Source organism: Sinohyriopsis cumingii, chromosome 10, assembly GCF_028554795.1.
Source record: "Sinohyriopsis cumingii isolate HCF-2022 chromosome 10, ASM2855479v2, whole genome shotgun sequence".
NCBI lineage: Eukaryota > Metazoa > Mollusca > Bivalvia > Unionida > Unionidae > Sinohyriopsis > Sinohyriopsis cumingii.
Window position 1 is genome coordinate 66,482,713 of NC_142970.1, and position 144,179 is coordinate 66,626,891.

The window sequence follows — 144,179 nt, forward strand, 5'->3', positions numbered from 1 at the left end:
GGAGCCTGGAAGTATTGAACAAGGTCTGACCGCTGAAACAATTTCTGACGAATCAGTTCTCTTATACCATTTAGGTACCAGTGCTTAAAAATCTGGTGACGTAACGGATGCAATTGTTCTTTACGTTTCACTTGTATTTTGACCAGCTCTCGGTAAATCCTTTCTCTCAATTCCACAGGCAAAGCACGAATGTTCTCTTGTAAAGTATCCATGAACAGATGATGGTAAGAAGTTACTTCAATGTCTCGGTCAAACTAAGGGTAAGTAATGACAATTCGGTGACCATCGAGCATGTTCTACGTAGGCCGAATCCTGCGGTTCCCATTGGTGAAGTGACACACCGCAACTGAAGCACTTGACTTTATCTCCTTCGCCCAAGTAGAAAAATCCAGCTCTGGCTAATTCTTCGGGGGTCGGTCCTCACAGATACTTAGGCCATTTTCCTTTGAACGATTGAAGACGATTTTCAAAGTCGCAGTATTCTGACAACCGCACAGGAAACGAATATTCGTCTTTCACAGGTTCGTTTCGATGAGGGTTGGGTGACAGGAACAGGAGTTTGCTCAGGGCTGGATGACATCCGTAGGGGGGTAGACGTGAAGGTGAACATTCCCCTTTAAAACGAAACCCAGTAAAATGTCCAAGAGGACGAGCGGCATCGCTTTCGCATCACTCAGGTTTGACACGCACAGCATCACTTTCCATGATAGGGGTAGGGACACTAAAGTTCCCATGATGCTTTACGGCATCGCTCAGGTCACAAGGTACAGCATCGTACCCATCGCAAGGCTCACAATCGCATTCCACTTCCGAAGCCTCACACTTGAATTGTGCCTTTCTAAACAACTTGTTCTGTGTTTCTCTGAAAGTATTCATCTTGTTCGCTCGGTCTTGGTAGTCACAATGAACTATCGATCTTGACCATAGCCCCCTTTTTATACTAATCGCAATGCAGTCTCCAGCTTGTACATCTTTCCTTTTTTCCGTTTTTTATGTCCTGTTCTGGAAGGCACCTCTCTAAGGTACCGTCAACATTGTACCGTAGTGTGATGGGTGGAAAGGCCATAGAAAGGTAAGGACAGTGCGGAGACCATCGAGTATGTTCCAGAATAGCTGAATCTTTATAGATACATAGATCCATTCGTAACTTCAGTCCGCAAGCTAAACACTGTACCTCGTATCCCAATCCTGACTCAGGTCCCAAGTAGACAAATCCTGTTCTAGCTAAAACATGCGAAGAAGGTAATCCTTCCCTATCCGTAGGCCATTTCTGAAACGTGTCCAATCGACGGGCACAATCACAATAGTCAGGTAAGAAGACTGGAAAATGGTAGGGTTTGAACTTGGAGTTCTCATTGGGTTTCTCACTCGATTCTTGCTGTGGCGAAGTCATCCTTCTGGTGGGTGGCTATCCTCTTACAACCAATGTTTTATACCAACGTGTCCATACGGTAAGGTAAAATGATTGGGAAGTCGAACTCGCTTCTGGTACACGATTTGATAAACTTTTTCCAAGGGTCGACTGACGATGTGGTGAGTGGGTAAACGTACAATCTTGTTCGGTTGGTAAGTGGTCACTTTAAAGTTTCCATCCTCTCCCGATTGCAAGGCTTCTTTCAATACCCCAATGTTGACCACTCGACTGGGACGATGATTCAGAGTCAGTCCTTTCACTTTGCACGTCGTGTGCACTTCTCCTTGTTTGTCACGGTATTCGTAGCCGTAATTTTTGGGACCGCCACTGACGAAACTTAGAATCTTGTCGTCGGGATGCTCGTCTGTCCAGGCTCCTAAACGGTCTCCTTCGATGTCAGGGTGATGTTGAATCGGGTGATGGATGTAAATGCAACCGTCCGTGTCAAAGTACAGGACGCGTTCTTCTAACAGTTCTAAAGCTTCGTACAATTTTAAGCGAGCATGAGCTGTCACGTAAGCCGCAATGATGACATTTCCAAAAGGGTCGTCTTGTACAAAGTCCAGATCTTTTTCGTAATTGACCAAGATCAAATCCTCTCGAACGACGTCCACGTGTTTCATGTATTTGGTTTTGTCGTGAATCATCTGGAAGTAGCGGGAAGGTTCTGTCAAATATTCCGTCTTGGGTAAACACGGTCGTTGTGCCATTTTACCCCACAAGCAATTTAACATCACTTTGGCAAACGATCGTCTGCCTTCGTTTTTCTCGATGTGGTCTAAAGTGATGCCTTCTTGTTCGTAGTATTTCTCTTTGAATTGTCTTTGGTCTTCGGGAGTGTGACACCAGGAAGGATAGCCGCTGGCTTCTTGCTTCAGTTTCAGAAAGGCATCCATGTAGTCAGCGAAAATGCCTTTCGGAGTAGGGTCACCCTTGTGGTATTGTTGTGTCTTAGGAAAGTGGCAAATTTCGTACACTTCTAACTGTTGGTATCCCATGTCCAGAGCTTTGAACAATTCTACGCTGACCCAGGTTCCCGTCAAGGCACGTTCTTCCTGGCTGTGCTGACAAGGTTGGTCTTGGTTGCACGTTTCGACACAAGTACGGCACAAGGGAAACATCAGTTTGCCTTGACAATGGTGAGGTAAGACGGGATGGTATAGGTTCGTGGGAGGCAAAACTTTGCACTTGATCAAGCCTTCGTATTGTCGAATGTTTTTCAGGTCGATGTGTTCCGTCAGCAATTGCGGGTGCCCTACGGGAAAGCGACAATATTTGCACACGTAGGGATACAGCGAACACACGTCCAAGTATTTGATTTCTTCTCCTTTCTCTTCGTCGGCTTGGTACAGCAAACAGGTGGCATTGGTCCTTCCTCCGTACAAACTATCCCTCGGGTTCAGCGGGTCCATGAACTGGTAACTTTCCACGAGGCGTTTAAACTCGGGATCGGTTTTCATACGGTGATCGTACTCGTGTTCCCACATTTCCACCACTTGGTATCCTTGCTGTTCCAACTTTAGGCGCCGCTGACAAGTGTCCTGGTACAAGTCTTCCATGGTTCGTTGTAAAAACTGATTTTTAGTGTCACGGTCAGGGTAACAGACGGGACATCCGTGAAATAAGCAACCGTTAAACTCGTACACGATCTTGGGATTTTCTAAGTCCCAGCCATCGACCGAATACGTTCCGATGGTCTTTTCACCCCCTCCGTTGCGGGCATGCTGAATCCATTTGTCTTCCTTGTCGCACAAGTAATGTAACCAACGTAGGGCTTTGACCGTGTATTGATGCTTGACATAGTGGGTCGTTTGAGGACTGATGACAGCCACTGTGTTTTCAGGCATGAATCGTTGGCGGTACACTAAGGAACACGCTTTGGCAATGGTGCAAGCTTCTTTCAAAGGATCGACCCCTCCGTGTTCCATGAACAGTTCTCGAAATTTTCCACAGCAACGTCGTAAAATGTCCACGTCGGAACGACAATACTTTAACATTTCTTCCTGAAAGTCGAAAGGGTCAGAGGCGTGAGCCTGGTACCAAGCGTAGAAAGCTTCTCGTTGTTCGGTACGCATGTTGTCGGGGTCGTAATAGTGAGCCTCAGGTAAATGGGGTAGAACGGCGTGTTGATTGGCTTCCGTATTGAAAAAGTGAGGAAAGTACCCTTTAGCCATTTCTGTCATTCCAAACGTTTTAGGCATTCGACTCAAAGGCATGGCCAAATAGCTCACCGAATCTTTAAACTGTACTTGTCCCACTTGCATGAAAATGATTTTGGCTCCGTTCAAAGTCACTTTAGGACGTTCGGTGCCTTGTTCCGTATAGTATCTCAAAAGAAACTGTCCATCTTATCCTGAGAAATTGTGAGCCATCACTGTGGCATGACGATGACATTCTCCGTAACGTTCGATGTCCTCTTGGCTCCACGTCTTGTCGACGGGGTCTAAGACCCATTGGGCAAAATTGGCTAACGTGTTCGGTCCCCGAAAGATTTTTTCACGCCCTCCGGGAATCTTGCTGCAGTGAGGGCAATGACTGAAGATAGGTTCTTGAATGCACTTCTCGCACGCTCGATGAGCCACGCAAAAATTAGGAATGTGAATGCCGGTGTCTTGCATGCATTCGAAATCGAAAAAGTTGAAATTGCCTTTCTTCTTGTGACCGTCCTCTTTCTCTGGTGGGGGTTGGTATTTTTGCACGTAGCATTGGTGTTCCAAGTCCACGATGTGGTGACAAATGTGACATTTTTTCTTTCCTCGACATACGTGTGCCTTGGCCTTATTGGTACGTATGACTTGTTCACACGTAGGGCACAATCTCAGGAGTTGACAAGCACATTTCTTCTGTGAACCTTGTGTTTTCAGATGTTGTTGGTAACAGGTAGGACTGACAAACGTGCGCTGACAAGTCGAACAAGGCACTGGTTCTTCGCTCAGACAGGGTGGAGAGGCCAAACATCCTGGGCATTTCCATCCACAATGCTTGTGTTGCTCTCGATTATTATAACCATAATCACATTTCTCACAATAATAACCGTATCCCAGGAATCCAGTGATACTGGTAATGGTATCGAAATGTTCATCGTGATGATAAAGGTGAATGTATTTTCCGTCCTTAAAGTCTTGGCCTCGAAACAACAGACACCCACGCATTTCTTGAGGGTGCACTTTCAAGGTGTAGCGTGGAGCTAGGGCATCTTGCAATTTTTGCATCTCAGGAATGCCACAGGGTGTGTCTTTGGACAGGCCAGCTTGTTGCAACAGGAGTTCTGCTTCGTTTCGTTGTTTGGCTCGGTCCGATTGTTGAATAGTTTTCCAGGCTCTTTTCCATTCTGCCGTGTCGTTCTTGTTGGCATAGGTTTGTCCCACCACGATGGCACGGGCTAAACACATCTGGTCTTGAGGGTTGTGAATTCGGACGAGACTCTTTTTGGTGTTGCGAAGGTCGTCCACCAATAACATCTTTTTGCGTTGTCCGGTCCCTTGAGGAGGAGAGACGTGAGCCATTTTCAGTGTGGCTTTACCATCGGTGATGTCAAACTGGTCATTAGATTGTTGTACGTGTTGAATCTTGTCCATGACTTTGGAAGGGGTCAGTTCTGCGGGTCTGCTAAACTCGATCCAAACAGGGGATTTCAAACCGTCGTGATCTATGGATAGTGTCAAGCGATCGTCTTCTTTGGCTTGACATTGTCGCTTGAGTGAGGTGAGCAAAGAATCCCACATCTCGGTGATGAACCCTTCTGCTTTCTCCAAGGGTACGTCGGCCTTGAAATCTTTAAATTTCACCGTGTAGGTGTAAGCCGTGGTTCTAAATTTTCTAGAGGAGCGCTTTTCCGTCTCTCGAATGGAATAGTACTTTTCGGGGTTGACTAAGGGTGGTGAACTTGGTTTAGAGGGTTCCAATTCTGGTTCACTCATGTCCTCTTCAAAATCACTGGCATGAATTTGTGCCAAGATTTCAGCTCTGGTACGAGGCGATAGATCACGTTTCTGCCTCTTACTTTCTTCTTCTTTCTTCTCAAATGAATAGGATCGTTTCATCTTGAGTGAAAAACGTCAAATGACTCAAGTTTAAACACCATAGACTAATTTATAGTCATGGCAGACCAGCGTATATAAAAGGGTGTGTGTCTTGTTCTTTCACTATTCATTTCACTCTCAAGCCGAGCACAACGATGGAAGAGACTACCCAGATGGAACGTTTCGTCAGAGCTTTGCGAGGGGTCATTAGAAAATTCTCTTCAGACCAGCCTACGGACTACTCTCCTTCCTTTCGAGATAAAAGTCAAGATACTTGCTATATCTGTCAGAAGAAAGGGCATTGGTCTTCAGAGTGTCCAGACCGTCAAAAAAGAACAAAAACAGGGACTAAAAAAGACAAAAGTCAAGATACCTGTTATTACTGTAAAGAAAAAGGACATTGGTCTCCAGATTGCCCAAAAAAGAAACAAGAGGAGTCAGAAGAAAAGAAGGATTCTTCAGAAGAAGAGAGGGATTCTTCGGAAGAAGAGAGGGATTCTTCAGAGGAAGAAGAGGAAGAAAGAAGACAATTCTATTTACAAGAGGCAAAGAAACAGGAGAAGAAGAAGAAAAGAAGAAGGGAAGAAAATGAGGAAAAGACTGTGAAGAAATTCAAAAAACAGAGAGACTAAATAAGGAGAAAGAAGAAGTTAATGAACTTTTTATTAAAGTGTTGTGTTGTGTTGTGAATTGGATTGCAAAAAAAAAATGGATAAAAGAATAAATCAATGATAGAAGGTAAGTGTCTTTGAGTTTTGATTTTAAAATAAGAAGCTACACTCACGCACTCATACAAAAAGACACGTACTATAAGGGTAAAATGGGTTGGTTTTTTTTGGGTTATTGGCAAATTGAAATTGTATTTCTTTTCGAGAAATGTGGGTGGCCCTGAAAAGGGCCTTTTTTCTTTATGATGTAAGGGTGAGTTTAAGCAATCAACTTTAACTGCCTTAAGCCTTTGCCACGGCCAAGGCCTACTTCTGGACTGCGTAATGTTGATGATGATGATTGGGTTGAAATCACTAAGGGTGGTACGGTAGGCTTAGTCACAGGGTTTACGTGTTTAGCTCGGGAAGGTCGTATTCTCTTCGGTCGTAATAAAGAAGTCTGATACATTTGTTTCAGACTTCTTAACTCCGCTAAAATGTCCAACAGTACCGTGACCGTTTGATTTTCACCCTCTTGTTTCTTTGCTGCTGCTACTTCTTCTTACTGTTGTTGCTGTTGTTTTTTTCTTACCTCTTCTTGCTGCTGTTGCTGTAGGAGAAAAGCTTGTTCCGCTTCCTTTTGTCGTTGTATAAATTTCTCCAATTCTTCTTTCTGTCTCTGTCTAAAATTCTCCACTTGCGGTAATGAAGAAGGTAACGAAGGTTCCGGAACAAATTCTTGCGAGGAGAGAAAATCCACAAAATCCCAATTCACCTCTTCTGAAAGTAAGTCCGGGTTCCCTTGGGCAGTCTCCCCTGCTGGTGCACCCCAATGGATCGTTTTCTGAGTTTCCGTCATGCTGAATCACTGTCGCATAGATTGACTGCACACAAGCGCTAACGAATCTATATAGACCACGTGACGTCACAGACTGCTCTTTTCGGATTGGATGCGAGCTGACTGAATTTTGTAACGCGTGTTCGGATTGGTGAATGAACTCAATCCGTTTCAATCCTTCCTGTACCTATAAATAAGCGCAGTTAACTGCATTGATTCACCTGTTCTCGTCGCTTCAAGATGTGGACTACAGTTGAGTCATCCACCCTTGTGTCTTCCATGATGTTCAGGAGGGACATGCTCATGTATGTCCGATCCAAGTGCACCGTTGTCCACAGGACAAACACCAGCCTGTGGATACGTAGGATCTACGTCGAAAGACAAGGATGCCTGAAAAGAGTGCTAATGTCCGGACCAACAGTAAGACGCAGCCTAAGGACAAGAAGAAGACCAATGCGGTGCCCTTTATGTTAAGGGCATATTAACATAAACCCAAAGGCCCTTTTCAGGGCCAGCCATATTTCTCGAAAAGAGATAGCCTTTCCATTGCCTTCCCCTTTTTTTAAAAAATTTAAATTTAAATTTAAATTTAAATTTAAATTTAAATTTAAATTTAAAAAAATTTTTAAAAAAATCCCATGTTCAATTTCCCTTGACGCTATAAAGTCCCACCCTGTTTAAATTCCTTTGACGCTAAACCGTCCCACGATTTTTCTCCATGTTAAATTTTCTTTGACGCTAATCTGTCCCACGATTTTTCTCCATGTTAAATTTCCCTTGACGCTAATCTGTCCCAGGGGTCTCTGTAATGCTAATTCCCATTGACGCTAATGCATCCCCCCTTACTACTGCTGATAATACGATGCCGTAATTGTGGTTTCCAGTGTACAGAAGATTGTGCGAGGCAGTACCTGTGGTTTCAATCCCAAAAGCTATGTAGAGAAAATGTTCTATATTGCAATGTTCCCGAAATGTGTGTTCGCAAGATGAAGACGACAACAATTTCTCCTGACCGGGAAGAGTTTGTATTTTAATTGTTTTCAAAGTAAAGTACATGAATGCTATGTCTGTCTGTCCATCTCTTTGTCTGTCTGTCTGTACGCTGATGTCAGGAAAGATCATCATGCAGTAGATTTCATAAAGTGTAGTATTGTGTGTAAATCGGACAAATATTGTTAGTGACCCTGTGTACTGAAAGGTATTAAGATACTAAATTGCTGATATCCTAACTGAAGTTATTGGGCAATTCTTTATCACAAAGTAATATTAGTATTCTATTGCTGACTCGTATTACCTATAATAATAACAGCAAAGTGCATACACATAAAACCTGTATATTGAATGGTACATGGTCAGTCATACACAGATCACCATATTTACTTGCGACACCTCTATATATACATCATATATCGTCCGTGGTACTGACTACTAATGTAAACTACTATTTATATTTGACTTTATATATATATATATATATATATATATATATATATATATATATATAGAGAGAGAGAGAGAGAGAGAGAGAGAGAGAGAGAGAGAGAGAGAGAATAATATATACTACGACTACGATCTTCCATTGCATTCAAAATTCGTCTAGCTATACAAAATATAATCATAATTGTTAGCTGCTCGAGAGATTGGGTGTTGTAAATACCGACTTTGTCGGAATTACTGTGCTATGTGTGTCAGTGGGAGAAGAAGCAGGGCCTTTCATATTAACGCTAGCATCTCGATCTCTTTCATTGATTTAATACTACTTCGTTTTGAAATATGTTTTACTGGTATGCACTGGTTTTGCTTTATGGTTAGTTTGAATACACCAGTTCAGTTATTACTTCCTGGATTGTGCTAAGTATATTAGCTTGCATTTGGGCAATTGAGTGTTCAAAGTACTGACTTTGTCTTGTCTAAATCACTGGCGGATGGGACTGAGAGGCGCACAGAAACACAAAACCCCAAAGCTGCGATAGTAATATAAATTCATGAATATTGTCTATAGCTCAGTTTCTAAGTATTTGAGTTTTAAATGATGTTATTATTGACATCACTTTATTGTAGCAGATCCAGTCTAACTTCAAACTGAACTAACGAGGTTACTGTTTCAGATCATGCCGATTCTTCATAAATTGATGAGTGATAGTGGTCTAGTGGCCGCGTGTGTTTGTTACAATATGTTAGAATGGTTTTTTCATAAACATTTGAGGGCTAGCGGCTTGGTGTGCTTCAAAAAAACGTTCGTGGACTTGAGAGTGGGTAGATAGTATTTTCATCGACTGTTCGTTTTCTGTTGAAAAATCTCGTTATCGCTTGTTCGAAAAAGTATTGGACTTAAAATATTGAGAGGCAAGTGATAGGGTATATGCCAGCATTCTTGTCAGACAGCAATTTAGGAAATCGGGATTTTACCAAAAATGTAAAATACAGATTATGAAAGATGGTGACGGTTGGCGTAAATTTACTATGATACTAATGCTACATTATTACATAAAATCTACATTAATTGCCCGTCCTAGGACGGGAGTGATGAAAGTAAGTTAAAACATTACACAAAAGGAAAATAAAAATAAAGAATTGGGATGCGCGAGTTTAAAAGAAATGTCGAACATAAAACCAAACAAAAGTGAGAAAAAAATGCAAAGAAAAGTGGGTTGCCCTCGCGTAACTCGTACATTAATGGCATAGACTCTGGTGTAATGATTGAATGTTTGTAAACATGCTTGATTTATCTTTACTGTGCGTAATATGCGTGCATACATCAATACCAAACAAACCATGAAATACAATCATTCATTCATACATACGTGCACGCACGCATGCACACAAAAACATGCACACACACAAACACACACACATACATACATACATACATACATACATACATGCATGCATGCATGCATGCATAGATACATACATACATACATACATGCATACATACATACATACATACATACATACATACATACATACATACATACATACATACATACACAGTTATTATGTAATAGAAGAAGAATGGACTTGATTATTTACAGGTGGGTTTAAACAAATGGTTATGTAGGAATAACATTGACTAGTACTTTTAACAATGAATACAATTTAACCGGTAGAAACATTGCATAAGAGACTACAAGTCGATAAGGGATTAACCAAGGTCGTCGGTCGTCGAGCTTAGCAAAATACACAATTAACGATGACGGCATGAACTGGTAACATATTGACCAGAGGAAATTCTGGTGTAGTTTGGAAGCAAATATTGTTCCAGCTGTTCTTTGTAAACGAACCAACCACACAAATAAAAGAAGTTTATAAGTGTACCACCGTCCTTACTAAGCGTTGTCTCTGTTATATTCGACAGTCAGATTAATGTTATGGTAAATTAGACACGTTTTGGTTGGTGTTTTTTCTTCTTTTGTTGGCTTGCTTTTTTATTATTTTTTTTGCTGTTGTTAATCTTCTGCATTACCTTCGTCTTATTCTGATTATTGTTCTCATTATTGTAGTTGTTATTTTATTATTATTATTAGTATAGATATTGTTCTCATTATTGTAGTTTTTTATTATTAGTATAGATATTGTTCTCATTATTTTAGTTGGTATTGTTATTATTAGTATTGATGTTGTTCGCATTATTGTGGTTGTTATTGTTATTATTATTGTTAGTAGTAGTAGCATTGTTCTCATTATTTGTATCATTATTATTATTATTAATATTATTAATATTATTATTATTATTATTATTACAGGGTTTATGATCAACCTTGAAAATCTTTGTGCTTGAAATGTTAGTTTGCAAAATCTAGGTCCCGAAACTGATGGAAAATTAACGTTGCATAAGAAAAGGTTTCTCATATATGGAGGTCAACACAGCATCTTTTCTTTGCTCTATTTCTTGCGTCCTGTATTAGATCTTTGATTTACCCCTTGTTTTTCATTGGTTGGGTTAGGTGTCCAAAACTTTGAAGCGAAATATCTCTCATCAGAGAATACTACGCAGATTGTAACTACATGTAGTTGACTGTGGGGGATCTGTTGGGAGGAGTGTCTTGCGAAATATTGGGGAATAAGTTTAATATATCTAAAGTAATTACAGTTGATTTCTCATTGACGATGTCTGGTAATTGATTGAGAAAATCAATATCATCCCTTACGACACTAGGAACTTCTTTGCAAAGTAGTTTCAATATAACATCAAGCAGATGACTTAGTCTTTGTGTGCAACTGTTTGGCCCTCCTACAATAGGTCGGAAGTTTAAATCTTCAGGCCTGTTTATTGTTGCGTTTTCTGAATTCTGCTTCTGAATTTCTTCAGTTATGATATTACTTTTGTGGCTCTTTGGAAATCCGTAAAAATTACTTGCATAATTTTCGAATTTTGTTAAATCATCCTTCTTGTTTTTTTATATAAATTATTTCCATATTTTTCAATGAGATTGTTTATTAATTTTCGTGCGTCAGTATCGCCTTGTCCACTTATTTGCTCGTAGAATTCCTTATCATTTAGCACTGCGTATATTTTATCTGCGTAAAAATTAGTCCATAATTGTAATAGCTGCACCTTTGTCTGCTTCTTTGATAATGATTGATTTATCATCTAATAAAGATTTCAAAGCTTGTCTGCCATCTTTTGTTAAGTTAATTTTTGTTTTGTGATTCATTTTTCTTATGGATATTCTTTAAAGGTTTAAATAACTTTTTTTTTAGCACTTGATCTGTACTTTTAGATGGAATACACGCTGTTGTATTTCTAACCAAGGGTTTTTCCTTTTCTTCTTCCTCCACATTTGTGTAAAATTGTTTTCGCTTAGTCTCAAATTAAGACAATTTTAAAACATATATTCAGTATGTATGTATGTATGCATGTATGTATGTATACATACACATAACAAAAGTAAAGAAAACACAATATCTAAACCCATGAGGGACAGAACTCATTGCAAATGAAATATATAAGAACAGATTACTAGAGGAAAAAAGGAATCGGAATTATTTACATTTCGTCTATTCCATCAGCCACCACACACATAAATGCCTGCCATGATTGATCATCCATAGAATCAAAGATGTCCACTCTCTTGCCCAAAGGATATGAAGTAATGAGTTATTGTCCTGACATAAAAACCAGCGTGAGTCTAGAATGTCTACTGCATCTATTATTTTTTCAAACATAGTATTACTTTCATCGTTTAGGGCTTGGCAGTATAGTAACATATGCTTGGCTATGTCTGTAGTCAGTCTTTTGCAGAGTTTACAGTTATATTCATTCTCTGTTGAAATTGAACACATAGTTAAAAGGCAATAATGGCGAACTTCCAAGGTTTATTAGGAAATTATTTACCAAGCTTCCAGACATCAAGTGGTTGAAGAATAGTATGGACACTTGCATAATGTAGAAGTTCAGGTCTCATTTCAAGTTTAGGATTCCACAATGATTCTTCGCAGCAGTGAACTGCCGTTTCAATATTACTCCTCCAGACTGGTATCGGGACAGAATATAGGGTGTTCACGTATAGGTGGAAGAAACCGCCAAGCTAGAATTTCGAAAACAAACACGATATATATCTTTAACTAAACCAACGCTCTCGCTCTCGTGTATCAGGAAGTCAAGAATTCTTCTGTTGAATATAATTTTCCATGCTAGTGAACCATTTTATTGAATAGATTTTATTGAAGAAACCGAATTTGATATTATCTACACATCCCTCAACTGACCACAGTCCAAGACTGCTAATTGTTGTCTCTGTAGATGATCGCTGATCAAGACCTATAGTTCTTCTTGCAGCTTTTCCTTGGCATACTTATAGATCATGTGACTGGCTCAAGATGGACCATAATTCGCATCCATATGTCATAGCGGGTAGTACTATTTTTGACCATATTTTAGCACTATTAATTCGATTTATTCCATCCTTTCCAATGCCACTTCCAACAAGGGAACAAAAAACTGATCTTCCTTTATCACAAGCATTTTTCACTACAGCAGTATTAGAAAGATATGTGGAGAGAGTAAGCCCAGCATAGATTCTAGAAGAAACTATAGGAATCCTTTTATCTCTGTGCATGAACATAGATTTTTGTATGATTTTCTTCTTCGAAAATATGAGATATTGCTTTTATCAGCATTATACCGGAGTCTACACTTCGGTGCATAGTCATGGAGGTTGCGAAGTAAAACACATATACCATTAAATGATGAAGATAGCGAGGTCGTGTCATCCGCTAGTAAAACACGAGGGATACTTAAGGTATCAACTTTTGTTCAAGATTTTGTTGACTCTAGCAAAGATATTAGGTCATTTATCATGACTAAGAATAGCCATGCTGATAGCGTTCATCCTTGTCCTACCCCTTGATTGACTGAGTATGGTTTGGAATAATGGCCGTTGAGCAGAACAAGGACCCTAACATCCCGAAAATAATTTCGAATCAATCACCACAGTTTTCCTTTAACTCCGAGACAGAATGACTTATAAAAGAGGCCATCATGTCATACCGTATTAAAGACCTTTGCATTGTCCAGGAATGCATCATAAACGTTTGAGTGACCTTCTAAAAAATGGGCTATTCCCTCTTTTATAATAAATGCTGCAGTGATGCCACTGCATTTGCCTCGAAATCCCTGTTGTGATTGGTTACGGAAATTGATCCCTTCTCTAAAAAGAGTTAGGCTCTTCAACAATATTTTTTCAAATACTTTTTGAAAAACAGGAACGATTGAGATATTTCTATAGTTCTACATGTCTAGCCTGTCTTTTTTCCCACCTTTGAAGATATGTATAACATTTACAGTTTTAGAGTTGTCAGGATAAGTTTCCAAGGAGATTATGCGATTGTACACTTTGCACAAAGTAGAACCTATCGATTGACGGGCACAAATTAAATGTTCTGCATATATTTTATCATGCCCACATTATATATTTTTCTTCAGCTCTCTTACAGTCTCTTCAATGTCATTCTGTAACATGGTTTCACACATATCGTTATCTGCTCCGTCTTCAGTATTTGAATCCACAATATTCTTCATAGAGTTTCTAATTTCAGCTGCAAATGATTCGCTCAGATGAATATATGTTGTTTCAGTTCCTAAAGTCTTAAATGCTGGCGCCACGAATAAAATGAGGGTCCTGTATTTGTTCTCCTTCTACTTTTAGTTCAGAGATATCTTGTCTCTGTCCCTTCTTAGGCAGTCTTACTATTCTATAGAATTTCCCTACATCCAGTTCTGCAGCTTTTTCTAGCTCATCGAATTGGTCCTGTTCATACTGGTCGTTTGCCTTGTTTAATTGGTTTCTGAATTTTCTTTTCACAATTTTATATTCTGCATATGTTTTAAATTGTATACCACGTGGCCGTTCGTCTTTTATCCATAACGCTCGTTTTCTTCTCATCTCTTTATGCAGATCAGCCACTTTGGTAAATTTCCAGTAAGGTATTAGGTGAAACAGGAAGGTTTTCTTCGGAAGATTTTTGTCAGCTGTATTGTGTAAAACATTTTCAACAGTAACAAGGGCGTTTTGTACATCTGCAATGTTGTGTAAAAGTAGCTTCACTGAATTTAAGTGTTCGTTGGTTTCACTTCTGTACCGCTCCTGCTGTTCTGAAGACTATTTTCGCCAGTTGATTGTAACCGGATATCTGGAAAAATGTTGATTCAAGGAATTCGTCTGAAACTAATAACTCTGCTCTTGCAGATAAATGATCAGATAGATTTAGATGATGATCATCTTCAATATTGGCACTATGGACTAAATCTTTTTTGGAGGAGGGTATCAAAATGTAGTGAATTAAGGACGATTGTCTGCTGTCAGATGAGCAATATGTATATCCTGGTATTTCGGAATCACTTTGTTGGTAGCTCCGCGCTAAAGTCACCACAAATAATCACAAAGCCTTTTTGACTATATTCATCATAAAGACATTCCACAGTTTCCATGAATTCATTATAATCAGCTGAGGAGGCACTTGTGGAAGGAAACCACACACAGAACAAAATCAATTTGATAGCGCACAGGCTAATTTCAACTGCAATAGCAATGTCGTTTCCGATATTATTCGTAGGACAAACCGATAGTGATTTCCGATAGAAAGTTGCAATTCCTCCAAATCCGGAGGGACGTTTTCTTTCCCATGGATTCTGTTATCCGGTCTTGAAAAGGCAGAAAATTCCCTGTCAATGCTTTGAAAAAATTGCAGTTGCTCTGAATATAGCCAATGGTCCTTTATATACACAATATCTACCTTATGAAGTAATGAACAAAGATAGGGAGTTCCTGTCATAATGCCCTTCGCATTCCAAGTCATTATGTTTAGAGCAGTCATTCAAAAAGTAAATAAAAGTTTCTCCACATGCATTTTAGGGACACGGGATCATTTATTTATCGTACCATTCTCTGGCTAATACAAATTCAGACCAAAACCTCTGCTGTAAAGTTTTGGTAAGCAGATTTTCCGGAACAGTAACACAGAAGGTATAAGTTTCTTCTTTCATATTTTACCACTTTTAAAGAATCCTAATATTTGTGATTTTTACTCCTCGCGTGTACGCATGTCTGCGTATTACACGATTTTGCTCTTCTGGGCCATAGTCTGCTTTAATTCGATATAACAACAAAGATTTTGTTTTTGTGCTCCACTTTACTCCATATTGCTCATTCGTACCTGGACTGGTTTCGAATTATTATTCATATCATTCAAGGCATTTTTAGTGTGGAATTTCTAATATTCGATAATTGGTTTTGATTAGTTTGAATTTTTCTCAACAACTTTCTTTTCACATGTTCTTCCTTTATCTGCTGCACAAATTACAGTAGGTACTGTATTGCTAAAGGTTTGTGCTACCTGAGATTGCATCAAACCTACAGTACGAATAACATATGTTGGTAGCCTGGATTCGCTTATGCCGGTATTTCTTATTTCTTGTTGATCCGACAAAATTCTGTTGCGATAGTCTTGATGACGGCTATCAATTACATTTGTAGCAGGAGGTGTATTAGGTGTAATTGATGTTTCTGTGACTGGGCAAGAAGATATGGTCCTTTTGCATAAGAGCAAGACAGCTGTATAAATTTGTTAAGTTGGTATTCAATTCCACGAATCTGTGCACTTACTGTCTGAATTTATTTCTCGTTTACAGCTTGTAGCTTTTCGATTACCCTTGCCTGGCATGCATGCATGCATGCATGTATGTATGTTTGCATGTATGTAAAGGATGCTATTGATTTTCTCAATCAATTAGGATACATCGTCATTGAGGAATCAACTCTAATTAATTTAAATATAGTAAACTTATACACCAATATTCAGCGTGACTTTGCGGCAGAAGTAGTTACATTTTGGCTGAACAAAAATTGTAAATGTATTCATTCAAGATTATGTCATGAATTTATAATTAAATTCCTTAAACTAGTACTTCTGCGCAATGTATTTTATTTTATTAATGTAATATACATTCTATCTATCTATCTATCTATCTATCTATCTATCTCTCTCTCTCTCTCTCTCTCTCTCTCTCTCTCTCTCTCTCTCTCTCTATATATATATATATATATATATATATATATATATATATATATATATATATATAAAGCTGGTCGACGTAGAACAGGAAGAAGAATCCCAGTTACCTCCCTTATTTCGGCTCAATAATTTCAAAATATTTCGACCGTTAATTTAGATAACCTAATTCAAATCCCTATTAATTCGTCAACCGTTGTGTCAACTATCCAAGAAATACCTCTACGCATTGCATTATTCAATCCCCAGTCAGTAGGACCACCGGAAAAGCGCACAGGAATAGTTAATTTTATCAACGACCAAAATGTTGACATATTTTTCCTGACAGAAACATGGATAAAAACATGAGTGATGAACCCAAGTGCGCGGATCTAACACCCACTGGCTACTCCATCAAGTCGTTCCCCCGTAATTCCCGCGGAGGTGGAACTGCTGTCATCTCAAAGAACTCCATGATAAAACCTCTTAACTACACCACAAAATTCAATTTCGACCACACATCCTTTGAACTAGTCCAAACCACACTCACACTGGAGCAAAGTTAAGTCCATTTTTTCTGCCTATACTGCCCTCCTCCTAGTAGAAAAAACAAGCTGGCTGACTCTCTCTTTCTGGAGCAGTTTCCGAATCTCCTGGACTATGGAAATTCGATAGGTGGCAACCTGATTATTTTTGGAGATTTCAAATTTCACTTTGACAGTCCCGGAAGCTCAAATACATCAAAACTGATAGATTCCATTAATGTTTTCCACCTCAAACAGTCAGTTAATCAGCCCAACATGGTCACATTTTAGACTGGATTCTTCATAGACCTGATGATAACATTCTACGGTCCTCCCTGGTATCCCATGACCTTGCATCAGATCACCTCTGCATTATATGACATGTGGACGTATCAGTCCCTAACCCTCCACCTTTATCTGCTATTAAGAGAAACCTCCGTATGATAAATAGAAACAAACTAATGCACGACATCCAAGCTAACCTAACAACTTGCTAACCTCCTACCGCAGAACAACTCGATAACTGTCTGCGTTCATTGCTTGATGCGGGAGGTCGTGGGTTTGAATCCCGGCCGAGTTACACCAAAGACTTCTAAAATTGGTACTAACAGCTACCTCGCTTGACGCTCAGCATTAAGAGGTTAGTGTTAGGATTGGTCGGCCTGGTGTCAGGGAAATGTGACTGGGTGGGACATCATGCTACATGTCTGCGGCATGATGCCCCAGTGCTATACATCACTATAAAAATGTCACACTGCAGACATCGTAGCGATATGACTGGAAAATATTTGAAGCTACGTTAAAAATTTAAATCACACACACACACACACTCATAATTCTTTAAAAGTTTCCTATGGTGAAAGACAAGCAGTTTGTCTTATCCAAGTTAACCTTTCCATTGTTGTTAAAAAGTGTTCAGTTGTAAATTTCTGTTGTTGCATTGCTATTACGATATAGACTCGAGTAGGTACATCATCTGCAGAAACGAATACTAAAATATTTTTACCGCAATTTCCTTTAAGCGAACGAATCAAATTGTTAATAAACAAGGAAATAATATTGTAATTAAAACACAAAATTTTATAAATCCAAGCTTACAGTCAACATATTTGGCTAACCCTTCATTTGACTTTAATCGTGACCGCAAGTTAGAGCACAATATATAAAAAGTCCCATTGACACCTTTTAAGGCAAGATACCTCCATGATTTAACGTGTTTGATATTGTCCAACATTTGAGAAATTTACTTACAAACAATAAAATCTGTCCCATTAGGAATCCGTTTTAACCATCTCACAATTCCCAATTGTGTTTTTACATATGGCTAGCGAAGTTTGCATTTAGCAGTGTCCGAAAACAGCGTTAAATTGCAATAGTGTACAATAACCACTGTATCAGTCCCTAACCCTCCACCTTATCTGCTACTAAGAGAACCTCTGTATGATAAATATAACCAAACTAATGCATGACATCCAAGCAAACCTAACAACTTGCTTACCTCCTACAGCAGAACAACTCGATAACTGCCTGCGTTCATTGCTAAACAAACATGCCCCAGCTACCATGTGCAGAGTATCAATTCAAAAGTGTTCTCCATGGTATAGCAGTGTTAGGGACCAGCTTCGCACTGCTAAAAGAGACCGCCGTAAAGCTGAGAGGTTCTGGCTTTCCACCATACTCACTATTCATAAGCAAATCTATGAAGCCGCTAAGAAGAATGTCACAAATATAGTCCATGCAGCAAAATCAGCTCAATACACTACTAAGATCATGGAAAGTTCCAGCTGCAAAGAGCTCTTCGAAATTACTAACAAGCTAATGTCAAGGAACAAATCAACACCTATTCCAACTACCTTCTCTCCAGTCGTCCTTCTGGACATGTTTGCAGATCTCTTCCGTGACAAAGTACAAACCATTAGAGATAAGCTTGACACCACAATTTCAATTGACTCGTCGTCACCATACAGTTGGGATACAGAATTTGAGCGGCAACCATTAGCAGCATTTGAACCTGTCTCTATGGATTTTGTACGTACAATCGTGATGAAGAGTGCACCAAAGTCATGTGAACTTGATCCAATTCCAACATCACTGCTGCTTGAGTGCTTAGATCCAGTATTGCCTTCACTAACTGATGTTATTAATATCTCTGCATATCATGAGCTGAGACGCATCAGCTCAATTCGCAAATATCTTTCAGTTGATGCCACTAAAACACTTGTGTGTTCATTAGTACTTTCAAGACTGGACTATTGTAATTCAATTATGTCTGGTTCATCTCAATATCTACTCCAGAAACTTCAAAAAGTTCAAAACACAGCTGCTCGGATCATACTCAGAGTACCACGATCAGAGCACACATCCCGCTGCTCTGTACCCTACACTGGCTATCCATTTGATCCAGAATCAAACACAAAATGTGTTCTCTGTGCTACCTTTCACTTTCGGACTCTAGTCCAATATACCTATCCGATCTCACCCATGTGTACACACCAGCAAGGTACTTATGCTCCTCTTCTGACAATCGTATACTCATTATTCCCACTATGAAAACAAAGTCATATGGACAGCGTTCTTTTGCATACCAGGGCCCAGCAACGTGGAATGAATTGCCCACTGAAATTAGACACAAAGACATAGTGAACACATTCAAGAGGGCTCTCAGTACTCACTTATTTCGACTGCCAGAACAAACTTAAAGACCTAAAACTGTTTCCTACCTGAAATATTCTCAGCATGTTTTTTATTTAATGTTTTTCTAATTTCATGGTGTTTGTTTTTGTAATAATATCATTATACGTTTTTTATAATTATTTTATCTTATAGGTGTTGTCTAATGTTGTAAAGTGCTTGGAGCTTCTAAAGATTAGGCGCTATACAAAGTCCTCATTATTATTATCATTATTATTATTAGTTATTTTTGCAGCTACAGTGGGGGCGGCGTTACAAACAAGCATACATAACATGCAAACATACATACATACATACATACATGCATACATACATACATACATACATACTTACCTACATACATACATACATACATACATACATACATACATACATACATACATACATACATACATACATACATACATACATATATGCATACATATATGCATGCATACATACCTAGAGGGGGTGATAAGGAGAAAGGGAAAATGAAATGAAATAAGCTTTAGCGTTAACATATATTTTTGCATTCTGTAAGCTAAGGAATTACATTTTTGAGCATTATACAACTAGTTTTGTTTTTTTTGTCTTTATGTTATTATTTTTAGAAGACAGAGTCGTAACAATATTTAATGGCATACACACAAATATTAAGAAATACAAAATAAAGCACTTGTTTTACTTCCAGGCTTAAATTTAACATGCCATACAAATTATTTAAAGTGTTCTAACATTCCATACAAATTTATTTCAAGTGTTATATCTTGCTGTGTACTATTGCTATATTATTTAAGGTAATTATTTCATGAATGAAATTTATTGCATAGTAGAAAAGACGTACAGTTTTGCCATAAATGTAAATGTTTCATTTTATCTTCATAACAGTTTTCCAAGTAATTGTTGTGCGCAGAGGTGATGTATGTGTGAATAATTTTGTTGATTTAATACTGTTCTAAACAGTGTTCATGTGTGCGTGTGTGTGTGTGTGTGTGTGTGCTATAAAGCTGTTAGGTGCACGGTGCTAATGTAAGCAGTATGTATATATATATATATATATATTCAAATTTGATTATGACAGAGTTTCATAGTATAAAATCAACGTGCACAAAGATGGACGTATGACCTTGCTGGAAGCAATATTTGTATACAGTCCCATTCTCAAACAACTGTACCGCACGTAACAAGCTTCAACCCATGTGCTGTTTCTTTTTTTAATAGTAACTGGTATTGTATATAATACTTAAGCATCGACCTATTTATTCCATAAGAATGAAAACACGTGACCTAACCACATTAGTTCTAATCTTACCCCCAGGTTTCTAGTCTTGCATATATATTATAGTGACACCACCGAAAAGTATTTCTCAAGACGCAACCAAGTACTTGCAGTTAATGATGAAGAAAAGTGTTTATATTTTTGTCGTTGGTCTCTTGGCTTATGTTCAGTCAGGTACGTTTTTGATATTCAATTTCAGGATAAAAATTGTTAGCTACCTTAAAATACAAATCGTATTGCAACCATTCATAACAGTGCTAATCAATCAGATAATGACCAAATGTTATCAGGGCAAACTGATAAAGTTAGGGATCGCCCCCATTTGGTTACTGTCATAAAGAAGCAGCCTAACCATCTCGGTTTCTGTAATGTATCAGTATGATATGTTAAGATCCATACTCTGTCACAATATGAGTGTTTCTACAAAGCAGGCTCAATCACTGCATTTATGACCCAATTACAGTTACAGCTGTGTTAATGATAAAAGTAAATTAGAAAAAGAAATAATTCGCTCTTGGGTCCGCATTAAAACCAATAAATGGCGCACGCAATCTTAATCAAACCAACAAGAAACAATATACTATCACACCTATTGATACCTCTTACGGTTTTAAGGAAGTATGAGAATTAGCATATTGGTAATTCAGAAATAACCGCCAATTCTAGATTTTGTCTTTGTCGCAAGTGATAGTGCAATATGCACCTTATTGTTGAAGACAATTTGCCCAGTGTCTTTTGTTTCTCATGCGTGATATTGGAAAACAATGAAGTAACAAAACCGATTTCTTAACGGGCGTCATTATATATTACGTTGTACATATTTGCTGTAAACAATCTATTATTTTATTAAATGCATTAAATATACACCTTTCAATGCAAACTGTCGTACATTATATCGCTATTATTAGTAATAACTAAATCATCATCAGCATCATCATTCGACATTTTTTGAACCAATGCATACGAAGATCTTTAGAAATAGTGCAAATGTTGTTGGTGTTCATCATTTACGGACTGTTGAAGAAGTCTGTGAAGTGTGTCATGATATCCCAAGTTTATTTCATTTTGTTGATTTAAAGCGCAAACTTGGATGAATTTTGCTAGCTCTGTCAACGTACTATATCATGCAGATGCAAATAAATAAATCGAATAGTTACATCTAATGACGTCGTTTTAAATAAGATACAGTCATTCCACGAGGTACTGCAGAATGTATTTGGCAATCATAATGTGCACATTTTCTACTACGTAGAGTGTTAGTGATCTATGGCAATCTTATCATTACAAAAGCCGTTCATCTCTGTATGAATGGTTAGAGTCCAACAAAATAATTTTTTCCCGCTTGACCTCCGTAGTTTCCTAGCATCATTATAGCATGCATTGATTGCAAGGTGTAAACTAATAAAATTCTCTATCAAATTTGTGAAAATTTGTTGTTGTGAAACGAACAATGTTTGCTCCTTAGAGCACTTACATTGTCAAACGCTTCAATTTCAACGGTAACCAGTTTCTGCAATTAGTAAAACACGTCAAATGTGAAAAGTAAGTCGAATTTGCAAATAAACTTTAGTCCCTAAATACGTGGACGGATGTGATTGGAATCTTTGAAGCTTGGGGTAAGCACAACTTTCAGACTGACACGTCAATTGGACCCAAAAACATGTTATCGTGTATCCAGAATGAAGCGATTTTTTAAAAATGTTTCGTTTTCAAATAAAAAATGACTCACCAGAACACTTATACCTTTCCAAATTAAGAAAATATTTAGATCTCTGTCTTGATTCATTTGTTACAGGTTTCATCGCACTTTTTATTTTGTGTATAAGCGTTACAGTAGGTCTTGTTGTCACAAGAACTTCCTTTCGTTTTGATTAGCCTTCCATATGTCGGATCATGTAATGCCATAAATTTGTCCGTGCATATACTGTGTCTGTCAATGATTCATATGATCAAAGTTCAAAGTCAACGATTGAATTGAAGGAAATAGTTTGCGTAAGACAGCATTAGTTTTACCCCACAAACCTATGTCAAAACGTCTGGGTAGTTTGAGTTTAATGTGGAGATGAGATGATTTTGTGCAAAAATTTATGTTCCGTATGTAAATGTATATTAATTATGGGGATGGTGTGCCTAACATTTTAAAAATGATTCGTTCAGAATTTGTCATTGAAATGTATCAAACAGAGGCAAATGATGACGCTACATTCACGTTACCACTTGCGTGCTCACAGTCATAATATCGATTTTTGAAGTTTGTTCTTTTCCCAACAGAAGAAATAATTCTTCCTGTATGTGTGATGTTCAGAAATATATCTTAACGCTAAAACTTATTTCATTTCATCTTCCCTTTCTCCTTATCACCCCCTCTAGGTATGTATGTATGTATGTATGTATGTATGTATGTATGTATGTATGTTGTATGTATGTATGTATGTATGTATGTATGTATGCAGTAGCTACATGCATATGATATATTATTAAGGTAACGTGCAAAAGTATTAAACCTTACGGTAAAAACTATTATATTAACCACTGTCCGTTAAAAGGTTCAAAATTGTTAAGGTGGTTGGAAGTCATCGTACACTTACATCATGCAGTTCGCCTCCAAATAATTCAGTGTTTCAAGCTGAAAATCAATATATTCTACAAGAATTTGATCTAGTGTCAGTTCCCCATGACCATTTGCATGTTATGCACTATTGTTGAGGTTCACCATCCAAGAAGTATGCCTGAGTCAGTTATGCATGTCCGGTATGCGATAGATACGAAACTAACTCTGCGATCTGTTCTTTACATGGGATACCATTCTCCAATATATGGAGTTTTAGTACCATATATTTTGCAAAATACGACGAATGTAATTTATGCAAACTTATCAGTCAATGTATGGAACCTTCCAGTGGCAAAGGTGACCGAAGAGAAGCTTTAACTGCTTTATGTGCCATTTCATTACCATTTTTACTGATATGACTAAGCGACCAACAATACAGAATACCTTCCCAGATAGTGTGAGGATATCTTGTCTGTAATACCTGGGATACTAATGGATTTTGATATGATGTAACTGTCCCCGTCACTCAAACAACCTGTTTACAGGGACATATGTCTACGATAAGAAAATATGTTCTGAAACCAAATCAAAATTGATGAGAACATTCTGAATAAGAAAGGTAAGATATAACTCTAGGATGTGCTTATACGACGCAATATGAAAGTAGGCTCTAACTATAGTCCTTCGTTTAAAATTAATATTTAGTCGACGCTCTTCACATACTGCACTTGATATCCTTTTATTATTACAATTATTATTATTATAATAACAATAATAATTTAATATTTATTATTGTCATTATTTTTATTGATATTATTATTGTTATTATTATCATTATTATTATTATTATTATTATCATCATCATCGTCGTCATCATCATCATTATCATCATCATCATCATCATCGTCGTCTTGTTCTTCTCATTGATGTTCTTGATCTCCATTTTTGTCTTCTTCTAAATAGTGGCAGGAAAAGTAGTAGCAGTAGGTTTTATTATTATTAGTGTTATTATTATTTTTATTATTTTTATTATTATTATTATTATTATTATCTTCGTCTTGTTCTTCATCTTCTTGATCTTTTTTGTCTTCTACTTCTTCTTCTTCTTCTTCTTAGTGGTAGTAGTAGTAGTAGCAGCAGCAGTTTTAGTAGTAATAGTGCGAGTAGTAGCAGTAGCAGTAATATCAGAAGAAGAGTAACAGTAGTAGTAGTGCCATTTTTAAACAAATTACTAAGCTTTGTTGACAGGAAATGATATTATAAATACAGGTCTTTTTACAATATTTATTATTCTTATATGGATTTTAAGTAGCTAACGACGGCAGAATACTTTATCCAGCTTTCTTATTGTATTTTATTCTCAAACATTTTCTTCTCTCCGTTATGCCAACACCTACAGGCTCCGAAACGGTCTGGCTGGAAGATGTGACCAAATTTCATACCGACACACGGACATTAAGTGACCGTAACCTCCCTAATCAGCTGACCTTTCATCTCCGGCGACGGTCGGATATAATGACCTTAAATTTGGAGAGAAATTATAATATTGATCCAAACACCGACATCTATACTTTAAAAAAATTGAAAGACGGACGATCAATTCTGGTGAAGACACGCGATTTAGAAAAGGAGGTAAACAGAAATATATCAACATATGCATATATGAAACACGTACTTGATATTCCACACGAACGTTAGGAGTTTTGAAGCACTTGTACAATGAACATTTGGAAGCACGTGCGTGGAATTTTTCTATAGAAAAATTTAGTCATTTGATATTACCAGTTTATTCCTTTGTAGTTACTTCTTAATGTAATTTATTTATTTATTTAAACAAACTTCAATGAGAATATTATTAAAGAAAATAAATTAATACATGTGTCTGTGCAAACGTTCCTGGAAACAGTAGAAAGAAAGGCGTATATATTTTCAAGGCTATTTGATAAAAGAATGGCTACATTAATGTCCCATTAATTATTTAAGATGGCAAATACTAGAACAGTGTTTAACAATGTTTGGAAACTTAATATGCAAGTTAAACAAATTAAACTAAAACTTGATAAAGATAATTGGCGATTGTACAATATAGATTTTTTAGCAGTTTTATTACTAAAAAGCAATACGAAATCAATTGTGATAAACCTGTTAAATGAAATTGGTATGTAAGAAACAAGTGCGCTGAAAGTTCCCATTGTGTTCCAGTGTATATAATAATATATGGAATTGAAAATTTGGCATTATCGTTCAATATAGCAATATTAGTGGCAATACATTATAAATATCTCAGTATGAATTAAATATAACGTAAACATTTTGTGAACATAAGCTAACAATGTATAATGCCTGCAAAGTATAACCATTCAAAACATTTTTAAAAAACTTTAACTTTGTAGCATGTGACAAATAAGTTTAGATTTCACTTTAACAAATGTTGAACAGTGGAATCAATAGAATAGTAGTGAATAATGTAAACACTTAAGAGTGACAAACTGAAAACAATAATCAAAACTACCCCCCCCCCAACAAAATAATATATATATATATATATATATATATATATATAGAGAGAGAGAGAGAGAGAGAGAGAGAGAGAGATGTTCCACATGTCCATCATAGATAGGTATACGACTTGCTTCAACTTCTGTTGCTTCCAAATTGTCTACTTTCCTATTACGTCAAACGTTCAAGGTACTTACCTATTTGTCCTTTTGAATATATAAGGAGAAAGTCTTCATGTTTGAAAGACACATTGTATGATACGCCTAGCGACGTAAACATAGCAAATCAGATATGTGAGAACAGCGCAATCGAAATAACTATTTAACTATATTTTCTAACGAATTTAGTAAAAGTACACATTTTCCACGTCCTTTTACCTCACAAATCGTCATGCAGTGGGTATTTCAAATGTATTTGTACATATCTAAAGATACATCATTTGAGCTGTCCAGGTGATTTTCAGTCCATATACATTATGAAAGCATCTACATTATCTGTTTTATGTTGCTTGCCTTTGTACAAAGATAATTTCTTTTTGATGAATGATACGAGGCTATTAACAATAACATATTCTCGTCTTATCAACGCACTCTCATGTAAAATAATGGTAGGCCTCATTTTAGCTTGTGTATATTTCAGTTTTTCATAGACGACATAATTTGTTGATCTGTAAACTGCTGTAACAATAGAAACATTTTGAATAAGACATGCTTGGTAAACCGTAATCACTCATCTTTACTGTATTCACTATTTTTGTTCAATGCGCAAACGTTGTAAATTCTTGATTGTACTAACTCTCCTTATGATTGACGTTACAGTGTAAATTGCACAGTACATTACTACATCTAGCAATGATCTTGGACTTTTAGCAAGCCATGCATTTACAAGTATTTTATAAGTCATCCGTTTTTTTTTTCTTCACTATTTCTATCAGGTTTTTCAGATTACTCTATTTACTATATATGTTCCATTCACGTTTGCAGTCTTGGATTTTTGTTGAAATATGTGTACTCTTCTTTGATTTGTAGTGGAGGTTATTTTTTAAACTGACTTGTTTCATTGATTCCCTATTTCATTTGATGAAAATAGATTTTATTCCATCCATTCGGACTATGCGATGAAAGAAACCGAATAAACCGATTATGGAGAGATGACGATTTACCACCAAACAATTAAGGACAGAGAACTATTAGTTGTGGTAAAAAGATTGTTAACTAAAATTATTATGCAAATTTGTAAATTCTCTAAGCTTTTAAATGATAAATATAGTTTATGGATGTGATGTCCAACTGCTGGGAACAAAAGCAGGAGAACTTGAAATAGACATCAGCAAAGAAGACACACAAAAAAACGAAGAAATAAAGGCTTTAGTATAGTTAGAAGATATTAGTATACAATATATTAAGCAGGTGAATTCTTAACACAGTTGGGGATTATTATTACAGAAAATGTCGAAGGCATTAATTTAAAAGCGAGAGAAAAATACCATTGGGCAACAAGTTGAAGCAACTACATACACACACTTATTGTTTATTCTACCTCTAACTTCTAAATCCATCACTACTCCACCGCCACATACTCCGCAATATCCCACTATACCAATATATACAATTAGAAAGAAACCTTTGACATAATTCCTGTATAAATCGCCTTGGTTTAGTTCATAGTCTCTATAACTTGGATCTGCACTGCAAAATATAACTCCCAATAATCCGAATCGCCATAAAGACAAATATAGTTCCCTTAAAGTCTTTCATTGTACAATATCGATATCCAAACACCATATAGATTCTGTAAATTTTTTACAATTTTTTTGCTTCGTTCCTGTCTCGTTTCTGTGCAGTATTACATTCTAGGCTTGTGGAGCTGAGATTGGAATCGGTAGAGTTCTACAGAACATTCAAAATGGTGTTACCTACCCAATTACGTACCTAAAAACATAGACACAAAACTGGTACCAAGGAAACAATCTAGCATGAATCAATTTGCATAATTGTCTACATGTCTACAAGCAGAAAAAATATGGACCTACCTAGCTGCATTTCTGTCGTTCAATTTATCTTTTCATGCATTTATTTGGATAGGATCTGGCTTATTACCAGGACAGGGAGAATGGTGCATTCATGACTGTCAGATGCCTGAAACGATCAAGGAATCAGTGCGACAGAGTCATCGTAAGTCTTTTTATATTATACTGTATAGACTGTGTATAGTATCTGTAGCCACACTTACATATCCTAAGATTTTACAAAAATATTCTGCATTGCTGAGGCACACAATATTTTCTAGTGTGGGTACTTCGACGTTGGAACAATTCTCAAACGTACAGACGGCCACTTTGTTTCTTAGCTGCAGCCCGGTAGTTTTCCGTATTGTAATTGATATCATTCAATGTTGACGAACGCTTTTTGTAAAGAAAAGTGTGGCGTCCTCCACGGTGAACAGTGCTAGTGTGTTTCACCCATATCCCTTATACATCTGATAATCGTTGCTCATTCATCGACGCTGATAACGGTGTGTACAGGTAAAACTATAGAAAACCAATGAAATACCTAATATCATTAAATGGCATGCATTTTTCTGGAGATCTATTATGTAAAATTCTAGATTGTCAAACTTATTTATCGTTAATTACAATCGTGATGTTAACATCTGAAAAAGATTTTTGACATTTTGACTGATTTACCATTAGCAAATATATACATTTGATGTTTTATTTGTCTTCCATTTGATTCAAATCTTGTTCAGTTACTATCTTGCAAGTTATCACTCTGAAACATTTTTGGGTGATGAAAATTGACAGCTCTTGTTTCTACTCATCATCGTTGAACGTGTTATCTTCTGCCAATCCATTTAACAAACTTAAATCAACGCGTGAGAGAAAACTTATAGAAGCACATTGGGTATCTAAAATGGTCAGCTAATATGAGATAGTTTTAAAAACTCTTGCAAAACTAATTAGAACATAAACATAATTAGAAAACAAGATTTTCCCAAAAATAATGATGATAGTTAATATAGGTGAAACTAAATTATTATTGGCTTAAAGCCTTAAACAACAGTTTATACAGAATAATGTAACCATTGAATGTAATGTACGTGCTATATGAATGGCTGCTACATAACTTGTTCTGAGCATTGAAACTTTGGCGAACTTTTGTTTTCAACGCGTGTCCCGCTTATCCACCTATTAAAGTAACTGCCGTTGCAAATTATTTTGAAACCTTAGCAGATAAAACAATGACATTCATGGCTGTGTTAGCTAGAAGCCTCAGAACTTTTTATTTTTTGGGGGGGGGGTATCTGGTGCATTTCATATTGCCTCATTCATTTTGCTCATTTAAGCATTAATTGGTTTTATTATTTTATCCTAGCCTCTCTGTTAAATCGTTATTACTATAAATAATTATCACTATAATTTCAGCCTTTAAGGCACGCTTTATTTTTGTGTGCTCATATTGTTTACTACCAAATCTCTCATACAACACACACACACACACACACACACACACACACACACACACACAAATATATATAATTCCCTACTGTATTTTTCATTTTTATTTTTATTTTTTGTTTCAAATACATACCCAGATATAATATACAATACAATACAGTGGTCAATTCCTCACCGTATATTGATAATATGACTGATAGATTTCGTACAACATTTGTTTCCGGTCCGGGTATCGATGAACCATTATGTATTGGTTCTGTTGTGAGTATACCTTAAGATATAACCTTTTATGCACCAGTTGCATATATATATATTTTATATATATTTATAAGCACAACCATATGTATTGGTTTAGTCATATGTGTTGTATTAGGTAGGATAATTATAACTAGTAGTATAAGTACTGTTTCTTTAGTTACAGACTAATTATGTAGTTACTATTTCATTGAGAATCTCAGCAAACATTTTAAGTAATATTTCACCCCCTCCTTTAAGCTGAACCCCACTTTTGATCCATCTGCATGTAGCGCATTAATTGTAATATCTATGTATATACATTAATAGTAATATCTCTGTATATGCATTAATTGTAATATATCTGTATATGCATTAATTGTAATACCTCTTGATATGCATGAATTGTAATACCTCTTCATATGCATTAATTGTAACACATCTGTATATGCATTAATTGTAACACATCTGTGTATGCATTAATTGTAATACATCTTCATATGCATTAATAGTAATACCTCTTCATATGCATTAATTATAATACCACTTCATATGCATTAATTGCAACACATCTGTATATGCAATAATTGTAATACCTCTTCATAAGCATTAATTGTAACAACTCTTCATATGCATTAAAGGGGCCCCGAGTGGCCGAGTGGTCTAAAGCGCTCTCCGTTACGGATCACTGCCATCTCACCTCTGTCTGCGTGGGTTCGAGTCTCGGATTCGGCTAATGTGGGTATGTGAGAAAGCCTGCCAGTAGCTTCTCGTGGGTCGGTGGTTCTTTCCGGGGTTTTCCCGGGTTCTTCCTCCACCATTAATACTGGCCGCCATGTATAGCCAATCGCGTGCTGAAAAATGGCGTTAAGCCCTACAACAACAACAACAACAACATATGCATTAATTGTAACACATCTGTATATGCATTAATTGTAATACCTCTTCATATGCATTAATTGTAATACCTCTTCATCTGCATTAATTGTAATACCTCTTCATATGCATTATTTGTAACACATCTGTATATGCATTAATTGTAACACATCTGTATATGCATTAATTGTAACACATCTGTATATGCATTAATTGTAATACATCTTCATATGCATTAATCGTAATACCTCTTCAAAAGCAATAATTATAATACCACTTCATATGCATTAATTGCAACACATCTGTATATGCAAAAATTGTAATACCTCTTCATAAGCATTAATTGTAACAACTCTTCATATGCATTAATTGTAATACCTCTTCATGAAGCATATATAAGCGTATGAGATTACAGTGTCATATAAACTTGTGTGTGCAGTCAACAGTTAAATATTATTGAAAAATGATACAAATTGACCGACAGGATTTTAAATCCATTTTATGATCATTTTAGGCTTTTACACAAACTCTCTACACCTAAATTCTTTGAATCTATATGAAGGCAGATGAATGAATGTTCTTTGTGTTAATTATAAATAGGTGAATGTATACCTGTCTATGTTTTCGATCACACACACACACACACACACACACACACACACACACACACACATATATATATATATATATATATATATATATATATATATATATATATATATATATATATATATATATATATATTCATTTCCAACGGAACATAGAATGGAAACATACGAATAGGAGACGACAGTTTCGACCTTCGACTGGCTGAGAATGGCGTCACATCAAGAAACTTACATGACGAAACGGGCTATTTTAGCAAAAGATATATTCTACAAGACCACGCTAATATCCAAAGAGAACATAAGGTCACAAATAAAGGTTTGCAAGATACTATCTTGTTTTGAGCACAAAGAATGCATAAATGGACTTTTTATTTACATCTTAGTGCAAAGCCATCGCCATAGAATTTCCTTCTTCCTTTCTCAAAGACATTAAAGTAAAATGGCAATCAATGATGATGTCTTCATATCGCTAATGATTTCGTTTTTACGATATAATGCATCTGTTATAATTAAATTTCAGTACTGATCTGCTGTTGTATCAATTAATGATACTTTTTTTGTTTCCACCCATAATTAATAGGGAACACAACATTGGAATAAAGTAGGGAAATATCAGTATGAGTCATGTCCCTCCTTCAACTCACGAAGAACTTTTATTTATACCAATTTTCGATTTTGTTTTCTGCTAAGGTTGTGGTCGGGTATTATTAAGTGCTAGAAGATAAAATTAAGCTTGCATCACGATGCTATGTATGTGATAAATAATACATCATCTTGCAGATGCAGAAATCATTCGTGAGACTAACGTAGAACAAGAGCTTACAGAACTTCTCCGACGTTTCCATAGACAAACCGCTACGTCATCAAGTCAGAATGGAGCAGCTACACATAAACGAAGATCATCAGGTGCGAATGGTAATTGCGAAAAAGCAATGTAGGCGGTACAATATAAAATCCCTAACAAAAATGGTAACCATGGTACCATACAATCCGTATAAAGATGATATAGAGAACTTACGTATGAAGATGTCAAGATCCCCCGATTGAGAACTATAAATTCATTTATATTGTGCGACATGTCCTTAATGAACTGAATCAGTCGATACCTAATTAAAAGATAAAGTATTATTGAAGTATATACCATTTTGCATGGCTTTAACTAGACATAGTTCCATGGATAAGGATGTATCGTTAACTCTCAGAAAATGGCAACTATTGTGAGCATAATAATATACAACATATATGGAACATGACAGTGATGTACATTATTCATTATAACTAAAGACATGAACTGTGTACAATCAGTATGCGTTCTCAATGCAAATTCAATCCACAGATAAAACTCGCCAGCCAAAGAACACCTACTACGTTGATGTCGCTGTTGTGATAGATCCAGGAATATGGGCAATGTAAGTGTCTCTTAGCATCACACACACACACACACACACACACACACATGTATTATGCAAGTTAATTTACTGTTGTTAGTTATGTTGCGAGAATGCGAACATTTAGGAACCTCGCCTCTTAATATTGTATGTTTATTTCATACATCATATCAATCATGTCATACCCATTTGCAGATATTCATCGCTAATTGACGTAAAAAATCACCAGACAAAAACGAAGCGAGTGAAAAGGAATATAAGAGAAGCTTACTCACACATTATGAATGGTGTAAGTAAGGACTTCTTAACCATTACACACATTACGAATGGTGTAAGTATGGACTTCTTAACCATTACACACATTACGAATGGTGTAAGTATGGACTTCTTAACCATTACACACATCAGCATTCCTTTAGTTATATACTGAGTATTCTTCTAAAACAGCACGACATTATAGAACCGAACGGTCAGTCATCTAGCTGCATGGACACCATTTCGTTACGACAACTTAACTGGTTAGATTATCAAGTTACTTGGATGCATCTCATCCCTTTGAAATTGTTCTATCATTGTTCAAAAATAATTGGCTATACATTTGTAGATGTAATGACAATGACGTAAGTCCTCAACGAGGACAACGTTGATGAATCAATATTAAGCACAAGTTCATATGCTGGTCTATGAAAGGTAAATGCTAATTGCGTTTTGTTTATTGAAGTTTCATCCTCATTCAAAACAAATTATTAAACAGTTTGATGACCAACATACTTTGTTTCCTTCCGTGTCATTCGTGAATGCAACAAAGGTCATTGCCGTTGTATGTGATCCATAAATAATGTTACGTTGCAAAATGTTCTGAAAATAGTTCGAAAGAAAAGTATTGTTTTCATATTTTGATCTCGATATTGTAGCATACAAACTGTTTTATTTCTAGGTGAACCTCCTCTATAAAGGAATAGAAGACATAAGCATATCAATCTCTGTCACCCTTTCCGCATTTATATTTTTCCAGGTAAGACATTTTGTGAACCCGGGATTCCTGCACGTCATTGAGTGCTTATGACAGATTGTATGTGACAGATTGTATGTGAAAGATTATATGTGACAGATTGTATGTGACAGATTGTATATTTTGTCCTTGAGCACATGATTTGTTGTAAATTCCTCAATACAACAAATGTAACTTTTTCATTTACACTCGGAGTAGACGTGATAACAACTGTACAAACTTAAAATAATAGTTGTGATATAATTGACATTTATGGTAATACTTTTATAGCATCATATTGTCACACAAATGAAAAATTGATGCTTTGGCAGGAAGTAGAAATAGCTGTACACGGTTCAATACAATTAGTACCTCTCAAATAATTCCCATATATTTCTGAGTCAACTCATTGCTATCAAACAGATGATGCTAATCTAAACAGAAGAGAGTTGATATTTAAATCAGAAGGAGGGATGGCACTGTTAAAATGTAAATAGCGTCATTTGTATAACCTTTATGTATTTATGACAAACATTTAATTGAATAAATCTAAGTCATTCTGAAAACAATTTATGTCATCAACAAAGAGGAAAATACAAATTTTCATGAATAAAACGGCGATGGAGCCATGCCGCCGATGTTATGGTACAATAATTCTAGATAGGAATGCTTTCGGTCACCAGTAAGATAAGTGATAGCATCAATTATGTTATTCTCTTATGACCTATCTGGAAGGTTCTTCTTTAGTTATTCCAAGGTGAGGACACCTGCTTGATTTGTGTGTTCGTGACTAATGCAGATAAATACAAAATGCTATGTTTGACTCTTGTTGTTTGATTTTTGGTAAAGGAAGCAACTCGGCAAACTGTAAATATTTCCAAATTTTTACCCATTTAATTTGTGTTTATTACATTTAAGATGAATTTCTTTATAAATTGGTCACTGATCTTCTGGGTTTAATATCCATCGTGAATATAGACCATGGGGGATCTTTTCCCTTACATCATTCTACTGTTTATTGATATTTTAGCAATAATGACTGAACATGGTAACATTATTATTAGGAGTTTACAAGTAAATGCAACGAGGAGGTTTATTTCTCCCTATGATAATGACACCTCTATATTTGTGGACCATTCCTACGAGCGTTTAAATGGCTCATTACATTATTCTAGTTACATCCTGACATGTTGTCGCTACGTTTGTCTAGATAGGACACATGCTATTTAGTTTACGAGCACAACCATGGTTACAAATTTGTGTGAACCTTATAATTTCAACTGGAAAGAAAAATACGCTCAGGATATGGTAAACATTAGAGTACCCATCTAAACCAGATACAGAGCATACGCTTTGTTCTTTTCACCTGTATCATTAGCTTCAGATGCAATTAATACTAAACAAGGATCTGAAAGAATTGTCTCCCTTTGACATTTTGAGGGCTATTGCTTATCTGCCGTTGCTAAATATTTACCTTTTGTTTTCTATTTCTTAAAGCATCCATACCTCTTCCCACACAAAGATTCCAAGATGACAGTTGTTAACGGAACAAAATATATTGATGCATATAATTACATTGAAGATCTATCTAATTGGGACGAGAAACATGGCATAAAGTATGACCCTCAATACGACCACGCAATGCTCTTTACAAGGTAAGTGTATGTACTCTTGGTATAACCTTAACGATAAGGATAAAATGATTGCGTGGCATACGCTCATGTTACGCTCGGAATACGATTCATATATGTGAATGGATCGTATGCAAGTACACAGTTCTCTATTTACTCAGTAAAGCCTAACGCTTTGTATTAAAGTTAAAGCCCATGGAATATCACAGCAACTCTTGTCTCTAAAAATTAAATTACAACATGACTTAATGTGTTCCCTTTCTGTATATTTAACGCACATTTTATGAGGATCGCACATGCTTTGTAGAACTCATTTACGAACAACACTCGTCTATATATAATGCCAAGAATTGTCATAGCATTATTTCTGCAATTTGCGTCATAATTATCTTAACAATTATAAGAATAGGTAAGTTATAAATGTCTGCATTTTTTTGACATGGGTTCTCGTGTGAAAGGCTACATCACAAATGCATGTTTATTCTACCTTCGCTGGTTAGATTAGCTTATATAACAAATATAGTCTTCATGTAGACGTCATGATAATTTACCTTAGATCTATGGACCAGGTTCATTATTATTCAGGCTTCTCTGAGGTTTCTTTATAATGCTATGATCTTGTCTATAAATCAAGTTGAATTTTTATGCCAGTTTGTTGAAATGTAATTTCTACAAATACACATGACGACTATTTTTCTTTACAGCTACGATTTGTATAAACAGTCCATAGATAAAAATACTCTGTCAGGTAAGAAAGCGCGTACACAAGCACACGAATTAAGATCATCTCAGTATGCCTCTCTCTTGCCGATAACAAATAATTTGCCAAACAAATTCATAAAGATTTAGTACATGTGAGTGATACTTTTCGTTATTTAAGTTAGCATCTAATAAGAAGATGGTACAACAAAGCTGTTTGATATCAAATCGTTGAAGAGAGGAGAATAATAATATGGTTCCAGACAATGAAGATTAATTTTTGTGTCACCCAGACATTGTTCCAGTGCTTTTGTTAATAAGGCATTCGACCTATGCGCATGTGTATAACTTCATCTGTCCTTCTCCAATAACAACAATTTTCAAGTCATATGGACCATTGTTTGTACTGTTTTAATATGAACAGTTTTGCATTATGATGTACATTAACGACTAAGAAATACGTTGCTAGGTTCAACGAAAAACGTTTTTCTCTGTATGACTTTCAACAGCTTCAACAAAAACCTCTACCAAAAGACTGTAAACAAGGGTTAACAATGAGGACTGGTAAGAAGGTTTTTTTTTTCTTTCTTTTTTTCATCCTTTCATTTGTGAGTTCTAATTGAATTTCACGAAACACTAAATATGACACACGCACACTCGCACACACACACACACACACACACATATATATATATATATATATATATATATATATATATATATATATATATAGTGCGTTACATATGCAATATATATTATGTAACCCATCACTATACAGTTAAACGGTGCTAACAGGGCATCATATCAGAAAGTAGTCTTAGATAAATTAGGGGCAAGTGTTTTTACAAAGATCTTGCTATTAGATAAACATTGGCAAGTTTTTCAAACAGAAGATTTACTGTTAGATCTTAGGGGCAAAATCGTTTGTTGTTTTATACAGTTATCCATTAATTGAGGTAAAATTAGGAATAGAACATCCTTGCATGACGAAAACATTTAGTTAGTATACAGAGGTTTATAATAGGACCAGTTTTTTATGTTTCTATGTATGCATGTGTGCATAAACTTATCGGTTATTGTCGTGTGATTTTAGCATGAACACAATGAGTACGCGATGAAAACATCTGAATGCGTCACTTTAATACGTATAATGCCGCTTTTATAGAGCATATTTTACAACGTCAGACAAATCCCTTTGTGTTATCTTGCAAGTACATATTCGAAGCTCTATTTGCAAACACATACATACATGCATACACACGCACAAACACACATACATACATATGAACACACATACATACATGGCATACACACATACATACATGCATACACACACATACATACTTGCACACACACACATATATATGCATATATTCAACATGACTAAGGATTGTTTAGATGATTTTGTGTTGATGGTCATTGTACAAGTGCTATGCTATATATCTAATATATCAGATTATTCTCGTACTCCCTGTTTGTATCTCCGTAAACTTTTTATAACGTTTTATAATATGGACTGAATCATACTTACATTATGCTTTTCATCTAAGTATTTCGTTGCCAATAGGGTTTAATCAAAGTTGTAACTCTTGACATCGAGCTCATTCACTTACATTTGTGGAAATACATACTTCAGCATTCGTTATGAAAAGGTTAACCCTGTAACTGGTTGGTGGTTCAATATTTTTTATGAAACATATAATGCGTAGAATACACGGTATTTAATTATCTTTTGCTTTATAATACGCGTGTATCGGGTAAGTTTTATCATTTTTCTCAGTCGACAACATTTAAGCTTCACCGATGGTAGCCAATTCCATTATCTTTCAGTTGTGTTGGTATTTAAGGACTCTAACGTTTGATAGTTGTTTCAAGGTCTAGTTTAATTTCGATACAATTTGATTTTACACGTAAAATAAACATTTTGGCAGTTTAAATCACCTTTGGAATTACCTATAAATGTTCCTGCACCTAAATTCAGGCCTATGGTCATACGCTCTTGGATCAAGAAAATCGCTGTAAGTATTGGTGCAGGGACTAAATTTATATCAGTATGCCGGTTTTTGTCAAAGCAATCGGTTTGGCATTAGCTTTTCATTTGTCTGCTTTACAACTTATAGAGTAGAAAGTTATGAAGAATTCCACTTCATAGAGTGGAATATAAAAAGAAACTTCCAACACGTTAACCATGGATTAACGTGTCTTGTAATCAATACATTTTGCCCGTCCATCTCAGAGCCAGTAATAAGTTTGAATGTTAACATATGGGAATGCAATTATAATATATAGTTTCTTCTCATATTCATTTTCAGGTCTTGCCTATAATTCTGGGGTATGTGTTGATGGTACCAGACTTTCGGTTATACAGGCAGTTGATTATGTTCGGACGGTGAAGTCAGCAACGCATGAACTTGGGCACAAGTAAGTCACCCCTGGCAACCTATTTATCTTCAACAGTTACGTTCAGTTTCTTATCACTTCTGTTGTTCCGTGTTGGAATAATGATTTAGACAAGGGCAGCTGTCAATAGCCATCCATTCAAGGTTGATGATTTCTTCTACCTATATCACAAACACCAGATTCTCGTATTATCCGATATGTCGTGAATACAAAAAAAGGAAATTGGCTAAAATACACAAAGTATAATTATCACATGATATCCCAGATTTGAGCAAAATGCTCATCCAATTTGTTCTCGCAGATATCGTGCTCAAATCGTGGTTTTCCTCTTTCGGCTTGGGAAAATGTAATGCTGCTAAAAAGAATCCCTCTGAAAAAAGTAATAAAATGCTGATAAAAAAGGTCGATGATGGCGTTATAAGTTTTAAATTGTAAATGGTAAATATCAGAAACTGCACACATTATTTCAAGGATTCCAATAATGCGTTGGAACTGGTGTTGTGAATCTATATCAACCTAATGTGATTACGACAGACCGTGTTAGGTTTGAGAGATCACACAAAGTTCTAATTGCCCTCACTTTATTATTTTGTTCTATTCCAGCCTTGGAGCATATCACGACGGCGTAAAGGATGCTAAAGACTGTGATGCTGACGATTTATATATTATGTCTAGTGTAGTGCTGGCACCTGACCCAGCCCGTCCATACTCCAGAAATCCCTGGCTTTTCTCCAACTGCTCAGTGGAATCGTTCAAAAAGACTCTAAAGGATAAGTATGTACTATAAATATCGGCATATAACATCCTATTTCAAATTTTCTTTCGAGCATGAGGAGGAGCATACACTTTTGGAATACTCGTGGGTTTTGAATTTGAGATGACATCTGAATAGAAACATAACTTGGCCTCGCTTTAAGATGTATTCCGAGAAATGTTGGTATATGTGACATTTTCATTGTGCACTCACTTTATCCGATACTACTGAATACAAATAATAATATAATTCAGGTGAGTGACTTTTTAATTCGCAATCCTTGGAGATTCCAATCCAGGTCTGCGTGTAAGCGGCACCCATCGCCTTGCTTGCACTCACCAGTCTATATTCGATCACGACTAAGCACGCATCAACATAAAATGATGCTACTGAGCCCATGTTATATGCACTCGTGCGGAGTAGACACACTCGCATGGCGACCCAGTAATTAATTCTCATCTATCTACAGAAGCATTCTTGATTCATATGAAAAAAAAATAAGGTCTATAGGATTAGTTATAGAAAATTACAAATATACACCAAACGCAACGGAAAGTGCCATCTCTGGATTCTACAAGATAATACTTGATAATACTAGATGACAATTAACTACCAGGTTGCCATGGGAGTGTCTGCTAAACAAAGCATATAACACTGAAACAGTTGCATTAAAATTTGGTGCTATGTGCTTAGTCGTGATGGAATATGGACTAGTACGTGCAGCCAAGGCGATGGGTGCCGTTTACCTGCGATCTGGGTTCGAATCTCCATAGAGTGCGAATTAAGAATTATCTAACCTGTATGATAGTATTATTTATATTAAATAGTAATTCCTTGTATTATCAATCATATATACATACATATATATATGTGTGTGTGTGTGTGTGTGTGTGTGTGTGTGTGTGTGTTTCAGTTTCTCTCAAAGGAATGTAGTGAGGTAGGGAGGAAGGAAGGTGAGAAGATAGATAGCGAGGTACCTTTCATCTTTATCTTTGTATCCATTCAACAATTTCATTTTCTTGTTTCAGAGAGTGTGTAATGAACCTGGGTGGTGTCTTCGACGAGACGGAATGGTCGACGTTTACCAAGATGGAGCCTGGACAACGGTACAGTCCTCATGAGCAATGTCATCACATTAATGGAATCCACTCTGTCTATTGCGGGGTATGTAAATCGAGCGTATGCGTGCGCATGCTTGGGTTCTGAATTTCTGTGTACTGGCAAATGTATGTGTACAACAGTGCTGTCCAACCTTTTTGACACCATGGGCCGCGGGTTGGACAGCACTGATGTACAATAACCGTGCGTTAACTTCGTGTTCATTATCTAGTACCGTATTTCGCTTTAGAATCATCTTTGCAGCATTTAAATACAATACGAATGCAGAATACATATTTTTGTGCATGGTACAACGAAATGCCAATAAAATTTTGTCTACACAATACCCAACATAAATATTTTGATGAAAAAAAAATAAAAAAACGTGCACAAAACGATCTACTAATTTTTAATGGATTCCTCGACATGCTGTCAATAGGTATTTAGATGGAGAAAAACAATATTAAATAACCAATCGTATTATTTGACATCTAAAATAATCCAAGAACTCAAGGAACAAAATGACATACAAGAACAAAATAATTCTTAACAAATATTCATCTGCCTTGACAATATACATGAACTTTTTCTAAAGGAACATTGCCTATACAGAAGTTAGAAGAGGAATGAATTAATTAGACTGGTTAAATAGCTACAAAAAGAACACGGTCAACTCGCTGATATATATATATATATATATATATATATATATATATATATATATATATATATATACGATAAATTAGAGGTGTACCAATACTTTGGAATATAATCCACGATTGCACAAACTCGAATAGATAATTAAAAAATCCTCAAGAAAGATCAAAATAAAATAAACATGCAGAAATACAAAATAGTATGTTTCAACATAGTTCACATTGCTGACGTCGTGCAAGATGATGGCACTGTAGCTAGATTGAAATGTATAATCATTAGTTCTCTACGATATGTATTATGACGTGGCTAAAACACATGATAATCATTTAATAATTTGAAATATGTATCGGCTGATATGGAGGGCCCATCCCATGGATTATTCAGAACATATGCGCATATGGTTCACGCCATTTTATTGTTTAGCAGATTAGGCGAAATCCCAGTAATGATATAAAAGAAATCCTAGCACAGACGAGAAATATATATATATTGAGTTTTGTAGCTTGGATAGAAAACTAATTGCAAAAAACATTTCTGTAAAAAAATATTCCAGTCATGATATTTAAGTTGATAACATTTTTAGAGCTAATTAATCATATTTAAAGCTGTCAACCTACGTTGAATTAATTACTTCACTATTATTCATTTGATATTTTTGTTGAAACAATATTCAGTTTTATTCAAACTTTTTATTAGCTTTACTCTTCGGTTCGAACATTTGAAATGAGGACTACCAGCACGTACATGTTATGATATCACACACTACGTCATCAAAGGTATATTACTAGTATGTGTCATTCTTTTGAGGAAGTGAGATCTGAGTGTATGTTGAGCTATATAAACAATACCAAGCGCAATATTGCAGCAGTCAGGGACTTGGAAATGATGCAAATCTCAAAATATCAGTCCAGACTCAGAACTGTCGTCTGATTAAAATACATTTCTAATATTTGGAAGTGGGATTCGTAATGATCGAGCTTTGTTTCTTTAATTTAATAAAACAATCATTTTGGGAACGCATTCGACCGAACATGTCGTAAAAATCTATCAATCTTTTGCTGCTTTGTGTGATACTGCTCGCGTGTCTAGAGGGATCAGATGTAAGGAAATGTCATTTACTTAATTTGGATTCAACTATTTCGAGATAATACAAAATAACCGATGTTGACGTTCAAAATATATTGTCAAGTTCACGTTAGGGCCCAGTACATGTTTCATAATATGGATCTAGCAGAATTTTTTTCAGTGTACTGGATTGCACTGAAAATTTACAGAAGGAAGGAAATATATAATTAGCATAATGATGCATTTTGGTTCGCAACTACAACATTTCAACATGTGTCCCCTCCCCCATCACCACTAGCAGATAAGAGCCGTTATGGACATTGAAAAGAACCACATGTAACATGAAAATTATACAGACTATAACTGATTTCATTGTAAATCGCACCAGCTGGGTCACTTTCGCTGCCATTGGAACACATCAGTAAATTCAAAGATTCTTAACTTTTGTGCTTGGTTAGATTTTTGACCTCATACACGTCTGACATGTCGATATCGTTCATTTTTTGTAGGGTCCGATTAATACGATCTGTCAATTTATGACATGTACCGATCCAAAAACTGGTCACTGCACAGGGAAATATTACGGTGCAGCTAGAGGGACCAGATGTGGCGAAAAAAAGGTATCATCTTTGTCTCTCTGTCTGGTTATTCATATATATATATATATATATATATATATATATATATATATATATATATATATATATATATATATATATATACCCAAATTACAACTGATCTAAAAAGTTATAAAAGCTCATTCTTCACATTATATTTTTCCGGTATAAGGGTATGATGTAATCAACATAATATCTTATTTTTGATAATAATTTTTGGCAAGATGTACGATGTCAATATTTTACAGCTATTTACACTTAAATGTAGTCAGTTATTCACTCACGTATACTTTCTTGCATATCAGTCATATAAATAACTGGTGGGTGACTATCGGTGGAAAATAAATGCATGCATGCTAATTTCTTTGAGAAAGACACACACAACGCTCGCACACAAATACACACATCGATATATATATATATATATATATATATATATATATATATATATATATATATATATATATATATATATATATATATATTACAGTGGTGCATTGACGGAAGGTGCGTTTCCAATGGTTCCTAAAGGTGAGTGCATTCAAATGAGTTGGGAATTAGGTGATACCGTTGATATCCTCCACAACTCACGATTACAAAATTGTAGGTTCGAATCCAACTCAGACAAGGTAGAATCAACAGGAACAAGCCGTACATTATGCAAAGCAATTCACTCCCGTTGTCTCAGCAAGCTATATCCTCGCATGTTCTATAAAAAAAAACCTGACAATTACACAAACACATCCCGATGAATTGCTTATAAAATGTATAAATAACACTTTGTTGATTCTCTTATTACTAAGTGAAACAAAAATAAAAAAAAATATTATTATAACAGTTGCGATGATGATTATCAGATGATAATGATGATGATGATGATGTCGTTTATATACACTTGGCTATTTCACATTTATTAAAAGGAAATTCTTGCGATCTATTTGAGAAATCAAAATGGGAGTAAACTAAAGTGCTCTTTATGTTTTGCAGGTCAAGGACACATCGTATCAATTTCAGCCATTCATGACAATGGAAATTTTCTGGACTTCTGTGTTAGATAAAATATATGAAATAAATGTCTTTGCATATCAAAACACATTTATTATCTATCTATCTATCTATCTATCTATATATATATATATATATATATATATATATATATATATATATATATATATATATATATACTTACCTACAATATTCATCAACACTGTGACATCATTAACTGCAGACAATACCGTAATTTTCATGAAGTACAAATGTCAGTTTTATATATTTTAGCGTTCTATATCTGTACACGTGGCATGCCTGAATAATAAAATATATTATGTACTTTGACTTATTTTCGCTTCGAAACATGGCATCTTTTTCTAGATTTCCCGACTGATGCCAACCACAAATTTAATTACCCAAGGAGAACTTAACCACCTACGATGCAGAAAGTCATCGTTTGTCACTGACACCTTCCTAACGATAACAAAAGCTCAGCTAGTTGTCCATTAAACTTTAATTAGTGTACAATTTGTTTACTTTTATCGGGTGTTTATTTTATTTTAACCCTATGGAAAAAGATGCAACTCTCGGTTCCACTCACTTCCTGGGTATGCGTGTGCTTAAACATTATGGATAGAGCGCGAAAAGAAATAGGTTCCGGCTTTGACAGAAAAATCTGCTTGATTTGCTAACCTTACTGAAAGTGATAATATGGGTGGTGGATGGAGGTAAATCTGATAAAAGGAAATTTTGTATCATCGCTTCATTCAGTTGAAACTGTTGTCGCAGTTATTGGCATGAAACGATTTAATTTACTTTATTCCACAATCCTATGGAAGTTAAGCGATTTGCACACATTAACAGATGCAATTAGAAAACAATTATGTTGAAATCTATATCCACCTGAAGAACATCTTGCATTCACGCATTTCTAATCAAAGGAAGAACAAGACTGCAACATCATATTGAAACCGGAATACCGAATAAAATATTTTCCATCCCTCAGCATAGTAATAAATATATCGTATCGAAAATTTCATTGACTTTTTTATAACACAGCCTACATACACGGTGTCGCTCAGTGGTGTGTGTGGACACAAACTTATATCATGTAAATTATAGTGTTTGTATGATTCGCCTTAAGTTTTAATGCGTTTTTAGGACCCCTGATCTGAAGCGTAATTTCAACTCTTATGTGTATTATTTTTTTAAGTTACTATTTTTTTTCACATTGATTAAATCAACATAATATACATTTATGATTTAAACATGAAAGATGGTTTTAATCAAGAAAGTAGAACGCTACAAACACATGGTAAGCTACGCCATTCACATGAATGATTAGGCATTCACGTACCAGCACATGGAAATTAATGTGGAACAGAAGCTAATTGAAATGACGAGCCAACAACAGGCAATTAAAACAATTTGATATAGGTACTGTCGATCTAAGTCGTTATTCGGTTTATAACAGTACTGTCGAAGATAAAACTCTCTCTCTCTCTCTCTCTCTCTCTCTCTCAAATTTTACAATCATTCATATGCCAGGAGTCATTGAGGGATGACACAAGAGGATATCCACTACACTCGTCTTTGGCTCATATTTTGCTACGATGATCCAGAGATGGGGGGGGGGGCTTTGGATATTTTTTATATTTAATGTATAATAATCGATTTTTAGAACATTAAAATAGGTTTAGGAAACAACAACAACAAAACATTAAATACATCACAGTATGTGTACCAAGTAACCGAGAAATTTACCGCATGTCGACAGGGTTTGCAACTTTGTATCATTGATTATATTATATGCACTGTAGATAAATCCCAAGGAAAGTGCACACGGACTATTACGACTAACCATATTATTGTAGGTTACTTGGTGTAAGTACATTTTCAAAGTTTGTATCGATCCGAAATTCTTTTCCTCTCTAACTCCAGATTTCTGCGTACTTTTTCCGTTATGACTGAGAGGAGAGGAAGGAACAGAAAGCAGAAAGGATTGCGATTTCATTTAGCAAATGGGGATTATTAACACTTTTTATCGTTATTTTCACACATCAATAAGTATTAATGCGTGGGAAGTCATCATTGATCTAGAATCAGCAGCACACGGTTGCGATAATGTTCATATATGCGTATTATTGCGCCATGGGCGGATCACAGTTTGATAAACCAATAGTATAGGTATATAAAATATCAAATTGCTCTATACTGACACTATAAAATCCATGTCTTTTAATGTATGTGGAATATATATATATATATATATATATATATATATATATATATATATATATATATATATATATATATATGAGATTATTTAATTCGATTTCTGCTCTTTTGCAGTCACCTTTATTCCATCTGTTCACGTTCATACGGTCGTACGTAAATTCTGAATCGAGGTCGATAATCTAAATAATAGGCTAGAAATTTTGGAGTCCATTATTCTTTCTGTAACTGCATTTGTATCTCTCTTCTTTTCCTCCAATTTTATTTTCTTATCTCTTTCTACTTTATCTACTTGCATTTTTCTTCTTCCTCTTTCTGAAACTCAAACTTTCTTAACTCTAATGCCATGTTGTATTTCAATTTCTATTTCTTTACTTTTAAGGACTTAAAATATGGATACTGATACGGACTTACTGATCAAACCAAAATCATTTTCATCCAAAACATTTTTTCCATCAAATATTGGACCAAAGTAGTTTTTATCTCTTGCTTCGTTACAGAAGTCTTTACCTCAGAAAAATCATATTTTCTAGCACGCTGAAGCAATTCAACCGTTTTCAAGGAGTCTAACTGTTCCTGATTAGGATTTGAAATACAGATCTCCACTTTAGATGACACTTTTAATGGCCTGTTAGTTTCCTTAAAGATTTCTAAAATGTGTAATAATGCGTGGAATTTAGAAAAATCCAAAATAAGGTCAATCAAAATTTCCAAAAAGTTTTCTGAAATATTTTAGCAAAATTCGTATCCCAAGTCCGAATAATTTAAAGTTCTGAATAAACTTGAGTAGAATTCCGGAATGCATCCAAAAATTGAAGGCGATGATGTGCACGTGGTAGCTTACAGAGTGTTGATGTGCCAACTGTCTTTTGTTGAATCACCGTAATATAATTCCAGCTTTGAATTAACTATAAATTCCAGTGAATGTCTCTTTCCAAGAATTTGATCAGAACACTTTTATATTTCCAGAGAAAATAATCACTTGAATTCAATAATTTCTCGAAATAAAATTTCCAACAACAACAATGAAAAACTGGTCACAACATACAATACAATTTAAAAGTGTTAGATCTTAAAGCACGACTGAAAAATCCTCCCAGTTACAAATTTTCTAAAAACAAAGTATTACCTAATTGAAACTAACATTCTAGAATGATTCTAATGTTTACAAAATAAAAACCATGACATGGATTATACTTAGGAAATTCCTAAACATAGACCTTGACCCAAATAAACATATTTTCTTCTATTCATAACAATACTGATTTTAATACCATACATATGGAGAATAATTTAGCTATGTATTAGGTTCTTACACAGAATAAAATTTAAAAAATCAATTTTGCGTCAAACAGAAATGAACTCAGTTTTGGACAAGGTCAAGTCCAACATACAATGTTACATAACAATAGCATGGATGAAAAAATAACAATTAACAAACTCACTAACAAACAAAGCACATTAAATATACATAACCATATTGAGATATATGTAGGCAAACATATGTTTTCTATTTCAAATAATAATACCTGAGTTAAGTTTTCATTGCCAGATCCAACATCTGTTTCAGTGATAAGCTGTTATATTAAATTACTACACCTGACACTGTTTTGGAATTTTAGAATCTCCAGCATTTTCATATTTCTTATGTCCACCGCCTTTGTTTCTCTTCAATTTGTTCACTTATCTGTTAGTCACGTTTTACCAGTTATTTCTTTGTGTGCTCCAGTTTTATTAACTACGTCTAATCCCTGTTGATACTCTCCGATTTCTTTTCAAATTTAATTACGTCTTAACGATAATCCTGATTTCTTTTCTAAATGTGATTTATCCACATTTTTGCAAATTCAAATTATGGCAAATGGATGATGATAAATGATTGGGATGAATATTTTGAAAATCATGCATTCGAACATTATGCAACTGTATTTGAATTAGTTCGCACATAATTAAAATATACTGAAAATTGTAAATAAATTTGCAAATGCTCAAAAAGGGGTATACAGAAATTAACAGTAGATACAAAAGAGCAACGTATAAGTATAAAAATAGATCAAGTACAGTATCATTAATGATACATGATTTAAGAATTGGGATAGCACTATTGAGTTAGAATATCAAAGCCAAACAATCCTCATGAAATGTTTGACTGAAAACATGCAAACAAAATATTTGTTTTAAAAACTACGATTAAACGTCACATGGCTAAGTATGTCGAATACATTTAACTACTTCCCACTAGCGCAGTTGTGCAGGTATCTAAGCAAGTAAATGCCAAAGAGGAACTATAACAAAAAATAAAGCCAATGAACACATACCACCTAACACTATGCTTCTCTCTCTGACCGTTCCGGTGGCCTAGTGGTTAGAGCGTCCGCCTCGGATGCGGGAGGTCGTGGGTTCGATCCCCGGCCGAGTCATACCAAAGACTTACAAAAATGGTACTAACAGCTGCCTCGCTTGGCGCTCAGCATTAAGAGGTTAGTGTTAGGACTGGTCGGCCCGGTGTCTGGATAATGTGACTGGGTGGGACATCAGTGCTAGACATCACTATAAACTGCCACATTGCAGACATGACTGAAAAATTGTTAAAGCTACGTTAAAAATCAAAATCACATCACATCACATCACATTACATCACATCACATCACTATGCTTCTCTCGTGATCGTAACGTGTCCCCATACAAACTGTCTAGATAGCGAGTGAAAACAGATTATCTCAAAACGCTTGGATAAGACTAATTGGGAAGACGACCCCCGCCAGAATACCTAGTACAACCCCTGAAGTTTATTACTTAATTTGATGCAGTTGCATTCAACGGCAAGGACCACCTTTTAATGGAACAGTCAAAGAAAATAAGACAGTCTTCTTATATAATTAGTTTTCGGATGAAGTACTACTTTTGACTACTTTCGATAAGCTATGGCCTTGGTTAAAAAGACCAATATTTTCTGAATAAGGATCAATCATCTTTAGCCATAGTTTGTGTGAATATTAAATTTTAAAGTTACATAGGGAAACAATTTTATGTTGCATGTTATTATTGTCAACTTTTGTGAGGTGCAACACGGCTATATATTTACTTGAGAGCTTAAACCACAATATAATCATTTAAAAGCGTCAACCTATGACGTTTTAGGAAAACAATCAGAACATTTTGTAAATATTCAGCGTAAGAAAACATAGAGAATACACAAAATTTGATGGGGGGGGAGTGCATTTATTATACAGTATGTATAGCCAAAGTGACCTTCCAAAATGTTAAACATACATGGTCAAGTCCAATAACTAAGGATGATTTTTTAGATGTGAATTGAGCACCGACCTAATTCCTTATCAAACGGAATTGTTTGTTATCTAATCAAATTACAGCAATATACCCTTTCAGTTTAGGCAGATATGTTGACCACATCAGTGTTGTTAATGGCCAACTGTTTTCAGATCAGGAGGCCTGAAGGATCAAGCAGCTGCCCTTATCATAGAAGATCCCTTGATTATATATGTATCGAACATAATCTTTCAAAGGAATGTCTTCTTTCATATGAAAAGCAAAGTGATATCTTAAAATCGAATAATAAGGATTAACTGGCATTATTCGTGGCAAGGGGATCATATGTTTTTACACGGGGTGTGGTGGGGTCATTTCTGCATTTTTTCAGGAGGGCCCAAGATTTGAAGTTACGACTGGGAGTTGATGTATGGACAGAGGAGCATTCAATATTACTATGCCTTCAATTAAATGAATGTCCCTAACGTTGGGTAGCTCAGCTGGCTACTTTAACTATCAGACTCTCACCGGTTAGGCACGGGGTAAGTTTGGCCTGGTGTGTGTGTGATTTAAATTATTAACGTAGCTTTAACAATTGCTCAGTGCTATTGCTACGATGTCTGCACTGTGACAGTTTGTAGTGATGTTTAGCACTAGGGCATCATGCCGCAGGCATGTAGCATGATGTCCCACCCAGTCGCATTATCCTGGCACCAGGTCAACCAGTCCTAACATTAACCTCTTAATGCTGAGCGCCAAGCGAGGCAGCTGTTAGTACCATTTTTAAAAGTCCTTGGTATGACTCGGCCGGAGCGGTCTTGGCCTGGTAGGAAGTAAAGAACAACATCTTGAAGGATGATAAAGCTCTGATAAATGTGTGGAACATCAACAAGTAAATAAATGAAAGCTGATATTAAAAACGTATTGCCGTTTCTACCGACACCATGCATTGTGCTTTACAAACATTCTCTTTCTATTTGTTAGTAATATGCACATTCATTCCCATGTGAATTTTTATCATCAATAATTAAAGTTTATCCCATCTGAATAAGGCAAAATTTATAGTATAACCAAACAAAAATCCTGGTAAGCAGTACTTATTTTAGTAGTCTTCCAATCGATGAAATTGATCTTCACTTACAATAATTGATGTCGGACATCTCGATTTTGATCAGTCTGGGTAGCTAAACGACAAACATTGCACGTATGTCTGTTTCAGCAATCACATGATTCAAAAGTGATATTTGAAAAACTAAACTATGAAAGTGATTAAATATGTTTAATTTCTTAGGACTTAAATCTATAAAATGTCGCATTTCTTAGAATTAATAATTATTTTGTAAAGGAGAACAAGCTTTATCCAAATATAGTAACGTGGATACTTGCGATGGAATTTGTAATCGCAGAACTGTTAAAGCTTGTTAGTATTTTCATATCACATGAAATCAAAATTCCCACATTTCAACTAAAAACTGACAAAAGAAAGCAATCGACGCAGAGGAAAGTAGTGTCATATGGTGATAAATGTTACCCCAAAATTATCCTCTCCCTCACAGAATTAGCATCTTCAGTAAACCGTATGATCGAATAACTAAGACCGTGTAAAGATCGCATGTCCGATAGATTGGAAAAACAGAACATCTATTATACATGGGATATATATTTCAATGGATAACTCCTTGCATGATATCGTCGATTGTCGAAATTATTGAGATATTTGATCAAGCTTGTAGTATAATCAATTCCAGGCAAGTCAGTGAAGACCAATACAGAGCCTCGCAAATTTTAGGGGCAGATCACTTTATTATATAGATAAGGAACAATTACAATTTTTCATAAGTAATGTTATAACTCCGCTGACACACCTGTGTGTTGTAGATTATATATTACATGTTCCATTGTTTGCCCCAAACTCCTACAGATTTGTTCACTGTCTCCATCGTAATTATTTTTCTAATGTTCACCCTAAATATTTGATAAAGTTTCCGTATGCAGACAAATTATCGGGATGCCATTTTAAAGGTTAGGTTATTTTCCAAATTGGATTACATGATATACTTTCTTGAGTATTTGTCTGCCTCGATGTGTCTGTCCGTCTGGCCATATGCTTTATTTATTCTGAAATACTTTAATGTATCAGGATAAAAACTGTTTTTGCAATAACCTTAAGACTGATAAATGACAAACATCGATTAACTCATGCCACTGAATACAGTATTCGCACATCCCACCCCCCGTTTGTTCGTAACCCTTTGCAGATGTTAAAAACCAAAAGATATCAACGATTTTTTTAAAAAATCTCAAAACTTAGTCATTTTCATTTTTCTAATTTATAAATGACCGAGTTATAAAGTCTTTAATTCTGTCAACTTATTGGCATTTACAAAAACAGAGTGCAGATATAATGCTTACTGTTCTTGGTCCACTTCAGTAAAAAGTGTCGTCTGCCTCCAATATCTGGAATACCTAGTTTTAATATTTTTAAAACAAATTTAACCAATAGGTAACGTACATAATTAGGGAATTATTGAGATTATTAAATGCTAAATAGTATTTCATATGTTGCTTAAACAAAGATAATCCAGATTTGATGTTATTTGAAAGGCCAACGTGTTGACAATGGTTGGACACCTTGGCGACAATCAGGTTAGAAACTACATAATTAATCAAATGACTACGTTTTGTGCATTTTTTATATGCTTGATGCCCTTTGTTATGTAATCGTAGAGGGGGGGCCTGGAAAGAAATGGGATTGTGTGCGAACACTATTCTTATTAAAGAATATATTATTCTACGTCCAATCCTTTAACCAGCGTTCACTGAAAGAAAAATTCCAATTTCTTTGATTTGTTTGCGTGTTTTTTTTTACTTCATATTACATATCTAGCTTAAGTAACAGTATGAAATTTACACATGTCTGTGAATGTGCAGGTGTCATTGTGACACATTGCAATACTAAATTAAAGTATGTGGTTGGCGTCGAATTAATTCTGTGATATGATTTATGATGTTGGCTCTTTTATCTGGATTAGGTTCTTTTAGATAACTGTAGTAGGGAACTTGAGAGGAATCAACATGACTTCATTTATAGAAAAATGCAAACGTTTGATATGTTGCAGAAACAACGTTTAAACTTGCTAAGATGATTGTCATAAGCTGAAAGTTTGCCTTTGCAGGGATCGGTTTATTGCGGCACGCGGGAAGGATGTGAAATTTGCTAAGCACTAGAGGGGCGTGTGTTAATTATGGCAGTTAAACAAAACTAAACTTCTGACTGGATAAGTCAAATCATGGTATGTGTTTCCGTGCGAATTTTCATGTTTTGTAAACGTGTTACGCCGTAAAATTAGTCAGTCTAAATATCTTCGTGAGTCGATGGTCTTGGTTCCAGGAACAGGGCTTAATCCCTCTTAATGATTGTCAACGAGATGTTTAGTTGGAAGTCTACACGAGACACTGGACCAAACAGATAACAAGACGATTCTGCTCAGTGGGAAGTGAGCGAATCTCGAAAGCACAATTTAGTTTCATACAAGTTTTCTTTGATATGAATCTGAAGAAAACAATTTGTATTTATTTGTCTTAGTTTCATACAATTTTTCTTTGATAGGAGTCTAAATCTATCTCTTTGAATTTATTTATCTTAGTCAAGATAGTGAGTAATAGCTTACACTGTAAGGAGTTACTTGTAAGAGGCTAGAGCACATATTTTTGATCAATGAGTAACGGGAACTAGATCTGTCGAGAAATACATAACGTTCAATGCACTGTGTTACTGTCCATGGAAATAGCTCGTATATGTATGCAAATACGACATTAATGGTCTGCATAGTCGCGTCCTTTAACCATGTCATCACTTACCATTTGTTTGTAATACGATATCGAAAACTCTAAAGAGAACGAGACAGCCCGATTCGGGAGGTTAGATCGAATAGACATTTAGTGTGCATATTGTATTTATCAGGAAAATAGCGTAGACGTAGACGTAAAAACGAAAGGACGTTAGGACATGAAAACAATGGATAGGAAGATTCCACATTGAATAGAAAAAATCTCTGGCGGATTATAGAATCCACAACGGAAGAGCGAAGACAAGAGGGAACAGAATTAAGTTCAAACGCTTACCGTCTCTTATATTGCAATTTTTAATATATTTTGTAAACAGAACTGCTAATTTTTTTAATAACTTCTAGTAATTATTTTAATGGAGGTGTATCCCTCAAGTGTCCTGTATGTTAGATTTTCTGTAATTTACTAAACTGTGATAATTAGTTTACGAGATCTCGTGTTATTCTATTATATATCTCTGCTCATATCTCCATTGATTTTATCCATTAATTATACACTTTTATTATCCACTCCATCTGGGCAATAACAACAAGATCGGTCATCCTCTAGACATTGATAATCACCACCACCACACCACCCCATAACAATTTCATATAACATTTTGAAAAAAAAGTCTTCGATTATTTTTAAATAATATGTTTATATGTCATATCGATCATGAATTATATGAACTGATAACATAAGATTAGTAGGATCTTTATGCCAATGAATTGTTGCTTAGCAAATAAGGTAGTTAGGACAAGAAGTTAATTTGTTTATTTGATTTGTATAATTAAGATGTGAATTCTCAGAATTGATAATTACTATTGGGGCAATGCTAGTTCGTCCATTTAGCCGACAAGAACGACTTTAGTCATCCAGTGTTATAGCGGGAACGAATGGCCTGAGGGTGCGCAGGTGGCTGAAGAGGGCTATGTGCACTCTGAATGTTCTATAGCATTGTGGAGCAGCAAAGCCGATCGTTGGATTACTGACTCGGATTTCATGGTATGCCTTCTTGTTCTGCTGCTGCTGTCTTGTTGACATTACCATCTGGGGTACTTTTACCAACTGAGGAGCGCCACACGCCTCTGTATCGGGCTGTCTGCTCCTACTTGTCATAGCTAGTGCCAAAGGTCTTCAATGACGACGTCAGTTTGTCCTTGTATTGTTTTGTTTTTTTGGCCTTCTTTGTTCAAGCTGGCCATAAAATAGATTTTTGGGAAACTGATGGTCTGGCATGCGAGCTACGTGGCCTGCCTATTGCACCTGTGACTGAATCAGGATGGTGCGGACACTGGTCAGGCTTGCTTGGGCAAGGACCTTAGTATCCGTGATCCTGTCTTGTCAATTGATGTTGAATTGTTTATGAGGCAACGTGTATGGAAGTGGTTCAAATTCTTCGCATGACACCGGTACACTGTCCAGGTTTCTCAGTCGTATACTAGCATAGGGAGTACTATCGTTCTGTACACCGTCAGCTGTGTCTGTAGTCTGATGCCTCTCATGTTCCAGACGTTGACATGTAGGCTGCGCTGACATTTGTAATCATGGAACTAACATCGTCATTGATTACGAAGTTCTGAGACTGAGTGCTGACAAAATAGGTAAACCTGCTCATTCCGCTCAGTTTGTATCAATTGCCTGTGATGCTTGGCTCAGCACACGCTTTTTCTGGAGCTGAATGATTCATTGATTCAGTCTTCTTTGTGTTGCTCTTAAGGCCGAAATTTGTGCAAGCATCAGAGCCAGCGTTAAGGGCGCAGTCATCAGCAATTAGTACCTCTCTGGCGTTGTCTGTCGTAACCTTAGATTTTGCTTGAAGCCACCCGAGATTGAAAGGTCTATCACCAATCATGTATATGACACGGATCCACTAGTCACCATCTCTGACCACATCAGTGAGCATGGCTGAGAACATGAGGCTGAAAAGTGTTGGCGCAGTTATACAGCCTTGATGCACTCCGTTCGAGACAGGAATGAGATCAGACGTCTCACCATTGTACCGGATTCTTGCTTCCATGCCATCGTGGAATTGCTGTACCATGTGATACATTTCCTTGGGTATCCGTACTTGGCCTAGATCTTCCACAGGGCCTTTCTATTAACAGTGTTGAAGGCTTTAGTCAGGTCGACATAGGAGGAGAAATGGTAAGCATTCATCTCCTGGTTCCTCCCTTGCTAATGCCCAACAGCAAACAGTATGTCGATGGTTCCACGCTCCTTCCGGAATCCTCACTGGCTTTCTAGTAGGAGTGTATGGTCAAGGTGTGATGGGAGACGGTTCAGGAGAATCCTGGTGAGTATCTTGCCAGCGACGAAGAGCAAAGATATATCTCGGTGGTTGTCACAGACTCAATTTTTCCGTTACGCTCATACTTATATATAATATCAGCGTTCTAGAATTCCTGTGGAATAATTTCTTTTTGCTACCTGAGACAAATGTTGGGGCTTATTATTCTGCATACTGGGGATCTTGTGTTTCTATTATATGTCTCTGCTCAGGTCTGTGTTCATTTCATCAATTCATTTAATATATTTATTATCCACTTGTTCCAGTCAAAAACCCCAAGGTAGATCGTCCCCTCCAGAAATCGATAATCACCATCACTACTACATAACAGCTTCATTTTTACAAAGTACATCTTTTAATTAAATAAGCATCTAATAAAACAAAAGTTTCACCAAATAGAAAGTATAACAAATACTATATAGTCACAAAAATGAATAAAATGCGCCTCAAAATAACCACTGCTCTGTTATTTTCTTTGGAATAAAAAAATATTTTGCTTCAATATGATGTAAAATTTTAAAATATCTGTTTCACATTTTGCATTCAGCGCATGTCGGCAACACTTTACAAAACTTCTCACATAACTGGGCCAGTTCCCCGTGCTTTGACGTCCTGTATTTTTGTAATATAATACAAACTTATATATTGACAATATTTCTTACATTCTTAGAACATTATTTATAATCAAGTCAACATTAATTTGTTTCCATAAAATTAATTGACTCGTAACTATGAGGATGTATATTTGTAAATCTGTTGAACACACGTTACTTTAGTTGCGTTATGTAACACGGGTGTATCGCTATGCAGAAAGACCAAAATTAATGCTGCAATGTACGGAGAAAGGCAAAAGTAAACAGCTTTCAACGACTTTTCTGTAATTCTAATTCAAGCCTATAATTTCAAATAAGGGCAATGCAGTTTGACAGAATAATAATAATAATAATAATAATAATAATAATAATAATAATAATAAAAGTAATAATAATAATAATAATAATAATAATAATAATGAGGACTCTGTATAGCGACTAATCTTTAGAAGCTCTAGGCGCTTTACAACATTAGACAACACTTACAAGATAAAAAACGTATATAATGATACGATTACAAACACAAACACCATGAAATTAGAAAACATAAAACAAAAACATGCTGAGAATATTTCAGGTAGGAAACATTATTAGGTCTTTAAGTTTGTTCCTTATAGTCGAAATAAGTGTGTTTTGAGAGCCCTCTTGAACGTGATCACTGTGACATTGTGTCTAAGTTCAGTCGGCAATTCATTTCACGTTGCTGGGCCCTGGTATGCAAACGAACGCTGTCCATATGACTTTGTTTTCATAGTGGGAATAATGAGTGTACGATTGTCAGAAGAGGAGCGTAAGTATCTTGCTGGTGTCTACACATGGGTGAGGTCGGATAGGTATGTTGGACTGGAGTCCGTCAGTGAAACGTAGCACAGAGAACAAATTTTGTGTTTGATTCTGGATCGAATAGATAGCCAGTGTAGGGTACAGAGCAGCGGGGAGGTGTGCTCTGATCGTGGTACTCTAAGTATGATCCGAGCAGCTGTGTTTTGAACTTTTTGAAGTTTTTGGAGTAGATATTGAGATGAACCAGACAGAATTGAGTTACAATAGTCCAGTCTCAAAAGCACTAATGAACACACAAGTGTTTTAGTGGCATCAACTGAAAGATATTTGCGAATGGAGCTGATGCGTCTCAGCTCAAGATATGCAGTCTTTTATATGTTCATGACATGTCGGTGCAGTGTGAGATTACTGTCCAGAGTAACACCTAGGTTTCATACTGATTGTGTGAATTTAATGTTAGTGTTGCTGATATTTATTGCTTGAGGTAAAGGATGTGAATGAGAAGTCTTTGTGTTGTAATCAGAATGTCCTCAGTTTTATCATCATTCATCTGCAGCTTGTTACATGTCATCCATGTGTTTCACATCAGAAATGCACCTCTCTACACCTTGGATGGTAGCATCAACTTCAGTTGGGTGGATAGATTTGTATATTTGGATGTCATCAGCGTACAATTGGTGACTGGATGATGATCTATGACACTTGAGAGCGGCTGAGTGTATAGAATGAAGAGAACAGGTCCAAGAACAGACATCTGTGGAACACCACAACATAGATCAACTGGGCTGGAGTGTATTCAATTTGCAGACACAATTTGTGTTCTGTTGACCAAGTAGGACTTGAACCACAGTAAGGCTATATCATGAATGCCAAATACATGTTGGAGACGGTGAAGTAATATATCATGGTCTACTGTGTCAAATGCACCAGACAAATCAAGGAGGGTGAGGACTGTAATCTTTACGCTATCCAAAGCAGAGAGAATGTCATTAACTACTTTTAGAAGAGTAGTTTCAGCACTGTGGCAAGGGAAATATGCAGAATGTACTTTGCTAAAAATATTGTTTGAATTCAGATGAGATGTAAGCTGGGATAGAACAACCTTTTCTAAGATTTTTTATATGAATGGGAGATTAGAAACTTGGCGGTAGTTCTTTAAATCGTTATGGTCTAGTGTTGGTTTCTTTAGCAGAGGCTTTACAATGGCAGTTTTGAAAAATGATGGGAATTCCCCTGATGAGAGAGAGGTATTAATAACATTAGTTAGTGAAGGCAATACTGGATCTAAGCACTCAAATAGCAGTGATGTTGGAATCGGATCAAGTTTGCATTACTTTGGTGCACTCTTCATCAGGATTATACGTACGAAATCCATAGAGACAGTTTCAAATGCTGCTAATGGTTGACGCTGTAATTCTGTATCCCAACTGTATGGTGACGAGGAGTCAATTGAAATTGTGATGTCAAGCTTATCTCTAATGGTTTGTACTTTGTCACGGAAGAGATCTGCAAACATGTCCAGAAGGACGACTGGAGAGAAGGTAGTTGGAATAGGTGTTGATTTGTTCCTTGACATTAGCTTGTTAGTAATCTCGAAGAGCTCTTTGCAGCTGGAACTTTCCATGATCTTAGTAGTGTAGTCGGCTGAATTCGCTGCATGGACTATATTTGTGACATTCTTCTTAGGGACTTCATAGATTTCCTTATGAATAGTGAGTCTGGTGGAATGCCAAAGCCTTTCAGCTCTACTACAGTCTCTTTTAGCAGTGCGAAGCTGGTCCCTAACACTGTTATACCATGGAGAACACTTTTGAATTGATACTCTGCACTTGGTAGCTGGGGTATGTTTGTCGAGCAATGAACGCAGGCAGTTATCGAGTTCTTCTGCTGTAGAAGGTAAGCAAGTTGTTAGGTTTGCTTGGATGTCATGCATTAGTTTGGTTCTATTTATCATACAGAGGTTCTCGTAGTAGCAGATAAGGTGGAGGGTTAGGGACTGATATAGTGGTTATTTTACACTATTGCAGTTTAACGCTGTTTTCAGACACTGCTAAATGCAAACTTCGCCAGCCTTATGTAAAAACACAATTGGGAATTGTGAAATGGTTAAAGCGGATTCCTAATGGGACAGATTTTATTGTTTGTAAGTAAATTTCTCAAATGTTGGACAAAATCAAACAAGTTAAATCATGGAAGCATCTTGTCTTAAAAGGTGTCAATGGGAATTTTTTATATAGTGTGCTCTAACTTTCGGTCACGATTAAAGTCAAATGAAGGGTTAGCCAAATATGTTGACTGTAAGCTGGGATCTGTACAAGGTTGTGTTTTAATTACAATATTATTTCTTTGTTTATTAACTTTTTGATTCTTTCGCTTAAAGGAAATTGCGGGAAAGGTATTTTTTATTTCTAAAAATGTCTCTGATCTTTTAGTATTTGTTTCTGCAGATGATGTACCAACTCCAGTCTATATCGTGGTAGCAATGCAACAACAGAAATTCACAATTGAACACTTTTTAACAACAATGGAAAGGTTAACTTGGATAAGACAAACTACTTGTCTTTCACCATAGGAAACTTTTAAAGAATTATGTGTGTGTGTGTGTGTGTGTGTGTGTGTGTGTGTGTGATTTAAATTTTTAACGTAGCTTTAAATATTTTACAGTCATATCGCTATGATGTCTGCAGTGTGACAGTTTTATAGTGATGTCTAGCACTGGGGCATCATGCCACATACATGTAGCAAGATGTCCCACCCAGTCACATTTCCCTGACACCAGGCCGACCGATCCTAACACTAACCTCTTAATGCTGAGCGTCAAACGAGGTAGCTGTTAGTACCAATTTTAGAAGCCTTTGATGTAACTCGGCCGGGATTCGAACTCACGACCTCCCGCATCCGGGGCGGATTCAAATGTGGATCAAATAGCTACAGTTCCGTATTTACAAAATATATGTGTCTTGTGTTCATGTCCACATTATCCTGGACGAATGCTAAAGAAACATTAGTAGCTCAGAGTATAAAATCTGTTATAGATCTTGTTTTGTTATCTAAGTAAATTTGTGTACTTTAGTTTTATACATGCCTTGTGAATATTTGATACTATGGTAAAACCTATATGTTTTTGGTTCTAAAATTTAGGGCCACACTTATTCAGTATAAATGGAAAATGTTCAAACCCGTTTCTGAAAAAAATATATATGTATGTAATGTAATGACAATTATTATGTTGCCTTTGGAGAATGTGGCTGACAATACTTGTGTGTTTCATATTGCCATAGATGTGTTAAATATTGGTGTAAATTATTGCATATGGACAGGAGCAGAAGCCTAGATTGCTACATGATACAAAGTAATTAGATGATAACAGATGTGTTACAAAAGCATCCCATGCGAGATGTTAGCTATGTTAGCGTCTTTGTAACACCATTCTCTCAAAGAGTGACGAGATGCACTGGTAAAAACAGGCATGATGAAATCACGCAGTCGTCAAAATGTAGGTATTATCAAAAATAGAAATCATTACTAATGCTGAGGTTTAGCAAGTTATGCGCGTGAAGCTCTTTCGGGATTCAAATGTTCTAGTTATCAACGCTTTTTGAAACTGGTAGACATGATGATGTTACTAGTTACTATCGTGTATAAAATGGGCATAATCTGCTGGTAGCTGCTGGGGTAGTACATTATTTTAAAAGGTATTTAAATTCCATTTGTCAAAAGGAAGGTTTTATCAACATTGGTTTACTCACCCTCGTTTATATATCAGGTGTGGATGTATTTAAATTAGGAGAGTAAGGAAAGTAGAGTCATTAAAGGGGGACTAGAAGCTTTACTTCAGTTATAATGGGGATCATAGGATGATACTGGAGATAGGGACGGTGTTTTTTTTTTCTTTCTAAGAGATTTAAATTACACGCCTTCTTTTACATCCTACACTGTGTGAATGTGATTGTATTTTTACTTAAACTAGGATGGTAGGGAATTATAGAGTGTATTACCGTATATACTCGCGTATAAGCCGGCTTTTACGCGGGTCGTGCTCTTTTTAGTACTTATACCTGTTCAGTTTCGGGGGTAGGTTTATACGCGAACGGGATTACATGTGAGTATTATAGGGTATCTATTTGTATAAGCGTGTTGGTTGATGCTTAGAATTTTATCTGGATTTGCTTTCATCTGATTATTAGAGAATCGCTTAATTGATGGCATGCTCTCATTTGCCACATTTGCGTTGACTTAAGAAGGTCAAGATTTTCTTATATGTCAAGGTATTGTCATCGACGTAGTTCAAGAGGGTAATTTACATTGTAAAGTACAGAGTAATGATAGATACATATATATACACATTTTGAGACATGTATAAATTTATCTAACAATCTGTCTACCAACCAACCTGCGTACCTACCTACATGCCTCCATGCATACCTACACACACCTACATACCTACTTAACCTACAAACCTACACACATACACATATCTACTTAGCTATAGACTTTCTTACCTCCTCGTTTACACACTTACCTATCCACTTGCTTACCTAATTACATGCGTATTTATTTACTTACCAATTTACTTATTTACAACGGTTCTTTCTTACTTAAAAAATCACACTTCAAACATGTTGCGTTCACTTGAATGTAACTGAGTTATTACCTTAGTCACCTGAGTACTATATGATAATAAGTCTAGAATAAGGCTTTATCTTTGAATGACTGTGGTGGTGGTGGTGGGGGGGGGGGGTCCCGGTCATGTCATGACTGTAATGATAATAATAATAATAATAATAATAATAATAATAATAATAATTATTATTATTATTATTATTATTATTATTATTATTATTATAAAAATAACAGTAACAGTAAATACCATTTGGTCTAAATTTGTGTTGGGCCCATCTTAATTTGTTAAATCTTCGAATACACATTTTACCCACGGATATCAAAATCCTTCAAAATATTCTATTTCAAAACACGCTCATATAATTCATTACATTCTTTCATTTAAAAAAAGCAAGACGGCATTAAGTGGATTGCCATGTATGTATGTATGTATGTATGTATGTATGTATGTATGTATGTATGTATGTATGTATGCATGCATGCATGCATGCATGCATGCATGCATGCATGTATGTATGTATGTATGTATGTATGTATGTATGTATGTATGTATGTATGTATGTGTCTGTCTGTCTGTCTCTCTGTATGTATGTATGTATGTATGTGTGTGTGTATGTATGTATGTATGTATGTATGTATGTATGTATGTATGTGTCTGTCTGTCTGTCTCTCTGTATGTATGTATGTATGTGTGCGTATGTATGTATGTATATGTATGTATGTATGTATGTATGAATGTATGTATGTATGTATGTATGCATGTATGTGTATGTATGTATGTATGTATGTATGTATGTATGTATGTATGTGTGTGTGTGTGTGTATGTATGTATGTATGTATGTGTATGTATGTATGTATGTATATATGTATGTATGTATGTATGTATGCATGTATGTATGTATGTATGTATGTATGTATGTATGTATGTGTGTGTGTAAGGATGAGTGGATGCAATTCCTTCACCAAGATAACCAAAAGCTTAATAATAAAAAACAGGGACACGTGAGGGCAACAATTAGATCTGCATCTGGTAACAACAAAAGCTAATTTCAAAAATTAAAGGAATAAGAACTATAACTGAACGAAAGAATAAGCTTTTATGAAATGAAACAGAATTGCCTTGAAAAAAAAACAACACAAAGTTAGTTATTGTACTTCACCGAAGGAGAACTGACAAAGAATTGTGCAGTATTTAATAATTTAACTCTCATTCAGGAAGAATTGCTAGTTGCATATACAAACACCAGAGAAACTTGCATATACAGACACCAGAGAAATTTGCATGTACAAACACCAGAGAAACTTGCATATACAGACACCAGAGAAACTTGCATATACAGACACCAGAGAAACTTGCACATACAGACACCAGAGAAACTTGCATATACAAACACCAGAGAAACTTGCATATACAGACACCAGAGAAACTTGCATATACAAACACCAGAGAAACTTGCACATACAAAGACCAGGGAAACTTGCAGAATTGGCAATTTTATTACTTTTTGGAAGAATGCAGCAGCACTTCATGAATAGTAATATTAACAACAACAATAATGTTAATAATAATAATAATAATAATAATAATAATAATAATTATAATTATAATTATAATATTAATAATAAGCAAACACTAGAAAAGCTTTTCCAGTTTCCAGATGGGCCATTTTCACTACATGTTCTAAGAATACAAGATCAATAATGTTAATAATAACAATAATAATAATAATAATAATAATAAGCAAACACTAGAGAAGCTTTTCCAGTTTCCAGATGAGCCGTTTTCACTACGTGTTCCAAGAATACAAGATCAATAATAATAAGAATAATACATTAATAATAACAAGACCAAGAAAAAGAATTTTACAGTAATGCATAAACAGTGGATACCCAAATAACTTATTCAGTCTGCTCAGTTTGTCAACTAACAAGAGATGTCAGCTAATTCAAGAATAATACTCTATAACAGTACGAGGCGCGTGCTTTTAATATCTTTCTTTCTGGGGAAGTTGACCTTTACAGAAACGTTTAATGTTTCTTATTTTTATCTATATTTTTTTTCTTTTTTATCCTATTTTTTAAATTTGTTTTCTTTGGAGGACAATACGGATATTTGTGTGCTATTTTAACTTTATATCAATATATCTTTAAGTATTTTTTTATATGTAAATATACATGACGCGAGTCGATAAATTTACGGCCTGTCATGTTTCTTTGATTGGCCCCATAGGTGAACCGAAAGTAAATATTGGTTTGCTGAAGCGCAGTAAGAACATCTACCGAATGTATTTTATAGTGAATTCTTAAAAAGTGAATAATTTCCAAGAATATGAGTGTGCATTATAAAAATACAGTCAGCTAGCTTTTCCTTTTATATTTAATTCTAATTACACATTTTGCCAAGTATTTGTAGCAAGAGTTTCGGTATGTTACAATGGCATTATTTGACCAATAAAAGAACAATCAATTTTGCAACATCAGAAACGAACGATTTGTTTGTATTTGGAAAAACATTTAAACAATGATTCAAATGTGTTATGCTATGTATTTATTGAGATTCATTATTTTGTATAACCATAACTTCACAGTTTAGAAACTCCCGTCGTCAAGAAGCTTTAAAATCCTCAAGAAGCTTTAAGATCTCCAAGGCGCTTTACAATCGTCAAGAAGCTTTAAAATAGCGTACATGCTGTGTATACAGTCCTTAGACCTTTTAGCGTCCTAACTACAAGGATTCTGTAAAATATGAAGTTTAATTCTTATTTATTATGTACTCTCTTTCTGCAAAAAGTTAAGGGAATGAAATAAATCTATTTTTTATTTATGGTTGCGTATAATGAGCTATGGGATTTGTCTGTACAATTTTCAATTATCTGCGATAAATCTTTGACTACTGTGGAAGAAGACTATATTTTGATTTAGTTAGAGTGACTGTCAAGTTTGAGTACATAGTAATATTTTTTCTTCTAAAAAGGTAAAAATAAGTAACCGCTCTCTTGGGCAACGGGCTGTCTAACTAATCTGGGTTATTGTGTAACCGTGGTGGTGATACCACATTTAAGTGTATATACAATAATATCACGTCAATCCTGAGTGCTACGTTAAAAAGCAGCTAGACTAGAATTAACACAGACATGTATTGCCTCCTCGAGACACAATTTAAATACGGCTTTTTGAATTGATACTGATTTTGTATTACGTACATATGGTCACGTAGATGTACAAGATCGAATAGATCCCGTCATTGTGGACCCCTTGGCAATTGTTCTCCTCTGTGGTCTGCGGTGTTTTCTGGTTGGTCCAGTGCTCAAGCCTATGACACTATATCCAGATAACATTGGAGGAAAACAGTTGGCAAAGATGTCGATAATTGATTCAGAAGTTTAGACGATGTTAATATTCCAATATTGTGCCAGCTTGTGGCAATGCTGCCCGCTGGAAGCCGAGAAATAATTGCAGATCCCACTCTGACACCAGCATTGCGTACACTCCATATACGATTCGGGGAAAAGCTGCTTTCTGCCTAATTAATAATTTTAAAAGGTAGAGTATGAGTATACATGGTAAAATAGTGTACTAATTTGTGCAGAGCTTTGGTATGTGTCACTTCAGGTTCAATGATGCCTATATTATAACCAATACATGTGTAAATATAAACAGACAACGTAATATCACTTTTAAGCATATCGCCGGCGATATCTTTTGGATAAAGAGTTCACATCAATCCTAATATTATATATGATGCGTATTTGTCTGTTTTCTCCAATGCACACTCTCAGCTACAATCATACCGCTCATCCATAAGTATGTCCTGCTAGGTAAATTTCAATGAACACAAAGATAAGAAAAGGTCAATTCTACAGCAGCTATATACATGAAACTCATAACCGTTCAGATTTAGGACAATTGTGGGTCTTCCAAAGTTTGCTAGTATATGTTTTTGTTTTTTTCTTTCCCGTTGTCATCACTTCCATGGAACGTCCGCCACTTTTAATTTGTAACGTAGTTTTGAAGTATTCTCGAGGCGAAACACCCCTTTCTATATTTCACAGGTCGCTAGCCACGGACAAAACATATTATAAAAATTCTGCACCGGCGTGGGTTTGCCTCTACACGACACTGAAATGCAGCAATTCAATTTTATGTTATATTATATAAATTGTGACATTCCTTGGTACAGCATAGATACGATTTAAACATAATGTATCTTCGTCTAAATGTATTTTACGTCATCTACTCCTAAAATAAAACATTTTATAATCTAGATTGAAAAGACACCTTTCGTGTTTGACGCAATCAGCATTTACCTGCATGTTTTCATGTTAATTTCTAAACAGTGCATATGATTACATAATTTTATCAGTTTTCAAAATGTGTTTCGGTTCTGCTATTTTCAGATAAAGATAAGCTATTGATATGTACAGCTGTGAAAACGTCTTTACTTTTGTCACAAACTTGTAACAGTCGTCGGTTGGGCAAATCTCACAGTTGAAGATTTGTTTGTTTCTGTAAGTTCCACATACTTCTTTTCCCTCACTGAGGTTACGGGACTGTCTGACAAATCAGAATCCGATTCTATTGACCTTGCTTCGGGATTGTTCTCATCAGAGACTATCCTGTCCCTCCTTGGTCGAGGTTCCATGACAACAGTTTCATAGGTGTGAAGGTCATCTGTGATTCCTGGACCTTCGACATTATTTACAATAGCTGACATTGCTATTGGTGGTTCCAAGGTTGGTTCATCTTCGTCGCTAATGATATTAAGGGAGGACACACCTGCATAGCTTGACCTTTGGGGAAGATGTCTTAGGTTATGCAGATCTTCAGTTGGAAGTTCGATACTATTTGACCGACTTGCGCCACCGCGTTTCCGCGGCAACGAACTTCCCTTTTCCTCCTCCCCGATGACATTCAGACTGGTCCTGGATTGATGAATAACGTCCTTAACTAGACTTAGCCAGCTATCAACTTTGGAATGGCTGTGTGTCTCATCTCCCCTGGCCCTTGCCGCCAATTTTCTCCATTTTACTTCAATGGCGTCGGCTTTACTTAAAACAATATCCTTTTCTTGTTGTATGCTTCCAAGAGCTCTCATTGCTTTACGGCTCCGCTTCTTATCGCTATCTCTTTCCTTTTTGTTTTTATCGCTGGACTCGCTTGGGCGCTTTTCACTTCGTAAATCGTTTGCCAGTTCCATGAAACTCTTCATAAACTTTGTACCCAATGTACCTCTCTGTTCCACAGGCTTTCGCTTTCTCTTTGTAATCCGGATAACGGTTTTCCTCTTTTTCATTTTCGGAGAATCGTCTTGGGTCAGGCTACTATCCTCGTCAAAGTCACTAGTAACCGTGGAAACAGAACGTGTGTCATCGTCATCTTCAAAACTCTGCATCTCTCTCACTAGCTGAACCTTACTGGCGATATCCATGGCTGTTATCTCCCCTTGGTTGGGCTTCATGCAGTTCACTTCAGTAGATGCCACAATGTGGAGGAAGGTTCCCAGCCGATGAAAGAACATGGAAATGAACTGAATGACGAGGGCAATACCGAAAACTGCCATGAAGGCAAAGGAAAGTGGTTCAGCGGTGAGCTGGGTCCTCTGTTTTCCTTTTCCTATATAGCAGGGAAGAGGAATTGATACACCGTTTCCTTGTTTTATGCCATTGGTATACTGTAGGGTGAATATGATGACAATAAAGAGACCGTTGATCATGAAGAACATCAAACTCATCTTATTTCTAAGTTCTATCAAATTTTGCTGCATCTTTTTCTTTTGTGCTTCGTTATTCTCTAGAGGGAAGAGGTACTTGTCAATAAGATCTCGCCAGAACATTTTCTCCTCTTTGCTTATATAACGTATCCTACCCTTGCCAACGTCACTGTCCTGAATCCAATACGGAGATAGTTCTTCGTCACTGGGATCAATTGTCGTTTTGAAGACTGGGTTATCTAAACAAAATAAAATAAAAGACAATGAAATATACGTAACATTTTAATAAAAGTTGACGAATGATGGACGTAGTTTTCAAGCTTCTATTTTTCATGAACGTGAACACGGAAACATATCAGATACTTCAAATTATAGAGAAAGGGTGTGGATGGGTCAAGAGACAGATGATATTTCAATTCATTCATCATATGCCAACAAAACTGGAGCTTTGATAAATTAAGCGAGCATCAGTTGTGAAAACACAAATGATAACACTAGAATATTGTAGCATCAATCGCTGCAATTGTTAACTCTGTATGGCAGCAAATACGAGACTGAACTTGAAACGAAGTTTCATTAAATAATTTTGCAAGATACGCAAATGGTAGTTTTAACATGAATTCCGCAAAAAAAATACTATCTATTGTCCTTAACCGACTTTTAATGCAGTGAAGAAGAACAGCATATAGGAAATTATGCGCCTAGCGTTTCAAGAACATCGCTGCACACTTTCTTAACATACCTACATTTATAAAGTAGATATGAATATCGTTTACAATAGAGAAAATGCAATTAACTGTGCAGGTAACATTTAATCTCACGTTCTGTTTTATGTATTTTATGATAGATAATGATAAGATTACAAATATAAAAAGTTCAAATTCGTAAAAAGAGTTCCGCCCCATCCACAAATCCCCATTTCCATTCCCCTCCAAAAAATAAAAGAATAGAGAGAAACAGTAACTATCAAAGATGCATGAAGATATAGTCGTGACTCTTCGCTTGGAAAATATAGAAAACACCTGTTTTGATGAGACTGAAGGAAACCCTTGGAAAATCCCAGTAATTGTAAACACTCACATTTAATACCATTGTCTTCAGTCGGCAGATCCGAGTTCGACATCGATGACTCCTTATCCAGAAAACTTTCGCAGTTAACGCTGGTTTCTTCATCTTTCATTGTCTTCTTCTCCGGCACATCTTCCATCTCATCTTCCGTCTCATCGCCGCTAGCGATGGCCTTCTCGATAGTTTCCAACTTCTGAAGAACCATCTCAAATTTCTTTTCATTGCTGTCCACCCTAGGTTTGGGGCAACACAAGCATTTGAAAAGATTTCCAAAGGAAAACCCGTAGTCACTGTCATGCTCATCATGATTGTTGGATAATTTGTTGAGAATGGACTGGAACTTGCTGGTGCTTGTCTTTTTGGCCTGGTTGGCGGTGTTAACAGGAACAGCGGTCGCAGATTCACGAGTTCCCCATGATACAATGTGCAAATTGCAGATGGAATACATCATCAGAAGCATGGACATGCTTGGAACGGCAAGGAAATACAAGGCACCGTGGAGGATGCAGTGGAACTCTTGGGGATGGAGAATGGCTGAAATGACGAAAACCGAGACGAGGAAGACCATGAAGATGGCGGTTGGGGAACACATTCCTTCAATTTTTAGCTGTAGAATAAGTCCTACCACGACGACCATCATCACCAGGGCATAAACCAAGGTCATCACACCTGCTATGCGGAGCTAGAATAAGAATATATATATATATATATATATATATATATATATATATATATATATATATATATATATATATATACTGCATTCTTATTCGTCAATATATGCTAAATGTTTCTTCAAATGAATATTTCTATATTGACACGAACATCATAAATATACACTTTTATCTTACTATTCTGCAATCTATTTGTTTGAAATTGTATCCTCTACATTACTCTACATTACTTCTCTTCACTCACCATAAAAAGTAACTACGGCAAATGATAGCATGATCCACATATGTAAACGCTATTTTCAGACCGGAGCATGAAATACTTTAATTGAGATGGCGATAGTCCTGGCTTTGGGATGCCCCATTAAAATTGATAAAATAATGCGTACTGGGTACAAAATAAAACACTAAAACTGTATTTGATGCCATACAAGATCGTAAACGTACCTCTTCGTTATTGTATTTCTCATTATTGGTGTTGCTTCCATTTTATAGTGTAAGATAAACACTTTTATTGAAAGAATGTAACAGCGAATATTTTCTGTCAATATTAAATTATGATATGGTAAATTTAGCTGAAGAAGATAAAGAGGCAAATGACCAACGGAATTAGACATAATTACCTGCCACTCTGAACTCAGAAAGAAACAAGCCGCCAAAAAGATTGCGACTGGTACGATGTTGATGATGAGTGAATCGATGAGGTCCAAGGTGGGGAAGGCAGCATTGATGGATCCCGTGATGAGAAGAAAAATGGTGGCCGGAGTCACAAGAGAGGAAGCAAACAACAGCAGCTGGTACACCATGTAGAGGAAAGAGAAATTCTCGTTGAGTTTGATAATGTTCCGCCAGTCCCCCAGAAGGTCCATGATATTGGCCATGGTAGATGGGGACCATCTTCGTCGCTGATTGTAGAACTCTCTAAATCCTTCTGGGGCATATGTTAAGGCATCTGCGGCTGCGCAGTATTCAACACGATATCCCTGTTGGAGCAATAATGTACATAGCCATCTGTCTTCGCCTATAGATGATATATAGAAAATAGATGAATCCGAGGACACGGTCCATTAATATTGAAGGGAGACACGTGCATTTAGATTATCGATTACTGTCCCAAGCAGTGCTAATTACACACTGTTGAATAATATAGGCGAATCCAAGTATTGATCATCAGGGTTACAATAACATTCAAACAGGAACAATCAATCAGGATTGAGTCGTTCATAAACATTTAGAAGTTATATACCGCAATCATTACCTGCGTAGTGGACGGCTAGCATATATGTCGCATTTACTGCTGTTTCTATTCCAAATTTATGTATTTTTATTATATTTATTTTTTGTTAAAAATATTTACATTTGTGCAAAACGAAAACTTTAGATTATGCTTTCCATTAGATGGCTTCCCTTCTAAATACTTGCTTTTTTATATCAATGCTAAGGCTAACACTACCCATATAGTGCAATTGATGAAGTAGTCAAATTGCGTTTGGTTTGGCTTGGTATAGTTTGTTGTTTCGTGGCACAACAACACATGTAGGCTCTTTATAAAAATACATAGGCTCAAACTTAAAGACCTAATAATGTTTCTTACCTTAAATATTCTCAGCATGTTTTTTATGTTTTCTAATTTCATGGTGTTTGTTTTTGTAATCATATCATTATATATATGTTTTTTATCTTCTAGGTGTTGTCTAATGTTGTAAAACGCTTAGAGCTTCGAAAGATTAGGCGCTATACAAAGTTCTCATTGTTATTATTATTATTATTATTATTATTATTATTATTATTATTATTATTATTATTTAGTGCTGTTGAAAGTGGAATATAGTGTCTATCCCAGGGACAGGCCAATGTATCCAGCGTGGGCTGATATGATGGTAGGATACCTGTTTTCGTTTGGTTTCGAATCTAACACACTAGCGACTGAGCCACAGCGGATACTTAAACGTGTCAGGTTTATGTTCTTGATTGTATATTTTCAACAGTTTCATCCAAACATTAGTAAGTTTTCGGCACGAGTATATTTCAAAGTGTTGCAAGTATTTCTTGATCCTAAATAGTACACGTTGAACCATCTTATTGTTACAAGATGTACATAGCTATCATTTGCACACAGACTGTAACTGGATAGATTCTCTCATGAACATTCAGTAAATATTTAAAAACGTTATCGAATTAATAAGCAACACAATATGACACTAAACAAGTGTCGGATGTGCGATGCTTAAATATGCTGTACATGTGTATGTACAGTACACAATAAAGTGTATAATTCTGAGAAGAAAAAAATCCTCAGCCACAGTAATTTCATATGAAATAATATCTTCCTGAAAAGACGTGAAACAGCGCGAGTCGAAATCTTTACCTTGATCGTACTGAACGTAATGTCTGGCATTTGTTGATACGGATGCATATTTTCCCATCACATTGTCGTCCATCAGCGCCGAGGCGCGAAAGAGACTGAAACATCCGGGACTGCACAACACACAACCAATCATGTGTTCCGTTGATTTTTGTAGCCAATGGCTGACGGCGTATTCAAACTTCTGGTACCAGATCATCGGACCTGAGATTGACACAAAGAGAGCAAACTTACTATAAAAAGGCGACAAAGGGAGATAAACTGTTAAGGTAATTGATTTTTCATCTAAGGATCTTGTCCATGATTCATGCACATTCTTTAAAATTAATGAACCGTATTTCCTATAAATCAAGTACTTACACGGCACAGCTCGAGTGAACAGAATTTGTCGGAATCATTCGGTCGCAGGTAGCTAACACAATTACTAAAACGGGTAGAAACAGTGATAATGAGCTTATTATGGGTAATATTAGAGGTTCTACAAGGACGATTCCTGACATTGACTGTCTCGTAGATCAATTAACGCAACCAAAGAAATAATTATATCATTCAAGCTATATCCTAGAACTGCAGTGAATAAATATAATTTATACATTACTGGATGAATCTTAAGATAGCGTTATTTTTATTGAATTACTAACATAAGGGAACCTACCCATGCCAATAGGATGGATTCGTCCACACGCAGCCCCAACCTTTTCATTCTTTTTCATCCTGTCCACAAGCAGCTGAACGGCGGACGGTTTGAAGTCGACGTCGCCGTCTAATGCCAGAATAAATGTATTGTCTGCAAGGACCTGCTTACGTCTGGCGTCGAGAGGCTGGGATACAAGTTTATAGCCCAGTAGGTAATACATGTACATAACCTATTTTAAAAAAAGTAAGGGAGACTCTCGTAAATGGATTGACATTAGAAAACAGTTCATAAAAATAATTCAGTCCTAGTCTCTGCCATGTTTTCGTAAGTTTTGTACATCACTTTTATTTTTAAAATATCAAATATTAAGATCAGTTCCTGTGGCATGTAATTGATGACACATCGGATGCTTTAGTGATACTTCCTGATGCATGCCTAAAGCTTATTTCTAACTTGTGTACTGAAGCGTTCAATATATCAGAATAGTTTTGCTTTTCCATTTTAGTTATTTTCACATAACAAAGTAAGTAAAAAAAAAATGCACTTTTATAGATTGTCAGAACGTGCATTTGGTGTCAAACAACACTTTAATAAAACAAACTTTCGTAGCATCCATAAGTACATAAGTGTCATGTATAATATATATTTTAAAATGTATGGTGCCTACGTGTTCTTTTAGAACCACGTAAAATATACCAACCTGACTCCAACGCTTTTTGTGTCGTATTTTAACTTTGTCCTTGAGATGTGCCACCAGTTTGTTCCCTCCTAGTAATGACCACTCCAGGCGTCCTCCGTACGGAGTCGGGTACTTAGTCGGTGGTCCGATTTTCACTGGCACGCGGTGGACCTTGCTGTTGAGTTAAAGAATTACAGTGAACGTATGGTATGTTTCATGAGTGATACAATGTTCTTACAGAAACGTGAGTAATGCAGAAATACAAGCAATTGTATTCTCAAACACGCTCATTAAAAATTAGTTTATTTTTGCTTTTCTAACCTCATCAATTGTGAGTAAACATCGTCAGTGCATTTTTTACATGATCTCTACTTTGGGTAATCTTATATTGTATTATCAATACTTCTTCAAAATTGAGAGTTTAATTTTATTTCCTGTATAATATTTATGCAAGTTAGCACTTGCTTGCCAAACAATAGGACCAGACAAGTAATGTGATCAAGAAATCTTTTAAACTTTATAAATCCCTGTAGAATTAATACACTTTAATTAATAAAGGGTTGAATTCTCGCTTTAGATGCAATATAAAACATGCCGTGAAAAAATGTTCTAATTTATCAACTATTTTAATATTTTTGGGATATGACAGTGGGCTGAACCGTACAACATTTTACGTATAACAAAGTTAACAATTGTGAATACCCTAAGATTTTACATATATATATATATATATATATATATATATATATATATATATATATATATATATATATATATATATATATATATATATATGTGTGTGTGTGTGTGTGTGTGTGTGTGTGTGTGTGTGTGGCTGCTATATTCGTAACAGGTGGAGCCACTTAAGACCAATCAGACTTAAAATGTTACTTGCACAAACAATATCGTAAGACAAATGTTGGAGTCGATTAAACATTTTGCAAAGCAACAAGTGTTTGTAATATTGTAGAAACGCTATACAAATGTCAAAAAAGGCATATATTTCAGCTTTGGATTTACACGAGATACATTTCATCTACTTATTATAGGATTAGCTAGTGCTACAGCGTAAACATGTTTATGATTTGCTGGATATATTTGGGAAACAACTGGTAAAAATGCTAATATTTAAAGCCTACATTTTTATTTTGCGGTTCTCTTATAGGCACTTTTATGACATGCAAAACTAAACGAAATAGGCTTTAATATATTAATTCAGATTTGAAAAGCTTACATAAGGACGCTTGTATTTCCTAAATGTAAAAAGAAAGTCGTGATAAAACGTCATATTATTTTTGTGGCGATAAAGTGGTACCGCACTATGGCGACATCATTTTTATGTAACTTATGTATTTCAGTGTTCCATTTTGAAACACATTATTATTATTATTATTATTATTATTATTATTATTATTGTGATGTGATTTGGATTTTTAACGTAGCTTTAACAATTTTTCACTCATATCGCTACGATGTCTGCAATGTGGCACTTTATAGTGATGTCTAGCATTGGGGCATCATGCCGCAGATATGTAGCATGATGTCCCACCCAGTCACATTATTCTGACACCAGGCCAACCAGTCCTAACACTAACCTCTTAATGCTGAGCTCCAAGCGAGGCAGCTGTTAGTACCATTTTTGTAAGTCTTTGGTTTGACTCGGTCGGGGATCGAATACACGACCTCCCGCATCCGAGGCGGACGCTCTAACCACTAGGCCACCGGAGCGGTTATTAGCATTATTATTATTATTAGTAGTAGTAGTAGTAGTAGTAGTAGTAGTAGTATTGACAACTGACCTTGCCGCTTTATCCATGACTAGTACAAGCTGTGTGACGAAACTGTTCACGTGGTACTCGTACTCATCCTCATTGTGTGCATCGAAGGCATCGTCGAAGAAAACGTGAGCTGTAAAAAATTGAAGATAATGATTTGTTGTAACCGCTTTCTGATGAAGAATCGAATGGAGAAAACCAACTGTACATGGCAAAAAGAAGTTTTTAGAGAAATGTTAATGATATAATACTGTGGTGGCTTAAGTGCATAACTGTGGCAGCGAGGCGACTCAACTCAAATGTGGTATCAAGACGACTAGACTCTTGTGATGGCATAATTGAATAACTGTGGTAGCGAGACGACTCAACTCAAATGTGGTATCAAGACGAATCGACTCTTGTGATGGCTTAATTGAAGAACTGTGGTAGCGAGACGATTCGAATCTTGTGATGGCTTAATTGAATAACTGTGATAGCGAGACGACTCAACTCAAATGTGGTATCAAGACGAATCTACTCTTGTGATGGCTTAATTGAATAACTGTGGTAGCTAGACTACTCGAATCTTGTAATGGCTTAATTGAATAACTGTGGTAGAAAGACGACTCGACTCTTGTGATGACTTAATTGAATAACTGTTGTAGCAAGACGACTCGACTCAACTGTGGTAGCAAGACGGCTAGACTCTTGTGATGGCATAATTGAACAACTGTGGTAGCAAGACGAATCGACTCAACTGTGGTATCGAGACGACTCGACTCTTGTGATGGCTTAATTGAATACCTGTTGTAGCAAGACTACTCGGCTCTTGTGATGGCTTCATTGAATAACTGTGGTAGCAAGACGACTCGAATCTTGTAATGGCTTAATGGAATAACTGTTGTAGCAAGACTACTCGAATATTGTGATGGCTTAATTGAATAACTGTGGTAGCAAGACGACTCGACTTTTGTGATGGCTTAATTGAATAACTGTGGTAGCAAGACGACTCGACTTTTGTGATGGCTTAATTGAACAACTGTGGTAGCGAGACGACTCGACTCAACTGTGGTATCGAGACGACTCGACTCTTGTGATGGCTTAGTTGAATGGCTGTGGTAGCAAGACGACTCGACTCTTGTGATGGCTTAATTGAATAACTGTGGTAGCGAGACGACTCGACTCAACTGTGGTATCGAGACGACTCGACTCTTGTGATGGCTTAATTGAATGGCTGTGGTAGCGAGACGACTCGACTCAACTGTGGTATCGAGACGACTCGACTCTTGTGATGGCTTAATTGAATGGCTGTGGTAGCAAGACGACTCGACTCTTGTGATGGCTTAATTGAATAACTGTGGTAGCGAGACGACTCGACTCAACTGTGGTATCGAGACGACTCGACTCTTGTGATGGCTTAATTGAATGGCTGTGGTAGCAAGACGACTCGACTCTTGTGATGGCTTAATTGAATAACTGTTGTAGCAAGACGACTCTACTCTTGTGATGGCTTAATTGAATAACTGTTGTAGCAAGACGACTCGACTTTTGTGATGGCTTAATTGAATAACTGTGGTAGCAAGACTACTCGACTTTTGTGATGGCTTAATTGAAAAACTGTGGTAGCAAGACGACTCGACTCTTGTGATGGCTTAATTGAATGACTGTGGTAGCAAGACGACTCGACTTTTGTGATGGCTTAATTGAATAACTGTGGTAGCAAGACTACTCGACTTTTGTGATGGCTTAATTGAATAACTGTGGTAGCAAGACTACTCGACTCTTGTGATGGCTTAATTGAATAACTGTGGTAGCAATACGAAGCGACTCTTGTGATGGCTTAATTGAATAACTGTGGTAGCAAGACGATTCGACTCTTGTGATGGCTTAATTGAATAACTGTTGTAGCAAGACGACTCGACTCTTATGATGGCTTAATTGAATAACTGTGGTAGCAAGACTACTCGACTTTTGTGATGGTTTAATTGAATGACTGTGGTAGCAAGACGACTCGACTCTTGTGATGGCTTAATTGAATAACTGTGGTAGCGAGATGACTCGAATCTTGTAATGGCTTAATTGAATAACTGTGGTAGCAAGACGACTCGACTTTTGTGATGGCTTAATTGAATAACTGTGGTAGCAAGACGACTCGACTCTTGTGATGGTTTAATTGAATAACTGTTGTAGCAAGACTAATCGACTTTTGTGATGGCTTAATTGAATAACTGTGGTAGCAAGACGACTCGAATCTTGTAATGGCTTAATTGAATAACTGTGGTAGAAAGACTACTCGACTCTTGTGATGGCTTAATTGAATAACTGTGGTAGCAAGACGACTCGACTCAACTGTGGTATCGAGACGACTCGACTCAACTGTGGTATCAAGACGACTCGACTCTTGTGATGGCTTAATTGAATAACTGTGGTAGCAAGACGACTCGACTCTTGTGATGGCTTAATTGAATAACTGTGGTAGCAAGACGACTCGACTCAACTGTGGTATCGAGACGACTCGACTCAACTGTGGTATCGAGACGACTCGACTCTTGTGATGGCTTAATTGAATAACTGTGGTAGCAAGACGACTCGACTCTTGTGATGGCTTAATTGAATAACTGTGGTAGCGAGATGACTCGATTCAGATAACTGTGCTATCGAGAAGACTAAATGCAGTATTTGGTAACATACTTTGCCCGTTTTTTTAGCTGTCAGTTGATCTTTTTTCTTTCTTCAGAAATTCCCTTTGGTAGTGCATGTAAGTGGCTGAAAATTGTTCACACCCAATAGAATTATGTAAATAGACATTATCATTGTTGTATTAACATCCTTACGGGGCAATGCTTTTTCAGTTAAAAAGTTTTCCAACACACTTTTTTGTGTTAGCTTCACGCGGCAATATATACAAACAACACTATATCAGAATTGAATTTCCACCTGATCTGAAATACTAACAGTACTTCGCGATCAAAATTTCTCAACACACCGTCAGCAATGCTACCGGTATTTCATGGAGTGATCTTGTAGGGAATCTGATAGAAACTGACACATATAACTAAAATTGTGGAATTTTAGTTTTGTAAACTGATTCAAAGCACATAGAACAGCCGATTATACAAAGACTGTTTTTGTGAAAAATAAATGAATCGAAATAGGACAGTTTCTAGCCGTGTATCTTTTTTAGTTTAAGCTGGGATGATGATGACCTGTCCTTTCTAATTATGACGATCATACAAAGTATATTTTGTAACAGTAAATCACCACTATCCCTGTTTCAAGAATATAGAGGAATAAAATGTTGAACTATTTAAGAAAACAATCCCTTTAACAATAAACGTAAGCGTTTACTAATGTAACATTTATGGTAAAAAATGAGTAAGCATTTTTCAAAAGTATCTAAAATGTATTAGATGACCGCATTAGTTTTAGAACATCTCAGAGTTTCCTTGATGGTACATAATATACAACTTTTAATCACCCTTCATCTATTTCAAGGGGATGGAAATTGATACACTCATAAAGAATGTTCTACGCAGAGGTATGCCTCTCAGAAGTCCAACAGAGTATTTAATTATCTTTTAAACATGCATTTCTACTGGAGTCTTCAATTTGCTATTCTTTTGTATGTCGATTCTGATCGGTTTCTCTCTTATATTGCTATATTTTTTATTTCCTCACTTTCACGCTATGACATTGATGGCTTATTTTCATTTCTAATTCACTCATAGATGAGTGACTGCTCGTATCAGATTGAAAGGCATAACGACAGTAAACTTGATCATGCAGTGTGGTCAAGTAATATATGTTTAGCTACAGATATAATTCGTGGAAGGTTTCATCTCTTCTCTAGCAGCGTTTGCATATATCTTGTGGGCATTACGAAATATAATGTCAAAACCGTTCTTTCTCAGAATGTTTGGCTCATGTTTCTCATGTTTTATATGTTGTATTTTCAACATGTGCTTCCAGTTGTGTCACAATGGTAATCAGTACTGGATATTTTATCCTTGCATAATGATCCATCATAGAGCTCCTGCCCATACAAGGTGTGGGCTGGATTCCGTACGAAGCATTCTCTGTGGTGATCATATTTATGTTTGTCAAAGTAAGCACCGAAGTGAGAGATTAGGGAAGAAGCAGTCTACTGGGATGCTGACGCTAGTAAAGCGGAGCAGTACAAAGTCAATGTGTGTGTGTGTGTGTGTGTGTGTGTTTGCATATATATTCGTCAAGAAAAGGCCTTATTTCCAAATAGAAACCGATGAAGAAAGACAAAATGGGTCACGACAATGCCTCTGTTTATATGACAATACCCCTCCTTCACGCAAGATGTTCTTAACTCACTAACCTTCAAATTCATAATAGTCGGGATCCACGACATCGAAAAATCGTTGAGCATTTCTCCGGGCACACTGGTCGTTATCCAGTCTGAAGAATCAAAAACATCAATCTTATTTTATGAACATTTATAAGAAGGGATTCATACAGTGTTCATTAAAAGGAAATAAATGAAACTAAAGAAGAAAGTGTTAGTCATAGACGGCACAATAATTATACTGCTAATATTTCGCCAATATTGTCTCTATTGTTTTCAAAGCATTGATAAGTATTACAGAGGAATAACGAGGTTTGTTTTAAAATTTACAGTGATTTTTAACAAGTACATTTTCAGTGCAATGATGATCAAATCACCACATGCAGACAAAAATCATTTTCATTGTAATAATAACTTGAATAATCCTCACCATGGTAAATTATGAAAATATATGCGATATGATCATTCTGCCGATAACTTACAAGACATTTCATTACTTTGGCTTAAATATACGTCAAAATGTTAAGAAAATACAAGTAGGTCATCATAAAGATGAAATTATCAATCGTCCAGAAACGTTGTAGAATAGTAATCACTGAAATTGGTGTCAATTGTATAAATCGTTTCATTTGATACTGCAAATGTGTAGCCTGGAAAGAACAAAACAGGATGTGCTTTTATGGCAAACATTTACCACAATACTACAGCTAAAGCATAGCATCTAGCGAAATTATATTATAGAACACTGACCTGAAAAGCGATGTCAAAATCTGAATCATTTCTTTCTCCGTTTCGTGCCACATTGTGGCGCACACGTAGATCATAGGTATCTCTTCTCTCCGCACTTTGGCGCGTGACGTCAATGGAAGCTCTGTCGGATATGGCCCATTCAAATAATCTAGGCCGCTAAATTGTTTCCTCTAAAAGAAAACATGCATTTGTAAATATTAGTTCACAATTTTAATGTTTGCATAATTAGAGTTCTTAAAGGTCTTGTAAGAAATACAACTTTCGTACGAAATGCACTTTTGTGACTGATATTTAACTTATATTTGTCCGCTGAATCTGAATGAATTACCCTTTGTAATTGCACCAAATTATATATACCATGACGACAACAAATTCAAAATGAAAATGTAGATTTAGATTATAATTTACGGGTTTTCACCTTCTATATGGTCAAAATTGGTTACGGCCAATTAAAACCCATGAATAAAAAGATTAATTCACCCGGGAAAATAAATATACCATCTTCCAAACCCCCATCCGGGAAAAGATTTCACCTGAGACAGAAGTCGTAAGTTGCAGGGGAAAAAAATGTCCTTCAGTGGAGAAAGTCTTCATAAGAATCGTAACTAAGTATCAAGAATCGTAACTAAATATCAAAACATAAAGCATGTAATACGTCATACAAAAGACAACCACCTTCTCGGATGAACGGTTTTCTCTGTCTTTGTCGTCTCTTCGTCTATTCAGTATCAGTGATTGCTCGAACATCACACCACAGTATAAAGGCTGGACAAACAATCTAAGGAAATTAGAATGAATATCACACATAGAATTAAAGATTTCTATATTTTGCATAACGTTTTCCCATCTCTATTTTCATTTCGGTTATTTTATGACATATATATCCCGTCAATGTTAATGCATTTAAATTGTTCTTTATTCATTCGTCCATTGTTTTCTAGTTCATTCATTCTTTCATTTGTTCATTCATTCATTCATTCATTCATTCATTCATTCATTCATTCACTCACACATCCATTCATTCATTCATTCATTCATTTGTTCATCATGGTTTCGTTCATGCACGTTTCCAATCCTGCAGTAATCCATGTGCCTGTTAGTTTGTTTCATTGTTCCAATTACCTAGAAAGTACGGCTTGTAATTTCTCTCTTCTGATGTACTGTTGTCAAAGTATTTGCAAACGTTCATTCTTTTTCATACTTATTTGCATTGCTAGCTATCACCCTTCTATCACTTTCAAATGTTAACTTTGTTGATGTTTAAATTTTCCCAATATTATTTATTAGTGTAACTAATGTGACTCTTTTGGTCATTTGTTTCTTTATTTAGGACAAATTATTAATAACAAATCGGCAGGACTATTCCTCATACGCAGTTTGGTTTAATACGTTCCTGGTGTCAGTACTGAGGCTGTAGTTAAAACCTATCGTTATATAATAATCCTATATCAGTCTTATTTACATCAAGCTCGTTTCTTTAAAAGTTCATGCGGATTGTGTGTTGTAATTTACCTTTCTGTCTGCACCAGCCTCTCCACTCTTGGAAGCCATATATGGAACGTAACCCACATAAATGACAACCACCAAGCAATGCACACTGGGACGTAGTAATCCATGATAAGGGTATTCATGAAACCACGTGACACACCGTAGATATCACATGTCCAGTACAAATATTCAGGCATCAATCCGGATTTGGAGTTTGTGATTCTCCACGCCTCACAATTCTCGATGAAGAGACCGGCCATTACTGGAGCTGCTAGCATTAATGGAAGAGAAAAACTAACGATCTGCAGCATGATTTTGCACGCGGTCTTTGCGCACTGGTAACAAAGAAGGCACGAGAATATTTGCATAAGAGCAACCCAGAAAGGGTCTGCATAGTAACTAGTCGACCACACTCGATCGTGCTTCAAACTGTCATGTACAAGATGGGGACAATCTTTGGCGCTTGAATCAATGTAATAAAGAACTCTCATACAAGACATTTTCCATCCGCTCATTAATATAGACATCAGGGCTATTGTCAGAACTACTTTCCAGAGACTTGTTATGACATACAGCTTTGTTCTCATCCGCCGAACGTTGTGCTTAAACGCCTTCAGTTTGGTACCAAAAGCACCCAGTCCAGTGAAGCGGTTGACGTAGTTCTCCCACCATCCTATCGAAATCAAAATAATCGAAACAGGTATGGTCCACGCTTCTTCGTAGTTCTCTTTCCTTATTATATTTCTCATCGGCCACAAAACAAGAACTGATAACTGAGCCAAAACTGCCGCAGTGTCCAACAACACGATATACCATTTCTTGCCATCTTCAGACTGCTTGTCAAACATTTTCAAGATTGATGGTAAAAGTCCGATTCCAAATGTCAGCATGAGGCCTCTGATCGGGTCCATGGAAGGGAGGACGTAGAAGGAAAATATGCAGATTCCTGATGTATGCATTGTCTCAACCATTACCACCTACAAGCAACAACAAATGTTTACATAATAACTGCATACATGATTAATTTTACAGACGTCATTCTACATTTCCATGATACTGTTTATTTTCGCTGCTGCTTTCCGTTCATGGCAATCTTAGAATAACGGTTATTCTTATCGAGAAAGGAGTCACCAGAACCACAATAATGTCTTAAAGTTATTATTATTAAAAAGTAATATTTCACATTTTAAGCAGAATTCTTTTGCAAGTTGTGAGAAGAATAATAATCCTAATATAGACCCATAATCAGAACCAACTTTTATGTCGATGCATAAAGTAAATGTATGTAACTATTTGTCAGGAATATGAAGGGAAAAAAATCCATTTTTAGATTTTGCATTTCATTTACAAATATATTTTCCCTATATTTTTTCATTCATTAGACATATTTGCTTTTATACGCAGTTGAAAACCGCATTCTTAATTTTTTTATTGTTATACTTACAAGCAGTAGCACTTTAACAGTAGGATTCCTTGTTTTCTTGAAACACATTCTCCAGAAACATTTTATGAATGTGAAAAGATACGGCGTGCATATCACCATTAGTAAAGCCCACAACCAACGCACAACCACTTCCTGTGAAAAGATATACTTGTTCGTGATCGGCTGATCTGGAGGCACGCGCACACATTTGGTCACATCCTTCTCGCTTAGTCTTTCACATTGTAATGTAACATTATTATACACATTTGAAGTTATGAGAAGTAAAGCACTCTTGCTGAATATCGTCGTAAGAAGAACTATCACGGTGAGGAAAATTCCAACGAAAACCTTTACGATTTTGCGAAATACGTTATAGTACTCATCATCTGCTGCTTTTTCCTTTCCACGGGGGACAACTCTAAAAACATCCCAGGATTTCATGGTTGAAGTTTTATCTTTCTCCGTTGGTTGCCTGATTTAGTTGGAAAAAAAAGAAACTAAAGAATGGAGACACTGAAAAATGACATATAGATGATTTAGACAGTAACATTCGTTTTATTATGAACCGAATAGATCATGGAACAACTTCAAGAAAACTTTATTTTGTACCAGCGCCAGGGTTAGATGTGCTGAAATTCAAGCATTTAAGTTCTGTTTTAATGTCAATGGCTGGAGATAATAAATTATTTTTGATGAAACGTTTCGAAGAATTGCCAGCGTATATTTTCTAATTGTAAACGTGAACAAGAAGCTATGGATTTGTGCTCTAAGGTACAGGATAGTGGGAGCCAAGGGTAAGTGGAGGAAGGAGAGGTAGAACATATAGCTCGTAGTCAATATAGATCACGATCATAATGTCATAACTATGGAATATCCTTAATATATAGTAATGTTCCTTCAACTACTATTTGAGATAGGAAAATAATGACAGAATTATCATCACTAATATCATCATACAATGAGATATCATTATATCTTGATGGCTGTTATTTAAATTTTACTCCTATTGTCATACATTTTTAAGTCTCTAGACTCTGTACTCGGATGCGTGGCGCCAGGTGCCCGCTTCATGGGATTGTCAGTGTAGTCATTAACAGGCCTCCCGGTTCGAGAACTTAGAGTGTCATCCTTGTTGTTGTCGCTGCTTGTGTCGCTCCAGGCGTTACCTGATCCCTGTAGCTTGTCTACAGCCTCAAATGCTGGGTTAACTACCCCAACGTCATCCTAAGTAGAGTAAACACAATATCTTAGCGAATAAATTGAATTAACGAACACAGTAAAGAATGCAGTTTAACTCGGTTCAATGGGAAACGGATCAACTTAAGTAATGGAAAGAATAACAAGGTCATTCAGTTCATTTATAACGCTTACTATCTTTGTAAACTTGGCTAGATCTTTATTTTTTCTCTATTAGTTCTCGTGTTGAATTAGGCTTTCCTACTATCTATGAAAAGTTATATTACCATTACCGGATGGTGTCTTAATTTCGCCATTATTCTACAAAATAAATTTAAACGTATTTAAATGCATACTTGTACAAGCAATATGTCTCTGTTGGGATAAATGCATAATAATTCTCTTCTTCCAAGTGTGCCATATTTTTAATGATACTGTTAGGAACGGTAAGTGTTTCGCGTTGTAAGCTATATAATATTTAACAAACGCGATTCCGGATGAAATTGATATACATACTATAAACGTATGCTAACAAATTTTGTTTTACCAGTATATGTACAAAATATGTAGGGAGGTCATCATACGTCACATAAGAAGTCATGTTTGCATCGAGCAGCCAAAGAGGATTACTGATCAAAATGCAAAGAAATTACAGTTGGTGTCTGAATTAGTTTAATGCAACACATTTTGCATCTAATTCATTAATTACAGCTGAATGCTACACATTTTGCGTCTAATTCATTAATTACAGTTGAATGCAACACATTTTGCGTCTAATTCATTAATTACAGTTTAATGCAACACATTTTGCGTCTAATTCATTAATTACAGTTGAATGCTACACATTCTGCGTCTAATTCATTAATTACAGTTGAATGCTACACATTCTGCGTCTAATTCATTAATTACAGTTGAATGCTACACATTATACATCTAATTCATTAATTACAGTTGAATGCAACACATTTTGCGTCTAATTCATTAATTACAGTTGAATGCTACACATTATACATCTAATATTTTCATATTATTCAACCTGAGCCACCTATTCTTGTTGACATGAAGTAAGGATGTGGGGTGGGGGTATGTAAACCCGGATCATAGGATCATCTAGTCAGTAATATATTACACGTGGAAAGGTCACTCATAGGCGATTTTTAATTCTTAATCATTTATCTAACATTTGCACTATACTATATAGGCAGCAAGTTACCCACCATGCTGTTTCTCGTATCCTCTTTTTTTCCAATAAGAACTCTACCCTCGTCGTGGACTGGCAATGGAATCATGCGGTTGACCATAGGAGGATCAGGCTTGGTATCAGGGGCAGTCTCCTGAAATTGCATTATAAAGTAATGTTACTGTGACAGGAGGGGTTGGAGATGTATGTATTATGGGGAACCTGCATGGTATTGGGAGATTTCTTCTAAATTTGTAAAATCAGACAGAACCGATAAACGTTAGATTGCAATCATGCATAACCAAGTATAGTGAGAGGGAAACTTCCTTGCTCGATATTCAGGAGATTCCTCGTAAACTTTTAATCAAGCTGAAAGGGGAACCTCCCTAGGAGGATCCAGCGTAGTATCGTGAAGTTCCCCTAAACTTACAATCAGAAGGAACCTGATAAAATGAGATGGCGTCTCACATAGTATATGTGTTAATACGGGAAAATAGCCAGATAAAATGAGGGGAACTTCCTTAGGTCTTCAAGTTTTCTATCGCTATCTTACTCTCGAAATTACAATCAGATATATCATACTAATGTGAAAACAGACCCCTATGAGGAGGATCAAACTAGGTACTGGCCCTTTTCTCCTGACATTGCAAGCAGGGAAATCTTGGTAATATATAAAAGGATTCCGATCAGGATTATCCAACTAGGTATGGGGAGTTTTCTCCTGAAATTGCAATCAGGGAAATCGTTGTACGAAGGAGAGGATCCCTATCAGGAGCATTCCACTGTATATTGGGAGTTTTCTCCTGAAATTTCGATCAGGGCAATCGTTGTCAAAAGGAAATGATCCCTATCAAGAGGGTCCAACTAAGTATGGGAAATTTATTTCTTTAAATTGCAAGCAGAGAAATAGGAGTAATTTAAGCGAATATCCTTATTACGAGGATTCAGTTACGTGTTGGGGGAGTCCTCCTGAAGTTGGAACCAGACAGTGCCAAGTAAAGTGTGAAATGGCAATCAGACAAAACCAAGTAATACGGGAGAGACACGGCGTAGTCAATATCGATTGTTGGTAGAGTTGGGATCATACATGGTCCTTGATTTGTGTATCCCCCAAGTAATATTAGCTTAATATTTGAACTAGAATTTCCTGGCCCTATGTCAACCAGAGACAGCTATGTACTATCAGTCCCTTCTCGCTCCTGTTGCCTAATGGTTAGAGCATCCGCCTTGGATGTGGAAGGTCGCGGGTTCGAACCCCGCCCGATTCATACCAAAGACTTATAAAAATGGTACTAACAGCTGCCTCGCTCGGCGCTCAACATTAAGCGGTTATTGTTATGACACGTCGACCTGGTGTCAGGATAATGTGACTGGGTTGGACATAATGCTACATGTTTGTGGTATGATGCCACAGCACTGGACATCACTAAAAACAGCCACACTGCAGACATCGAAGCGATATGACTGAACATTTTTAAACCTACGTCAAAAATCAAAATCACACACACCCTTCACGCTATTAAAAGGTGATGTTGACCACAAATGCAGAATTTTTACCTGAACCTGTAGATTTGTCGCCGATTTTATGCATTTGTGTCGTATTTTTTGTAATATAATTTTTATAGCCATTTTGAGTTATGCGCAATGTTTTTACAACTACTAATTTGTTTTCGTTCAATTTTTAAATAAATACGAAAACTGCATATCTCGGTCGTTAGAAGAGTTACGTGCAGATTGTGGTATTCAATACCATATAGATAATACTTTGTTGTACGTAAAGTGCAATGATTGGCAGAACGTGCTTCGAATTCCTGTTTGAAATTTTACTATTGCTAATTTCTTAACATTTTAGAGTGAAAAGTTTGTGGAATTTTCGTAATCTAGGGTAGTTAGTCTAATAGACGACCAGGGTGCGGTGCAATTTCGAAAGTAGGGTTGAATACCGTGCATTACTGTGTGACTGAAAACGTTCTTAAGGTAAGTTGTTTTGATTTTGCTAACACCATTTGGATTACTCAAGTACTGTCTTAATTATTTGGACATACTTTAACTGCCATTTACGGATCTATAAGCCTCGATAAGGGAGGAATTTATTTAGGGGAGAAAAGGAGGACGCTTATTAGATGGGGACTTCGATTAAAATAACTACAGCATATGTGGTTTACCTAAAACAAGATCAAATATCTGGATTCTGAAGAAGAACTACAGACAACGTGTGTGTGTGTGTGTGTGTGTGTGTGTGAGTAAGACTTGGATTTTTAACGTAGCTTTAACACTTTTTCAGTCATATCGCTACGATGTCTGCAGTGTGGCAGCATATAGTGATGTATAGCACTGGGGCATTATGCCGCAGACATGTAGCATGATGTCCCACCCAGTCACATTATCCTGACACCAGGCCGACCAGCCCTAACACTAACCTCTTAATGCGGGGAATGAACCCACTACCTTAGAGTTACCTAAATGATTAATATTTTTTTTTAACAAAAACAGAAAGCGTGTATATAGGGCACTGCATACATGTATTTAGAAATGCCTTTTCAATGAATACATTTTAAATCAGACCTCCAAATGAGTAGATCTCGATATATTGTATATATTTAAAGAAGACACAAAGGAAGGCGACACTAATGGTGAAAAAATCTAAGTGTACTGCGGTTCTTCGAATCACTGCCATGGAATATACAAAAGGGAGGGACAATTATAATCTTCTTAGGCAAATCTGAAGACACATATTTATCTACGGATTATTACGTTTATGAAATATTTCTGTCTCCCTTTTGTTTTTTTGCTTTTATAAATATCTTGCAATCTGTGTTACTGTTCTTTTTATCTTCCAATCATTGCGACTTTTCTATCTGCCATGCAATTTTTTTAACTTTTCTATTTGTCTAACAACATTTGCGTCCGAACTCTTTCTTTCGTTGACTTTAAAATTGCTTCATAATACAAGTTATATTAATTGCCTCAAACCCCAACCACCCCTTTGCACGGAGAATTCTCTGTTAAGTCATATTTTGTAAAAGTGCGCACACCTTTTTCTGTGAAAACAAGTAATATAACTTTCGCATTTCAGGTCAAAATCAGGTAATTCCAAATGAGTTATCAAGTCTAAAAGTCACTATATTTTCTCTTTGTTTTTGTCAACTTTGCCGGACCTTCTGGGATCCACCCTAAATCTTACCTGTATTGCATACAATTTTATAATATTTTATACCAGGCTAGATCTTGTGACCTGAGTAAAGATGCTTTCCGATAAGGTCACCAGCAGACGATATTCGGACTATTTTACCTGGATGATGAGCAAACTGGCAGTTTGTCCTATATGCGACCACCAAAATGAACCATTCCGAACAAAGCACACTGAAGCAAAAATCAACTTATAAATGACAAATATAGATACTAACAGAAATCCTAATTTGCGTTATGTTTATGTATGTATTTCTATACTAATATCTTGAGATTCAACTTCGAAACACCATATAAATTCGACGGTAAATCTGCCAACATGCACAAATTTTGCTGACGCTGACGTCATTCTGTAACTATCTATTGGTCATAGGCAAACAGATAATGCTAAGCTTGGTTGCCTGACATGGTAGAACTATTAATTGAATCCAGAAATGTCAAAAACGAGTTATGCAAACATGGTGTACTTTCGGAATGTTGATATGAACAATATATGGAACATTTAAATGAATGGTTGATAATAATAGTTCTTTCTTTGGAATCGTCAACGACATTATTACAGGTCGAGAAAAATACGACGTCGCACGGTCGCATCTGGTGGTTGTTTCTCCAAAATAACTTTGCATTGCCGTCGCCATGTGATTTGAGTCCTACTGACAAATTACATGCACTGTATTTCTTAAAATTAGCTTTCTACTATTATCATCGATTGGAATATCGTTAATCAGATTCCGACAACCCAAAGAGACATAGCCTTTGAAGTCGTGATTTACATTAAATCAATGTAAAGTTTTGCCGAATGCAGTGGTACCTTACATAAAAGGAGATAGTATTATTTGCTATCATTTGCGGCAGGTTTAACAGAGCTATCTATCCTAGAAATACTGCTGAATATGGCGGATGTGCACAATCCGAGACTATTTTTTGGGTTCGACGGAAATGGCAGAGCAGTATTTGATTGCACTATTACTGAAATATTTTTGGAATAGGGTTATAATAAACATTGATCTTTGAAGGAATTCATTTGCAGAGGCAAAACTATTTTAAATAGTTTTGTTATTCAAGTTGACGACGCCTATGCATTTTGCACTAGCTGCATATTTTGTACTGTGTTTATCGATTAGTGAAGTTGATGGGAACTTCGTAAACTTTCCTCGTTTATAAAATGTATTGTTTCATTGTTTACATTATATGTGCTCTCTATCAATTTATTCAAAACTTTTAACTCTATGTTAAATCATTACGATCCACAATGTGATTGATAGCACACATGAATAATGTGTTATGACATTGAAAATAAAGCAAATATACAGAACATGAGGCTTAGGTTTTAAAATAAATGACGACAGTGGTATACAGTTATTTTTTATTATTTGTAGATTTTATATATTGCTCCAATCAAATACTTGCTGGCACCATGACGATCGGTGTTATTTGTGTCTTGATTTCACTTTTTAATCATGAATTAATATGTTTGTCGTTTTCTTTTTAACATGGCTTCTCCCAATAATCGAATTTACTTCGTTGTGATCACGAAAATTATCAAGTAATTATAATTTAAGGTATCAGGTTAGAAAGTAGACTGGCATTGCAAAATATCTAGGAGTATCAGGCGCTCCTTGGCTAATCCCCATATGTATTCATTACTCCATCACCATAAAGAAAGTGTATATACAGGGTTACGTGTATACTGACTATGAACTGAGAATTAGGACCATCTCGCTGCATCAACATAGTAGTTTTCCAAAAAGTTGAAACCAAGTCAAACATTAAACATTTCAATACCGATATGATTATGAAAAGAACATTTTCATGCCTATGGGATATAATGATAGTCACTTTTACTTTGTGTAAAGCAATCTCAGCATTATTTTGTCTAGCCCATCAGAGCAAATGATCCCTTCTACCTTTTGTCAAGCACGCCCAACATTATTTTGTCGAACCCATCAGAGCAAATGATCCCTTCTACCTTTTGTCAAACATGCCCAGCATTACTTTCGTCTAACCCGCGAAAACAAAGCAGGACAATTGTGCATATTTCTCAGGACCTCTTGTAAGTTTTAAAGTTCTCCCCCCCCCCCCACACACACACACGCAAAGACAGATAGACACACAAAAATCATGTAGACACAGTGATAGTGTATATATGAATGAAATCGCGGAAACGTTGAATCACTTGGCGACGTTTGTTGTAAGAGCTGAAAAATATTTTACCAAATCGAAAATAAATATTTAATTCATTTTAATACAAGTGCTGATACAATCAGGGAATCTAGTATATATCAACTTTCAGGTAACTGCCAGGTAATTTCGTATGATTTTAGAATGAACTGACCACATGTACATTATTGCATATTTCCTATTTACACTGAATAATTGTCATAATTATGGGTATTCAGACAGGAATTAAAAGTGCGCATTTTTCCGTGATGAAAAATGTATATCGTTGAAGTGTTACATATCTTTTTAGTTCCTACATCTGCTACTTATTTTTTTTTCGTCAAATGTAGCTGGTGTTTGAAAATATTCCAAGCAGAAGGATATTAATCTAAATAAAAAGCGGACATGGTAGATATTTCAATTTCATATATTACCTCAACGCTATATCAGAGATTTTCTTTCAATGCGGTGGACATTTTTCCTTAACTGCTGATAAAGATATAGATCAGTTTTCAAACAGGACTGCCTTCACCCTGTTGGCATATAGGAATCCAATGGTCTATTTACTGTTCTCGATCAGCAGAAGATCCAGTTGCTACAGTTATATTTGCTTACCTTTCATAGAGTGCTTATATAATAATAATAATAATAATAATAATAATAATAATAATAATAATAATAAATTCATAATAATTATAATTATAATTGTATTATATAATAATAATAATAATAATAATAATAATTATTGTTATTATTATTATTATTATTATTATTATTATTATTATTATTATTATAACAATAATAATAATAATAAAATTAATAATAATGTATGCTTTGTTCATTTGTCCCTAACATGTTTCTTGATGAATACGAAATTTATGTAGTTTTTAATTGAACTCATTTGGTTCGTTATCCAACATCTAAACACGTAGATTTAAAACAGAAAGCAGTTGCTATCTACACTGAATACACTTAAGACTTGCACCAGTGTGAAATATTAAATCCAAATTATTTGAATAACTCTCTTTTCTATTGATTGGTTTTTTTAAAAGAATTTCTGGTCAATTTATTTCATTCGTGGTAACAGTAATTTCCAACAGGGTTATGTGCATACATATGGTTAAAAAATCATAAGAGAAATAATACATTTTCTTGTATTCTCATGTGAATGATAGAGATTAATGTAAAATGATTTTTGATTATTTCTCTCTTCTTTCCAAATAATATTTTCATGTTTTGGGGCGTTTTCATTTGGTTTTATACATGGTCTTTCTTTTAGTTAAGATGACGGTGGTTCGACAAATGGCAACTTTTTATATTGTTACTCTTGATTTTTAAACAGTTTTAATCATTTCTAATTTACTATATTGCTCAATTATAAAATTAGTTCTTTGCGTGCTGATAATGTTATGACGACATCCGACCAATACCTAATTAAAACCGGAAAATAAGCTCCTACATCCCCTACCACGTCCATAATTAAAACTAGCAATAAAACTTAAAATTAGTATTTTCTTCATCATATAGTGACAGGACATCATATTCACGTTATATTGCATGTATGGGTAGTGATGGTGGTTGCTGTTGTTAGGGAAGGGGGTGGGGTTTCATAAGCGATACTCAACACTAATCTTGCTACAGCAATCCTAGTGTGTTGTAAAATTAAGTTTAAGCCACTCCATGATAGCAAATGGTTTAATTTTTCTGCTCGGTCTATATCAATATTTTATTATTTCAGGAAACTTTGCGGGTTCTGGTGCCTAGTGTTCTAAAGCGCTCGCCTTTACCCGATCACTGCCAAAACACGTGGGTTCTAGTCTCTGACTCGGCTAATATGGGCATGTGAGAAAGCTGCCAGAAGCTTTCCCTGGATCGGTGGTTCCTACCGGAGCTTACCATCGTTTGTCCTGTATCATTTATTATTGGCCACCATGTATCGCCTATCTTGCGTTACGAAATGACGCTAAACCCAAAATCATCGACAAGCAATATTACGAAATGAGTTACAAAGCCTTAATATGCAATTGTACATGAAGAAACGTCACGACAGAAAATTATCACAACCGTAAGTTTCAAACTGTTACATTTTTCAACACTTACGAAATAAACAATGGATACAATCTCACATCAATATCGATGATGAAAGTAAAATATATCAATCAATCAATTAATCAATGAATCCATCAAATAAAATAAAAATTAATTACGTAAAAAACAAAACAAAATCCTTTGGAAAACTAAAGTTGCAATACAAAGGAAGACTTGAAATGGAACAGACATACAAAACGGTTAGAATTATGAAAGCGTGTATAGATTAGTTAGGATCTGGACAATCCAAAAGGTGATACCGAAAGTTCCGCTCACACAATAAGCATACAATATTATAGACTATAACGATAATCATGCCATTTAAAGGCAATATAAATCAACAATAAACAGTGGATACTTTGTGTGTAACCAAATGATTCACAATTATTTGTTTGTTTCTTTTGTTTTTAACGCACATCTAAAGCGTTCTGAACTGAATTATGCGCGAAAATTACGCGGGTCTGGAATTAGATGGAACATAGATTATATCGATTGTAATTATCGTGCAAGAAACGAAACGGATATCAATCAACGTTGCATAGTTAATTTAAGATTGGATAAATATCGATTGATTGATCGGATCACAGTTAATAGGGAATCGATGCCATGTTAGATTGAATTGTCATCATCGACATATTTTGAAGGAAATCACACCGATAATTGATGCAGAGAAATAAATACTCAACAGTATTTCATTAAACTTACGAGTCCAAAATAGATTCTTCTCAAACGATCGGGTGTCCACATCCTTCAGATATTCCACAGCTTGGGGTAAACGTTATTCGGCAATGCATCAAATTGTTTGTCAAATTCATTATTAGAGTCCTGCCTTAGTACCAGTGTGCGCTAAAGTCCGGAACAAAATTTAAACGTGCCTGACTCGGTGTTTAGACAGTGATGCCTGAGACGGGGAAAATACCAGCGCAACTTCGGATACAAGTGGTGGTGTGTTTGCTCAGTCAACAAACTTGCTCATATGTTGGGCGGGAGGATGGTACAGGAATACCTACATCACGTGTCATCTATGTCTTTCTAGTTTGTGATGGATGTCTAATTGATCAGGTAATTAGAAAGTGAAAACGCAGTGGGTGGAAAGACTGTTCGATAATGTTCCCTTTTTTAAAAAAGACATTTAAGGCCACTATGTCATAGTAACAGGATGAAAACCTGTACCCGCAAACAGGATGCTGGGTTTGAATTCGTATGTTCCTGCGCCATTTGAAAAATCGAGAACGAAGTTTTAAAATTTGTTTAAGGTGTGTTTAGCGGGTGTATTGACATGTAAAGGACAAGACAGCACAAAATCACATTAACACATGATTTGCATCTGGGTGAAAATGCTTTGTCATCATGAATGTGATTTCATTTCCTATTTATTTTGTGAGAACGTCATCAGATTTTTTTTTAAAAAAAAGGACAGTTTGTTTGCACTATCATGATGGCTGAGTAAAACAAAAGCAATAACATTATACTGATTCTTGGGTTAGTTGTTGAGATAGATGAATCAGCAAACAAACAACAACATAAAAAGACAGTTTGCTTCGTTTGTTGGTCATTCGTTTAGTTCCATTAAAGATTCCCAATTCTTACTGCACAATTGTACTCCATACGATTACGTCATGTACCCAGCAAGGCAAATAAATGTTGGGAAAAATTAAACGTTGTATCACCAGGCAGAAACCGATAACAACTATCGGGTGATTTTTCAGTAAAGTGTATTGATGTTGTATTTTTTTTCCGGATGCAGGTTTTAGTTTGGCATGTTAGTAAGGATAAGTAGTAATGATAAGATAACAATTGTCGTGTTAGTAAAGATAAGATAAAACTCAAGTCATAAAATGATTAATCTTAGTGTAATTTTGTCAATTAAGTAAAGAAATGTTTTCTCGTGCAGCGCGTACGTGATGACCTGAAAGTAACAATTCTTAATTCTAAAATTAATCTGACTTTCGCTCAACGCTGATTTTGCGGTTTTGCAAATGTAATGAATTAAAAACTATTTATCTGTTTATCAGTGGTTCCGCAAGAACTTTACAAGACGTTTCACAAAACAGTGCACCAAAAACGGTCACATTAAAGTCATAAAGGCTTGCCTTGTTTAGTATATCAATATTGAGATAGGAATTGAATATCCGTCTTCATTTGCTCCAGACCTATATAAAAATCAAATCTTGCTTTCATAAATAAATAAAGTAGGAACAGACTATATTTTTATGTTCCAGAGCATCTTAACCTGCTTCGAAACAAAATGTACAATAACCAGGACATGTATATGTGTTTGATTCCTCCATAACGAGTGTACCAAAACAACTATACTTTCCTTCCTATATGCGTTTTCAAAAATTGCACACAATTTAGTCATTTATTTTATATATTTATTTCTTTTTTATGTTTTCATTTTTTTTTTCGAAAAGTCTAAATTGGACAGGGGTCTTTACCTGTTAATAATCTATCCCTAGCACTTGATGGTAAAATGGACCACAATATCAAATAATACCTGTAATAATAATAATAATAATAATAATAATAATAATAATAATAATAATAATAGTAATCATAGTAATAATAATAATAGTAATAATAATAATAATAATAGCAAAAATAATAATAATAGTAATAATAATAATAATAATAGTAATAGTAAATATGCAAGTTATATGAATATCAACAGGCACAAAAATCGTTTTCCCGTCGAGTACTGATATGAAAACTTGCTTCAAATACTTCAAGCATTTTGAGGAAAACCAATTAATCATGAACAGTGATATGCGGGGAAGTTCGATTTGAATCCACAGCCATTTGCAGATACTGCAGAATGTTCATTTCTTACTGGTCAATAAAATAACGAAACTGCACGATATATATATATATATATATATATATATATATATATATATATATATATATATATATATATATACATACACAAACACACACACAAACAAAGGCGTGGTGAAATGCCTTATCTCTGTAAATGACTCTTGCTTCCGAAATCTGTGTAACGAACTTGTGGCGTTATATCTTTACAAGAGATAATTACGAAGTTTTGACCATCGCTAAATAGCGTTCTAGCCGAACTTCCCCCCACATCAGCAATATATGTCACCTGTGGTGTAGTGGCCCAAACACCATTACATGTTCGGATAAATAAAGTCATAGTGAAACGATTTATCGCCATGTTCTGTCTATATATACATTGTCTAACGCTTCCATGATCAAAGAAAGAACTTGCGAAACGTCCTGTGGATTTGTTGATGTAGAACACTTGAAGTACGATCAATAATGTATTACCCCTTACCATGTTTTAACAGCTTCCCAAAGGCAGTTCAGACAGAGGAAATTGTGACCACTGCGACCAATTACAACAGACAAATACATACAGAAATCAACTTATAGCCAGAGCTATATTTATATTAATTTGAATGTATTGTTAACACTTTGGATAGGTCTTACAAAGGAATATAAAAATATTCTGAAATAAAAATTTGTTGTGTCAAAACGTCTCCTACTTGCTTAATTTTCGCAGTATAGCAGAGGTGCGGTGTATTACCGGTGTACCAGTCTACCGCGGTATTTTTCCCTGCCTATTAGATCAATTATTTAAGTAGAAATTGTCTGCTTCAGTATTGACACTTCCTGCTTTTATCAATAGGCTCTATAATGTCGATATTGTGTCTTTCATGGTATCAACTATAGTGCAAGCTTAATCACTCCACTTCAGTTGCAGTTTTTATATTACAACTTATACAACAATTAAAATACACATAGCAAATTAATGTACTGTTTAATTTTTTGGGAGGGGGAGCAGCAGTTTTCTTTTGAGCTGAAATATTTTCTTTTCTGTCATCTCAAGATAAGAAGTATTTTTCCCAAATCATAGCATATATACATATGGTGTTCTTTTGCTAAAAATGAGAGCGAGATATTTTTTCCAGCTCTTGACAGAGGGAAATTACACAAAAACATATCAGGCCCCTTTTCCAGAACATTGAATTGTACGTCTTTAATATAAATGTGGTATACCGTGAGAAGTATCGCGGTATTTCATACTAACCGCGGCATATCGTGGGAAGTATCGCGGTATTTCATACTAACCGCGGCAAATCGTGGGAAGTATCGCGGTATTTCATACTAACCGCGGCAAATCGTGGTAAGTATCGCGGTACGTTCAGAAATACCGCGTATGAAAATGTCATGGGGTAAACAGCTCTGGAGTGTAGTGTCCACAACATCAACATTTTGCCCAAATCTAAAATGAACTCTACTATAAACACTGGTATCCTTTTCAAAGTTGGTGCATGTGATACAAGGAAGAATATGAAGTCCATGTGATACAAGGCATAATATGGAAGTCCATGTGATACAAGGAAGAATATGAAGTCCATTTGATACAAGGAAGAATATGAAGTCCATTTGATACAAGGAAGAATATGAAGTCCATGTGATACAAGGCAGAATATGAAGTTCTTTTGATTTGATAGATCTTTTTATAGCCGATGCATGTGATACAAGGCGGAATATGAAGTCCATGTGATACAAGGCAGAATATGAAGTCCATTTGATACAAGGCAGAATATGAAGTTCATTTGATTTGATAGATCTTTTTTTATAGCCGATGAAGTCCATTTGATACAAGGCCGAATATGAAGTCCATGTGATACAAGGCAAAATATGAAGTCCATTTGATTTGATAACAGGTAGTTAGATAGATCTTCAGCTGTAGCATATGCTAGTATTCAACTAATAATGAGCTTCCGCCTCGGATGCAGGAGGTCGCGGGTTCAAACCCGGCCGAGTCATACCAAAGATTTATAAAAATGGTACTTGCAGCTGCCTCGCTTGGCACTCAGCATTAAGAAGTTAGTGTTAGGACTGGTCGGACTTACGTCAGGATAATGTGACTGGGTGGGACATGATGCTAAATATCTGCGGCATGATGTCCTAGTGCTATACATCACTATAAACTGCCACACTGCAGATATGATAGCGATATGCCTAAAAAAAATTGTTAAAGCTACGTTACAAATCTAAATCACACACACACACACACACAGACACACACACGCGCGCGCACACACACACATAAATGAATACTGTGTAAATTTCACAAGAATATATGGTAAGTGGGACAATTATAATTGTTTAAATGGGTAGATACCTCCTTGGTGACATACGGGTACATTATTGTTTTAAATATTTAATAACCCAATATAAAGGGCATGCTCATTATTTATACAGTATGCACCAATATCAGTACAGATACAGTTTTGGGTTATTGTTCTTCATTTCAATAATGGGATTTCCCCCTGTTATAAATATAGGATTGTTTTAAATAATTATTTAATGCAACTAAATTTATCCAAGTTTATACAGACTCTTGATTATCTTCTCTACAAATAATACTCTAAATTACATGATGCAAGTTTTGACAAAATAAGGCAAAACAATATATATATATATATATATATATATATATATATATATATATATATATATATATATATATATATATATATATATATATATATTAAAATTAACATCTTCTTTTATACCTTTTAACATGACCAGTACCAAAACAATGTTAACATAAAAGAGCTTTTCACTTTTCATCTTTCATTCTGTTCCTTAAGCTGTCAGACTGGGTATTCTGTACTAGCATATCGAAACAACGTAACTATTTTCATGTCAGTTGGAATCTTAATGGATACATTCTGTTGCAAACATGAAAACAACGTCTGCTTTGCATCGAATTGAAATCCTTAAACTAAAATGCAAAGATATTAAACGATCTGGAAGGTAAACCTAGCTTTTTTTTTATCCCCGACAAATTGTTTCTGCACCTGAACATTATTTGGCTACTAACCAGCTGTTGTCTTTTCATGGCAAAATTAGTAAGAAACGTGACTACCTGATAATGGCTACATACAACACGGTAAGCAATGACGATAAAACGAAATATATTTTAACGGAGCCAGAAATATAAAATGACGAAAGGGTTTCGTGATTTTATCGATAGTTTCGGGAGTAAAGTGAGATTTTAGCGTAAATAGTCATGGCGTTGATGGGGTATATAGATTCCTTGCGTATATATAATGTTTTAATATCCGGAACCTTAGGGTCACTGATATACGACAGTAGGTGTTGGCTAAATCAACAAAACCTATTAATAGCCCTTATGAGGATGCGATTGTCACGTTTATATGGAGAGACTGGCGGATTTCTTTTTCTTAAATTTTAATTAATGGGTTCAGAAACTTTTTGGAAAATGTAAATAAATGACAAGTGTCAACTGAAAAGGTGAAAAACCTCTCGTTTTGTTGTTTTGTTTTGACTTGGGGTTTGTGTGTGTGTGTGTGTGTGTGTGTGTGTGTGTGTGTGTTGTTCAGAAATGTTAGATGCAATTGTTTATTTTTATCGTATAAAGTTTGTTGTAAATATGTAAGTATCATGTAGATTCAATTTATTTTAATACATAATTAGATAGTTTTTGCACAGGGGAGTGATATTAACTCAGTCTGTACAATGTCAGACTCGTAATCTACACGTTGCTGGTCGACTATGTCGGTGTGTCCTCGTGTAGAACATTTAGTGCCCATTCTCTCGTGTAGAACATTTAGTACCCATTCCCTCGTGTAGAACATTTAGTACCCATTCCCTCGTGTAGAACATTTAGTGCCCATTCCCTCGTGTAGATCATTTAGTGCCCATTCCCTCGTGTAGAACATTTAATGCCCATTCCCTCGTGTAGAACATTTAGTGCCCATTCCCTCGTGTAGAACATTTAATGCCAATTCCCTCAACATAATAATGTGTTAAAAGTGCAGTTAAAACCAAAACAAATATAAATAAGTCTTTGAACGTATCCCTTTACTAATGCACACCCATATGTCAGCATTTTTATTATTAACAATAAGATGCTTTGTAAGAAAATAGTCTCTCATCATTTACTAAATGTAATTTTAATCAATATATCCCCACCATGAGCAATAGGGCTATATATTTTTCGTTTATAGCTTATTCAACGGAGTGATAAATTTGGCAATAATTAATTCTTAAAAGGCAGCTAGAAATATAAAGTTTCCATGACCATTCAATAATGAACAAGAACTTATTTACAAAACAATGATACAAACGGATTTTATTATATTTTTGCCGTTGCTCCCAATTTAAAATTCTTCATTGCTAAACCATCGGAGCTACATCTTAATAAGCGGCGAAAGATTTAGATTCAAGCAAACACATATGTTCAACACTATATGTTTAATCAGATACCGAGGGCAAAATAAATTGTAACGTTTATTTTTACAAAGCCCACTAAAATAATTGATATGATCAAATAGCTGTGTATGACAATTTAAACATATTTCTCTAGAAACATACTTTTTTTTTGCGAAAATCCCCGTTTATCTGTAATCATGGCTGCCGCAATATTTATTCTAAAGATAAACATAAATCTATTTGGATTGTATTTTTCCGCGCTTTTTTCCAGATTGTTTTACATATCATATATGGTCGGTGGAAAATATAAGCAAAACTTCGAACATTGTTAATTTATATGAGTTTTCATTAAAAACGCTGTTTAACCCGACAGCCAATCATTGCGTTACCATATTTCCGCTAAGTCGAGTTTTGAGCATTGCAATCGTTGCAATAGATGGCTAAGAAAGACGCTCGTGTGGAGAATGTCTCAAGGATCCAAGTGAGAGGTCTCATTACACTAAGCTAATGCCGTACTTTCCATTGTCTTTACAAACTAAATTTTCTTTTTAAAGTAGCTGTGTGTAGAAGAGGTATAAATCAAACTTGCAGAATTAAACCCACGTATATGGTACAACGTGTGCCACAATATCTATTGCTATGTATACATTTTTGCAATAGCTCTCTATCACCAGTGTCGTATATAAGGTGAATTAGTAGGTCTAATCCCAGATATGACATTGAGTAAAAACAATTTTATCTTCACCGAGAAGAGGTGGAGGGCACAAACTACCCAAACCACAGAATAACACAGTATGCAAACAGAGATAACGCCTCGCTTTGATGTGACATACCGGGAGAAAGTGGAATGCACATAACAACATTAGGAAATTAAGATTAGCTAATAGAATTCATAGGATGCATGATAAAGATGCCCAGTACGCATGCCTTTAATAATAGTAGCCAGTTAATATGACTTTAAATTGTGTACGTTGTATTTACAGGTAGAGTGGACCTAATACATTTAGATCAATAGACAAAAGAGAGAGAGAGAGAGAGAGAGAGAGACAGAGACAGAGAGAGAGAGACAGACAGACAGACAGACAGACAGATATTGCTTAGTTGGTCGGTTGGTTTTAATAGTACTTTAACAACGTTATTTTACAACATCTTGCTAGGAATCTCAGAACTAATTAATTTCCCCAAAGATACTCTGTAGCAGCTGACAAAACAATTTGGTTTAGGGTTTAGACCTGTTTAGAACTTGTGACCCTTGGATTACGAGTACGGCGCTCCGCCCGACCGAATTACCTCCAAGATGGATGGATGGATAGATAGATAGATATATAGATAGATAGATAGATAGATAGATAGATAGATAGATAGATAGATAGATAGATAGATAGATAGATAGATTTCTTTGTTGCGCACATGCCAGAATAGAAAGGCCTTGTTACCTATTCCCGAATGTATGTTAGTAGCAAAAGAAACGACCTCCAGAATAGTTGTATATCCAGTTCAGTGCAGAAATTTTAAACAAGGCTATTGTTCGCTCCTTACATGGAGTAAGAGTTACACAAATATTTCTTATCAAACATAATTTGTATTGTTCTTAAAAATTATAGCACATTAAAAATGTCAAAAAACTTTACTCCAAAATATCGTTCTTGAAACGTCACCATATGACATATAAAGTAAATGTTACATGGCTCCAATTTTGTTTAACACTCTTGTTGTATCGTTGACATAAAGTACACAGGTATACGGAAAAATACGAACGAATACTAATTAATAATCTGTTTTCCATTGACTAATTTTCAGCAGCAGCCAGAATTACGTACATTAGTTTTAGAAGGCCAACAAATGTATATTTTTCCTAAACAAAGGAAAAAGAAAGTAAAATGTTTCACCAGAATAGATTATTTCATCAAATTTAAGAGTTATCAGGGAAATCCAGTAATCAATGGACATGCTGGTCCCCTTGTGGGAAATGGGAAATTTTATTTGTTTCAGTCTCTATGATTTCAAATTTTTCTTGGGTTCATAAGCAATTTATGTTTACTTTACATTGTTATCATCAACTCAAGTACGTCATCGAATAGGACATAATTATTTTCTCTCTGTTAAATAAGACTCACTAAATCGAGAAACAATATTACGCACCTCTAAAACTTTTATGGTTTTGTTGGCTGTATAAACCCTGAAAATTTGCTAGAATGCACAGTGTGTACCTTTCTTTCTCGTAAATTCAAAACGAAATCTCATTTCATGATCTAAAAAGAAAGAAAGAGGATTAGGAACGTTTTGAAAAGTTAATCATAGTACTCCAAACAGTGTGTGGTACAGGTTTCGCAATGCCAAATTTGCGGTCAAATTTAAAATACGTTGTTAAAGTCACTCAATGTTATTCACATTTAGTGTGCTCCAATTAATACCAAAGATAAAATACACCACCTCCAACAAAAACAAACGAAAGAATCTTTTAAAACTTCTCCGGTTTAATGCATTACTTGAAATAAAACTATACAGTATTTAACGCTTAACAAACTTGATTTATATTTTAGAAAATTTGACAGCTTTTGATAACGGCCCCATAACAAATGCTGATAGATGGTGATGGTATGATGACTCAGTGAAAAGTTCCAAAAGTCGAAAGTATTGGAGCACTGAGCTTTTAGTTTATTTATTTGCAAAGATTGTATTGTTTATTGATCAAATATGCAACCAAAGTCAACCGAACTAAATGGAATACTTATAAGTATACTGAACCGGCTCATCTCTTATATTTGTATTTCCTGAAGATTCCGAAATATAGTCATTTCGTATATTTGCATTTCCTCAAGAGTCCGACATTAGTCATTTACATTTTATGTCCCCTCAAAAGAATTATATTATTCCAAAGTTTGCGGAATATCCACAGTCCATCGTATATTTCATGCCTCTCTCCTCAAATGTTTCAAGAACGTAAAGTACGGTAGTAGTAGTAGTAGCAATAATAATAATAATAATAATAATAATAATAACCTTCGTAATAATAATATAAATAATATTTATAATAATAACTAAAATATATGAATGATAATATCAATAACAATACATGATCTAATAGATAGGAAAATTCTGGAGGGAAAAAAGACATATCTTAAAGAAATTATAAAATTGCTTAACGATTTGGTTACTAATGAATTTACTATACAACTTACCAAGTCTTCCGGTTTCATATCATTTATCTGATAGACGACTTTAAACTTTCCGAACCTAGAAATAGGAGACAAAAAGAAGATTAAACTTTAGGTAGAAAGGTCTGATCCTTTCATCCAAACTCTTTGCAAAGGTCCAGGTATCATACAAAAGCTTTGGGAAGGTCTGCGTATCATCCAAACCCTTTGCAAAGGTCTGCGTATCATCGAAACCTTTTGCAAAGGTCTAGGTATCATCCAAAAGCTTTGGGAAGGTCTGCGTATCATCCAAACCCTTTGCAAAGGTCTGCGTATCATAGAAACATTTTGCAAAGGTCTAGGTATCATCCAAAAGCTTTGGGAAGGTCTGCGTATCATCCAAACCCTTTGCAAAGGTCTGCGTATCATCCAAACCTTTTACAAAGGTCTAGGTATCATCCAAGAACTTTGCAAAGGTCTAAGCGTCATCCAAACTGTTTTGCAAAACAGTTTCTTTGGATGAAGTCTACAATAATCGTATCAATTTACTTACTGTTAGATATGTTTAAGTTTTATATTTTGCCTTTTTATCTTTCGATATTATATGATGCCTATTATTGGATGATTACTACAGGAATAATAAAATGTGCTTGTCTTTTTCAACATCATAATAGATGAACTGTACGTTCGGGGTATAATAGAAAACGTTGATATATTGAAAACCATTGATTTTGCTTTCTTTCATAAGAGACTTGTTTGTAGCCATCAAGTCGATAATGTGGCTTAAGATTTTAATTTGTACATTGGTAATGGTAACGTTTGTTTTGTTTTACCCGTAATTGATAATATTTAACGTTTCAAAATACAATATTCGAACTTTTTCAAACCCATATAAATTCGACTTATTTCAACCCACAAAGATTAGAACTCTTTCAGCCCATAACAATTCGAACGCTTCAACCCATAAAGATTCCAACTCTTTCAAATCAATATAGAATTATGTATTTGGTTTTCCCTTTTTAGTATTTTGCAAAATCTATAAATGTTTAACGATTATAGTATTTTATACACATAAAATGAATCTCCATGTGTTCATCTGTTTGTTTCTTTTATTATTACTTTAGGTTTGTACTTCATTTACTGGGTACCTGTGATCTTTGCATCAGAACTGTTTTGCAAGTATGTCCGAGTTGATTTACCATGGTATAAGAAACAGAACGAGATTTTAATTTAGATAATTTATATTGCAAATACGATTACATATTACATCTGACAATTAAAGAATGGAGAGAGAGAGAGTGATATAATATTGTTGAGGGTAATATTTTTGAGAGAAGTACCTGTACCTGTGCCTGTTCCAGTGATAATGCGAATGAGTGATGCTCGAGGAACGAGCCTCTGACATCATTGATTCAATCGTCATAATTAATTGGACTCATCCTAAATGCTTCACCCACATGCAGTTACTTAACAACGGCACACAAGGAAGTTAATGAGACGGTATTGTCACGTATGCCATAAACATAATGTCGAAATTAACTTTCATTTTTGTCGATGTGGGACGAGACTTCTATTCACGTATAAATGATATATTGTATTAGTTTCATACAAGTATATTGTGTTAGTTTCGTACAAATATATTGTATTAGATTCGTACGAACTTATTTGTATATATAGTTCGGCAAAGGCCACGTGCGCCCAACGTATTGATATCCGAAGCCATCAAGCCCTCCTTCAAACAACGTATTGTGCTCACACGAGAATATTGTTAGATCACTGTATCAAAGTATTAAAGGTATCATGGGAAGTTGTTTTGCTCAGGACATTATTGTACTGGGCATTTGAAAATTTATTTCACACATAAACAACAACGATACCAAACCCAATAATATTTGCACTGGTTGTGATAGGAAACTTTCCACCAGCCACACATTCCCACCCAAATGTCAGGACTTGCAGGCAAGAGAGAGTAAACTCTTACCCACAGATTCTAACCCTGATGACGAGATTTTACTAACGTACACAAACCAATGTGATTTCCTTCTTGTATTCCTTTTTTTATTCCGGTATTGAATAATAATATAATATAGTTACATTATAATGGCAGACTTATTGCGATGTCACTATCATGCCATCAGGAAGTACATTGATGTGGGATGGGTGTATTTACCGCGGCTTTCTAACAAAGCAGACTGTATTAGAAAGGTGTCGTAACGAAGAAAATAGTTCATTAACATCGTCATCATAATTTCTTTTTTTTATACAAATAAAATTGCATCTCTATCAATGGCATGCTAACGGCATAAACATTACACTAAATACATTGCACTTAAGTCACGAGAAAGGCCTAGTGCACAGTATTTTACAGTTAAAAATATATCATGCAAATATTTTTGTATGGGAATATTAAAAGTTCATGAACATCAAACTACTTCAATGGATGTGTTAGAAAAGTTAGCAACGTTTTAGATCTTTAGCACTAAAGCAAATTCGCCTGCAATTGTTAGGTGCAGAACCGTAAGATGTCATGAAATCTGTTAACAGCATATATACTGTACACAAACATATTTGCTTGATCAAGAAGGAAAAATTGTAAATTCGTTGAAACTTTTCTTTCTATAAAAAGGTTTTTATTATGTAATAATTTTTACAATAATAAAATAAAATAACAAAGTTCAAAAACAAAGACGGGGAAATTAATCGTACATGAACATTTCTCTATTAACATTAGACTATATGAATGATGCATATTTGGCCCAGGTAGGGCTGTGATATCATGTTATTTTTATCTAATACTGGAAGCCACAAAGGTCTACTACTATCATTTTATAAAAACGACATTATTAGCAAATCTCCGTGGGGTCCAGTGCCAAAGAAACGTCCAAGCTAATCACCAGGATATATTGGTAAACTGAAATCGTATGTGGAATACCACCAATCCCACGGTTCAAAAAGGCACACCTTTCTATTTTGAGATTAAGCTAAAGGTAGGACTTGCAAAGTAATATAGATTTTTATGAATTTGTGAATTCGGTTCAGTTTTTAGTGCGATGAATTACAAATTTGCGTGAAATCCGCTATAGCGTAATTTTCTTGAAGAGATCGTGAATCACCTTACGTATCTTCGTGTGCCAAGAATAGTATTGGTTCAACGGAAACCATATTAGGGTACATGCTTATAAAGGTAAAACCGTTAGTATGACCTTTAAAGCCTTCATTATCTCCCTTTCCTATAACTAGTAATTATTTCACACAGACATGGCTGAACAGATGGTTTGGGGGAATGGAACAAAGATAAATAAAAGCTTTGAAATCTTCCCCCTTATGGTCTCACTCGTCTGTTCCATTGGGGGGAGAGAGACAGAGAGAGAGAGAGTAGGATCTAAGTTGTATTGTCACGTATAAATGATATTTTATATGAAGTACATCAGTGCCCGAAGGATGTCTCTTCTTATTGATGCATAAAAATTAGAATCGCGATTAATTGCTAAAATAATTAAGTCAATGTTGAATAACATAACGTCAACTCAGCAGTTTTGTAAATGGAAGCTATATTGGAGAAATTACAAGAATCATTTATGATATGCCTATAGCAGAAGGATTACGAATTCCGGGTATATTATTGTCAATTGTTTTTTATATAAGAGATACATTTAATTATATTTACTGGAAATATAGTCATGATACTTTACCTGTGTTTAGTTTGGTCAATTTATTCGACACTGAGTTGAATTCTTTATTCTAATATTTCATCGTCAGTTTTACAAAAAGTCCTCATATGAGTTTTTCAATACTTGCAGAGGTTATAGACCTGACTTTACAATATATCTATATAGTTTTCTTAGTATTTGCTGAAAATATTGTCTGTGTTATTAAACAGCAATGAGAATATAAAATACATCGTGTTAAAGGAAACAAAATATATGCAGTCACAGTTTTATTTGTGGTGCTTCCTTGGAATCTCTGAAATCTGCTGAAGTATTAAAGTTTCTTGTAAGACTTTTGGGACTGGAACTGCAATTGATATCGGTGAATTACGGATCAGGGAACTTTAATTAATTTTATGATAGTTTAAGATTAAATACGGTCTCAACACAAACGGTTTTGCTTTTCAATGTACGATTTAATGAATACAATTGCTATTACAGTTCATACGTAAAATGTTAAAGTTAGAACTACACCCGCCAGGCCATTTATCCCACGCCAAAACTTAAAACATCTTTCGTAACAATAGAGGGTGTAATGATTACGTTTGAGATGCTAAACACAATTTCAAATCTGAATACTGGGTCGATGGCCTAAAATATATTTTATAGTTTTGCAGTAAGAAGAGACTCGAATTTGCCATGGGTTCAATTTCATACTATCCGTAAAATGTTACCAATGAATTAACTATTGTACAAAACAAAATTGTCTGAAAACAATAAATGCACTTTTAAGAAGATTTTTCCTGAAACAATACTGCATTTGTTTCGCGAATGTAAGATGAACCATTGGCTATGAATGAAGTATCCCCTGGATAAAGCAAAGATAGATGTTGTGCTAAGTATATGAACTGCTTTACAAAAGAAATATATCAACAACCTTGTTATTTCATTATTCTCGTTACAATATGTATGTATGTATGTATGTATGTATGTATGTATGTATGTATGTATGTATGTATGTAAAATAAAAGTGGATAAACCTATTTTAAAAAAGGTAAACATTCTCTTAAATAACACTATAAATTCGAAACAAATATATTGTAATTAAATCTAAAATAAAATATAAATTTACGATGGTTTGAAAAATAGTAGGAATCAGTTTTCCAGTTTTATCAAAGAAAACGTTGTATTTCAGGATTTAAGTGCTGTTTTAATGGCATGATGTAGATTGTGATGTATACTGTGATGAGACTCTAACACGGAAACGATTACAATTGAGTACAATCAATTAGAGATGATTGGATTCATGACTTAATTTTAGAGCTGAAACAATGTAAAATTCTGCTAAACATAAATCACAATCCTGCTACATTAAAAGGATGTGAAACTTTGGTAAACAGAAGAAGAAAAAAAAACATGCTTGCAACATTAGTACAATAAATCTAGAATTTGATATTTGGAATAATAAAAAGTGCGAAATGCACGCTAACACATTTCAGGAGTTGTCACTTTTAAATGAATACTCACGTATTTTGACGGAATTCTTACATAAATCAGGACCTCCCTGTTCTATCAGTTTGTTTTGCTCTACATTCGTTGACCACAGTAAGTGTAAAACAATAGAAACAAATAAACTATCCAAGAATCTGAGCAGGTTCAAACGACGTATTCAAAGCACATTTGAAAGTGACAAAATGGACCTACTACTCGTCCCAAATATCTGTGTTTTGTTGCAGTGAAATTATCAAATAATTTATCAACTTACGTTTCATCTTTAAGCCCCATTTATGTTCAATTAACCCAGAATCACTAGATTACGATCATTCAGTTCTGTAGACGACTTATCGTCTGTCAAATACGAACACCATATATAGACCCACGCCTTTCGTTACGTACCAGTTTCGGAATTTAGTAGGCGAACCTTCAGGAGGATCTCGGTTCAGGTTGCAATCCATGGTCATTCAATAGGATAGAAGTCACGATAAACTAAATGGGGCAAGGAGTGTTGTATGACATCACCAGAAGATGGACAGGAGCTTCTTATCAGTGATGAATCTGGTCGTGTGTCTTGGCTAGGATGTGTTAAGTTTGCTCGTGCCCAAGTTGTCATGTAAGCGTAGAATGTCTGGTAAACTTAGCATTTCTCTTCTAAGCAACTGTGTAGCGAAGAACGTTTATGACTTGTTACTGTCTTCCTTGACGCCTGTGTGGCACCCACTCATTGAATACCTGTTAATGATTCACAGACGGAGAATTTCACATGGATGATACTTACAAAAGCATTTATGAAATGAGACGAATACATTTAATGCTTTAAGACTCTTGACAAGCCATGAACTGAAATCATGCATATTCAAAAATAAGAAATTTAATATCAGATCAGCTAATTAAGATTTTGGCAAACATAAGACAAAATATAACCAGCTCATTTAATTCACACAGAACAAAGTGTAATGAAAGAAACTGTTTACCGCCATTAGAGGTAATGACGTGATTTGTAAAATTATTATCTTATGTTAAAGTGCACGGTAGGCTCATTACATATCTTACCGATGATTTAATACGATAATCTTTATTTCAAAAGATATTCAGATTAATTTTAATTTGTCTGTTGATTCAGAATACAGTGCTTACTAAATAACATGAGGTCAGATGAAAATTTTTTCTTGCATCATTATTTTAATTTTTCTTCCATTTGCATTGCAACCAGTACAGTTCTAATCCTGATCTTGCCGTCATCAAAAGAAAACAGTATACAATATTTTTTAAAGTTTACTCACAGAAAGTTTTCTGATCATAACATATCTGTTCTTTGCACCGCTCTATTCGTGATAGAACACGAGGTTTTCAAAACAGGATTTAAAGAATGTACAACTGTTATCTCCAAATTTCATCAAATTCATCGTTTAAAAATAGTCTATCGCGTGCTATGAAGGACGTATAATAGAAATCGAAAATGTCTAATACCACGCTGTATCATTAATCAGTACGTTCTTGGAGTTTGTGAATTGCGATTGAACGTCCTTGTACACGTCACACAAATAAAATAAATAAGAGAAATATTTGTTTCTTGTATACATGAAATTATCTATTTCTACGGAACTTTTGTATCCGTCGCAAACATTTGCAAGAGATTGATTGAGAAAAGTTGGAGTTTGTATTGTTTTGTTGGTATAAACTAGGAAGTGCAAATAACTAATGATATTTCGCTTATACACAGACTTTTGGATTAACAAAAGCCTAAACATATGTCATATTAGATCAGAAGTATTCAGGATTAATATGTTAATAACAAGACTGAAAACCAAACTTTATTTGTATTAATATTGACGCTCGTCATTTAACAATCGGTACCGTGCATTAATGAATTTTAGAATTCACGTGAAAATGTATTGAATATAACATTTATGTTGTTTTCTTGGGGTTTCTCATATGAAGGAGAAATCATTTGATGAGAAACTATTTGTATCTGGATATGCTGTGAATATATTCAACATTTTGTTTAGTGAGCTACGTCTTAACAATCTAGTCACATATATTTACCCACCTGACCAGCTACCATGTAACCTACCTATCTTTCTATAAATCCATCTGACCACTGACTCTTTCTCTCTCTCTATGTATGTATGTATGTATGTATGTATGTATGTATCTTTATATATATATATATATATATATATATATATATATATATATATATATATATATATATATATATCCGCCTATCTTCCTTCCTTTCTGTCTATGTATCTATATGTATATCTCTCATATTGCAATCTTTCATGTTCAGCAAGGTAGATCCGGATTGGTTGCAGTGGTGTGTCTACTGGCAAATCGCTTTAGTCGCCTCATCAGTGAGTAGTCTTTAACGTTCTGACATGTCGCTTAAGGTTTACAATTAGGCTACAAAGGCAAATAACGCTAACGAAAATAACTAAGAAATAATGCCGAACGATTTCAAATAAGACAGCAACAGGAAATAAAACTGAATGAATGAATGAATAATTTCTTGGCTTATTACATATTTAACAAGCTAGCATCCCATTTAGCTACCTAGTTGACCTATAAAAAAAAAAACATTTTATAGCATTGTCCACTTGTGAAAGTCATATTGCAAATTATAAAAAATGTTCAATTTAATTATCGCGAATCTTTTAACAATAAGCATATACGCGATATAAAATTACCGCCAATTTTTTCATAACCAGTATTTACGTGACATAAATTTATCGTGAATTTGTTTGCAACCAGTATATACGCGAAATAACATTATCACGAATTTTGCATAACCAGCATATATGCGACATAAAACTATCGCTAATTTATGGGTCGTCTTAGTATGTACTATGTTGTATCGTGATCTTTACCTAGAATAGTATTTTCGCCATTTCAGGTTCCTCGCACAATTTTCAAAACAAATTATGCACCTAAAAATTGTACAATTTGCCTTAAACCATGATAATTTTTCCTTGGTGAATGATCAATATAAACATTTGAACCAAAGAAGTCGCTTCCCATTTTATAAAAGAACTAAAAAGTAGTGCCCGCTCGTTATGTGTGCATTTATCTTTGTTGCTTATGTTACCGCCAATAAAGTGTAAACTTAGTTTTTAATGAGCGATGATACCACAATCTCCTGTAAATGCCACAATCTCCTGTAAATGCCACAGTCTCCTGTGAATGGAGCAAGTGAACCGGTCAGTATTATAAATGAAATTTAGCTGTGACATCGCACGCAAAGGCTCAGGTAAATGTCACACTGCAACACGTACTTGTGATATTACCTACGATCACACCTAAAAATTCTGTTATTTACTGCCGCAAAAGCACTTTTAGTTAAAAGAATGTGCACTGTAGCCCCAGTAAAGTAAACGTTACAAATGTCCGTATATAGCACAGGTGATAACGAGTTTGAACACAAAGGCAGATGTTGTACAAGAAAACTGCTGCCTGCGCAGCTGAAACAAACAAATAGTTGTCCGTTCACTTTTGAACATCCTACTGTCACCATTTGTATTTTTTTCTTCTTCTTTCCAAATTCGATGACAATCTTAACCTGTAGAGATATCGGGCGGTTCTGATGAAAAGCAGATTTCGTTCATAATGTCTAGAGTTATTGCCCTTGATAAAATTGGGTTAAGGACTTGCTAAGATTAACTCCTGTTTGTCAATCCAATATTTGCAGTAAAATTTCTCATGAAATCGATAGTAAGTAGATTTTACCTTACCTCAAGGAATTACGCTAATTAGAACTGTTTTGTCTGGCCCAGTCAAATTTGTTTTTAATTTTTGTTTTATTTTTTTTATTTTATTCGAATGTTCTCGAACATAGGTACAAGGACATTGAAAAAAATAAAAATGAAAAATGTTGCTAGACCAGCATGATTCCGATACACACCTAACCTGAATTCAGGTATATAATAGATCTTTAAAGCAATATAAGTTGAGCATTAGACTAAATTTCTAGATTATAAATATTATGCTTTAATTCTACCACAGTCAAATATACAATTTGCACATAAATTCATAATTATTGGACGAGTTAGACTCCAAATAACCAGCAAATACAAAGTGAAATGTGACAAAGCTACATTGTCTTAAATATAACAGTTTTCATGGAGGTCATTTAAATATTTCCTAAGTTTAACATTAAGGTAACAATGTTGATATTTGGAGATAATGCCTAATTATGTTTTATATTGGACGGGATAAAAATGTGGTCAACTCTAATTGTGTTGCCTAACAAAATGCAAGTGTATACGTGTTGATTTGTTGATTTCAAACCTCAAGCAAGACCTACTTCAAAGCCTTAGACATGATGCTGGAAGCGTAGCTACCATATAGCAAGACTATGCACAGGATAGAGGCTATGAATTGGGTTTTTTGTACACTTTAGATTAGGCAGGGGCCCAACGGTAAGGTTTGCCTAGAGATCCGGATAAATTCTAGCTATTCAAATGTCTGGAATCTGACTTAATTTTCATGATGATACTACAGATATAAATAGCATCAGCCATAACAGTAGCATTGTTAACACTGTGCAGCATGATGAACGAATAAATTGCTCATTTGATGTGAATATATGCACACATAATGCAACTTAAATATCTTGTAAATCTTCCTTGGTCTATCCAGGATTACAAAACAAATACAGGAAAATTTAAATTTAAAAACATACAGAGTACACGAAATAGCTATGGAAATCTCTCAATTTGAAGAAGAAAAGCTGTAATCAATAAGCACAGCATGATAATGATTATTAAAGTAGCTGTTTCAGACAGTAGTCATGTTTGGATTGTTGATAACGCCCAAATATATTTTTCGGAAGCATAATATATTCTTTGAACTTTGCCTGCCCTTTTCAATGATTCCCAAATAAAATTATATATGAATCTTTATTACAATCCTGAAATTCCAGTTGCTTAATTACATATCAACCCTACTGTGGGATCAAATTAAACGGGGCAGAAGAAGAAAAACACGTTCATTTGAAAGAACAGTAAACTGCACAGCCACCATACACATTGCACGTGAAAGCGAGAAAACGATTTACCTACTGAAGAGTGTTTCTAAGTCACGTTGATGACCGGTGACAGGAGACTATTACTGAAATGCAAACACACAAAAATACAACAATGGATACGAATAAAGTTTAACTGTGACAGATGTTTCCTCAACACATCATTGGGCTGAACAAAGTTAAACGAAAAACGGGTTATTATATACATAATACATTAAGGGAATCAGAGCTGGACAAGGTGAAAAGATAACGTTTGATGAAGATTAATGGGGTTTGTTTTGTTCCTTTATTAACCGGGAGGTTAAAAATGTGCTGGAAAAATAAAACAGCAAATACTGTTTTAACGCACGCGAACACAAATATCGTGTAGGGAGATTTGATGGTCCTATTAGTATTATCATAATAAAGTTCAAAACGCTTCACAGACTTGCATTGTTTGTGGTGCAACGAGCGAACCCGCTTGTCACAATTTCCTTTCTAAAACTGCCATGCAATTGTAGGCAACATCGTCCTGGGAAATATTTATGTATCCGGCAACTGTGTGTTGGCCTTTCAACAAGTTCTTTCACAACCACATTGATTACAGCCTTGACTGGTGCTTTTGTAGTTAATGCTTGTTCAATATAATCAATAGTGAACTATGCTGAGCTGGATTTGTCGGTGAATTCCAATTCATCGTTGTAGAAACAATCCACGAGTGTTTCAAGTCTGACGGTGTTGTCTGCGTCATGGTATGTTCGCGTGCTAATACGATAGTTCCTTGCTGGTTTGGGATTGGTGTTAACACGAAGATGGCTCCAACGGTTGTTTGCTTTTGAGCGCTGGGTAAGATTATCCTTTAATTTATATTACGTTCTGGAACCACATCTTTCACTCATGTATTGGTCGACAAATCATCTGTAAATTCCGCAGCGTCGTCATCGGGTTGCTTTTCAGAATCCATCACATATATAATAAGAAAGCATAAACACAAAGGACAAAGACGGTTAAGTACCAGACTGGAAAGGTGTTGAGCCCTTCGACCTGGATTTCATCTCCGGCGACACACGACACCTACATCGTATTCGCCAAAGACTTTATAACATTATCGTCTTTGATGGTACGTATTATTCGCAGTTCACCAGACTGGAGATTATGTTTTTACTGAATCCCACTATATTTAACCTGATAGGATGAATAAATAATTTCGGGACTTGCGCATATTTAAGATGCGAGGTTCAGGTTTATCAAATTCAACCACCTCAACAAAGACAATAAATCAACCACTTGCTATATCGGTAGTAGTTTCCTCCTTTCACTTGCTAGTCAGCTTCCGTGCATACATTTCCGTTCAATTTACTGCACGCTTTGGCGATGGTGTTGCTAATAGCAACTCACCGGCTTTTACAACCACAAATCGTATCATCCAATCATTGGCATCATTGACGAAGTCTTTCATGAAGTCAACCGGCATACCAGGGTCTCTGATTCCCTTGTTCTCCGTGTTCGCAGCATCAAAACAATGTTCTTGATGTCCACGTTGGACGTTTTCCTGTTTTCAGCGTGACCAACAGTGTTGCTGGTGTAATACCAGATCTCATCGTTGTCGTTTCCTTTTCGATTTAATTCAGAGATTGGCTCCTAAAATAACACTGCGGCCATATCTGCAAAACCCAAATATACGACTGAGAGGAAATGCATCAATGAATCTCTGTGATGTTGTACTTGAGACTGCAGGAATTCAAGGTTGAAATGGCAGTTACGGCAGGTGTTACTCAGTCTCCAGGCACTCTTTGGATGTTTCCAATGGTATATTGGGTATGAACTGCATTATCGAACCCACCTTTGTAAAACAGCATCGAGGGGCCAACAGAGTCCGCGAGTCTGAGAATTCGTGCATGGTCCAAGACAAGGTTCGATATATTTTATATCAGTGAGATAACCTGCGCTGTTGAACAACATCATGATGTTCTTGATGGCAAATCCAACCTTAGCACATATGAGATCGTCGTTTTGTTGTAGTTTTCCATTGATTTCAACGAAGGCCTAACACGGAATAAAATACCAATACGTGTCATGCACGTATATGTCTGTTAGTACCTCTCCAACAGCTCGGTATGAATAATACTGACAAGTTTGGACACATTAATTACGCACCACAGTCCCTGGATAACATAACTGAGGCCATTTCCTTAATACGTCGTGTACACGGGTCTTTTCTCGTCAACAACATACATGAATCGCACACATCTGTGAACGATTGTCATGTTTCTAAATATCAGGTATATCCATAATGTACAGTTGTATCGTCGAGGTTTTCCGAGTAGGTTTGCCGCGCGTCCGTCCTCGTCTACGAGGTAAACCTGTATGTGCATGACACGAGAATTGTTACATGGAAAACACGCATCTGTGAACGATTGTCATTTTATTAAATATCAGGTAGATATCAAATGTACAGTTGTATCGTCAAGGTTTTTTGAGGAGGTTTGCCGCACGTCCGTTATGGTCCACGAGCTAAACCTGTACGTGCATGACACGAGGATTGTTACATGGAAGAAACAAAGGTGTTACGAGAGTAACTGATATCAAGGCACTTGGGTGTATTATAGAAGATATAACCCTGAGACGCTTGCTTTGTAGAGGATAAGACGGGGTAACTGACACCGATCGCGTCGAAGGTTAGATCAACCCAGATTGTCCAATTAATCCTAATGAATGGCTGCTGAGATATTCTAACTTGTAGCGTCGGATGCTGCTCGCAGAATTTATTGGTCTAATTGAATCTGGAAAATATTTTCGGGCAAATCAAGAACCGTCCTCAGCGACGACTGATATTCAACTTCATACTGTAGAGGTTCAATTGACATTGATAGCTAAGTATAGGCTTGTTTTCGTGTATGAAAATTGTAATCATTGTCTGTCATCAACGAAATCTCCATCGGATCTCTTCATTGATTGAAAGCCTAATAACATTCCAGTTGGTACCACCGTTTCATGGCAACACGAGCGAATTATTCGCTTCAAGGTACCGAATGGCCGCGATCGGATATTAGTCCAACTGTAAAATGTTCACAACAAAGCTAGTGAGATCTTAGTAATGCGGATTTTCCATTAAGTAACTGGCGTCGGAAGAAGAAAACAAGCAGAGGATTTGTATTCATCGTGGTGACACTCTGGGTTGTATTTGCAACGACACGCTGCATCGAGTCATTGATTTCACAAAAAATAGAAAGCGCCTAAGAACTCATCATCGGCGTTATATATACAATCGATGTATTCAGTGAGTTCTTGTATTAACTCGCGAAACGTCTTTGAGTCCACGATGTCATCGGTGAGAAATCTCTAACAAATCGACGTCGCCTCATTGATGACTTTTGGCACGTTGTGGCCGGCACGAACCAACACCTCTTGTTGTTAAATAACCAGTGATGGCAACTTCTATATGGAGAACTATGCCTTTAAACCCGGACCACCTGTCCGTATCAGCCACGTGATGTACTGTTAATATCATTCCTGGATGCATATTCGATGTGTTTACAGCGTCTCGGATTAGTCTGTGTATGTTTGAGATGATTATTTGGTAATCGTATAGATCATACAATTTTTTGGAACTTTGATCACTTGAGGACAATAAATGGCAACCTCGTCGGCGATACGGCGACAGTTTTCTTAATCAGCAAAAACGTGTGCAATCTTAGCCTCTATCGCCCATGGAGGAATCATAATATGTAACAGTGCTGATATTGCAGGAAGCGGTCTCACAGTTGGGCACGGTTCTTCTGGAAGAACTCCTAATAGCGCAAGTATACCTGCTTTTCCTGTACATCTCTGCATCCTTATTCTACGTTCTCGCGGGTTATTTGTGGTATCTTCAGTTGGCGTTGCGTTGTAATCAGCCGTCACTCATATAGGTGGAGTTGCCTCATCTGGAGATGTCCTAATAATAAAAGTACACCCACCGTTCTCACACCGTTGGTATCCTTATTCCACGGACTCGCGCGAATCGCCTAAGTTGGTTTACACTCCACAGTTTTAATAATGGAAAAACATTGTATAATTGCTTAGCTACCAGTAAACAGTTTTATAAATAACAATCATTTCGCTGCCGCTCCCGATAATACTCGATAACAGATCCGAAAGGTCGGCAGCACTGATTGTGCGACTTTACCCTGATACCATATTTAAGACATGGCCAATCATCTAAGCCAGCAGGAAACGCGAGAAAGTGGTATTTTCAGTCAGAATTCGTAATGATATGTTATATAACAACGTTCCCGTTTACAAAGGTAATCGCAACTGCGTTGATTGCATCCCATTATATATTATATATATAAGCTTTTGTCTTTAATTGAATTCCGGGTTGCTTCCTTCTATCTGTGTCGTCTTTTATTTCCTGCTTTTATATACCTTGGTTTACAAGTAAACACTTCATAATCCAAAGGATAGTACTCGACTTTCCGGTCATACGATACCATTTTGCGCCCAAGATGGTGATTCGCAATCTTACATTAGGCACTGATAAATAAACAGGCTCATCCTCCCTGTCCTGTCCAAATATATGAGGTGACCTGTTGATGGGATAGATGTTTACAAGCACAGATGTAACCATGGATCAGTTACTGATGAATACTGGAAAACATGTCAGCTGTCATCTGAATAAATAAATAATATATATATATATATATATATATATATATATATATATATATATATATATATATATATATATATATATATATATATATATATATATATATATATATATATATATATATATATTTATATATATTTATATATATATATATATATAAACCTGCTGGCTGGTCTTCCTGTTATCTGCAGGATAGCAACGGCAAAACCTAATGGAGCCATTCACTTTTGGAGAGCAACGTTACGACTCAGGTGAAAACAGTTCTACACAATGCGTAACATTCTGGTGTTCAAATACACTGCTGTTGGTGGTAACTGTATATTTTTCTTACTGTGTGATGTGATCATAAAAATGATCTGTATCATTCGATACAAGAACAGCTTAAAATGAAAGCAATGGTTCATTTAAACAAAGAAATATGGATCACGAAATATGAACAATGTCTAATTAAGATACGGCAAAATATAACATTGACTACTAAAAAAACAGTCTAGAATGTATAATTATACTGATGACTCCAGAAGCTGTTACAGTTAACGTTTTTTAACTAGTTGATGAAATTGGACAATGTCCAGTTACGAGAATTTAACTCATCAATGTACACCTGTGGTCATTAATGTACATAGCAAACCCACTAATGCCAGAAACAAGAAACATGACGTGACCAGCTTCAAAAGAAACAGTTAACCCAGTATTCCTTAAAAAATCAAGGCATGATTGTACCAGTAATACTAGATATTGGTACTGTTGTGTTTTGCTTGTAGAAGAAAATAGTTAACATCTTAAGCCATATTTTATTTTATCAAAAACTGATAATATTTTTGCAGGAGGAAGAGGTGTAGGTGGAGTACAGGGTTGTTATCAAATCTGCTTTAGACGCACAATTTAGTTATTTCTATCCCTGTATAAATAATAGCTATTTTATCCCTTTATATTCTTTTAATACTCACGTAGTAGTAACCTTTGCTGTTTCTTTGCATTCCTTATTGCAATTCTTCCTCGAAAATAGATCTGTTTAACTATGGTGATACCGATTAAATGCATTTTCGTTTTTACTTTCAACAGTTTTCAACTGTTAATAACAACATTTTCGCTCTTTCTTTGCTGTTGTCTTTTGTAAACTTGTAAACTTATCAATCTTTTTTCTATACAGTTCAACATACGATTTCATACATTCTATTTTGAAACTGACCGCCTTTAATAATCCTTAATTAGATTTCTTCTAATATTGACAATAGTCTCTCTACCGCAGGTGGAAGCTCCCGTCTTTAAAATTCACGGTTGTATTCGTCAATTATCAGCTTCACTTAACTATTTGTGTTGTTTTAGTTTCTTTTCTTCATTCATCAAGCCTTGAATAAAACCAGAAAAAGCTTTTTTGTTTATGCAATAATCTCTGCTAAATGTGCTTTTACCACTTTTTTGCTTATCATTAGGTCATTTGATATGTTCATTACGAAACTGTATCCATAACTATAATTGCCTGCATAAATAAACACATAAGTATAACTAGCACCTATTTAAGTAAAAGCTCATCGTTTGCTTTGCAATCATATTTTCTGACTATCATTTCGTTTCGTTCTTCTTCAAAATGCCTGTATGTTATTTCATCAACACGTAACTTGACCTTTACCAAAATAATTAGCATTATGTGCAGTACCATCAATCTAATTTTCATCCTGTATTTAAAATATATCCCAACCTCAAGTGACATTGACACGAGTTTGCAACACTTACGGGCGCAACAACCTACCTTTCCTACTGAAATGACTATGCCTTTTTCGAACATTCGCGATATATTACATCCTAAAGAATTCACTGCTAGTTCATTCTCATCACAAATCGTCAAATTTGATCATCAATTGCTAGCGTGAAAGAAGAGACATGTCTTTAATTTTGGATTTATTTTAAGGACAGAAAAATACACCAGCTCTGTGTCATACAACTTCATTCGCGTCCTGTCTTGATACGTAAATATAGTACCGATGTTTTCATGGTTTACTTCTTTGTTTTCATAAATATAGGCATATGGGTTTCCATTCAACATGTGCAATTATAAGGAATATAGATAATACAATTTACTTATTATTATATTGAAATGTAATTTATTAATATGTTTAATAATAAGTTGCAATATTTCGCTAAAAGTAAAATAGCTCAATAAAATACATGGGTACAGATTGTTGGCATTATTAAACTGCATCGTGCATCTTTTATCAGACGTGTTGCTAAAAACCAAACGCAAGGTTAGTACTCTTTGGCTATTGATTACAGCAAAACTTTCATTGTGGAAAGATACATGAACGCTTTAAAGCTTAAAAGTATATTTGTTAAAAACAATCATGAAGTCCATATATCTTTCAAAGACACGTCCTGGGGATATTGAGCTAATGAACTATAATTCACAAATGTACGAATGATGCAGTCTCCAACACATAACACGGATAACGTATGTATGTATGTATGTATGTATGTATGTATGTATGTATGTATGTGTGTGTGTGTGTGTTTGTGTGTGCGTGCGTGCGTGCGTGCGTGCGTGTATGTACTAGGGACTAACAACAAGTCAGCACAATAATAGCAATTTTGTGCCGATTAAAGATAATGTTCTAACAATGTCAATATATTTCACTTTTAGGAGATGAATCCTTCCAAATAAATATAAACATGAAGCATTATAAGAAGAAAAAAGTGAAATGTACAAATGCAACAACAAGAAACAGAACTGCATAAATGATAAGGACAAAAACTTGAAAATAAATCTAAATAAAAGAATTATATATATATATATATATATATATATATATATATATATATATATATATATATATATATATATATATATATATATATATATATACTTACACTACATGCCCCGAGCAAGTCCACTATTTTCTATGGTGCTGCCACAGTAAATGGGTCCTTAGCTGAATTCATATCAAAGCCTCTTTCTCACAGAGTGGGATACTAAACAAGAACACGTCCCTCAGTCATTGGATGCTAGCATAGTAAGTGCCCTGGTCGAGGTTCACCCATAAATCAAAATCACAATAACCAATGAATTAAAAGATTCAAAGTTGATATTTCACGTATGGAAACAAATTGCTGGTTTTCTTCATTAAGTTTAGAGTTTACTGGTTTTGATTTGCAGTAGTCATAACAGCTCTAGGACATAGCGCGTATGAATCACAAAATTGTATGGAAGCTGTGCTATGCTTTCATTGTTGCTGGAAAACATTTCTGGCGCTCTACGTATAAATATCGTCTAAACAATGCCTTCTCTGCGTGAAACTACATCGAGTACACTAAACTAGGTGGAACCAAATGACCCTTACATTGTGTCTCGACTCCTTAATCCTCACCGAAAGGAAGGTCAAAGAATTTTAGTTAACACCAACCGTTTTCTGTACCTTCAGGCATACAACGCCATCCAAAATGTTTCTATGTCAGTTAGTTTTTCTTTGCGTAATCCACTGTGTTATATATTTTTGATTAGTGTAGGGATGAGCAACGTTTTATGATTCGTGTCATAAGCTCTTTCTTATTGTTCAAAAGAGTTCTCTCTCTTTCTTTCTCTCTCTCTTTTTCTCTTTCTCTCTCTCTCTCTTTCTCTCTCTCTCTCTCACACACACAAACACACACACACACACACACAGATATATATATATATATATATATATATATATATATATATATATATATATATATATATTTATATATATCCTACTTATCTACATCCTCCTACGAAATGATTTGCGTTTTTCATATACATACTATATATCATTCGACTAAAGAAGAGAAAGAACGGGTACATTTTTATAAAGAAACTTTAGAAGAAACGACGAGACTCTTTACATCTTACAGATGTATTATGTGTTTCATAATTAAATATCGAATTTAATCAGTATGACAAACACTGATACTACTACTGAGGGGAGATAACCTTTGGATATACTTTTTTCTCCCATTTAGGAAGTGTATCTATATGTATTCCTAATCTCTCTCTCTCTCTCTCTCTCTCTCTCTCTCTCTCTCTCCACCAGAATGAACACCTCCTATAATGTCAGAACAACAAAAACAAACAAAAATAACACATGCACATTTTCAGTTACTGAACTTTCTACGCCTATGTCCATTAGATAATTGGTGTAACCCATGCAGTTCATGTTACAACTAGCAATCTGTAGACGTTTTACGGCAAAACTCTTGATCAAATATAATTTTTAATAACATCTAACTAACGATTTTAATTTCGATTACACTTGGAGGGAGAAAGAGTGTGTGTTAATTGCAAACCGAAATCAAGTAAATATCGAATTTGTCCGCGTTACTGAATTAGACTGTATTCTTGAGATGGCCACATAATTCAAGTTTGAATTACAAAGCATAGAAACAAAAAATCACGATCCTCATATGTAAACTCACAACCAATACAGTTCTTCTTTTAAAGATGTTAAGTTTTTAAGTCTGTCGGTTTTGTTGCTCTCTGCGACATTACCACGTACAATGATCCTGGTATCAATCCGCGCAAGAAATGTGCTAAATGAAATAAAGTTAGTTTCCCTTTCGTATGAAAACAGACGTAGTTGCGACAAGTTATGACGGATAATATGTAGGAGATGAATTTGTAATAAGTCACCGTCAAAAACCGCTTTAAACACCTGAACTTTTTTTTATGGATGCTGTAATACCAGCCTGTGGCCGTAATCAACCGGAAAAAGAAATCCATGCAAGTCGACGAATTGTGCCTTCAGTTGCAATAAAAAGAAAATCTTCGTTCAGTTAATTAGGCATAAGAAATATATCACTGGTAAATTCGAAACATTTTGTCACTCGTGGCTTTACAACAATGACAAAGCAATATTTAATATGAAAATACTTTTTAAATTATTTTCTTCGTTTTCTTTGATAACAAACGATTTAGGAGGATTTCTTGCTTCGGCAATTGCTAATTCTACCTAAATCAGATTTATGTACGATTGCGTTACGTTTGATGCAGGATGTTATCTGACACCAGCCGTACTCAAACAATGGAATTGCACGTGCAGCTAAAGTGCATGTGGCGTGTGTGTGTGTGTGTGTGTGTGTGTGTGAATCCGGTTTCTATAGATTTCGTTTTTAGTCGTCATGTTGTTAGTGACTGATCATGTAAGAATGAAAATTAGGCAATAATTGATGGAGGACATGATAATTGTAAACCCCTTGGGCTAACTCAATCTATGCCCGCGTGCTCCTTTCACCGTTTTACTATGTCTGCTTTAAATGCGAGATTTCAGTTGCTGTTTTGGGAGTTTTTACAAAATGGCGTCGCAGTAAGTTGACTAAAATGTTTGCTACTTTATAGTCCTATTCCAATTTTATCTTTATTCCGTGTTCAAAGCTGTTTCTCATGCAAAGTTATCACTCATATATAATCCTTGTTGAAGGAGGATATACATAATGCAAATTTCTTTAAAAGCGGGGCTCAAAGGCAAAAAGCATCAACATATGTCCATAAATATGAATTTCGAAGCACATTTTATTTTACAACCCTATCATCAAATATGTATAGGAAACCGATCTACGCGCAAAACTAAACCAGAGTTAATGATGAGTGAAATATAGGCCACGGTGACCTATTTTTGGTACAATTGCTTTGTATTCACCAAGATACATCTGCATACAAAGGTTATTAATGTCTTAATTTTGATAGCGCGCAGTTATGCTAACCGCACTCGTCTAAAAAGATGCATGCTTCTGGGTTAAACTTTACATGTAAAACAAAGCTAAGCACAAACCTTAAACACGGTGTGCCGCACGTGAGGATGAACAAAGGTAAATTATATACCATTTCTGCATTCATGTTGGGGTATAACTATCATCGAAGTTGCTTGCCTTACATTTTAAAGTTAGCAGATTTGTTTTCGAAGCTTGTATCGGTATCTTTAGAATTCTTCCTTGCTGGAGATGACATAATAGAACAAAAGAATTCCTGATATGGGTCACCGATCTTTGGACAAGTCCACCTCCCCATTTTATGAGATAAGGTCTTTAATCTTGGCATTATTTTGAAGCCAAATACTTGTACCTTTATAACCAGGTCAAAGGAATCAAGAGATACACAAATTCCAGAAACAAGGTTACACTGGGATTCGGAGTAATCACTGTTACAATAAACAACAGATAGGGCTACATAGTACGAGAAAGATGTCATCTGCGTTCTTTTATTTTTTTCTTTGTTGCTATAATAACGAATAGGTGACATAGGCTTCATACCAGTTATCATTAACCGAGTAAGTGATACATCTTTACTTAGCTATATCAAACAAGATAAAACAGAAAATACATATTAGTCAGTCTCTTGGCATGATAATTAGTGATAATTAGTAAGGCGATTAGCCCCCAACTCACCCCACTGTTTCCAAATGAAATCAATTAATAACAGTGACAGGTGGTCAATACTGTTCTGTGCTTCAACTGGGAATCAATGCCGTCTGGTTTCCACTGCCAAACAGCCAATCAGATTCCGATGAATCTTTAAATTTGATCAAATGTTCAAAGTTGATAGAAATGATGCCGGTATCAATATATCTCAAGTACATACAATGTTTGTTTGAAGTTGACACGGCTGAGCGTTGATGATGAAAACGTTTCCAAACATTTTCTGACCACATTAAATAGCGTATCTGCAGAATTAGAAACAGCTTTAAACGTTGCTCCCACAACGTTCTCTTCCGATTTAGATTCAATCAATCGAACAATTGTTCTCAGAAGTTGAAATAGCCATAGCTGATGAACGTACAACACATTACGCACAACGGATATTTATAAATACCTTCAGCACAAAGAACCAAGTAGCCGAGCATTCGGTGTAGGTGGGGTGGGGTGGGGTGGAATAACACTTCTAGCTTTTTCATAACAAATCGACTAAAATGTTGGTTCTAGCTGCAAGACACCCCGCAGACCAAAAATAGTGGGTCCACTCTTGTGAGCCTTTGAAGTGCTATCTTGTGCGACAAATATGTTTGATCGATAAGAATAATGGCAATATATACCATAATGACTGTGGGTATCAACATATGTGCTTGGGTACAACTGGGAATCACTAGAAAGTTCGCAAAGAACTGCACAAATAAATTTTGTAAAGTTCACGCGCAGTGAATTCGCAGACAAGATATGTCCGCTTGTATTGGCTCCGGCATAGGAATTGAGGCAAAGTACTCCTGCTATGTGCACTGTGGGGGCAGAATTTCGCGAGCGATGATTCACAGGGATAACGTAAGGGAAAAACAAAATATTATTTACAAAGAGTGCCTGTTTGATATAAAGTGGCAAAAGTCAATTTATGTAGATAAGTATATTTTATGTTGAAAAATATACAGCAAAGTCTACTACATGAGCAGCCAAAGAGAACCTGATCCACCCAAAGATGCATTTAATCTTCAGAAGATATCACATCACCCTGCTCTTGTTTCCAAAGACTTAGACGTGGGATGATACCGCAGCTGAAGGCATGGGAGAGCTTGAAGTCTACGGGGATGCATAGTGTTTAGCAATCTTCATATCGAAGAGGATGATCAGCTTGGGATAGGGACGTTAACATCAACCATGCATAGAAAACTCAAGGCAGGCACCTTATCATGGATAACCAAATGGACGACGAGTCCGCTGCCGCTATTATTTCAGACCTTACAGCCGGTAGAAAATATTTCATTCCAGTCATGCCTGGATACTGATAACTGAACCGTGCTGGATAAGTTGGACCAGATAAGACCGTTTCATACGATGAGTGAAGATGTCGCTGTTACATTATAGAACTAAATTTGCTACAGTGTTCGACGAAGTTGAGATCAAACATGTATGAAGCCAAGTAGAATTTAGAATGGAGGGGGTAATTTTTTGGTCTTTTTCAGCAGGATTTGTTTTGTTCCTTTCGTTTTGTTGCACTAACAGCAAGCCAGAGTGCGTCGTATGAGTCACATTTGATCTTTAAGTTTTTGTTAGCAATTTTACAAGTTTTGTCAAATCCTAGATTGTTTTGTACACAATAACAGATCTCGGCTTACACGAGGTCGACAATGCTCAATGCATCATTTATGAAGTATTTGAGCATGTTAAGAAAATAAAGTGGTTAGATCTCAACTATCACTACAACTACAGCAACTTTACCGTGTACAAGGTTAAATGCAGTCGCAAATCTATAATATTGTTAAAAGCCAAATGTGATGCCTTTTAGAGCCTGCCGAGATCTTCTGGACAGGATGTGCTGCTGAAAGGATTGCCATATTAAACAAAAGCAAATATCTCTATGAGTCTTGAGGGAGTGTAGATATCTAACTAGACTGGTCTCTCTCTCTCTCTCTCTCTCTCTCTCTCTCTCTCTCTCTCTCTCTCTCTCTCTCTCTCCAACGAGAAACCAGTTGCTAAACAACAACCACGTTCCGAACTGCCTCACTGAAGTTTGAGCAGACTTTCACAACAGTATGTCTGAAGAGGACATCCTCATCCAACACCAACTGCCTCCTGCATACGACCGAGAGTGCCAAGTCCAGGCAAGATAGAAAGTGGTTCAGTAGCCCCGGAACATTGTTTTCACATTCTAGCTCAGTACCAAGTTGCAGCACAAACAGTAGCTGTCTATATTACAGAAGTAGTATAGTGGGATACCTGGGGACAAAAAAGAACCAGCCAAAAAGGACGCGGGACCTTCTAGGGACAATATGTATAGGGACAAAGAAGAATCCAGTCAAAAAGGTCTTGGGATTGTATAGGGATATTGGGACTTATCATTAATGTAAGTACAATAGGAATGGAGCAGGTGATGTGAAGTTACGGTACTGAAGACTAGTAACAATGTAGCAAAATGCTGACCTCAATTTGGCCAAACAGCGGCAATAAACATATAATGCTTGGCGGTACATATACATATATAACATATACAACATACAACATACAGACATTGATGAACATTAATCTATCACACAAACAACTATACAACCTACTAAACACAATTTCAGGCAAGAAATTAAATCTTTTCGAGGCATATGCGTGACTCTGAAAAGGGCCTTTGGTGTTTTGTTAACATCATTACGTTAACATGGAAGGCATTGCATAGGTCTTCGTCTCTTCCTCAAACTTCTGACTTCTGGACCCTAGATGATGTCTCTCTTTAAACAGCCTTGTCTTTCCACATATAGTCTTCTTTTCCAAACGCTCGTATCGGAGATCCGGATAATTGTCATGAACAGCATTGACGATACGAGGGTAGATGATACAGCGTTAGTCCACATCTTGTGACGAGAACTAGTAAAGGGAATACAGTGAACAACGGTTATTCATGGTGGAAGAGTGAATCGAAACGGATTGAATTCTTTCACCAATCCTACCATGTTGCAAAATTCAGTCACATTGCTAGAAACACAGAGGGATCGATCCTTTGAAAGAAGCCTGGACCATTACCAAAGCGTGTTCCTTAATGTACCGCCAACGATTCATGCCCGACATCACTCTGGCTGTCATCAGCCCTCACACGACAAACATTGTCAAACGTCAGTACTCGGTCAAAGCCCTAAGCTGGCTACAAGGAAGAAAAATGCATTCAACATGCTCGCAACGGAAGAAATCGCCTTGACGGTAACGTGGGTTAGCGTGAAATTGCTTAAAGCTCTTGACCTGGGATACCAACTGTTAGAAGTGTAATAAATTCACCACTTTCCCAAGACATTTTATTGCCACAAGGGTGATCAAACTCAGAAAGGCGTTTTTGCAGACTATGTGAATGACGTTTTGAACCTGAAACAAAAAGCTACTGGCTATCCTTCCTGGTGCCACGCTCCCAAAGACCAATTGAAATTCAAAGAGAAATACTGGGAGCCGGAATGCATCACTTTAGACCACGTGGAGAAAAACGAAGGAAGGCGATCGTTTGCCAGTGTGATGTTGAATTGTTTGTGGGAAAAAATGGCACACGCCCATGTTTCCCCAAGACGATGTATTTGACAGAACCTTCCCGCTACTTCCAGATGATTCACAACAAATCGAAATGCATGAAACACGTGGATGTCGTTCGTGAGGTTTAGACCCTGGTCATTTGCGAAGAAGAACTGGACTTCGTAGAAGCCGACGAATTTAGAACTATTAGGGGATGGCGTCCAATACTTTGACACAGACAGTTGCACATTGATCGCCTGGGTCACTCTTACCCAAAAATCGAAGGTGACTGTTTAGGAGCCTGGACGGACGAGCACCTCGACGACAAGATTCTAGGTTTTGCCTGTGATGGTCCCAAACATTACCGCTACGAATAACGGGACAAACAAGGAGAAGTGCACACGGGGTGGAAAGATAAAGGATTGTCTCTCAGTTATCGCACCAGTAGAGTGGTGATCTTTGGTGTATTGAAAGAAGCATTGCAGTCTGGATAGAATGGAAACTTTAAAGTGACCACCGACGAACAGCACAAGATTGTACGTTTACCCACACACCAAATCGTCGGTCGATCTTTGGAAAAAGTGTATCAAATCGTGTACAAGAAGTGAATGCAGATTCACAACCACTACTCTTTACCCTACGGATACGCTGATATTGGTCAACATATAAAAAGGGAAAACGTCCTAGACCGAAAGTTAATTAAAAGTACCAAGACCAAGCGAGAAAGATGAATCCTTTTGAACAAACAATCATTCAAGTTTGGTGATTCTCAAGTGGGGTGCGATGTTGAGCCTTGCTCCACGACGTGGAATGCCTATCATCAGGTTGATACAACATAACGACAATCAGTGGCGATGTATTCTAATATAAAAATAAAGACTTGGGACAATAGAATGGGGATCAGTGATTTTGTGCTCCTTAACAGCCAAAGATTTCCCCTCAGAGAACTGCACACCATGACCATCGTCGTTCACCTCTCTAAAAAGGAAAAGGATAAGGACAGTCTCGTCATCCAAAAAACGCTTAGCGAAGCATCGACGTCGCCACCCAGAATAGACACAGTGGTCCAAAAAATAAGAGCAACCAAAAGGGAGGATTCCCTAGCTATTTGGGAAAACACATGGTCACCTTTTTGACAAAGAGATAGTCTAGAAAAGATAAAAGGTTGTGTGCCAAGTCATCGAGGTCAGTGTAGTTTTGGTGTGTGTCCCGGAACTAACAAACAAACTAACAAACAAAGATGTCAACCTCCAGAAGACATTCTTCTTCTACCCATAACGGAAAGAAATGGAAAGGACATCCTCCTTGTTTAGCCAAACATTGGGATGTGTTGTCCGTTCTGTCCAAATCCTCTCCACCCGTGCGAAAACAAATCATTCAAACTGCTTCAAAACATCGGATAAATTGCTTACCAGGGCATCGACACGTTCTTCGCCAAATGATCCAGAAGAAAATACCCATTCGTCAAAAGAAAAAGATGCTGGCGCAACTCGCGGCATTTTTTCCCCTGTTAAGACATCTTACCAAAGCAATATTAGGGCCTTCGTTTGGACTCCTGGGAAGTGTTTTACCAGCCATAGCTCCAAGATAAAAAGGTCAAGAATATAAAAGGGGCATCTGGAGTTAAAAGATCTCAGACGTGACCCTTAGAAACTGATGGAAAGACGGAAAATGACTTTCATTCCTTGCAAACGATGAATGTAATTCCATCGTCGCCAAGAACAACGGACCCCACATTTGCCTCCAATCCTCATTTGACCGGGATGTTCCTGTTACAACACGAATTGCAGTCTTTGATGGATCTCAACTATTTGTCTGAAACAGAAAAGTCGTTAAAGTACGGTCAACTATTGCAACGACTGCACCTCTTTCACCAGAAAGCTGTAGACGAAACAGCTCAGCCGACTCTGAACGATGTTAAGACCCTGATGAAAAGTCCACAACCACCACTACCCCTAGTGACCAAGAGAGAAATAATAGAAGAAAAGATTCAAACTCCACCAGACAAAATACGCAGGTTAACAACACCACCAGAGAAAGTATGCAAGTTAACAACACCACCTACACCTAGAATTGGATGAATTGAAAAGATAATGACCAACCTTTCTTCCGCAGAAGAGAAAAGGAAGATAAAGACATAAGAGAAACAAGAATGGATTACCCCTGTTCATACATCCTCCTCCTCGACACCTATCGCTCGCCGGACACGCAAAGCATTACAGACCAAGAAAATATCACAAGAAAAAAGTGTAGCATCAGTGAAGAGTGAGTGACTTATCAACAAACTGGAGAAAGTGTTAGCCAGCATTTACCACAACCCATCCCATCCTGGGGGATACGGAGGAGTTCAGAAATTGATTTGTGCTGCCAAACCTCGTCTGAAAAGTCTCCGTTTTTCTTAATTGCAGCAATGGTTTAAATAACAAGCCACTTACACTTTGCATAAATCCATTCGACGAAAATATTCCAGAAGTCGCACCCGAGTGGAGGGTATCGATCATCAATGGTAAGCTGATTTAGCCGATGTCTCTCATTTGGAAACCTACAATCGTGGATAAAAATATTTGTTTTGTGTCATCGACGTCTTTTCCAAATTTGCCTGGGTCGTGCCGTTGACTTCCGAATCGAGCAGTGAGTTAGTGCGAGCCCTCAAATTGGTGTTGTGACAAAGCGGTCGTCACCCTCTTCGATGGCAAAACGACAAAGTCACCAAATTTCTGAACCAAGCATTCCAAAAAGAATTTAAAAAACGTGACATTCTTTTTTTTTCACAACCGAGAATCCGAAAACCAAAGACAGCATGATGGAACATTTTCAACGCACCTTGAAAGAACGCATGTGGAAATATTTTACGCACTAACACTCTCTCAAGTACATCGACGTCTTACCACACTTGGATCAAGAATACACCCAATCTTACCATCGAAGCATCTGACGTGCCCCACAAGAAGTGACTCCCGACAACAAAGTGATGTTTTTGAGAGCCTGTTTGGTACATCCCCGACTGTGGCTGTTCGCCAAGAAAGGTGGAGTGTTGTGAGCAGGAGACTGGTTGCGCATTGGCAAAACCAAACTCACTTTTGACAAAGGTTACTTACCCAAATGGACCACCGAATTGTTTCGTGTTACTGGACGAGTGCGTGTCCGTCATCCTGTCGTGTATAAATTGGAAGACATGAACGGGGAAGTGTCAAAAGGAACATCTTACTTGCCCGAGTTACAACGCATGACCAAACAGAAGACGAAGTGTACAACATCGAAATCATTCTCAAACGAAGAACCACAAAAGTGGGAAAACGACGTGTCAAAGAAATCAAATTGCGTTGGAAGCGATATCCTCGCAGTTTAACTTCTTGGACCGATGCTTCGAAAGTCATCGACTATAAAAAGAAGTGACCATCATGCCCTTCCACACAGCCTCAGCAACTGCTACCAACGTGAACACTCCTTCACCGAGTTCTTCTCTTCAAGATCTTCAAAAACAACCCTTCTGGGTGTGGTGTGTAACACGTATGCCCTAAACGCAAATCGTCTTTTTCTGCCAAATCTTTGTGGTGTATGAGTGATCGGTAGTGTCATTGCCAATTTGAGTTTTCAACAAGGAGACAACCAATTGTGGACTATTTTACGGAGCAGTTTCATCGGTTACCTTCCTCCCAATCCTTCCCTGAAATACTCTTCGAACGTTAACAACGAATGTCTTGTTTCCAACATCAGTCACCACTCCAACAATAACCACAATCACCAAAGTAATCCTCTTTTAGACACTCCTCTGACTTCCAGTGAGCCCTCTGACAGCAGCAGAACTCTGGAATTATGAACAACAACCAATTGTACTTAACGTTACCCAGTGACAGTTCCATGGAGGTGTTTCCCACCATTACTGCGTCTTGTTACACGGCCAAATGTCCTCAGGCCATCCAATTAGATAACGAAGACCGTTGGTAAGTGGCTTTGGGGGAAATCATTCACCCTACACAAATCCTTGAAAATCAAAACAAATTTTGAGATCGAAGCTCTGGACGGAGCAGTCCAACAAGCCATTGTTAGCAGTAAACAACCTGAAAAATTCAATTCGAATTGAGCAGTAGCCAGCACTAATCCTACATTGTTCATCTATTAGTTTAAAATTAAATCAGGTTATTATTTTAGAGGTCAACATCTGGTGGGCTCAATTGATGTAAGATTCAATGCAGCATTTGACAAGGTCCTGACCAAACTGAACAAACCTGTTACCATTGAGTACCATAAAGTAAGTGGCTCGTCGCCTGCTCATGAAAATTGAAAGTGAGGAAAAATGATAGGCCACGCACAAGTTTACCATAAAAATCACTATGCCAACCATTGGCAACAGCGTGTATTTTGCGAGGTATTTTCGATCCTCGGTAGAACTGAACCAAGGACTCAGTTTGATCTTTGTGTACTCCAATGTGGTGGAGTACAACGTGGTGGGACACACCTCCGTACTGTTACTGCGTGTCATTCCTTTCAAAATGGATTCTGCCACGAACGCTGACGAGGAAGGTGAAAACAGCTATCACGTTCACCGCGAATTTGTACATCCACACCATTTGCGCGTCAGCAAGTCTTATTTTGACACTGTCGACATTTCTATAAAAAGAGATGCGGGACAAGATATTCCACTAACGAAAGAGAAAGTCACGGTAAAACTACATTTTCGAGAACATGGTTTAGGAGGTATGTTAAAATCGGCCTTTCGTTTGGTGGCTCCTTCTTTAACCCCAATGGTGACACGAAGATTTCATGCCTTTAAAGAATCCGCGTTGACGCACGGCAAAGAATTTCTCCAACATGTTATCATTGACAAACAAAACCCTAAAGGAGCTTTCTTGAGAGCAGGCACAAAAGTCTTGCTCTGGACGCTGACAAGTCAGGCATTCCTGCTTCCCTGACGCCACAGCATGGATATGGCAGAAAAAGACGACGAAAATACCCTTTGGACGTTTTTGATTATTAAAACATATCACAGAGAAAAAGAAAGAAAGAAATAAAATGATGCTTCGAGAGTCTTGCGCCTGTTCCAAGTCGGAACTGGATCTATTTGCCATACCAACCACAATGATGACGTTGCAAGAATCCCAAAGGAAAGAATTTCATCCCATCGCCTCCTCTTTGACGGTCTCAGCTCCCATCGAGTTTGAAATCAAAGGACAGCCCGAAGATTGCATCGATCTGAATAGTAGTAACTTGTACCTGAGGATGAGAGTGTCAGAAGAGGACAATACCAATCCAGAGAACGACGATAAAGTATCCCCCGTCAAAAATTTCATGCAGTCCTTGTTCAGCGAAGTGGATTTGTATTTGAGTAACAAACTGGTCATCAGCAGCATGGATAATTACCCTTACCTAGCGTACCTAGAAAATCTCTTGACGTACGGAATAGAAGCCACGAACACCTATCTGGATGCCTGCTAGCTATGTAAACCTGACACAGTAAAGAATGTCGACGATATAGGAGGTCTAAATAAGGAATTCATGGACCGTCGAAACAAACTGATTAAAGATGGTAGTTTGGAACTGATAGATCGTTTGTATTTGAACATGTGGTTGCAAGAAAGGTATTTATTCAACGGTGTAGATGTCCAGCTGAGAAAGAATCCAACTGATGATTCCACCAAATACAAAGCTGTCACCGATGAAGCCAGACTATACATGCGCCGCAGAAAGAGTTACGGAATTAATCAAGAAAATTACTACCGATGTGAAAAACGATCATCCCAGTCAAATTCAACACGATAAATGTCTGATTCTGAGTCAAGAAGAAAAATTGGACGAGTATCTGGACGAAGCTTGGAGTATCATCTCGAAAGAAGCCGTGTTGCATCAGAGGCATAAGGACTTGCTTGATCATTCCTCTCCTCCACTGATTGCTCTAGAGATCCATCACATCGAAGCTCTTTTGGCGGACAGTGCGAAGACGAAGCGAAGAAATGGTTACATGTCAGACATTTTCAAACAAAAAGTTCGGATTAAATTGATGACTTATGAAGAAATAAAAGCAAACCAGACAAAACAAAACAACACAACAAAATGGATACATGTGGACTTTATTATCTTTTTAACCACAGTTTGTATATTGCTTCTTGGAATCCTGTCGTGTGCGCTAAAAATATACTTCCTCATCGCAAACCTCAAGACCATCAAGCTTATGTCATCTACACGGACGACAGTCATTTCCCAGGAACCCACTGGGTAGCCGTCTACATTCTCCGTGATGGTTGTGTGGAGTATTTTGATTCATATGGATTGCCACCTTTGAAAGGCGATAACATCGACTTTATGAGAAGAAATGCCCAGACAACACGATTCAATAATGTGAAATTACCAGGCACAGAGTCCATGGTGTGTGGACAATATTGTGTGTATTTGCTTCATTAACGCAGTCTTTGATATTCTTTAGAACATTTAGTGATTTATTTTGATGATCACTCTTCTAGAAACGATGACACTGAAGATCGATGGTTTTGTGACCATTGTGAGTATATTGTGTCTATAGCTAGGAAATGAAGTGTACATCAATGGTACAATGACTACCATCAGTGAATGTCTAACATCACTTCACAACGTTGTCAACCTTGTCAAAAATAGTTTCTTATTTGAAAATATTTATTTTATTGTTAATTGTCAGGTATTTGAATAAAAATGTTGTGTTTTGAAAAAAAATGTATCTGTCGTTTGTTTTCAATTTTTATCATGATACATTCGCTTTGACTTATCTCTATCCCTCTCCCTAAAATCAAACTATCATAGCGTTAAGACTCAAAACAATGTATGGATGTTTTCTATCGCGTCCGCGCATGAACCTTATAAAGCAAGGTAATCTCAAGTTTGACCAGCCATTGTTGACTCATCCGCCTATGAAATGGGTTCAGGACTAGCTAAGCTGAACGAAGCTTACGTGTATTTATATCGTGTCGTGATCGAAGACCTGATAGAAGAGCTCTTTAGAGAGGAAATCAAGAAAGAGAAAGAAGAATGGACGGAGAAGTACATACTTCAGAAGCAGAGAGAGAGCAACAGCAACAGCAGCAGCAGCAGCAACAACAGGAACCAGACAGAGGATTTGTCGACTACAGTAGTCACAAAATAGTTCTTCTTCTCTTTCCGAAGACGTAGGCCATATCCTGTGGGAAAGCCTGTCGCCAGACAGGGACGAAATCTTAGATCATAACAAATTGTCATAATTCCCCGTCCACAAAAACGGCCCTTTTCGGGGCTACTCCAATACTCTAGAAAAGACATACTATTTAAATTGCCAAATATATGTTAGAAATTCAAAAAAGGTTTGTCTATAAACACTTCGTTACTTTGTTTTATATTAAACAAATAGAAGTGTGTCTATAAGCACTTCGTTTTGGTAGCTTGTCAAAATGTAGTCTGTTTGCTTTTGTTTGTAGTTAGATATTGTAATTAAAAAAGTGAGCGAGTGTTTATTTTAGGTCCGCGCGTTCAATGTTTGTTTTTGGGTGATCCTTGTGAATTTTGGTGTATGGGGATATTTTCCTTCACGTCCGTGCTTCGTAAATATAAAATCGAAAGCGTTCGTCATTATGTCTACCCGTCGTTGATTCACCAACTGAATGCTGATGAGCAGACTCACAAAACTCTTGGAACTTCAGATGCACCCGGAATATGCCAGGCGCCTCCTGATCGAGCTGGCCATGGAGGCGATTGCATAAAGTGCAAGAATTTAAGTGGAGGAAGAGAGGGAAAAGAAGAAATTGAAGGAAAAAAGAAGCCTGCCTCACCTAATACTAAGACAGAGCTGTGAAATCGAGCCGGTGGTGAGGACACCTCCACAAACACAAGCACCACAGACACTACTAGCACAGAGACCCGTGGTCCCACAAATAGAGAATTGGAACCAGGAGGTAAGGAGGCAGCATCCACGGTTGCAGTATAGGAGGAGGAAAGTCTTCAGTGTCTCGCAAACTGAAGCTTGGGATGATGACGCCACTCAAGCAGACTCCGCACTCTGAGCAGCTACATTCAAATGGGATAATGACTGGAGCCACCGTTGTGTATTTGTTGCCTGGCATGGGAGGTGTAACCATTAGCCAGGTGCATCTGAAGTTCAAAACAACAGCCCTTCTCATGGCTACCCCAATACACTAGAAAAGATACCATTCAAATCGCCAGTTTTTGTATATGTGGAGAGGTGTGAATATAAACACCGACTTCTTTGCTAATGTAAGTGTGTGCATGCGTGCGTGTGTGTGTGTGTGTGTTTGTATGAGTGGGAGTACGTTTGTGCGGATAGTATAATTAATTTGGATTTGTAGTTCACGCACGATTGTGTGGATAGTAGATTTTGTGTTTGTATGAATGGACATGCGTTTGTGTGGATAGTAGATATTGTGGGGTTTTCTTCTTCCTTCTTCCGGTAAGTGGATAGTAGATTTGGGGTTTGTGAATAGTATATAATAGGTTTTTCCTTCTTCTTCCGTGTGTGGATAGTAGATATTGGGGTTTTTATTCTCCTTCTCGAGTGTAGATAGAAGATGTTGTGGTGTTTTTTCCTCTTCCCATGTGTGGATAGTAGATATTGCGGGTTTTGTTTTCCTCACGTGCGTGGATAGTAGATTTTGGGGTTTGTATGAGTTTGCGTACGTTTGTGTGGATAGTAGATATTGTGGGTTTATTTTCTTCTTCCCGTGTGTGGATAGAATATTTGGGTTTATTTTTCCTCTTCCCGTGTGTGGATAATATATATTGTGGATTTTACCTCTTCCCGTGTGTGAATAGTAGACTTTGGTGTTTGTATGAGTTCGTGTACGTTTGTGTGGATAGTAGATAATGCGATTCGTTTTTTTTCCTCTTCCTCTGTGTGGATATTAGATAATATGTGAAGTGAGTGTAAGGGTGTTTTCCTTAAACGTCGGTGCTTGACAAATATAACGGCAAGCATCCGTCATTCGCGCCATTCAAAACGTCAAGCAACTATTCGCGCACAGTAGGAGCAACACCTAAAAATGGAGCTAGAGGCGGAAATACTAATCCCACAGCAGGCGTTGAGCGCAATCCAAGGACTTGGTCTTAAGATAACCTCCGGCTGGAGTTTAAGAGCCCAGCATAAGAGAACAACGCTCTTATTGATATGGGAAGAAAAGGAAGAACAAAGAACTAGGCCCAGAAATCGACGTGGCGGGAAGAAAAATATGCAACAACAGCGGGAGCAACAAATGCAGATCCAGAATGTTAGCAGCCCCACCACAACGAGAAACACAACCACCATAACACAGCAGCCGACAGTCCTGAATGTTGAACCCTCACCAAAGGAAAACATTAACCGGGCCCAGGATACTGACCTAGCTGCTTATAAACAACATTATCGGATATGTTAACAGAGCTCACTGCTAGAATTATATGCTCACCTGAAGCGATACCCCAGGCAATCATACCTGAAGAACAATTTACCGCTACGGACGACGTCCTTTTGTCTGACCTTGAAGTATCGACTTCGACCGAAGATGAACGAAGCACACCGGTTAAAGAATGGGCAGCGGAGGTAGAAGAAAATTCGGGAGACGATACCGACCCCCGGATTGAGAGATACACGGAAATGAGACTTGATCTGCCACTACATAGTACTAAAATTGCTGGGCAATTTGTCAGAGCAGTGCAATATGTAGCATTCCGGTCCCTAGACTCCTTTCAACCCAGACCATCACAATGGGGCTTTGGGACCAGAGTTCTCCCCCAACACTACACTAAAGACGGGCCTTTACTGCATACCCCCTCAGCCAATTGACCGAAGCCTCCGCATACATCGCTACCCACCACGGCTACTTATTCCCCGATGTCATTAAATAAGAGAAAAGGACAGCGGAACATGTCGTGAGGGCAGAAGAGCGGCGTGGCACCTTCCAGGAATAATAACAACAGTCCTTCTTATGGCTCCTAAGATTGCCTATAATTTAATAGGGACCCACTTTGGCTCGGTGTCCCTCTTTGAACAACTAAATCTTACATACCTAATTTGAACTTTTTTGGTACCGCCGTTTAAATTCTCACACTTCATTTTTACTATGCGTGACTTAAACTGTTATAAGTCGTTTAGACTTCACCGATTGGTATTTAAACTTTAACAATTATGTACACGAAATTCAAACTTGTTCGTAAATATATTTTCAAAATTTATAACTCTAATAATTTGGCTAATTGCAGAGGTGGTTTACACATTATTGGTATATTTTGTCCACTACTAAAACTGGACTTAATTTGAAATAAGTACGGGCTAGCGTTTCGGGAAGTACACAACGTCCATGGCTGGCTTGCCGAGTGCCTCTCCTCCTTCACCATACTCGGACAACGTACACGTGGCAGTATGTTGAACGATTTACACCTGCCACACGACCAGGTGTCCTAATGTGACGTCATCGCTGCCGACCAATTGCAGCGGGCGTCACATACTGCTTGGGTTGACACCTGGGGCTTTTCAATACAATTGAACTTTTCAGTAACATGAGTTGTGTGATACTATTCCCTCTCATGTAACAGCCATTCAGTTAGATTGTTAGGGACTCAATAGTCCCACAATCTAAGGCTAAATTAATAAGTACTCTGTGAGTACATAAAAGCCTGGGGGATGAGGCTCTCTTTCCTTCCCCCAGGAGTAATTAAAAATCACTCATACGTGAACAAACCAGTGATGCATGTTCTAGATGAACGAAAATCACTATAATTCAAATGAAGAAGAAGAAGAAGAATTCGCGCCATTCTACGTAATAACCAAAGAAGAACATGGCAAGCCACCATATCGATAAAATGTTGAAACTACAGGAAGTGGTGGATATGATTGGAATGGTGGAAGTGCCAATATTGAGAATTGAAAATGTGGCCTGTAGTCCACACATTTTACAAATGGAATTAAACAATTTTAAAAAAGCTAGAGAGCAACTGAGACGGATGGTTAAAAAAAGAAAAGGAGGAGAAGGAGGATATACAGAGCACGAACGAGTGGAATAACAAAAAAGAAAATGAAAGGAAGAAAGAGAAAGAGGAGAAGGAAAAACATGAGGAGGAAAAATGAGAAGAAGAAGACAAAATGTGTAGAGCAGAAGAAAAAAAAAGCTGGTGGAAGAATAAAAGACATTGGAACAAGAAACCCAAAGGCCCTTTTTAGGGCCACTCATATGTTTCGAAAAGATTTAATTTCTTGCCTAAACGTTTTCGTAGATTGTATAGCTGTTTGTGTGATAGATTGATGTTCATCAATTTATGTCTGTATGTTGTATGTTTTATATGTTATATATGTATATGTCCCGCCAAGTGTTATACGTTTTTTTCCCGCTGTTTGGTCAGATTGAGGTCAGCCCCCTGCTAAATTGTTACCAATCTTTAGCACCGTGACATCACCTTACCTGTTCCATTCCTATTATCCCTATATTAACGGTAAGTACCATTGTCCCTATACAGTCCCAATATCTTTTTGACTGGGATTTTCATTGTGCTTTTAAATATTGTCCCCAAAAGTTCCCACGAGCGTTTTGACTGGATTTTCCATTGTCCCCAGTGTATCCCACTATACTACTTACACATTTATATTAGTTAATATTTCCGGAATTGAAACTATAGTGAGAAGCTCAAAACCACGATTGTTTGAGACTATCCACAACGCACGACATTGACTGAGTAGAGTACACCCACATAATTAACAACTTCCAAAATCGTCGATTGAATTCAACACGTCCAACAGTCCAAAGAAGAGCTTACTATGATCGATGGGAAAGTTACTCTACACATGGTATATTCTTCGCCCCCCAGAAGCAACAGAAGACGCAATATTGTATTGAATCAACTCTTATCTTCCAAACGAAGTATCAATGGGATTTCTAACCATCAAGTTTAGGTACGTTTAGCTTGTGCCAGCGGGGTGACTCAAACTTATGCAGACAAATGATACAGCATAATTGAAACAAGCATTAAAGATTCACACCTACCTTATCAACGGATAGAAGCAGATACTCGTTAACATGATGCCGGCATCTCTAAAGAGATCGTTTTTCTGAAATACTTCAAAATTCGCTGATTTCTCGCTATTCATTGAAAGTTTACCAACAGGTTATTAGTGGAAATCTCGTGTTTTGACGACCTAATTTTCCAGGCGGAAAACGCGATTACATTTTTTATCATCACCAAGATCTTTATTGTGATGTTACTACTATCAAAGGATTTCTCTGATAAAATTACTATTGCGACAAATGTAACCATGGATTTGCCAATCGGGATTTACATAGTCTTTGTGGAGAGAGATGCGTGTGTTTGATCACTGGATCTTGCATTCCGGAAGGACAAACAAGCGTTCAATGTAATACTTTCAAGATACTATTTGTCAGTTCAGCATAGCTGCATGTGAATCCATCTCCCAGGAAGCTATCACCCTGACATCGAAAATGAACGTGTAGCAGCTGGAAATGAACAGATCTAGAATTTCTACTTCATTTTTTATCAACTTCGTCAAGCATGGTTCCACATCTTGGAAAGAATAACAACAAATCCTAATGGTTTCCCCGTCCAATCTGTAATTTTCAAAGTTACGCTAAAGTAGTCATGCAACCTTCTGGTGATCATAATATTTCGTTTTTATTTCTTCATTCAACTTGGAAGATTGATTAAAGTGGGTTGTACTGTCTTCTTGCTTTTTTAGATTTTAGATATTTTAGAATCAGGTTTTGAAGCGAATTGTAAAATACTATCAATAGAACCTTATTATCAAATTTACTTTTCTTGAGGATTTACACCGACCCTTTTGTTATAGCTTTTGCTCATTTGCAAATAATTCTTAATGATCTTTTCTCTAACATTTATACTGTTTCCCTAATATACAAGCTTAATTTTATCTTGTCTTCGTACACTTTACATCTTTGGTAGTTTGGTTTGCTCTTTTCCATCTTGTATGATGGACATTTTCTTGATCGTATTTGAGACATCCGATAATGGTAATTTATTTACTATTTTGTATTTGTACTTAGAATGTGATGATGGTATTCCACTCTAAGATCACCGTTCCAAACACATTTTTAAATATTTAAGTCGCGTATGTTTAAATTATTCCGGTCTGTTCAGACACTTTTAAGAAATAGACTGCGAAGATCTAAAACTTACTTTATTCTCCAATATTTGTGTCGTTTATTCATACACCTAGTATTATCTGCTTGCAAAGGTCCAAGCATTTCCATATTTAACTACTGGTTATGCTGCTGGCTTATTCTCTTCCAAAATAACGTTACAATACCAGCAATGTTTAACTATTGGTTATGCTGCTGGCTTATTCTCTTCCAAAATAACGTTACAATACCAGCCATATTTAACTACTGGTTATGCTGCTGGCTTATTCTCTTCCAAAATACCGTTACAACACCAGCCGTATTTAACTATTGGTTATGCTGATTACTTATTCTCCTCCAAAATACCGTTACAATACCAGCCATGTTTAACTATTGGTTATGCTGCTGGCTTATTCTCCTCCAAAATAACGTTACAACACCAGCCATATTTAACTATTGGTTATGCTGCTGACTTATTCTCCTCCAAAATAACGTTACAACACCAGCCATATTTAAGATTTAACTATTGGTTATGCTGCTGGCTTATTCTCCTCCAAAATAACGTTACAACACCAGCCATATTTAACTATTGGTTATGCTGCTGACTTATTCTCCTCCAAAATAACGTTACAATACCAGCCATATTTAACTATTGGTTTTGCTGCTGACTTATTCTCCTCCAAAATACCGTTACAATACCAACATACATCATGAGGCCATATCAGTTGCATTATGCCACAATACAAAATATTACAATATATTTCATTTCTTATGATTTATTTTATTGTAGTCTTTGGTGGCTGTTTAAATTTGGAGTGAAACTTATCTGCCTTGCTTGATTTGGAGGTTTTTATATTTTACTGACAATATTATTTTAATCTGGTTGATCAGTTAGGTTTTCTTTCCATTTCACTAGCACGTATATTTACCGTTCATTTTCATGCTCTTCAAAATATGTCGACCCTTGTAAACTTTATCTTGTCTGTCACACATCTACGACTCGTTCTCTTAAAACAACAAATATATACTATCTTGCTTCACGCTTTACAGTTTGCAAACAACAGGGCTACTGGATATCACTAATTTGTAAAATCTCTCCTGTAACATTAGTTACCTTACCATCCGTAAAGATTTATTTTTATTTCTAAATCTAATTGGCTGGCCTATATGCATTGACTCAAACGGTTGTTGTCATGTTCCGTTAGAAATCTCGGCTTACAAAAGGTCGGAAATGCTCAGTGCATCTCATAAGAAGTGTTTGTACATGTTAAAAAACGAATGTGATTAGATCTCTTTCACGGTTTGCAGAGACGGAAAATACAACTACCAGTACAGCAACGTTGACGTGGACAAGGTTTAAGGCTGTTACAACTATCAAATCCATGATGGCGTTCATAGCCAAATGTGCTGCCTTTCAGAGCATGCCTAGATCTCTTGGAAAATTGTACTGCTCTAAGAGTTGCCATATTAAACAAATACTAAATGTCTCCATAAGTCTTGCTGGAAGTGTAACTCTCTCTCTCTCTCTCTCTCTCTCTCTCTCTCCGTGCGTGCATGCGTGCGTGTATGTATGTATGTATGTATGTATGCACGTATGCATGCATGTGTGTGTGTGTGTGTGTTTATTTATATATTCGAATACAGAGCATTTCAGTATCGGTATGATTGTCATCAGACGTTCTTACACACACACACACACACACACACACACACACACACACACACAATGTTTCACACCAAATATTGCTATCAGTTTTCATGTATCATCGCAACAACATTGCGATCGTTAGGCAGGGTAACATGTATCCATCCCAAGTCATAATCGACGTTTTTACAATCCTGAGAATGTTTTATATCTGGCCAGTGGACTTTGATAGGAACACTCAAGTTACAGTTACTATACCCTAGCATTCGACTTTGGTACACACACTCAAGTTACAGTTACTATACCACTAGCATTCGACTTTGGTACACACACACTCAAGTTACAGTTACTATACCACTAGCATTCGACTTTGGTACACACACACTCTATTTACAGTTACTATGCCACTACCATTCTATTTTCGTACGTATATACTCAAGTGGTAGTTACTAAACCACTATCATTCGACTTTCGTACGGTCACTCTATTATAAATACTATACCACTTTCTCACGGTAGTCTCTTTTCCTCAACGACTTTAAATTTATATATACAAGTTCCTTCTTCGCAAACGTGGTTAACGATAAGATACACAAGTCCGGATTTTAGGCTACAGCTTTCTTCATCCGAATCATTAATTTGTTCATGGGTATTATTCTAGTCACCTTAACCTTAGCATAGAAAACACGCTCTCTTTGATCCAAACTTGCTCAATGAATGCGCGATCAAAACGACAGTATATCCGGCAATGAAGCTATATTTGGCTCATTAGTTAACAGTTTCTTATCAGCATTTCAAGAAAACGGACAAATGTGTAGAAACAAGTAATGTTAATGTCCTAAGCACTTGGAATCAATGTGTATTATTACTTAACGCTCTCAAAAGCAATCAAATCTTTAGAAGAACATCTCTAGCAATCTCACCTCATTTTATGGCACTTTTCGTACTTTGTCACAGTGTCATTTAAATCCCCCACCACACTTCGACTCCACTCTCAGTTGCATGGATTATTTTCAGTGGTGCAGTGCTACATAAAGAAGTATATGTATGTGCGCGCGCGTGTGTGTGTGTGTGTGTGTGTGTGAGAGAGAGAGAGAGAGAGAGAGAGAGAGATCTGGAATTTTAACGTAGCTTTAATAATTTTTCATACCGCTTCGTTGTCTACATTGCGACAGTTTATAGTGATGTCTAGCGATGGGACATCATGCCGCAGACACGTAGCATGATGTCCCACCCAATCACATTATCCTGACACCAGGCCAACCAGTCCTAACCCTAACCACTTAATGCTGATTGCCAAGCGAGGCAGCTGCTAGTACTATTTTTATACGTCTTTGGTATGACTCGGACAGCCTTCGAACCCGCGACCTCCCGCATCCGAGGCGGACGCTCTACCCACCAGGCCACCGGAGCGGTTAACAAAGAAGTGAGAGAACGCAGCAAAAGAAGTGCGTGAACACAGCAGCACTAAACCCCTGGTTACCGTACCACAAATTTAAAGCTGGATTCTAGTACTTCGTCGCAGTTTGAAATCTCTGTGAGAAACGAAAATTTCAAATGACAAGACTAGTAAAGAACTTTCCTTTATAAAAATCAATTTCACACCGGACAAATTCGAACGATTCAAAAGAAGACATATTTCGATGAACTTGCGAAGCAAAGAATAACCCTAGTTATCCCATGAATTAACATATGTAATACGTGTAAGTCAACATACGTAAGACGTGTGAATTAACATATGTAATACGTGTAAGTCAACATACGTAAGACGTGTGAATTACCATATGTAATACGTGTAAGGCAACATACGTAAGACGTGTGAATTAACAAATGAAATACGTGTAAGTCTACATACGTAAGACGTGTGAATTAACATACGTAAGACGTGTCAATTAACATATGTAAGACGTGTAAGTCAACATATGTAAGACGTGTGAATTAACATACGTAAGACGTGTGAATTAACATATGTAAGACGTGTGAATTATCATATCTAAGACCTGTGAGTTATAATATGTAAAATGCGTGAATTAACCTATGAAAGACGTGTAAGTCATCATATGTAAGACGTGTGAGGTAATAAATATAAGACATGTGCGGTAACATATGTAAGACATGTGAGTCAACATATGGAAAAAACATATTAAAGCATGTATTTTATGGCCAGTTATTCCCAAATGTGTAAGACGTGTAACGCCATGCATATTAAACACTACAACTTAAAACATAATCACACATGGAAATTATATAACATACAAGTTTGACAATTGAGAACTGGTCCAGTTGTCATACGTGATCTAATAGATAGATAGATGTGTGTGTGTGTGTGTGTGTGTGTGTGTGTCTACGTTTGTAAAAGGCGCGAAACGGGGACATCAGTGTGAATACACACAAAGAGACCGGGGACACACCTCGAAACGGAGACATCCCCGTTTTGTAATTTTGGCTTGAATGGAATGCCAAGGCCTTATTTAATGATACAAACCTTAAAATAAGCGTATAAGAGCATGTCCCCATTTTGCTGGTATTTTTTCACATCATGCTATACACAACAATACACACGTCCCACTCGACTCAAAACCTAGTCTGTATCAGTCAGAAAACTGCGTCCCCGTTTACGCGACAAATATTCACACTGCTGTGCTGCTGGCTTGCGCATGTCGCTAACGAATTACTGACCGAAGATGGCATCAAGAAAAACTAACAGGATTTAAATCATTTATA

The 144,179-nt window shown here is 36.3% G+C and overlaps 2 protein-coding genes across 3 annotated transcripts; one reads left to right on the forward strand and one right to left on the reverse strand.

Annotated features, from left to right (window-relative positions):
* The first annotated feature begins 35,020 nt into the window (after window positions 1-35,020).
* On the forward strand, window positions 35,021-39,007 carry LOC149790306 (metalloprotease mig-17-like). The gene is made up of 4 exons (XM_089973195.1): window positions 35,021-35,145; window positions 35,826-35,869; window positions 38,133-38,241; window positions 38,824-39,007. Exons 1-4 carry the CDS (start codon window positions 35,021-35,023, stop codon window positions 39,005-39,007), a joined length of 462 nt encoding a protein of 153 aa, XP_089829321.1.
* Window positions 39,008-62,540: 23,533 nt separating this feature from the next.
* On the reverse strand, window positions 62,541-107,889 carry LOC149790307 (chitin synthase chs-2-like). 2 transcript variants are annotated; one of them, XM_089972360.1, is made up of 16 exons: window positions 107,579-107,889; window positions 102,081-102,135; window positions 84,281-84,397; window positions 82,903-83,111; window positions 81,909-82,359; window positions 80,489-81,441; window positions 79,652-79,754; window positions 78,977-79,146; window positions 78,260-78,339; window positions 73,957-74,065; window positions 72,179-72,332; window positions 71,497-71,707; window positions 70,845-71,045; window positions 69,100-69,497; window positions 67,818-68,487; window positions 62,541-66,976 (listed from the first exon to the last, which is right to left on the reverse strand). In XM_089972360.1, the coding sequence occupies exons 1-16, from the start codon at window positions 107,641-107,643 to the stop codon at window positions 65,475-65,477; spliced, it is 5,448 nt and encodes a 1,815-aa protein (XP_089828486.1). In that variant the 5' UTR covers window positions 107,644-107,889; the 3' UTR covers window positions 62,541-65,474. The 2 variants fall into 2 exon arrangements, with proteins under 2 accessions (XP_089828486.1, XP_089828485.1); XM_089972359.1 differs by lacking the exon at window positions 107,579-107,889 and adding an exon at window positions 103,382-103,510.
* Between the last annotated feature and the right edge of the window lie 36,290 nt (window positions 107,890-144,179).

Excerpts from the sequence above, each read along its gene's own strand:
- LOC149790306 (XM_089973195.1), top strand. The coding sequence starts at position 35,021 with ATGACAGTTGTTAACGGAACAAAATATATTGATGCATATAATTACATT. Across the intron at positions 35,146-35,825 it reads CACGCAATGCTCTTTACAAG|CTACGATTTGTATAAACAGT; the intron begins GTAAGTGTATGT and ends TTTTCTTTACAG. Across the intron at positions 38,242-38,823 it reads ACGCATGAACTTGGGCACAA|CCTTGGAGCATATCACGACG; the intron begins GTAAGTCACCCC and ends GTTCTATTCCAG.
- LOC149790307 (XM_089972359.1), bottom strand. The coding sequence starts at position 103,458 with ATGACGATTGAATCAATGATGTCAGAGGCTCGTTCCTCGAGCATCACT. Across the intron at positions 102,136-103,381 it reads TATCACTGGAACAGGCACAG|GTTCGGAAAGTTTAAAGTCG; the intron begins GTACAGGTACTT and ends TCCTATTTCTAG. Across the intron at positions 83,112-84,280 it reads AGGATACGAGAAACAGCATG|GATGACGTTGGGGTAGTTAA; the intron begins GTGGGTAACTTG and ends TACTCTACTTAG.